The 121,896-nt window shown below is 35.0% G+C and overlaps 3 protein-coding genes and 1 long non-coding RNA gene across 6 annotated transcripts; 2 read left to right on the top strand and 2 right to left on the bottom strand.

Moving 5' to 3' along the window:
• Window positions 1-313: 313 nt before the first annotated feature.
• LOC127844116 (uncharacterized) lies at window positions 314-20,624 on the top strand. Its single transcript, XM_052374126.1, has 11 exons — window positions 314-1,134; window positions 1,348-1,464; window positions 1,823-1,937; window positions 2,449-2,598; window positions 4,307-4,389; window positions 4,639-4,789; window positions 8,370-8,573; window positions 12,297-12,581; window positions 16,636-16,691; window positions 17,119-17,281; window positions 18,722-20,624. The coding sequence occupies exons 1-11, from the start codon at window positions 451-453 to the stop codon at window positions 19,417-19,419; spliced, it is 2,706 nt and encodes a 901-aa protein (XP_052230086.1). The 5' UTR covers window positions 314-450; the 3' UTR covers window positions 19,420-20,624.
• LOC127844140 (uncharacterized) lies at window positions 4,612-8,376 on the bottom strand. Its single transcript, XR_008032577.1, has 2 exons — window positions 5,181-8,376; window positions 4,612-4,782 (listed from the first exon to the last, which is right to left on the bottom strand). It is a non-coding gene; the product is annotated as an uncharacterized LOC127844140 (long non-coding RNA).
• A 4,146-nt stretch (window positions 20,625-24,770) lies between the features above and the next one.
• Window positions 24,771-32,636, bottom strand: LOC127844130 (glutathione S-transferase omega-1-like). 2 transcript variants are annotated; one of them, XM_052374143.1, is made up of 6 exons: window positions 32,472-32,636; window positions 29,706-29,900; window positions 27,548-27,653; window positions 26,816-27,035; window positions 25,857-25,986; window positions 24,771-25,506 (listed from the first exon to the last, which is right to left on the bottom strand). In XM_052374143.1, exons 2-6 carry the CDS (start codon window positions 29,836-29,838, stop codon window positions 25,247-25,249), a joined length of 849 nt encoding a protein of 282 aa, XP_052230103.1. In that variant the 5' UTR covers window positions 29,839-29,900; window positions 32,472-32,636; the 3' UTR covers window positions 24,771-25,246. The 2 variants fall into 2 exon arrangements, with proteins under 2 accessions (XP_052230103.1, XP_052230104.1); XM_052374144.1 differs by lacking the exon at window positions 32,472-32,636 and adding an exon at window positions 32,192-32,326.
• LOC127844121 (zinc finger and SCAN domain-containing protein 2-like) lies at window positions 32,371-60,232 on the top strand. 2 transcript variants are annotated; one of them, XM_052374132.1, is made up of 14 exons: window positions 32,371-32,499; window positions 38,090-38,238; window positions 41,018-41,247; window positions 42,769-42,906; window positions 44,288-44,521; window positions 46,808-46,940; window positions 49,436-49,608; window positions 49,951-50,083; window positions 50,625-50,779; window positions 51,796-51,924; window positions 52,608-52,755; window positions 56,032-56,154; window positions 57,226-57,356; window positions 57,916-60,232. In XM_052374132.1, the coding sequence occupies exons 2-14, from the start codon at window positions 38,103-38,105 to the stop codon at window positions 58,105-58,107; spliced, it is 2,055 nt and encodes a 684-aa protein (XP_052230092.1). In that variant the 5' UTR covers window positions 32,371-32,499; window positions 38,090-38,102; the 3' UTR covers window positions 58,108-60,232. The 2 variants fall into 2 exon arrangements, with proteins under 2 accessions (XP_052230092.1, XP_052230091.1); XM_052374131.1 differs by lacking the exon at window positions 32,371-32,499 and adding an exon at window positions 32,586-32,685.
• The last annotated feature ends 61,664 nt before the right edge of the window (window positions 60,233-121,896 follow it).

Here is a 121,896-nt window from a genome sequence, read left to right as displayed (position 1 = left end):
GTTAGACAGTATAGATAGATAGATAAAAGATGTCTAATTGAGCTGAATGCACACATGTACTAACTAAATAAAGCCTATATGACTTTCTGAGCCAGCATGATCAAGGTACAGCCCTTTTTGCTAAGTTATAATCATTTACTCTAACTTTAATTTCGTACTTTAAATGTCATTTAAATATGTACGATATTGTCTTTAACCCGTATCTTACGATTCTAAAGACCATGACCGATATGTCCTAACACCTATTGTTTGCCGAATTTACCTGCGTTTTGATTCGGGCTACATAACACATTTCATATAACTTCCGGGGTAATGTAACGACCCCCGTCTTCCTGTAGTCTACCAAATCGAAAGTAGTCTTTAATTCGTGTAATTACATCACTCATAAGTGACTGAAACAGTTAATCATGCCCTGTGATTGTGTTATCCATTTGTAAGACTAATGTCAAGATGGCAGAAAAACCAACGGTAGAGGACGGCGATCTGAAACATTTTAGGTTAATTTCCCTTTTAGTTGAATGTTCAAAAGAATGCCTTCTAAAATTATTTTATAGTCAGTTGAAAAAACTAAACTTGTCATTTCAAGAGTTTGTATCAACTAGAACAGATAGACTTCAGGAACTGAAGAACGAAGGAGTTTTTACCGAAGATGAAGTTAATATACTCAACCAGTCCCCTGTAAACCTGGATAAATTTGATATACGGCTGATATGCCTGCTGCTACAGCACCTTACTCCAGACTCAAACAGTGCATCATACAGCGCAAGTTCACAAGGCGGTTTAGCTATTCCAGATGATGATGACTTTAGCATTCTTGCAGAATTGAGGAGAATACAAATATGTAAAAATCAAATCATGTATCAGAGAACCAGAGTTGTGGATGATGACGAATTTGACCAGCTATTCAGTGAGATACTAGATACTTGTATTAGAATTTTGAAACAAGCCAAATCTTCTAAAGAAGATGTAACTGCTATGCGAAAAAAAATGAATGCCCTAAAGAATTCTAAAATGGAAGACATAAAAGGAAACATTCAGGAAAATGTTCTGCAATGTGTACGTTGGAGTGCAGGCGATATGGATGGGATTCAGACAAGACTTGCTGGTGTTCAGATAAAAATGGCAAGCAGTGAGGTATTAGGCTTTGTTTCGACCCATCAGTTAAGCTAAACATGTATGGTTATTAAGGAAGCAAAATATTATTATGACATCTAGATGCTATTACTCCCAGTGTTACTTTTAAAACTTTAATGTACTCAATTTTACATGTGGAGTATGTATGGTATGACAAAATACATGTTAATGTATAAAATGTCACAATTTAATTATTTCCTCCTCCCTTTCTAGAAGTATGATGAGGTTGATGCCAGTCGTCTGGACAACTTGTCACATCTTCAGGAGGAGGTTTCCAGTCTGACTACAGAAGTGCAGGCGTTAACAATTGAAGAGGGCTCGAAAAATGAAGTACACAACATTACTTTCTTTCTTGATTATCGTAAATGGCATTAATTTAATAAGCTGAACCATTTGCAACCATACATGTATGAATTTTTTCTTGCTGGAACATCATGTAATAATGTTATTTGTAATACAAACTGTAATTATGTATATCAGTAATGAAACTGCAAGCAATTCAATAAACTACCAGTCTTTGAAGTTTTTTTTTATATACATTTGGATATACATTACACTTATATAATATATTTATGAATTGAAAAAACCCGATTCACTTTTTGTGTTGGAATGACTTTGGATAGTGGCATAGATCATATAATTGTATCAACCATGTGTGTCTCATCATAGATGTGTATGTCTCATTTAGGCTGCTCGATTTACAGAAGAGCAGAGTGTTGTGCAGCAAGTGGAAACTTCCAGACAGCAACTAGCTGCAGCATGTGAAACTATGCAAGAAAATATATTAAACTTGTTGTCTAGAGGTGAATATTATTCTTACAAGCCATGGTGACCCCTAACCTCTGTTAAAATCTACTGACCGAAAATGAGATAAATTTTAGTTCCGCATTTTCCTAAGTAATCTTAAGCTACTGCATTTAAATAGTTTAAAATATGCATTTCCTGACCCCTACTTAAATGTACATAGCTAAACACATCTAACTTAGTTGGTAGATGATTCCTCTTTACCCAGCTATTCATCTATATACTCGACCAAATATTCTTTCTCTTTATCACCAACATTTTTTTGTGTTCAGCAATAAAGACCCGTGTAAAGAACAGTGTATCTAGCTGGTCCCATTAAAGTTTGCAGTGTGTTTTTTCCGATTTACTGTATCATGAAGATGTACATTAAACAATGCCATTTATGTTGGAGAGCAATATTTTTAATGTACCTGACTGAGCATGTGCCCTAATATGTTTTTTAATAATGAGCTTGTGTTCTGATCAGTGCTTTTCTTTATGAATTATTCAAATCTTTGGCCATGTTTTCAGCACCTATTGAAAAGGATGATAGTTTTGAAAGTAATACTGAGGGATGTGGTGTTGGTCAACAACAGAGGCCGAACCAACACAATATGCCTATGGGTGTGCGATCATCAACAGTTGAAGAAACAGAACTTCTTGCTGTATGTGCGGAGATAGGTCAGTATGAAATTAATTAACACTCTTTGATACAATGTAAGCAAATAAATGTAAACTAGATGCTGACAGGGGGCTACACAAGCAATATAAATTGTGTTTAAAAGCATTTGTTACTCATAATTTTTGCTTTTGATTATTCCACCCACATGATGATATCATTAACTGTATTCCATGCTTTGTTCAATGACTTTATGTATCTCATAAGAACAATACCGGTATATATGCTCCCAGGAAGCGAGGATATATGGCTTTGTTCCTCTGGCTATGTCTGATGGTCATTTGGTTGCTCAGTCTGTAAGGCATCTGTTTCCATGTGATATGTAGAGAGCGCTTGACTTACCATGCAAAGTTATATGATGGTCACTTAGAGGAGAGGAAAGGCCTATTGAATTTGAGGTCAAAGTTCAAGGGAACAGGGTCTTGTAACATCCTAAAAAATAACTACAATAGTGCCAATTAATACCCGTTTAAATCCTTAAAAAGACGTTAAACTCAAGATGAGATGAAAAAACATTATTTCTGAAGATTGTATAATACTGAAATCCAGAATTATTGGATTGCATAGTGTACTGGCGGCAGTAAAATGGGTTCAAGCATTTAAATGTTATCCTCCTAGAAAGGGTGTTTACTAGGCTAGTGCGTACAAAAAAACTCAGTTTCAGCAAATTTATATAAAAATTTACAAGTATTGATTTTGATTGCTGGCTTATTTATAACTTGAGGGGATTTGCTTCATGAAAGAGTCATGCCGGTTTGAGAGAGGGGTTGGGTAGAGTTGGCATACATGTTTTTAAACTTGCTATTTTAAGCTCACCTGTCACAAAGTGACATGGTGAGCTTATGTGACCGTGTGATGTCCGGCGTCCGTTGTGTGTGCGTGCGTGTGTGCGTGCGTCCGTCCGTCAACAATTTGTTTGTGTAGACAGTAGAGGTCACAGTTTTCATCCAATCTTTATGAAATTTGGACAGAATGTTGATCTTGATGAAATCTGGGTTGGGATTGTATTTGGGTCATCTTGAGTCAAAAACTAGGTCACTAGGTCAAATAATAGAAAAACCTTGTGTAGACAATAGAGGTCACAGTTTTCATCCAATCTTCATGAAATTTGGTCAGAATGTTTGTCTTGATGAAATCTGGGTTGGGACTGTATTTGGGTCACCTTGGGTCAAAAACTAGGTCAGTAGGTCAAATATTTGAAAAACCTTGTGTAGACAATAGAGGTCACAGTTTTCATCCAATCTTTATGAAATTTGGTCAGAATGTTTATCATGATGAAAACTGGGTTGGGATTGTATTTGGTTAGTCAGGTGAGCGATTCAGGGCAATCATGGCCCTCTTATGTTGTATTCTTGTAAGGCAACTTTTCTGTTTTATTTATTTTGATCCTATTGTTTTGAGCTTGGTTGTTTTCAGAGAAAACCCGAGGTATTGTCATAGCCAGCTCGCCGTCCGCCATCCGGCCTCCGCCGTGCTAAAACCTTTACATTGGCTCTAAAATCAAAGTGCTTCCACCTACAACTTTCAAACTTCATATGTACATGCACCTTGATTATTCTACATGCCACACCCATATTTGAGTCACTAGGTCAAAGGTCAAGGTCACTGTGACCTCTAAAAAAAATAAAAAAAATCTGACAAGCTTTCATTCATTCAAATTTGTACTGCAGCCGAGCGTTGGCACCCGTTATGCGGTGCTCTTGTTTACAGATCCTGTGGAGCTTCATAAGCTGAGGATAAATCTAGACTTTGAGATGGCACAAATGACCAGATTGGAGGAAGCATATCGACATGTAAGAATTTGTTAAGCAGCTGCAATTACTGCTGAGTTTACAATATCAATAGTTTAACAGATTAGTCAATTAATTCAGAAAGTAAAATTAAATTAATATTACCCTTAAAAATATTATAAATGTGTTGTTTTTATTATGCAACAATCGGCTGACTGATTGTAAATTATTCACTTCAGTCACTATTTTGGAGTTAATACCAGAATAACCAGAATAACATACATAGACGGTATGACATAATCTATGTTTCAGTTTGATGAACGTATCTTTGCAATGCTGAAAGCTTGGCATGACACTGTGATTTCATGTGAACAAAACCCACGTCACCTCTTAGCAGTGGCCCTGGAGGATTCGGGGAACCGTCTTCTGGCAATAAAACTCGTTCCTGGAGAGGAACTAGACAGTATTTGTTTTAATTATAATGAAAATCTAGGGAAAACAAAGATTTATTATGCTGTTAGAGTCACAAGTTTAAGTAGCATACAAATTCATTGATCCTATTGTGATATGCATTACATTTTTTTACATGGACATGTTCATTGATACATGTGCCTTGATACTATTGCAAGCAATTTCTTTCAAACCATCATAAAATGTTGCGGATGTTTGTTTTGGTGAAGCAAAGAAAATATTAGGCACATTATTAAGTTTACATTTTTTTAGTTTATTCATTTAAGCAAGTATATAAGTGAAATTGCATCAACACATCAACCAAGATATATGGGACCTTTCTGGCCAACCAATTTTGGTCCTTCATAGATTTGCAACTGGATTACATATTGGTAAACACTTACGGTCTTATATAATTTTCATAAAGGCGGCATCTGGGTCCTATGTGTGTTACACTGGGCTGTTAGTGGGTCTTTTATGCGTCCCATATCATTGACTGCCAAACTGCCAATATAAAGAAAGCAATAGATGCCAATAATTCCAAATTAGTTGAACAATAACATTTGGAATTATGACCATTTTTTTGCCATAATTATCTATTTGCATCTGGTTTTTTGCTTGTAAAATTGCTTCTTGTACATGTCTAGTTTGTCAATTTTGTGGTAGATAATCTTGAAAACCAACTACATGTACAAGAAATGCCTTTAACATTTTTGCAGTGCATTACATGTCTACCTCCTCCTGGCAACATATTCCAACAAAGTTTCCCAAATAAATAAACTAACCAATCATAAATGCATTTTATAATTATGTAGCACAGAATTCCATAATATAAAAAAACAACATGTTTGCAACTGTATTTTGCACACAATATCTGCATTCATGTATATATGGCAGATTTATACATGGTACTGCAAAAACATCAAGAATCAAGCATTTTGTTATAAGCATGTAAAATTCTAAAAACTTTGAAATTTGGTTTTTAGCTCCACGGGCAAGAGGCCAGCGGGGCTTATGTCATGGTCCTGTGTCCGTCGTGCATGCATGAGTCTGTGCGTGCGTCTGTGTTAACTTTTTCTTTAAACATCTTCTTCTCCTAAACTACAAGTCCAATTCTGATAAAACTTCTCACAAATGTTCCTGGGGTGAACCTCTTTCAAATTTGTTCAAATTATGCCCCTGACCACGCCCTGGGGGTCAATAAATTGAACATATGCTTATATAAAGCCTATTTTGTGCAAATTAAAAAAATCTTCTTGTCCATAACAATTGGGCCTAGTGCTACCAAATTCGGTATGTAGTGACATCTAATAGTTCTCTACTTAGCTTGTTCAAATTATGCCCCTAGGGTAAATTTGACCCTGCCCCTGGGGTCGCAAAAACGTACATTCGTTAAATAAGGCCTATTTTGTGCAAACTTTAAAAATCTTCTTGTCCCTAACTGTATGGCATAGGGCTACCAAATTTGGTATGTAGTGACATCTAATAGTCCTCTACCAAGTTTGTTCAAAGTAAGCCCAAGGGATCAAATTTGACCGTTCCCCAGGTGTCACAAAATTGAACAAATGCTTATATTGGGCCTATTTTGTGCAAACTTTAAAAATCTTCTTGTCCATAACCGTATGGCATAGGGCTACCAAATTTGGTATGTAGAGACATCTAATAGTCCTCTACCAAGTTTGTTCAAATTAAGCCAAAATTGAACAAATGCTTATATTGGGCCTATTTTGTGCAAACTTTAAAAATCTTCTTGTCCATAACCATTGGGCCTGTTTCTACCAAATTTGGTATGTATTAAAATCTTAAAGTTCTCTGACTACCAAGTTTTTTCAAATTATGCCCCTGGGGTCAAATTTGACCCTGCCCTGGGGGTCACACAAATGAACATATGCTTAAATAAGGCCTATTTTGTGCAAACTTTAAATATCTTCTTGTTCATAATTATAGAGCCTAGGGCTACTAAATTTGGTATGTAGTGACATCTAATAGTCCTCTACCAAATTTGTTCAAATTATTCCCCTGGCCTCAAATTTGACCCTGCCCCGGGGGTCACAAAACTGAACATATGCTTATATAAAGCCTCTTTTGTGCAAACTTTAAAAATCTTCCTGTCCATAACCATTGGGCCTAGGGCTACCAAATTTGGTATGTTGTGACATCTTATAGTTCTCTACCAAGTTAAAAGATTCATGATTGAATGAATGAACTTTCATTAATCTTGTAGAACATACGTAGATTTGATCTTCAGCATCTAAAAATATGTGAAATAGAGAGAACGACAATATCTTTTGGAGAGATAAATGTACCTATGTTATAAGCAAAGGACCTGTGCGACAATTCCCGGGCTTTTTAGTCTATTTAGTTAACACCGTAGTAACGTTTTCCATATATAAAAATGCTTACCCTTCCAACTTTAAGCGCCCAGTGGGACGAGGGATAGAAAGAGAAAGTCACATGCTTGAGTACATTTCAACCCATGCGCATTGCACGCTTTTTTAGCATAAAAAAAACAGTGGAGCGATACAGGGCCATCATGGCCCTCTTGTTTTTGGTGCTGCTGCAAGTTTTGTCTTTCCAATTTAATGGCATACACTTGTTCAGGAATATTGTTAGACCCAAATAGGGCCCATGTGGATCACATATGGGCCTTACATTATATACTCTTGTGTGTTATACAAGTGTTATGAGGTAAAAAAAATTGGTTATAACCTTGTTCTCACAAAAAATAGCATGCATAGTATGTTTACACATTATAAATACATTTAAATAGATTTTTCTTAACAGTTAGAGCTTTAATAATTGGATCATATGGGTGGTTTCTGGTTATTCCCTTATGGAATTGTCCGTATACATCTCCATATACAGCCTATATTGGACATATATGGGTTCATTTTTAGCTTGGCTGTTTTTGGAGAAAAAACGGGGTATCGTCATAGCTGTCCGCTGTCTGCGTCGTGCTAAAACCTTAACATAGGTTCTAAAATCAAAGTGCTTCCACATCGAACTTTGAAACTTCATATGTAGATGCACCTTGATGAGTTCTAAACGCAACACTCATTTTTGGGTCACTAGATCAAAGGTTAAGGTCACTTCTGACAAGCTTGTATTTATTCAAAACTGCACCCACAGCCGAGCGTTGGCTACCGCTATACGGTGCTGTTGTTCAATAAGGCTAGCTCACGTGGGACCTCAGTCAACAGTTGTATCCATGTATCGCAATTCTTCTCCTGATAATTGTTCCTGTATTCCAACACTGATTAAAGCCATAAGTGTTGCAGTCTCACAATTAATTAAATATGTACATGTTCCCTTTTTAAATGTCAAGTTGCTCGTGGTAATCGTTTCTGATTTCCCCTTGTCTATCCAGAAATAAGAAGCAGATTTTCATTAAATTGTACATGACAGTGGCCTTCTTTCATAGTTGTTCAAATCAGTTCGGCCTGCTGTACATGTATGTCACCAGAGATAAAATATAATTTTATAAGTAAATACTTGTGTTTTTAATAGTAGGAATTATTTCTTCATGTTTTAAACTTTACATCCCCTGAAAATAATGCTAATAATAATATCATATATTGGATTTTTTCTCCTAGGAATTGTGCAGAGACGTGCACATGAAAACACCAAAAAATGCATAAAGAAGATAACATTTTCAAAGCCGCAAGAAAACCAGGGTCAGGGAGTTATGATGAACTATGGTGCAACAGAGGCAATAAATGTGTTCAGTGGTGGGGAGTTAGTGATTGGTGGAACGATGACAATTGGTACAGACAATATTGATTGGAGGTTGCCATCCGGTTAGCTACAGTTTAGATGTTTAGCTCATCTGTGTATGACATGCACTGGCTGAGATTTTGGGATCGCCTTTTCCGTATTCCATAGAGTTTTGCATTTAAATAACATCTAGTCCGTAACCGCTGGACTCATTTTAACAAAACTTCACAGGGATGATCTTTGGGTGACCCTGTTTTCAGGTTGTTAAAATATTGTGGGTCTGTCACATACATTGGTCACTGGAGCTAACAATAGTTTTTTAGCTCATCTATTTTTTGAAAAAAAATTATGAGCTATTGTCATCACCTTGGCGTCGGCGTTGGCGTTGGCGTTGGCGTTGGCGTTGGCGTTGGCGTCGGCGTCCGGTTAAGTTTTGCGTTTAGGTCCACTTTTCTCAGAAAGTATCAATGCTATTGCATTCAAACTTGGTACACTTACTTACTATCATGAGGGGACTAGGCAGGCAAAGTTAGATAACTCTGGCGTGCATTTTGACAGAATTATGTGCCCTTTTTGTACTTAAAAAATTGCAAATTTTGGTTAAGTTTTGCGTTTAGTTCCACTTTTCTCAGTAAGTATCAATGCTATTGCATTCAAACTTGGTACACTTACTTACTATCATGAGGGGACTGGGCAGGCAAAGTTAGATAACTCTGGCATGCATTTTGACAGAATTATGTGCCCTTTTTATACTTAGAAAATTGACAATTTTGGTTAAGTTTTGTGTTTAGGTCCATTTTATTCCTTAAGCATCAAAGCTATTGCTTTCATACTTGCAACACTTACTAACTATCATAAGGGGACTGTGCAGGCAAAGTAATGTAACTCTGACTGGCATTTTGACAGAATTATGTGCCCTTTTTATACTTAGAAAATTGAAAATTTGATTAAGTTTTGTGTTTAGGTCCACTTTATTCCTACAGTATCAAAGCTATTGCTTTCATACTTGCAAGATTTATGAACTATCATAAGGGGACGGTGCAGGCAAAGTTATGTAACTCTGACTGGCATTTGGACGGAATTATGGGCCCTTTATTCTTAGAAAATTGAAAATTTGGTTAAGATTTATGTTTTGGTCACTTTACCCCTAAAGTATCATAGATATTGCTTTCATACTTGGAACACTCACAAACTATCATAAGGGTACAGTAAAAGGACAAGTTGCATAACTCTGGTTGTCATTGTTACGGAATTATGGCCCTTTTTTGACTTAGTAACTTTTAATATATGGTTAAATTTTGTGTTTCGATCCACTCGAAGTATCAAGGCTATTGCTTTCAAACTTCAAATACTTACATGCTATCATGAGGTTACTGTACCTGGCAACTTGAATTTTACTTTGACCTTTGAATGACCTTGACTCTCAAGGTCAAATTATTAAATTTTGCTAAAATTGCCATAACTTCTTTATTTATGATTAGATTTGATTGATACTTTGATGAAACTACTCTTACCTGACATACCACAATAGACTTCACCCAAACCATCCCCCGTGCCCTCCCCCCCCTCCCCCCCCTCCCCCCCCCCCCCCTAATTTTTTTTTTTTTTTTTTTTTTTATAAGATCATCTCACAAATGACCACCACACCCTCACACTATACCCCCACCCCACCCCCCCACCCCCCCCCCAAATTTTTTTTTTGATTTTTTTTTTTTTTTTTTTTTTTTTTTTTTAAGATCATCTCACAAATTATCACCACACCCCTCACACTATACCCCCCCCCCCCGATTTTTTTTTTTTTTTTTTTTTTTTTCGCTTTTTTGGAAGATAATGTAATAAATGTCCACAACCCCACACTATACACCCCTCTTCACTCCACTCCTCCCTCCTTTGTGATTGAAAATGAGAGTCCCTTCACCTTTAAAAAGAAAATAGATGAGCGGTCTGCACCCGCAAGGCGGTGCTCTTGTTTAATCTTTGAAACAGCAAGGGTCATGGGTTTAATATTTGTTGTGTAACAACATAATAAATAATAATGGTCCTACTAAGTTTTTAAAAATTATGTCCCTTTGGTCAAAATTGGTTGCACCCAAGGATTCACTGGATTTGTATGGACTTATATATGGGTCACTATTGGGTCAGACATAGGTGAACAATTCCACTTGCATGCTTGCAATGGCGAGTGAATAATGCCATTGGGGGAGTATGAAACATATATTTATGCCCCCCCTTCGAAGAAGAGGGGTTATATTGTTTTGCACATGTCGGTCGGTCCGTCCACCAGATGGTTTCCGGATGATAACTCAAGAACGCTTAGCACTAGGATCATGAAACTTCATATGTACATTGATCATGACTGGCAAATGAAACATATTGATTTTCAGGTCACTAGGTCAAAGGTCAAGGTCACAGAGACTTGAAATAGTAAAATGGTTTCCGGATAATAACTCAAGAATGCTTAGGCCTAGGATCATGAAACTTCTCAGGTACATTGATCATGACTGGCAGATGACCCCTATTGATTTTCAGGTCACTATGTCAAAGGTCAAGGTCACAGTGACTCGAAATAGTAAAATGGTTTCCGGACGATAACTCAAGAATGCTTAGGCCTAGGATCATGAAACTTCATAGGTACATTGATCATGACTAGCAGATGACCCCTATTGATTTTAAGGTCAAAGGTCAAGGTCACAGTGACTCGAAATAGTAAAATGGTTTCCTGATGATAACTCAAGAATGCTTAGGCCTAGGATCATGAAACTTCATAGGTACATTGATCATGACTGGCAAATGACCCCTATTGATTTTCAGGTCACTAGGTCAAAGGTCAAGGTCACAGTGACTCAAAATAGTAAAATGGTTTCCGGATGATAACTCAAGAATGCTTACGCCTAGGATAATGAAACTTCATAGGAACATTGATCATGACTGGCAGATTACCCTTATTTATTTTCGGGTCACTAGGTCAAAGGTCAAGGTCACAATGACTCGAAATAGTAAAATGGTTTCTGGATGATAACTCAAGAATGCTTACACCTAGGATCATGCAACTTCATAGGTACATTGATCATGACAGGCAGATGACCCCTATTAAATCTCAGGTCACTATGTCAAAGGTCAAGGTCACAGTGACTCGAAACAGTAAAATGGTTTCCTGATGATAACTCAAGAATTATTAGGCCTAGGATCATGAAACTTCATAGGTACATTGATCATGACTGGCAGATGACCCCTATTGATTTTCAGGTCACTAGGTCAAAGGTCAAGGTCACAGTGACAAAAAACGTATTCACACAATGGCTGCCACTACAACTGACAGCCCATATGGGGGGAATGCATGTTTTACAAACAGCCCTTGTTTGAATCTGCCTGGGGGAATGTATATTACATGTTTTGTAATCGTATATTGCCATAAACAAAATGAGAATGTCAACTTGTCATCACCTATTGTTAGTGAAAACCATAAATTTGACAGTAACAATTTATAATATCATTTTGACATTCCTCGTGCTAAACTTGGACATTTTGCTCTAAAATCAAAGTGCTTCCACCTACTTCTACACGCCACACCCACTTTTAAGTCACTAGGTCAAAGGTCAAGGTCACTGTGACCTCTATAAAAAAGATAATCTGACAAGCTCTTTTTATTCAAAAATGCACCCTGAGCCGAGCATTGGCACACATTATGCGGTGCTCTTGTTATGTATTTTGTTGCTGTTGTTAAGAATTAAGTTGTGATCAGTCAATATCTTCATTTTACAGCAAATGTTTGTGATGTGTACTCATCTTTCATTTTCTTTATCCAGCTGCCAGTAGTTGGTCGACTGGCCTGAGTGGTCCTGCAGGCAGCAGATCAGATCTCCCACCAGGCCTGAGTGGTCCTGCAGGCAGCAGATCAGATCTCCCACCAGGCCTGAGTGGTCCTGCAGGCAGCAGATCAGATCTCCGACCAACCTCCAGTAGTGCCAGTATCCACAATTTTGCTCAGCCACATTCCCTGAACATCATGGGGGGCCGTGTGACAACTACTCCTGGCTCACACATTGCTCTTGGACCAAATATGTCAATGTGGAGCTCACCATCTCGAGTTGGTATGCAATTGTTTGCTTTACTGGGTATACTTGTGATCACTGCAAAAGAAATAAATACTTTTGGTATTAAATAAACTTAAATGCATATCATGCCTGTAAATGCTTCCAAAATTTAATAGTTTTGATTTAGAAAATTTGGGAATGTAATTTTTACTTGAGAGAATATTGATTGAAAATTGAGAGATATACTTATTTAATTAGAACTTAATTTATGTGTTTGAGGTCATTGTTTGAGGTCACTGACCACTCCCATAATTCTTACCTGAAATTAAGTAGAATTATGCCAGATGTTTTACTTAAACATTTTTAAGGTAAACGTTCAACATCTTTATTTCACTGTTTCTACTAAAAGCATTCAATTGAATCATTACACATCTGGTAGGAATAATTGTTTGAGCTTACTGACCAAGATCCATAGTTCTAACAATTAATTTAGGAGAAATATATTCCCTGTTTACCAAAGATATTCAAATGAAACTTCACACATATTTTTGAGATCAGCATGTGAGGTCATAGATCAAGGCCCATAAATCTTTGCTTTAATTGAGAAAAATTATGCCCCTGATTATACCTCAGGTTTATGTTTTCTTGTTTTCCTGTACGTCTCTATGTTTCAATATTACTTACAGATATTGAAATAAAACTTTGCATGTGTGTTCAAGGTCTTTAAATTCATTAATCAAACAAAACCTATAACTTTTACCATCCTTTCAACAGGATTATGCCCCCTTTTGTACTTATAGGTTAAGCTTTGCCTGCAAGATGAAATTCTAGATTAGATTTGCATGCTTTAAACACAGGTCTTTGTAACTGCCATACAATTGCAACTTAACAAATGTTTATAGAATCATCATTTAAGGTCACTGGTCAAGGTTAATAACTCTGACCTGCAATTTATTAGAAGTATGCCCTTTTTTGTACTTCGAAAATTCATGTTTGCGTGCAATATCTCAATATATCTACTACAGATATTCAATTAAATATCAAATTATGTCTAAGTGGTCATGATATTGTCAATCACCAAGGCAAAAACTCCTACCTGCAATTTAGCAGAAAAATGTCCTTTTTGCATGTAAAAAGCTTAAATAACTTTAGTTTTAATTGACCAACCTTGCTGAAATTATGGATTTAGCAAGCCTCCATGGAGACCCAACATTTGGGTCAAGATCATTACTTATACAAATGGAAAAAAACGTTTCTTCTAAAGAAGTTCAGTTAGGCTGGAAATATTTTTATGAAGTCTTGTATGTAGGTAGCTGATATAGGATGTGATTGCATTTGGGGCCAGTCAGATCACTGTTAGAAAAAAATATAAACACACATTTGTTATCCCCCGCCATAGGCGGAGGGATATTGTCTTGGCCTTTTCCGTCCGTCCTGAGCCATATCTTGGAAGTGCTTTGGCAGATTTCATTGAAACTTGGTATGAGTATATATATATGGATAAGAGGATGATGCAAACCAAATGTCATTGTACACTATCTGTTTATAACGGAGTTACGGCCCTTTGTATCTTGAAAAAAATGCTTTTTTGAATGTCAAATGTAACACTTTTGTGTCCAGAAGCATATTGGCGGGGGATATCAATTCAACAAATTTGCTTGTTTCAATATCTTTAAAGTTTCGATAGAGATATTTTGCTGTAATATTGTATGAAGGTATCGTACATAAAGTGGGCTTGTCAGGTACAGGTTACTGTTGCCAAATATAGAATCAATGTTTTCGCTAAATAACTTTATTTTGCTTTGAGGATAGTGCTGAAATGTGGTGTGTAGCAATCATAGATGCAAACTAAGCTTTGGATTGTATTTGGGGCCGGTTCGGTCAAGGTTACTAATATAGACCCTGGCATTACATAGATTTTTAATAAAATATCTTAATTTGTAAAACAATTAAAATCTAGTTTTCTGGCATGGCCACATAATTATACCCCCATTACCATTGGTAATGGGAGCTATATAGGAGTCACTTTGTCGGTCAGTCTGAGGGTCAGTCTGTCTGTCCTGAAAATTTCATCCGATCTTCACCAAGTTCGGTCAGAAGTTGTATCTAGATGATGTCTAGGTCAAGTTTGAATATGGGTCATGCCAGGTCAAAAACTAGGTCACGGGTCACTTAGTGCGTTTTAAACCGAAAGTTTGGCCGGACCATAACTATGTCATTTACTGTTAGATTTTAAAATGGCTTGGTACATTTGGACACCATTATGGAACGTTGTGTCATGCGAAAGAAGTATGTCGATATCGCCAAGGTCAAGGTCACACTTGAATTTGCCCATAAATGAGCTTGTCGGGGCCATAACTTTGTCATTTATTATGAGACTTTAAATCATTTGGCACATTTGTTCACCATCATTGGGCGGTGTGTAATGTGAAAGAATTACGTCAATATCCCCAATGTCAAGGTCACACTTTGAGTTCAAGGTCAGTCATACATGAGCTCGTCCGGGCCATGACTATGTCGTTCATAGTGAGATTTTAAAATCATTTGGCACATTTGTATACCATCATTGGATGGTGTGTCATGCAAAAGAATTACGTCAATATCTCCAAGGTCAAGGTCACACTTTGAGTTCAAAGGTAAAAAATGGCCATACATGATCTTGTCCGGGCCATAACTATGTCGTTCATTGTGAGATTTTAAAATCATTTGGCACATTTGTTCACCATTATTGGACGGTGTGTCATGTGAAAGAATTACGTCGATATCTGCTACGTCAAGGTCACACTTTGAGTTCAAAGGTAAAAAATGGCCATAAATGATCTTGTCCGAGCCATAACTATGTCATTTATTGGGAGATTTTAAAATTACTTGGTACATTTGTTCACAATCATTGGACGGCGTGTCATGTGAAAGAATTACGTTGATATCTCCAAGGTCATGGTCACACTTTGAGTTCAAAGATCAAAAATGGCCATACATGATCTTGTCCAGGCCATAACCATGTCATTCATTGTGAGATTTTAAAATGACTCTGTACATTAATTTTGTTCACAGTCATTGGACGGCGTGTCATGCCAAAGAATTCAAGAGTTCAAAGGTCAGAATGGCCATAAATGATAATTGCATAATAATTCTTAAAAATCGCCATAAATTAGTTTCTCATTTTTTGTGAAGACAGCATGCAATATATTCTGTGTCAATGCAGCATGTGGAGATATACCACACGTCTGTGACAAAGCTCTGGTTCATAGTTATCTAAATTTTCTGGTCTAATTTGCATATATCTAACTATGTAGCTTTTGCAGATATTCATCATCAAATATGTATTCACATAAATTATTTCCGCTGGGCGACATAAAATGATCAGTTGGGTCAATATCAAGGTTACTGTTTCTAAAAATAAGAACAAGCTTTCTTTACTCTATAGATTTAGTTTTTATACAATATTGTTCTTAAATTTAGTATGTTGGTAGCTAACATTCAGACCTTGCTTTCTATGGAATTTGGGTTCCGTTGGTAAAAGGTCAAGGTAAAGGTTTCTAGGACCTAGCTTGGCATTGTGTTTGGGCAGGTAAGTAAGAGTTTGAGGTCACTGTAAATAAAAAAGAAAAACTTTTAAATGCTCAAAAACATAAGTTTGGATAAAGATTTAAATTTGTGTGAAGGTAGCTTAAATGCAGACATAGCTAGCGATTGCACGTGGGACCAGATAGATCAAGGTCAAGGTCTTTGTAACTTTAAATTGAAAAACTGGTTATTGTTTAATTTCTTGAGTCTTGATGGACGTATTATATTGAAATTTTGTGTTTTGACAGACCAAGCTTGGGATTATGCAACTATTAAATACAAACGTTAGACATCAAAAAAACTTGTTTAGTGGTGTTGCCATTTTTCGGGTTGAAACATTAAAATAGAAAAATGCAAATGTAGATGATTAAATATATCTAGACAAAATACCATTTGATGAAGAAAAATTAATGTTCATGGTTACTATGCCTTTTATTTTATGTTGGTTATATACTGTGTATCCTGCAGATGTTTAACTAGTTTAATATTTTCCTATTTCAAATTGTAATATTTTCATATTTCAAATTGTGTTGTTCATTTTCAGGGTCTGCTAAAGGTGATAGCACAGACTCGGTGCCAAACAGGCATGGACATTTGAAGGTTGGTTAACTTTAAAGTTTAGGCCATAGCTCACTTGTCATATGTAAAAACAACATGCTGTGCAAGCAATAGCTTAAAACTTAAGGTCACTATAAGAGCCCAAAGGTCAAACATTGGCATAAAACAGCTTGATTGGCTGTTCCTTAAATAAGCCACTTGTATATCTGATATATGCAGTACAAGCAGAACAGTTTAAGCTCAATTAGCCAAAGTCTAAAAAGCTTTTGCCGTGGCAGTTTTTTGTGCATTCATTAATTTTTCTGTTTACATGGTGTGATAAATCACAAGTGGCCTCAAAAATCTAATCAACGTAAATGCATGTCACCAACATAGATATTTATTTGGTTTTATTTTAGGGATCTACTAGGTACTACGTAGACGTCCTTTTTTGTTTTGTTATTAATTTACCTGATGTTTTAATTTTCAGAAAGAGTTTGACGACAGTTTATCGCAAACCATGATGGACATATATCTGCAGAACATGAAGTCAGTGGGAGCCATTATGTGCTTTAACCAGACATATGGGACTGGCTTTAGAGTAGGAACAAAATACATTGCAACAGCTAAGCATGTGATTTCAACAATTTTAGGTGAGACAATGCTTAAATGTCAAACAATTTTTATTAAATATTGTATTGGTTATATGTTGGAGAAACTTGCACAGAAATGGCTCTTTCATGTCTAACTCAATCAAACCCTTACTACATTATTATATTTTACTCAGAACAGACTTTTTATAGTGCTTCTATTCTATTGCAAAGGAAATCTGAACTTCTTGCAAGATTAATTTTTAGCTCGGCTGTTTTCAGAGAAACCCCGAGGTATTGCCATAGCCTCCTCCTCTTCCGCCGTCCGGCATCGTGCTAAAACCTTTGCATTGGCTCTAAAATTAAAGTGCTTCCAGCTACAACTTTGAAACTTCATATGTACATGCACCTTGATGACTTCTACACGCCACACCCATTTTTGGGTCACTAGGTTAAAGGTCAAGGTCACTGTGACCTCTAATATAAAACTTTAACTTTGCCTCTAACATCACAGTGCTTCCACCTATAACTTTGAAACTTCATATGTACATGCACCTTGATGACTTCTACACGCCACACCCATTTTTGGGTCACTAGGTTTAAGGTCAAGGTCACTGTGACCTCTAATATAAAACTTTAACTTTGCCTCTAACATCACAGTGCTTCCACCCATAACTTTGAAACTTCATTTGTACAAACACCTTGATGTGTTCTACACGCCACACCCATTTTTGGGTCACTAGGTCAAAGGTCAAGGTCACTGTGACCTCTAATGTAAAACTTTAACTTTGCCTCTAACATCATAGTTCTTCCACCTACAACTTTGAAACTTCATTTGTACATACACCTTGATGACTTCTACATGCCACACCCATTTTTTGGTCACTAGGTCAAAGGTCAAGGTCACTGTGACCTCTAATGTAAAACTTTAACTTTGCCTCTAACATCATAGTTCTTCCACCTACAACTTTGAAACTTCATTTGTACATACACCTTGATGACTTCTAATGCCACACCCATTTTTTTGTCACTAGGTCAAAGGTCAAGGTCACTGTGACCTCTAATATAAAACTTTAACTTTGCGTCTAACATCACAGTGCTTCCACCTACAACTTTGAAACTTCATATGTACATGAACCTTACACGCCACATCCATTTTTGGGTCACTTGGTCAAAGGTCACTGTGACCTCTAATATAAAACTTTAACTTTGCCTCTAACATCATAGTGCATCCACCTACAACTTTGAAACTTCATATGCACATGCACCTTGATGACTTCTACATGCCACACCCAATTTGGGTCACTAGGTCAAAGGTAAAAAAAAATATTCTGACAAGCTTTCGCAGCCGAGCGTGGCACCCTTAATGCAGTTCTCTTGTTAACATATTAAATTTGAAACATATTTAGCAAACAGGTACTAGTTGACAGGTATAAACAAAATATTTTGTTAATAATATGATCTTGGGGCTTTAACTGATTGTTATTTTGTCTTGTGTTTTAGACCCAAGAAGATCTGGAAAAGAAAACATTTCACATTTACAACAAGCATCCATTGTGTTCAGTGACCTTCCAAATGAACCCTCTGCCACAAAGTACTACTTCTCACAGTTTTATTATTATGATCAAGAACTTGATGTTGCTGTTCTTGAAATATCTAACGCCGACGGAATGATGCCAAGAGGGCTACGCCTCAGAAAAGAGTTCTTCTGTCGGGCTGATACAGATATTGTGTCCATAGTTGGGTATGGGCATCCAAACCAAAAGAATCAAAACAAATATTTTGAATATCGGTGTCCTGTGGTGGATAGCGATTCACAAGCAGTTTGTGCTGCACAGGCTTTTGTCCGCCAAAAACAGGCTGTATTAAAAAATGGGCTGTTGAAGGGTTATCCCTTTTCTGTTGTGGACGCAGGTTATAAAGGCTACGATGCTCCTTACAGAATGCTGCTGCATTGCTTCATGGAACATGGGGCATCTGGCTCGCCAATCTTGGCCTGTATAAATCCATCAGCAGGGATTGTAGAGGTAGTAGGGGTGTTAACTTGCGGCATGCCAGACTTTTTCTTCTGTTTGAAACAAGAGTTCAGATATTTGATCCCAAGCAAGTATAGATTTGAAGCAGGATCCAGAATGTCTGCTATCTATGAAAGCATGAAAGTCTATCAAAAGCAAGACTTGGCAGCTGACCTGTTTGTTTAATTCTTTAAGCATGCAGGATGTGTTATCATTGTGTAAGCATACATGGTGTGTACCTAGTATATAATATATAGAATACACATATTGCTCAGAACTATTTTGCCCATGACATTCAGAGTTGCACAATTATAAAAAAAATATGAATACATGTATATTTAAAATGTATTATTTAAGTGTGCTATACTAGGATGCAAGATGACGACTATGGGGTTCACAAATGGATGTTAATGGATGTAAACACACCAGTAAGAAGTTCTTTTTCAAATAACTTTTTTTAACAATTTTTCTTAAGAATTGCAACAAGTGGATAAAATACAGTTTTTATGCAGTTTGTGGCAATGTGAAAAAAACAACAGCGGAATAACTGTATTTAATAAGCCTGTGTTCTTGGTAAAAAATTCGATGTGTAATGAATTCATAAACACTGTTGTGTGCTGCATGCGATGTGAAATTTTGGCACCAATTCAGGCGTATTTTATAATGTATTCTTAATTCATAAGCTATCGGCACAAACTTCCAGAAAAACTGTCTTATGCGCTAAAGATGTTTGCAAACATATTTCAATAACTTGAGATATTTGCAAAAATAAAATTCTTAACGGTGTGTTAACATTTGATCCCGTGTAAGCCCATGAAAACCCCGTTGATTCTGCACCCTGTATACCAATACATTTGAACAATTTATTTGCTTTATAATTGGCTCTGAAAATCCTGTTGACTCTGCATCAATACATTTGAACAATTTATTATACCACCATTACCATTGGTAATGGGGGCTTTATAGGAGTCACTTTGTCGGTCAGTCGGCCGGTCTGTCGCGAAATTTCATCCGATCCTCACCAAACTTGGTCACAAGTTGTATCTAGATGATGTCAAGTTTGAAGACTGTTTGTGTGAAGCGAAAGAAATAAGTCGATATCTCCAAGGTCAAGGTCGCCACGACTAAAACAAGGGCTGTTTGTAAAACATGCATGCCCCCCATATGGGCTGTCAGTTTGTAGTGGCAGCCATTGTGTGAATACGTTTTTTGTCACTGTGACCTTGACCTTTGACCTAATGTAAGTTATCATCCGGAAACAATTGTGCTATTTCGAGTCACTGTGACCCCTAGTGACCTGAAAATCAAAAGGGGTCATCTGCCAGTCATGATCAAGGGGGAGTGAGAGGGGGGTATAATGTGGGGTGTGGTAATTTATAAGATGCTTAAAAAAAAAAAAAATTTTTTTTTTGGGGGGGGGGGGGTAGGGGGGGGTGGGGGTGGTGAGAGGGCGTAATAATGTGGGGTGTGGTTATTATTAGATGTTTAAAAAAAAAATTGTTTGGGGGGTGGGGGGGGGTAGGGGGGAGTGAGAGGGGGGTATAATGTGGGGGTGTGGTAATTTATTAGATGTTTAAAAAAAATATTTGGGGGGGTGGGGGTTGGGGTAGAGGGGGTGGGGGGTAGGAGGGTGAGAGGGGGCTATAATGTGGGGTGTGGTAATTTATAAGATGTTTTAAAAAAAATGGGGGGGGGTGGGGGTGAGAGGGGGTAATAATGTGGGGTGGGGTAATTTATTAGATGTTTAAAAACAATTGGGGGGTGGGGGGGTAGAGAGGGGGGTAGGGGGGAGTGAGAGGAAGGTATAATGTGGGGTGAGGTAATTTATAAGATGTTTAAAAAAATAATTGGGGGGTGGGGTTGGGGGAGTAGGGGGGGGGGGGTGAGAGGGGGGTATAATGTGGGGTGTGTGGTAATTTATAAGATGTTTTAAAAAAAATTGGTGGGGTGGGGGGGAAGGGGGGTGAGAGGTCATAATGTGGGGTGGGGTAATTTATTAGATGTTTCATTAAAAAAAAAATTGGGGGGGGGGGGTGGGGGGTAGTGAAAGGGGGGTATAATGTGGGGTGTGGTCATTTATTAGATGTTTAAAAAAATTGAGGGGGGTGGGGTGGGGGGGGGGTAGGGGGGGTGAGAGGGGGTATAATGTGGGGTGGGGTAATTTATTAGATGTTAAAAAAATTGAGGGGGGGTGGCGGGGTGGGGGTGTAGGGGGGTGAGAGGGGGATATAATGTGGGGTGTGGTTATTTATAAGATGTTTTAAAAAAAATTGGGGGGTGGTGGGTGGGGGGGGGGTTAGGGGGGTTGAGAGGGGTTAATAATGTGGGGTGGGGTAATTTATTAGAGTTTACAAAAATTGAGGGGGGGGTGAGAGGGGGATATAATGTGGGTGTGGTAATTTATAAGATGTTTAAAAAATGCGGGGGTGGGGTGGGGGTGGGGGGGGTAGGGGGTGAGAGGGGGATTAATGGGGGAAGGGTAATTTATTAGATGTTTAAAAAAAAATTGGGGGGGGTGGGGGGGTATAATGTGGGGTGTGGTAATTTATGAGATGTTTACAAAAAAAATTGGGGTGGGGGGGATAATGTGGGGTGGGGTTATTTATTAGATGTTTAAAAAAATGGGGGGTGGGGTGTGAGAGGGGGGCTTAATGTGGGTTGTGGTATTTTATTACATGATGTTTAAAAAGAAAATTGGGGGGGGGATATCCTCTATTCATTAAACATGAAATTTTAACTTTGCATTTGTTTCCCCTGTATATAAGAAAGATATAATAGTATATTACCTCCTCTGTCCTGCTTATATTTATATTAATCAACAAAATTAAACATTAACACAATATTTAACATACAAAATATACAAAATCATATTCTTATAATATTTTTACTGATTCACTTTATTTTACTCAAAGGATGATGTTTCATTGGACTGATAATTATAGATTTAGGATTACAGACCAGTTGCTTCAGTTATATTGTTCAGAGTTCGCTCTGTTGGCCGCGTATGCATTCTTGAGTTATCATCCAAAAACCATTTTACTATTTCCTTTCACGGTGACCTTGACCTTTGACCTAGTGACCTCAAAATCAATAGGGGTCATCTGCGAGTCATGATCAATGTACCTATGAAGTTTCATGATCCTAGGCCCAAGCGTTCTTGAGTTATCATCTGACAACCACCTGGTGGACGGACCGACAGACCGACATGAGCAAAGCAATATACCCCCTCTTCTTCAAAGGGGGGCATAAATATATTGAATTTGAAACAAGGGGGGTAACTATGAACAATCAGTAACAATGCACTTTTTGAGTTATTTCCCTTTATCAGATTTTTTTTCAATTTAAAATCAAGGTCGCCACGAGTAAAAATAGATTGAATTTGACACAAGGGGGTAACAATGCACTTTTTGAATTGTCTCCCTTTATCAGACTTCTTTTTTTAAATTGAAAACCTGGTTTTGTAACAATTTTGTCCCTTGTTACTTTCATAAACTAATAATAAAAAAGGAAAAATATTCATCATTTATTATAATAATATTTACCAGCTGTTTAATATTTCACATTCTTTTTTCATCAATCATTTGGTTACAGATAGAAAATGTTATGTTAAGATTTCTCATTGAAGCTTAGTGAATAGTGGCTAACAAAACATGATTGCATGATCATGTTGACTGTAAGAAACGTGTTGAATGGAGACAGATTTATTTGTGATGATACTACTGTTTGCCGCTGTTCTGGAATATAATTTCGACAGCGTTTGTATAAATAATAATTTTTTTTATACTTTGTTAAGTCTGTGTTTCTTTAACTGAATACATAGGCGTCAGAACTGTACCCGAAGCGCCGCGGTCCTAATATTTTGAAATGTGGTCGTTTGGCAAGAGTATGTTTGTAACCGCGTTTGCACTTAATTTATCTAACTGTAATCCATTCAATCAACACCGTAGAGCGTTTCACTGGGTTATATGTATATACTAGATATAATCTACTGTTATGGCCCCTGGTGAGTCCCTAAAACCTTGGTCTAGTGGCTACAGGGGTATGTTTGTCAAAAGGGAAAAATGCATCCATGCCTTCACAATATTATGGAGATAGACGTATATGTGCCACCAAGTTAATTGTTCATCCTGGACACGGGGCCTTTCCTTATTTGGCCACCACCCTGACATTAAGCTAATGCTATTCTGTTTTCATCACATATTTTTTGTTAAATTAAGTTTTAATTTATAAATACATTAATTGCCGAGTCCATGAGCATGCATTGAAATAGCAAGACATTTACAGAGCTCCAGATAAGGTTTTGTGAAATTTTTAAATTACTACCAGATTTTCAAAAAGAATTCTTAACTCTGAAATTTTATTCTTAACGTTACTACTAAGTTTTGGAAAATAATTCTTATTTTTTATAAATGACCTAAAAATAAATAATAATGGTTATTTTCATGCAAAAAAATCAAAATTAACATACTAGCAACTTTATTTCTACGAGTTCAACAGTGTCTTTTCAGTATTATACAATTTTATTTTTCAAATGCCTTTATATGCCAAAACTAGGCTTAGATTGCATGCCTTAGATGAATTTTGACATATTTCACAATTAAAACCGGTCTCCCCTTCAATCTTTTCAACGATTAGCCACGGGACTTGTCCCTTCCACTCGTTCAATGTTTTCTTTTTTGTGTGTTTAAGTTTGGACCCGTCGTGTCGCGTTTTTCTTTAGCTTTTCCGACTGTGTCGGAAACTGAACATACAACATCGTATAAGATCTTTTCTATGTCTTTCTAAACATGTAACTTCGGCTCACTTTGCGTACAATATGTTAAAAGCGTGTTTTTGGACGCTTTGCAGTTTTTTAGGACGCTCTCTGGGCGACGCCATTGTTTTTTGACAGATAGACTGTATACGCCGCTTTTATTGGAAAAAAATGCGCTTTGTTAAACAAACCCGATAACCATTCTATGTAAGCACCGCAAAGATCTTTAATACGCGAAAAGAAATCAATAAAAATCGATACGAACCGATGTAAAAATAATATTCGTAACTTGATTTTGTAATTCTTATGGTACGACAAGATTTTAAAATAAATACGTAACGGACTTGAAAATAATTCGTAATTACGAAAAAACGACCCTTATCTGAAGCTCTGCATTTAAATACAAACTCATGTTGCATTTGCTTATCATCATGGACCTAAAAATAGGATTATTATTTATGACAAGAGTAAGTTAATTCAGTTGGGTGATAAACGTCCGGTTGGGCGACTTTATTTGAGGAGATTTGCAATTTTTCAGTAATATATTGACCCTGTGTCATTAAAACTTATCACATTGTAGTTATGTCATATTTTTCATTGTAAGGTAAGCTAAGTAGAAATTGCTTGAACCACAAAACGTTACATTTCCAAAACGCCGCTTTGGCGTCTATGATGCACCTGTATGTTGCGTCTACTGTAATTGATGTAATCGTCAATGTAATGTTATTATATTTTTGTACTTTTATACACGTATATTCACTGTATACCATGTATAATAAAATGATTTACTGCTACACTCGCGTTTTATTTTATTCCTGTATAGTAGATTAAAACACTTACTGTATCTATACAATCCATGATTATATGTCGACCAATCCAAGCTAATTTAAAGCGTTACAGCCAAGTCCAGTAAAGCAGTTCGACAATATGCCAACGAAATCAGACTGTGTTGTGTTATACATCATTTATATCAGTAAGTCAGCTAAAATGGCTGTTCTAAACTACGAATGACGCATTTGTATGACAAAAGTTACCATGCATGTACAGAAATCGGAGCTTCCACAACATCCGTTGTAGGATGCATATAATAATGTAAATGTTCCATGAGGAAATCACAGCATACCCGTACATACACACACGCGTTCGTATCAACAAGTCATCTCCATAGTTACATTTTGGATGGTTGTACAAGACCAAAGTTACATTTTGGATGGTCGTACAAGACCAAAGTTACATTGTAGATGGTCGTACAAGACCATTTCACAGTTTGGAAGGTCGTACAAGACCATAGTCGTAATCGGGGTTATTGTCGATTCGCAAAGTCTTCAGAAAGTGAGCATGTGCGTCAACGTCGAACATGGTATTCTGCACTGCCGGAAGCTTAAACATGTATTCTATCCAACGATTGAGATGCGGGAAGTTAGCGGGAGTTATTGCTGTTTCTGGAACGATTCTGTTCACAACCGGTAATCGTTCGAACCATGGCCACAACATAAAGTCTGCCATGCACACTTTTGATCCTGCAAACACTATTATTTTGTACAAAGAGGACCAAACGGATTAAAAACAACATTTGAAACGATTTAAAGTAACAATATGCATACATGCATGTATACTTATACTCAAATATTAATTTCTGATATTGGAACAATTGTGCAGTGAAATCTGAAAGTGAACAATAGTTATTGAAACGGATGTGTACATATATAATTTACACGTGTACATGTATACATACGTCATTTAATCGATTAAAAACTACCTAGACCAGGAAACGACTTGGTACAACGACGAAAGGAAAAGCCGCAACAACGAATACTGTAATGGAACAATAAAACACTGCTTGATCATGCGTCCGTGTACGTAAACGTACCTCCGAAGAAAGGTTCGTCGCCTCTTGAACTAAGCTCCCGGTCATATCTTGTGAACGCTCGCATGAGTCTTTCTAAGACCTTCTTGTCTTGTCCAGCCGTTCCAGCTACGTCGTAGAACGAGCTGATCAACTACATAATAATAAATTTGCGTGTCATAGAAAAATATAGCTGAATACACGTGCATAAAGTGTTGGTCCTGTTCAGCCTGTGTATCACACATATATACAAGCTGATTTGAGACGGAGTATTATGAATACATCTGATTTACGGAAACTTCACGAAACTGAAAAAAATTGTCAAGTCTTCAGAACCACTTAAAAGGAAAATTGATCTTGGGACGACACTTAACGTGTTCCATAAAGCCCTTTTTAAATGACATGTTTCAGGTATATTAGAAAATTATACGTAAATGGTAAGATAAAAGCCGTTGATGTGAAGAATTAAAGGGGAACCATTTATTAGTTTATATTGCCGCACAACTAAAACAATAATAGGCGTGACTATTGCCTTATGACATAGTTCGTTTAACATTTCTCATTTTCCAGGTGTTAATAAAAATAGTTAAATATGTAATAAGCTGACAGAAAGATTTATGTAATGAAGGCATTTGAAATCTATTTAACCAACCAACGGTTTTAGGGCAAATACAGCCAATTTAATACAGAAATAACCACAACTGATATACAACAATGAATGTGTGTTGTTATTTTGTCATTAAGGGTATGTTGTTAGCAACAAATAGCTACACTTTTGAGATCGGGGAATGGGATATCAGCATAACTAATTTATTTGCATAAACCATCATGGATGGTTACGATAACAATTAACGGAGGCAAAATCTCCTATTTAAATAAGCGGTAGAGTTTGAATATATAAGCAAAGGACTTTGAAACCCTTTTACGGGGCTTAAGAGTATTGGGACTGCACACAAATATTGATTTTGACCATCCACACTCACCTTGTTCATGGACTCCCACAGCTGCCTGTCTCGCGCACGCCTGTACGGATCTGCGGGGTTGAGTTTCTCGCCAGGGAACGCCTCGTCAAGAAAGTCGTTGCACGTGGCGGACTCGTGCAGAACCCCGTCATCCCACTCGAGCACCGGAACCTGTCCGATAGGGTTCATAGCAAACAACCATTCGGGCTTGCGCTTCAAGTTCACATTGACCACCTCGAATCTAAAAAGATATCAAATAACATGTAGCTATTTTTGGCATTTCACCCAATAGAGGTTGCTGTTTAGTCAGCGGGTACAGCAAATAAGTGTTTCAAAACTAAATTAGGAGCTTAAGTCCGATGAATTTGATTTTCTGTTAATCGCAAGTATTAAAATGACACAATTTACTTAAGTGTTTGCACTTAGCTTATCTAGATCAAACCGTCGACATTAAGAACAGCTTTTCCTAGTGTGTGTAAGTCATTGTCTATTCAAGCAATTAACATTAAGTCAAGCAGGGTTCAAGCAATTAGTCCCCAAATTAAGTCTGCAAGAAGTAACAGTTTAAAAATACCGGTGCTTCTTTAAGTTGATGTCTAAGCAACGAAAGAATGCATCAGAAGCCAAATCCAATCGTCATCGAGAAATTAAGGTAAAATAACAGTTTTTACGTTGTTGATGCTTCTTCAAGTTGATGCATAAGCAACTTTAGCATGTATCAGAAACCAAATCCAATGTTAATTAAGCGCTTACGGTATCTTTCGGTGCTCTAGTAGCAGACGGGTTCTCTGCGCGTACGGACAGAAGCGCATACTGTACAGTCTCAGCACCCCGGGCTTGCGTGGGGGACACGGGTCATCTGGAATAAAGACAATGTGTAGAGGAAAGTGTTTTTCTTCTATTTGATGACATTTTTTCAGAGTATTTAACTATTTATAGTTTAATACATTGTTAACCAGGTTTTCCGAAGGAAAAAACTGGTTATTAGATTGGCGAATGCGGGCGGGCTGGCTGGCTGGCGGGCTGGCTGGCTGGCTGGCTGGCGGGCTGGCGGAACAAGCTTGTCCGGGCCATAACTATGTCGTTCATTGTCAGATTTTAAAATCATTTGGCACATTTGTTCACCATCATTGGATGGTGTGTCGCGCGAAATAATTACGTCGATATCTCCAAGGTCAAGGTCACACTTTGAGTTCAAAGGTCAAAAATGGCCATAAATGAGCTTGTCCGAGCCATAACTATGTCGTTCATTGTCAGATTTTAAAATCATTTGGCACATTTGTTCACCATCATTGGACGGTGTGTCGCGCGAAATAATTACGTCGATATCTCCAAGCTCAAGGTCACACTTTGAGTTCAAAGGTCAAAAATGGCCATAAATTTCCCTTGAGATATAACCTTCATATTTGGTATGCATGTGTATATGGACAAGGCCTTTCCATACACACAACAATTTTGACCCCTTTGACCTTGACCTTGAAGTAGGGGTCTGCGTTTAGGTTTCAAAATCTGCGTTTAGGTTTCGAAAAATGCTCATAACTTCTATGTCCCTTGAGATATAACCTTCATATTTGGTATGCATGTGTATATGGACAACGCCTTTCCATACGCACACAAATTTTGACCGTCCGTCCGTCCGTCCGTGTGTCCATCCGAAAACTTTAACGTTGCTCATAACTTTTGCAATATTGAAGATAGCAACTTGATATTTGCCATGCATGTGTATCTTATGAAGCTGCACATTTTTAGTGGTGAAAGGTCAAGGTCATCCTTCATGGTCAAAAGTAAAAAAAAAAAATTCATGTGCATCTCATGGAGCTGCACATTTTGAGTGGTGAAAGGTCAAGGTCATCCTTCAAGGTCAAAGGTCATTTTTAACCAGGTTTTCCGAAGGAAAAAACTGGTTATTAGATTGGCGAATGCGGGCGGGCTGGCGGGCGGGCGGAACAAGCTTGTCCGGGCCATAACTATGTCGTTCATTGTCATATTTTAAAATCATTTGGCACATTTGTTCACCATCATTGGACGGTGTGTCGCGCGAAATAATTACGTCGATATCTCCAAGGTCAAGGTCACACTTTGAGTTCAAAGGTCAGAATTGGCAATAAATGAGCTTGTCTGGGCCATAACTATGTCATTCATTGTGAGATTTTACAATTATTTGGCACATTTGTTCACCATCATGGGACGGTGTGTCGCACGAAAGAATCACGTCAATATCTCCAATGTCAAGGTCACCACAACTTAAAATATATTTATTTTGAAACAAACTTACAAAGGGGGTTAATTTTGTTTGTTCATTTCAAAAGTTCAGTTTGAGTTGTCTCCCTTAATCAGATTTTTTTTCACAATGAAAACCTGGTTTTGTGACAATTTTGTCCCTTGTTTTAAAATGTTAATTTACTGGTTGCATATGTTTACCACTCCGTATTATATATGTAAGAAGTAATAAATCTATTTCAAAAATACTAAAAGTTGGCGCGCGTTTAAATTATTTTCCCGATTAGTCATATGCCAATGGTGGGGCCATGCTGGGATGTGAACTAACAGATCCAGAACTGACACCACTGTGCTTTACCAAATGAGCAAGCTCGGTTCGGCTCATACGGTGGGGCAAGTAAATGAAATACCATTGTATGTATTGCTACATAGTATTTAACATCGTACATTGTGTATATTGACATAAAATAAATTCAGTGTGGGTTCACAGAAATGAGAACAAGATAAAAATGTAACACAACACACATTTATGTAATGAGTATCGCTAGTTAATTGTTGTTGCTTTAAGCATTACTGACATTTAGAGCGGAAAAGCGATCGTGATTATATTAATATTACTATTAAAACAATACAATTGGCATTTTGAGCAAACGGCTGTAGGTCCAACTTTGCGGATTATAATACAGCTCACCTTTTCCGAGCGCAAACTCCGACATTGTGTCCTGGAATGGAAGTACACTGCAAAATCTGGTCAATAATCCGCCAGGTACACGCGCACTGGGGTTCAATTCCCACAGCGAACTCCGGAGACTGAGAGTCAACATATGATGTATCCAAACATCGAAGGTCTAGAGGCCGATATATATCTTGTGTTCTATATTATAACCTGATGGATAAAGAACTCGCATTAACAAACGTTAGAAACTAAAGCCGAGATAAAACTTATTTTAAATGCGTCGATGCAATTATCATGGATAGTTGTAAACTTGTTCTACATTAAAGATCCGTATATAAAAACGTACCATGTTTTTACACATGTATTTCTTATATAATTAATAAATTCAAATCAGAGAACTTATTTATCTTACAACATGTTCATGCATTATTCCTTTGTCATCTTATTCGTATAATAAGCACGAAACAAAGGAAATGGATATTGTTTTTAAAAGTGTCAGGCAATATTTTCTTTACGAAGATTATTGATTATCAGATAGATAACCACGATTTAAACTCAACTTCTAAAGCGACTTTGTTTTGAACGAGACGTGACAGGAGAGCGCCCATGTATTCTATCTATCCGCAGACATCTTAAGATGTCACAAAGATCTGACTTGAATTGCCATTTTATACCATATTTTACTAAATGATTTCAGGAACAATCTCCGAGCAAAGTTGTTCCATGCTCTGATCCAGTTTAACCGTTCATATTTTCCAACTAGTGGTCATGCGACACCTTTATTCCACATTTTACTGAATTATCAGTTATTCGAGTCAACGACCAAGAAGAACTGGTAGAAGGAAAGGTGGATGTAGAAAGCTTAGCGTTAACGCCACATACAATTATACCATTAGATTTTGATCTTCTCAAATACAACGAGAACTTAACTCTTAACTATACCCAATAATATTCTTAACTGTCAGCTTTCTAAATAAGCAGATTCATTTTTACTCGTTACTCGAAAATCTTGTATATAAGGTTAACATCTCTTGAATCTCGTAAAAAACAACCGCTAATATTGTACTCATCGCTATTGGTATCAATGGTTTTGACTACCGGTATTCTAATTTTCTAAAGCCTCGGTCACATTCCAGTTCATTAAACGCAGGTCAGACGCACGAATTGCAAAACAGAAGCATGCGCTTACAAAACTTTGTGACGTATTCACGTACACGATGAAGCCGTCGTGCAGACATCTCACATTTTAAGCACGTGTGTTGACATTGAAAATGACTCGAGTGGGTCTGCGAACGATGCGAGAGTCGTTCGTTGAGTCGGGTTCGCAAGGCCTACGTGCGGTAAAGGGATTTATTTACAGATTTTCTGACTTTTGGAAAAAAAATAGCTTTCAGTGTGTTCGCTAGAAGTTCAGTATTAATTAGAAGTGAATCGGTGTAGAAAGAAAGAAACTATAGTAAAAGGCAATTTTTGGGTGGGTGTGGTCTATGTGGGCGGGGTGCCCCAGAGTTGGTAATGGGCCATGCATAGTTGAGATTGACCGTATTGTCATAAGAGAGGTTCAGTATCAATTTAAAGTAAATCGGTGTAAAAATGAAGAAGTTAATGAAAAATAACCTAAAAAATGAGTGAAAATCTCTTACCAGGCCCCACCCCAACCCCCATAAATTTTGACTCAGGGATCAGATCAAAATTCCAAATAGTGCAGGGTCATAGCTACCATGTGTGTAAGTTTCAAGGTTGTAGTGCTAATAGTGTAGGAGAAGATAGTGGCCAGGACGGACGGACAGACAGACGGAGGAGATAACCACAATATCCCCACGCTTTTAAAAAAGCGTGGGGATAATGAAGTTTTCGTTGTTATGTCAAAGAATACACATTTAATTATAGATTGGCATAATAACAAATGCGTATTTTTGTAATTTTTCACTTCCGATATTTGTATGTATTCATTAAGAAGGCCAAAGACCTATAGATTACACAGATTGGAAACTCTCGTCTTCGCGACAGCGATAAAATCTAACGGCGGACGCGAGTCACGTGACATTGATTTTGGAGATGCCGGTGTACCTGTAAATTCTTCCTTGTTCCAGCTACTGTCGGCCATTTTGTTATAAAGCAATCAATTATTCTTCGTAATTAATCGTTAATATTTGACATGTTGAATATTTTTTGTGTAAATAAAAATAAGTTTTTATTTTCTTTGTTTATAATGCTTCAGGTTTTGGTAGTTATTATTCTAATTTATTATTAATTTATCGGAATTTGAAAGAGAACACAGGATTCGTCCATTTTCGATAATTTCTGAAACATTGAATGGCCCAAAGATTTTTTTTAAAACTTCTTCATTTCTCATCAAAGATTGATAAAGTAAGACTGTTAAGTTAGGTGAGATGTTAATCTAGGTATGATTGATAAAAAGTAGACGAAAATAAGGCATTTTAACGGATTTTGCCGTTGTACAATTTTATACTGTTATTTCATTCAATCATTTTTCACACCTGTCGCCAAAGTGGTTTGTTTCTTTTTGAAAAACTTTTCTATTTCTCATCCCATATCGTTGATGTAAGATTTTTATGTAATATATAGGTCTTTGAGAGGGCCGATACTACGGGTAGATATGCTAGTAGTTTTAAATTTCCCGCGCACTCGATCTTGACTCCACCAAGAAATTACTTCCCTTAGTAAAACTATTTCCGCCTCGCCTGACGCTTGGCGGCCATTTGCAGATAAAAAAGTTCATCGAAATAATTTATCCAATCAAGCATTAGAAGCACTCACCTTAAGTAACGTGAATACGAAAATGATGGTAAGGCATTTAAATATACAAATATTTAGTATATATCCGCTTATCGATAAGCAGTGGGGCCTCTACTTTAAAAAATTTAATGTAAACGCTCGCATGCGCCGAGGAGACCGTGAACGCCATTAGAAGCTTGATCTTGGTCAATGTCAAAGAAATGCACAATCTCCGTCCAAATGATGTCTACGGAAAGTTGTTTCTTGTCTAATATTTCATTGATTATATGTTGGACTAAATGACACTGTACCGATTCTAAATGAAAATAAACGGGGTACCGAGCTCCAAACTTCATCCATATTTGTACAGGAAATTGAACTTACTCGTAGCACAAGCTATTGAAAATCCTAATTTGAAGACTTAACACTGTTATTTTTGTTTACCCAGCCGAGAAATTGCAACTCTGGAAACAATACATCTTGCTGTAAACATGTGTCTTAAACATGTACAAACACTGTAGTCTGTACCACCTAATATGGCAATAGCAGTCTTTGAATTAGCCTATAAGCCCGAAGCCCGAGTTGATTCTTGGGCCGGTCGGTCGATCCTAAATGCTTATAAAATAGCCCTACCGGTCCATTAAATATTTGAGCGTCATATCAATAACCTGATTTAAACGCGTTTTCAGGGGTTAACGTAAGAAATTGACATTCACTTTCCCGGGGGGCAAGTTACTTTGAACATCTACTTGCCCTCAATAAAAACTGGTTGCCCTATTTTGAAGTCAATTTTTTATTGTCATTTGATCTTTAAAGCATTGATACACATGAATTATTATGCTAGATTTAATTTCAGCTATATTCAATGTATCAAAAATAAAATAATAATCGTTTTTAGCTCATCTATTTTTTGAAAAAAAATTATGAGCTATTGTCATCACCTTGGCGTCGGCGTTGGCGTTGGCGTTGGCGTTGGCGTTGGCGTCGGCGTCCGGTTAAGTTTTGCGTTTAGGTCCACTTTTCTCAGAAAGTATCAATGCTATTGCATTCAAACTTGGTACACTTACTTACTATCATGAGGGGACTAGGCAGGCAAAGTTAGATAACTCTGGCGTGCATTTTGACAGAATTATGTGCCCTTTTTGTACTTAAAAAATTGCAAATTTTGGTTAAGTTTTGCGTTTAGTTCCACTTTTCTCAGTAAGTATCAATGCTATTGCATTCAAACTTGGTACACTTACTTACTATCATGAGGGGACTGGGCAGGCAAAGTTAGATAACTCTGGCATGCATTTTGACAGAATTATGTGCCCTTTTTATACTTAGAAAATTGACAATTTTGGTTAAGTTTTGTGTTTAGGTCCATTTTATTCCTTAAGCATCAAAGCTATTGCTTTCATACTTGCAACACTTACTAACTATCATAAGGGGACTGTGCAGGCAAAGTAATGTAACTCTGACTGGCATTTTGACAGAATTATGTGCCCTTTTTATACTTAGAAAATTGAAAATTTGATTAAGTTTTGTGTTTAGGTCCACTTTATTCCTACAGTATCAAAGCTATTGCTTTCATACTTGCAAGATTTATGAACTATCATAAGGGGACGGTGCAGGCAAAGTTATGTAACTCTGACTGGCATTTGGACGGAATTATGGGCCCTTTATACTTAGAAAATTGAAAATTTGGTTAAGATTTATGTTTTGGTCACTTTACCCCTAAAGTATCATAGATATTGCTTTCATACTTGGAACACTCACAAACTATCATAAGGGTACAGTAAAAGGACAAGTTGCATAACTCTGGTTGTCATTGTTACGGAATTATGGCCCTTTTTTGACTTAGTAACTTTTAATATATGGTTAAATTTTGTGTTTCGATCCACTCGAAGTATCAAGGCTATTGCTTTCAAACTTCAAATACTTACATGCTATCATGAGGTTACTGTACCTGGCAACTTGAATTTTACTTTGACCTTTGAATGACCTTGACTCTCAAGGTCAAATTATTAAATTTTGCTAAAATTGCCATAACTTCTTTATTTATGATTAGATTTGATTGATACTTTGATGAAACTACTCTTACCTGACATACCACAATAGACTTCACCCAAACCATCCCCCGTGCCCTCCCCCCCCCTCCCCCCCCCCCCCCCCTCCCCCCCCCCCTAATTTTTTTTTTTTTTTTTTTTTTTTATAAGATCATCTCACAAATGACCACCACACCCTCACACTATACCCCCACCCCACCCCCCCCACCCCCCCCCCCAAATTTTTTTTTGATTTTTTTTTTTTTTTTTTTTTTTTTTTTTAAGATCATCTCACAAATTATCACCACACCCTCACACTATACCCCCCCCCCCGATTTTTTTTTTTTTTTTTTTTTTTTTTCGCTTTTTTGGAAGATAATGTAATAAATGTCCACAACCCCACACTATACACCCCTCTTCACTCCACTCCTCCCTCCTTTGTGATTGAAAATGAGAGTCCCTTCACCTTTAAAAAGAAAATAGATGAGCGGTCTGCACCCGCAAGGCGGTGCTCTTGTTATAATATAAAGTTGTCAACAAAACAAAATCTGGACAGTTTTATTTCATTGAATCGTCACTATTGGATACAATTCATATGAAGAGTTTATTACTATTAAAATTTCAAAACGGTATACTTGTCACTATATACGATTAAAAGGGGGAAGGCTTAAAATAGTACTGTGAAAATGATTGTTCAGAGTTTGAAAATCATGTTGATGTCTTTGATGAAGAGTTTCTCACTATTTGTAACTGTGAATATGTAACAAACAAGTTATTCACAGTTTAAAATAGTGAGAAACTCTTCATATGCATTCTTAGCAAGTTTTAAACGGTCTGCATATTCAACATGATTTTCAAACTCTGAACAATCCTTTTCACAGTTATTATATTCATGTTCATAGACATCACTATCACTAGTATACGCTTCTTCATCCAGTTCTAGTAACTGTTCTGAAATTGTTTCAGTTTGAGTGGTTTTATACAAGAAAATTGGAATAGCACAGTAACGACCAAGAATTTTATCTTGCTTGTTATTAAAATCAGGGACATTGTTGTTTTGGTCTGGTTCAGAACATTTAAAATGTTTAAATGAAAAGATCGGCTGGACGCTACCGTCCGCCATGTTGAAACGTCTGCCGAGTAGAACTTGTTTTGAGCGTTAAGATTGGCTTATACAACGCAAGCGACCAATCAAATCTCGTTTTACTTGTACTTGATAAAAAAATATATTGACCCAAAGAAAATAAATAGATACAAAGGGAAAAGTCGAAAAAAATACCGCAATTATGCTAATACGAAACGGACTTGCCCGGCGGACTATCTACTTTGGAAAATCACTTGCCCGCGACGATTTTAACCCGGCACGGGCAAGCGGGCGTCCGCTTAAAAAAAGCCCTGGTTTTTAAGAGGCACGATTAAATTTGCTATTTAAATGCCTAAAATGACGTTATACGTTTTAAAGAATTGCATGAACACATGCGGCCGCCATTTTTCTAAACTGTCATGTAAACATCCTGGTATGTTGCTATTTAAAGTAATGATGCAATTGACGCCCAATCGAGATGAGGTTATTCAAACTGAACATGCTTAGATGACGTTCCGGGATGTTCGCGCATCGGGCACTTCGTAATGTTTTAAAATAATGACAATCTAGAAGCGTATTTAATTTTAGAAGCTATTTCCGAAAATATATTTATAATTCATGCAAAATGGACGAAGTAATTTTTCAATAAAAATAAAAGAGTCTGTAAGGGATATTGTACGCATTGGGTTAAAAACAAATTGATCCTGATTACTGTTAGATTTCTATGTGTTTAAATCAATTATTCTTGCGAATTAGAAGACGTGTTTTCAACTAATTATTAATAATTGAAGTACTTTCGTTTGTTCTGTAATCTTGTTCTGCTATGTGACCTACTTTGCTACTTATAATCTGTTAACGAATATACAATACTTTTCACGGTTGACACATGCTTATCAAAACATCGGGAGTAAATTAAAGAAGCAGACATTGTCACTTGGTAGATTGGGCAATTAACACACCCAGTGGCCTTTTGTTCTGAAGCCACATGCCGACAATTCAGAAATTCACCGGCGATTGTCCTAGTAATAATAAGATAATAATCAATTTGCTTTAAAATAAAACCAAACACCGGTCAAACTGATTAATGGAATCATTGAATGAGAACATGTGTAATAATAAAGTTACAATAAACAGCATAATTATCTGGTGCATTTTGTATAAAATGCATTGCAAAAGGAAACATATTATCTGTTTTTACTAATGGAAGTAGATTTTCTGATTGTGGTGTTCCTGGCCAAAAATGTCATAACATTTATATTGACCTCTTCAGGCTATGGAACATGTCTTCGGGCTATTCAAAATTCCATCTGATTAGCCCGAAGGGCTATTTGGCTAAAATATTTCGCGTGAAGACTGCAATAGTCAAGCCTAAATTAGAATACTCCAACTGCCTGGGTCCCACATACAAAAGTTCAATAAACTTGAAAAAGTACAAAGACTTGCAGCTAGAATTCATAACATACAGATATCCAATACAAGTTCAGTAAACAATATGATAGACACCCTTAATTAGTCTTGATTGGTCATTGTAGTCTCAGGTAATACTTAAATGGACCCCAGGTACAGAAAATACATGGTAGGTGCTTGTTGAGTCATGGGTAAAGAGATCGAGTGAAATCCCTTTATAGAAGGTTCGCACATGATGCAGTCGCAATGAAAAAAGTTTGACAGTGTCACCATCATTTTGCTGATAAAAAATACGAAAAAACACTATGTTAATATTGTAATTCATCATAACCTGATACATTTTATCAAATATAATTATTATATTTCCTCCTTTATGTATTGTTCATATAGCATTTCTAAGTAACACATACTCGTTTATTTTCAAGTACTTTCCATGCTACATGGTTTTGCTCACATTTTTTCACAAGAAATTAACCTCCACTGCAATGTTAGTTTTAAGGATCAAATTAGTAATTACTAGCAATTTTTTTTTGTCCAATTGGGAAAAGTACCCGTACCGGTCCAATTGGGAAAAATCGAGTCCTGAAACCCTCAAATTGGGAAATTGGTGTATTTTATTTTATGCTCCCAAATACTTAAAAATCGATAACTAAGTGTTTTCAAGCTGTCAATATTATATTTATCTAGGTTCAAACCATAGAGTTGCATAGGGAAACTAACAGAATGTTGCATTTTCCAAAAAAAAAGATTTTTTTTGTTTGTTTTTTTTTACCTTCAATTGGGAATTTTTAGTTTTTTCGTAATTGGGAAAGTGCCGTTTACCGGTACTTTATAAAGAAGGAAAAAAATCGCTGATTACCCACGACTCAAGCAGAATATAGGCAACTAAAACATACTTGACCAATTTAGACAGTTTTATTCCAGCCCAAAATGTGTAGTTTTTTCCTAATTGGGAAAGTGCAGTTTTCCGGTACTTTATAAAGAAGAAAAAAAAAAGCTGGACATAGTAGTAATTAATGTGTCTTTCAAAAGCAAGTAAAATTAATAGTGTTTTTAGCAACATGAAACTAATATCTAGGAATCATGCATGTTTTTTTTTATTTTCTTTTAATTTTTCTTAAGTACAGTTTATTTTTAACTAGATAATCCTCCTGGATGGATGAGAGCAGTGTTATAAAGACAGAAATGGACGGAATAGAGGCTGGGACCAGCATTGGCAATCAGCAGCTGATCACTGTCCAAACACCAGGCGACAATCGGCAACTCATATTGGTCAACTTCACCTCGCCTGGTTTGTAAACATAATAGACCCTTTTCACAATACTACTGTTGTTGCTATTTTTCGATATCGCGTGACTCGCAGAACTCCACAACGAGACTGAACGTGTATAAATTTCCAATAGTCCCGCACAACGCCGCATCTGATTTCAACCTCTTCACTATTTTGAACATTCGTAGATGTAACTACTTAGAAAACACAATATGACATTGTCAGAATAAGGTATAAATAAGTACTTGACATTATAAAGTCAAAATATTAAATAAATTGTCTTGATTAAAATACTTGTTTTTCTTCAATTTTTACACATTTCACGAGCATTGTTAGAGCTTTTATATCGAGCTGATTGAATAAATATCTATCTTGTTTATTGATACATCTGTGGTTCAATAGCCCCTGTGTTCCGGTCCTCTGGATAAACCCATTATCTCGTTATGATCAGATACTGTGCCGACAAATACTAAATAGCAGCATGGTGTCATAAACCACCCGTGGTAGATGCCTGTTCATTGGACATCATGTATGGCACCCCAATGTCTTATTGTGGTGAAAGTATTACGTAGTCATTTCTAAGACTAATGTAACGCCAAATACTTAAACTAAATACTGTATAGATATTAGCCAGTTTAATCATAATAATACAGAGAATGCCGGACATTCGCCCTAGCCTACTTTTCACACAGTCGGACATTCGTTCCTATGTTTTTTTTGAAAACCTGAACATTCGTTCCTTCGTTATTTTTACAATGCGGATAATGGTTCCTACATAATTTTGACAGCCCGGACATTCGTTCCTTCGTTATTTGGACAGCCCGGAGATTCCTTCCTCAAAAATTGCTATACCGGTCATTATAAAATAATATGACACTGGGAATTTTATCCGATATTTTAATATGTCATTATTAAAATAGTAAAAAAATAATGTTCACAAAATTTATTATATTATGTTATACTTTACGTAGTTGTAATATTTTATTGTGATCATGAGAATGAAAACGTCAAAAACTGTTCGAATATATCTACTTACACTGAGATCTATAATTTGCCAAACCTTGCAGAAATCTGGGCGTTAAAACTATGTAGGAGTATATATATCAGAATCTGATCTGTCAAAATAATGTTGGAACGATTGTCAGGGATGTTTAAAAAGTGTGGAAATGAACAACATATGAACGAATGTCCGCCTTGTCAAAATTAGAGTAGGAACGATTTTCCTTGTGAAAGAATGTTCGGATACATAATTAAGTGCTTAATACTTATAAATGCATTTGAAATATTTATTAACTTTTATGCTCAACACGAAACCTATTTAGCGGGTACTGCTAAAATAAAACTAAAGAGTATTCGTTAGTGTATGGAAGAACACTATTAAAACAAGCATTTTCATTGACCGGGGTCAAAGCGTGTTTCCGAATATTAAAGACACACACACAACAGATTTATGACATGAAGTGACATAAATAAATATATTTATCACTCATAATCACGTTTAAAGAGAAAATCAAGGTCCATGCATAGACAGTTAAGTTTTCTCCACATTTGTTTTTTTCACCTGTGTAAAAGAATTCTTCAATATTGTCTTTCACTGTAAAAGAACATTCATAAAAGTAAAACGAAAAATGACATAACAATTTAAAAGTTTATGTGCTTTGTATTTTCTATTGGTTTTTCTTATGATTGATTCAACACACATTTTACACGTTCGATCGTTCGTGAAAAATATTACAGACCAACAAACATACCTTTGAGAATTCAAGTTATATAATAACGTTTTTTACTATACAACTTCTGTATATCTTTGTTTTGTGCAATTATCAATATTTATTCTTCAGATCACATTTGCGCTAAAGACAACGGGTATCTTGAATTTGAATCAAGATTAAATAAAATGTATATATATATACACACTTATACACTAGTGGTACTATATGACTTTCAAATATGACTAAGTTGTGAGAATGTTTATTGTATAACCCCTCATCAATTTATTGACTAAACAACACATTCACGTATTTGCCGCAATCGTTACTAGTGACAGTGCCTATGAAAATCCCGAATGTATATAATAAAAATCAACTGGTTTATGATCATCGATATGCTCCGCCAAAGATCCATACACGTTCAACCTCGTTCTGAGATTCTACGCACCACGTGATATCTAAAAATAGTAACGGTGGTCGGAATGTGAAACTTGTCTATTGATGTTATCAACAAATCTGGCCATTTTTTTGTTCATTAACATATAAAGCAGTTTTAAGTAAGAACTTAATGCTGTTTTTATGAAGTTTAAGGATCAGAATCCAGTTAAATGCCATAAGACAATTTCTCTTTGTATAAGTTACTATAAGTATTGATTATGAGGTCTATTGCAAATATGTGTTCAGCATTTATACACTCAAATAGTTTACTGGTGAAACAGGAGGGGACTTATGGTTTGCGCTCTGTTTTTCTGTGAGTCTGTCACACTTTTCTGGATCCTGCGATAAGTTCAAAAGTTCTTCATATTTTTTTTATTTAACTGGAAACATGGACAGATGGCAATATGGAGATTATGCACTTCATATCATTTTGTTCCTAATCCTACGTCAAGAATTCTGGTTGCTATTGCAACAAATAGAGTAGAATTATTGCTGGAAATGCTGGAGTTTCACCGGTAGGGGACTTTTATTGCTTGACAATATTATAGTCTTGTTTTATTTGGTCCTGTATAAATAACGGAATCAACTGAAAGGAACTCTTGATTTATTAAATTGAACATGATTGTTTAATGTAATGAAATTTGACCTAACAGATGGAACATTCACTGACAACAGCAGCATTGTGACAACCACAGTGTGCGATAGTGAGACCCAGACAGAGACTGTGTTTGGTCTCGAGGATTTGCCAGTTGTTAAGGAGATAGTGCGCAAAACAATTGCCAAGGCACGTAAACATGAGAGAGAGCAGATGCAGACCCAACCAGTACCTGATATGTTGAATAGAGCTGTGAATGGCATCTTTACATGCCCTATATGCGCCAAAGTGAGTTTTCATGTTACCATTCATGTCACAGTGCCAGTTTCATTTTTTTCCAGCCTGCTTGGGGTTAGCTCGATACATGTATTTTTTTTAAGATTGCGGTAAAGAGTAGTTGCATGCGTCTGCCTGTCCAATCTTGTTCAAAGGTCAAACTTGGGCAACATTATTAATACAGTCCAGAATGAAAAATTTTATGCCCCCGGTAGGGTGGCATATAGCAGTTAAACTGTCCGTCAGTCAGTATGTCAGTATGCAGTGCTCCAGCTAGGCCTTAATCGAAGGGCACCCCGCCCTGCCCTCCTGAACCTCCGCCCTGCCCTTCCTAGGGCCCCCCTTGCCATTAAAAAAAAAATATTATTTTTTTTTTTTTTACATATGATGATAAATAAATCTCTTTTTAAAATACACTGTAATTAATTTATTCCTCAATGTAGTCATAAAATTTGAATTGTTTAATTATGATGGGAATAATTTATTGTAACATTTATTAATAACATAAATAAACATGCAAGAGAAAGCATTCCAGAAACGCCAGCACACTCGAAAGTGCCCTTTTGACAAAATGCTGCGCGTCCAAAGTGCCCTTTTGACAAAAAATCCCCCCTGCCCTTTTCAAATCCTAGCTGGAGCACAGAGTATGTGTGTATGTCAGTCTGTCTGTCTGTTCGTCCGAAAAAAATTCTTTAACATTGGCCATAACTTTTGCATTATTGAAGATAGAAACTTGATATTTGGCATGCGTGTGAACCTCATGGAGCTGAACATTTTGAGTGGTGAAAGGTGAAGGTCAACGTCATCCTTCAAGGTCAAATGTCAAATATATGGCGTCTGTCTGTCCGAAAACTTAAACATAAGCCATAACTTTTTCAATATTGAAGATAGCAACTTGATATTTATCTCATGAAGATGCACATTTTAAGTAGTGGAAGGTCAAGGTCATCCTTCAAGGTCAATGTCATCCTTCAAGGTCAAAGGTAATTTTTTTTATAAAATTTTAAAGCGACATTATCATGAAGCTGCACATTTTGAGTGGTGGAAGGTCAAGGTCATCCGACAAGGTCATCTTTAAAGGTAAAAAAAATCTTTTTTTTTTCAAAGTGGAGTTCTCATGAAGCTGCACATTTTGAATGGTGGAAGTTCAAGGTCAAGGTCATCCTTCAAGGTCAAAGGTCAAAAAAATAATAATTTCAAAACGGCGCAATAGGGGGCATTGTGTTGCTGACGAACACATCTCTTGTTAAATAATTGTCACAGATGTTGTGAAGACAGGGAAAGATCCATGTCTCTTCATCATTCATCTTGTAATTTTCAAAATTACCACAAATGTTAATCATGTTGAAATAGCGTTTCACATGGAAGAAATTTCTCTTCTGCTTGCCGCAATCTTTGACGTGTGTATAAACAGGCGTGCTCAATCATGATACATCAACTATAGCCGGTATCCTCTGCAATATAGAGATGTATGAATACCAAAGTAAAATCGTTATATGTCTTATATGAAATAGATCTTTTTCTTGTCCACAGGTGTATCGTAACAAGCTAAGTTGGCAGAATCATCTGGTCTCACACAATGGGTCGGAGGTGTTCATGTGTGGGGTCTGTGGACAGCTGTTCAATGTGTACCTGACACTGAAGGCTCATCTGGACGTCCATTTCAAAGAGGTAAGAGAAACACCTTAGTACACTAATAACTGCCATAGAAATTAATAGTAATGATTAATCCAACTTCAATTAATAATGCAAGTTGTAAATCCTACTTGACAACATTTTTTTTTAGCTGGCCTGAGAACCAAGTGTCCATGGTGAGCTATTGTGGTAACCCTTTGTCTCACAATCATCTTGTGTCGTGCTTAATGTTTTGTCAACTTAAAGCTCGTTAAAACTAAAGGCGATGTTTATTTTGACAATTTCAGTTGGAATCAGGGTCAGAAATAAGATAAAAACATGGTCACATTCCATAAGCCACAATTTTGATTTAATTTTGCTAAATCTTGGGTCTGAATGTTTATATCGAAAATATCAAGGCCATGTTTGAATTAGGATGTTTGTCTTGACAATATCTAGGCCATGTTTGAATTGGGATGTTTGTCTTGACAATATCTAGGCCATGTTTGAATTGGGATATTTGTCTTGACAATATCTAGGCCATGTTTGAATTGGGGCGCTTGTCAAGAAATTAGGCCATCAAGTCAAATCTTTACAAATCCTTGTTGCTTCTCTAAAAGCCACGATTATGACTCAATCCTGATTAAACTTGTTTAATATTTATCTTGACAATATCTAGGCCAAATTTAAATTATTTAAAAACTTAAAATCTTAGAAAAACATAGTTACCTTTTAGTAGCCACAAATAATGACTCAATCCTGATGAAGCTTTGTCTTGAAGAATGGTTATCTTCAAAATATGAATGCCGAATTTAATTCTGGGTCAGTTGTGTCCAAAAACTGGGACACCAAGTCAAATGTTTAAAAAGTTGATACTCTAAAAGTAATATTTCTGACTTGAGTGATGAATCTATGTAAGAAATTTTGTCTTGATAATAGCAAGACCTTGTTTGAATCTTTGTTAAAGAGGGATGACAACTAGTTCACATGGTATAGCTTTCAACAATCGTTGTACCATAAACTCAGGTTAGCACTTAAAGCACACAAGGCTGTCTTGTTCAATATTAAATGTTCTCGTCAATCATGTGACTTTTGATATTTCATTACACTGGAAGACTTCATTGTCTTGGGAATCTGTAAAAAAATGTAATAAGTCTTGGGAATGGTGTAAGCTGAGACAAAAAGGGATTGTGTAATTAAATGGATATCATGCCTATGATGCCTAATGAATAGAGTTATCAAAGTACTACCACTAGTATGTTTACAGTATATTTAAGTATTACTACTACGTAGTTGTTTTGCTTATATAACTATAATCTTAGATCTCTTGAACTTAATTTTTGTGTTATTTGTAAGCATTTCAGAATAAATTATGTTTTCATATGACCATCCTTACACATCCAGACCACTGAAAATAAATCTGGTTTGTGTTACGCAGGAAAAGCAAATCAAACGACAGAGAGACGTTGTTCCGGGCTCAGCAAACATGAAGATTGGTGGTGTGTACATGCCTGGAGACGTTGTGCCTACGGACAGGAACGACATATCCACTTTACAGCAGGGCCTAGATAGTACTGAGGCAAACCCTGACCTTCTTCACCATGACAATGTGCCCCTGGATACGCCCACTAGCACTGAGTCATACGTGGCAGCCACGGAAGAGGTTACTGATGTAGGTGGAGAATATACCGGTAGAAATTAGAATAGTAGTGTGTTATGTCAAGAGTGTGATAATTCTGTTCTTTCTCAGTTATGTAAATTTCCGTGCAATAACTTTTGTAGTATTTAAAGTTATTTTCACCTTTTTTGATGATTACAACATTTCAGTGTGATTATTTGGTTTGTATGCCCCCGGATCGAATGATCGTGGGTATATTGTTTTTGGCCTGTCTGTCATTGTATGTGTGTGTGTGTCACTGTATGTGTCACTGTGTCCCAAAACTTTAATATTGGTCATAACTTTTACAATATTGATAATAGCAACTTGATATTTGGCATGCATGTGTATCTCATGGTTTTGGCCTGTCTGTCATTGTATGTGTGTGTGTGTCACTGTATGTGTCACTGTGTCCCAAAACTTTAATATTGGTCATAACTTTTACAATATTGATAATAGCAACTTGATATTTGGCATGCATGTGTATCTCATGGAGCTGCACATTTTGAGTGATGAAAGGTTAAGGTCATCCTTCAATGTCAAAGGTCAAAAATACAAATCCAAGGGAAGTAATAAGCTTTAAAAGGCAGATGATTTCTAAACCTGCCACATGATATATATATTGAAATTTTATTTCAAAGCGGCGCCAAAGGGGGCATTGTATTTCTGACAAACACATCTCTTGTTATTTCTCATTTATGTAAATGTCAGTATAATTATTATTATATTTTATTAAGATATTTTCACAGCACACAATTGTCTGCCTTTTCAATTAGAAAAACAATAAGAATATACATTTTCAGGTCGTTCGCCACTTGAGCCATTTGCGAAAATATTGAGAATTTGGCTCAAGAAAAATCCGATTTGTGAAAATGCTAAAATCTCGTCAATTTCTTTGAAAACAGCCGCCATTTTAATCCGAAACTGGTTTTCTATATTTCTCTCTTTGTTTCAATGAAAGTATTCGCAATTTGAACAGTGAACGAAAACCGGTCTGCACCTGTATCGAGACATCGCTTTACCTTATTGTTATTGAAGTGCACATAGTAGCTGGCCAATCAAAACTGAGCTCGCTTACGTGATGAAATGACGTTGTTGAATGAAACGTAAAAATGGGTGGAGCTTTGAAAACACAGTTAATATTGTCGTCTGCAAACAAAATAGCGGCCGGTCGCAAATGTCGTATTATAAGATTAAAAATGAAAATAAGCGTGACAATAAATTAATTATTTCCAAGCTGACTATCGATCTAAATTAAAGAGTGATAATTAAATAATTAGTTCTTTGTCGTTAATGTTACAACTTTCTGCTGATTTTCGATTGAAATGAAAAGATGATAATTAATTAATTTGATCGTTTTACTCACACACTATGCTAACTAACAGCGGCGTATTTTAAACAAAGGAAAACGTGAAAAACACGCGCGGTTTAATTTCAATTAAAGTTTAATTACAGTCTGAACTGCTTTGCTTTGCCGATTTTGCAAGAGCCAGCCATAATTCTGGAAACAAGTCAGTGACTAACATACACTCTGCTTCAAATTTGGCAATTAAAAAATGTCCATTCCTATCCAGCATCAGCAGAAGCTGCCACAAGGTTGTTAGTATCCCCAGTGTCTACAGTTGATTGTGAACGAGGGTTCAGTAGGCAGAATGTAATCAAAACTGATCTAAGAAATTGTTTGACTGTAAAAAATTTGGAACATCTCATGAAAATCTCAATTGAAGGAAAAGACTGCAAAGATGTTGACTTAAAAGTGATCTACAAACTATAAAAAACCGCGCAGAATAATAATGAAATAATAATGATACATGTCATGACTTTGTTCTCTGTATATAGCAGGATTTGTTTGCAATGTATTTTGTGAATGAAATGTATGCTTGTATTTAACATGCCATTCATCATGTTGTTAAAAATGTGCTGTATGAAAATATCTCTATTACTATGAAAATTGTGATGTGATGTATATTATGATATGTGACATGTGCTTGTTGTCATTAAAAGAAATATGAAAAATCTTTGAAACAAACGAAAACTGGTTTGCAATAGGCCCAAAACGCATCACAGACAAGTCGGGGGGGGGGGGCATGCCTCCAGACCCCCCTAGGTCTGGGTGGCTCAAAGATATTTTGGGCCAGCGCTAGCCCTGATTTTGTAACTTTAAAACATTGTTTTGGGATTGACCAAACATTTTAAAATGGTAAATTTCTGGACATTTTCCTCAAAATTGATGTTTGAAAGCAGATGGTAGGCAATACAGCGCCATTGTTGTTTGGTATAGTGAAATGTTTTTTCTTAAAGATGGTTGGCGATACGGGAGATGATGATGCAGGGGACCCAGAGGCAGAGGGCAGCTACGTGTATGCCTGTAACATCTGTGGGGAGCAGTACATGGTCAAGGAAGACTGCGAGAGGCACCTCAAGGTGCACACAGGTCAGCTCACATTCACCTTTGTTGAACTTACTTGTATACTTTTGTCTTGATTGCATGGAAAGCCTGAGGCTTAAAGGTTTTTAACCAGGTTTTCCGAAGGAAAAAACTGGTTATTAGATTGGCGAATGCGGGCGGGCTGGCTGGCTGGCTGGCGGGCGGGCGGAACAAGCTTGTCCGGGCCATAACTTTGTCGTTCATTGTGAGATTTTAAAATCATTTGGCACAATTGTGAACCATCATTAGACGGTGTGTCGCGCGAAAAAATTACGTCAATATCTCCAAGGTCAAGGTCACACTTTGAGTTCAAAGGTAAAAAATATCCATAAATGAGCTTGTCTGGGCTATAACTATGTCATTCATTATGAGATTTTAAAATCATTTGGCACATTTGTTCACCATCATGGGACGGTGTGTCGCACGAAACAATCACGTCAATATCTCCAATGTCAAGGTCGTCACGACTAAAAATAGATTTATTTTAAAACAAACTTACAAAGGGAGTTAATTTTGTTTGTTCATTTCAAAAGTTCAGTTTGAGTTGTCTCCCTTTATCAGATTTTTTTTCACAATGAAAACCTGGTTTTGTGACAATTTTGTCCCTTGTTATTTGTTTCCTGAGTAGAAACAAAGCATTGTTGTCTATGCTCTAAAGAAAGCCAAAGTCTTAAAGAGATTCGTTTCTTGAAAAGAAGCAGTGTTTTAGATCTTAAGAATGATTCCTGATGTTTGATAAATTTTTAACAGATGACAGCATGGCATTTATAAGCCATTTTTGCAGGTTGCACAATTCTTGTTGTTCTGGTCATTTGTTATTATAAATGAATACCAGTAAATGAAAATAATAATTTGTGATAGTCATCATTAAAGTGAACTGATACTTGTGCTTAACATTATGTGAATCTGAAAGTGAAAGCAGTTTTTACATTTTATTTGTTAGATTATTGTGTTAACTAGTGCTTTTAGCTCAACTTAAGATTGGTACTATTGGCAAGCTATTGTTAAAGTTGGCTATCCGGTGTCAATTGTCATCTGTCATTAGTCGATGACAATTTGCTTCAAATTTTATCTCTTAAACCAATCGAAAGATTTTAATGAAACTTCAGAGAAAAAATTCTTGATTGACCCTCATTCCAAGTTGTTAAAATTGATCTTGCCTGCTACATACAGTCAATCTTGTGCTTGCGACCACTTGAATTAAGCCACTTTTGTCTTATGTGACCACTTTAAATCCCGCCCGAGCGTTTTACCTATATTTTCATATTGTATTAAGTGACTTTTGTCTTACGCGACCAGCGACCGCTGATTTTAGTGTATTTTGATGCCCGAGTCTTGAATTAAGGGACCGCTTAAATGTAAAAGTGGTAAATCTGTTGACCTTCATGGACAAATCAGTGTTGATTGTTTATCTAAGCCGATAACATGAACGATGACACCTTTGTTGTGATTTCACACCAGCCATTTTCCTTTGTCTCGATGAACGGTTCTGACCGGTGTTAATGCTGACTGCGTATCAATTTTTGGTGTCGAATAATACAGTGAGGTTTTGCCAGCAGTCTACGGGTTAAAGAGTTTACTATCTGGGACATTAAGTGACAAATTTGATCGCCGATTTTATTGCAGAAACAATGCGCCGACGCGACAAACATTTTCACAGTGTTCTCGAGAGGTGTAAAAAATAAACTATTAATCGGTAACATGTAGCGAAATCTGAATATGCAGAAATTAAAATGTCAAAACAGAAAGTATTAACGTTAAATGAGAAAATTCGGGTATTGGAAGTGTCGAAGAGTAAAAGTGCAAGTAAATTTAATCGCGAATGAGTTTGGAGTCAAAAAACCCATTCTCTGTGCAAACCATTTACATTGTATTTAGGACTAGAGAGAACAAATACAACTTATTTTAAGTAAAAAATTGTTTTATTTATATTTAGATTCATTTGATTACAAAAGCAGAAATCGCTGTGTCAAAAAGAGATAATCCGATATCTGGATTTAAAATCAAAGGTCCGCATTCATCACAAATGGCCTTTTTTTAAATTTAAAGACCATTTTATTAAGAGACCACTTTTGGTTACTCCCTTTAGTGGTCTCTAAATACAAGATTGACTGTAAATAGGTCACCAGGGATAATATTGATAAAATTGTATGAAGAAATTTCAAAATATATTCATGTCTTTACTATGTGGTCACTATTGGTCCCATATGACTGGTCATTGATTTTCCCCATTGTGTATTTTGAAAACTTCAAATAATCAAAACTATCTAACTTTGTATAAGGTTTAAAAGCAGTGTTCTCCGGAAGCACTAGCAGCTTGTGATTTTACCCATTACATTCAATCTAGATGCTGCCTACTTTCCCCAAAATATCAATTGAAATTGTGTAAAAACAGCTGTTTTATTGCCTAGAAGCCATCTACTTAAATATATCTGGCTTCTAAAAATTTTCTGGAGAACACTGTTTAACACGTTTGTCAGTAACCACTCATGTTTCTTCAGGTGAAGATGACATTGAGGACTCCCCCTCCAGTGTTGAGGAGCCCATGAAGCCTGAACCTATGTCCCGCCCTGACCCTGTGCCCTCCCCCCAACCCCTGGAGCACCGCATCACCAGCCCCAACAAGCCCAAGTTCAGCTCGTATATCTATGCATGCAATGTGTGCGGGCGGCAGGTAAGCAGCTGTCTATGAATCTCTTTCTTGTTAACAAGATGATGAAATTTGTAGTAAATAGTTAAATCACGGTGTGCAGTAGTTTTTTGTACTGTTGGTATCTAAATTTGTTGTTATTTTGTAATAATATTTAACTTAACAATATAAAACAGAAATGAAATGGTTAAAGCAATTCAGAAAGCATAGATACAAAATCTTTTTAAAATCCCTGCTAAAAAATATACACAATTTCAGGTAAGAGTAGCATGATATTAAACGAAAAGGAAAGCAAAAATGAGTGAACAGTAAAAACAAAACATTTAACAGAATAACACAGTGTTTAATAAATAGTTCCTGTTTCAGTATACAAACAAGAGCAACTGCAAGCGGCACATGATGATACATACTGACGATCGCAAGCTCTATGAGTGTGAGTTCTGTTTGAAGAGATTTTCTCAGAAGTATGAGGTCCGCATGCATTCCAGGATTCATACTGGTATGGCTTATTGAATTTATCCATATTATTTTTTTATTATGCCCTCGGATCGAAAGATCGGGGGTATATTATTTTTGCCCTGTCTTTCTGTCATTGTGTCAGTCAGTCGGTCATTGTATGTGTGTGTCCCAAAACTTTAACCAAGGTTAAAGTTTTGCAATTACTTTTGCAATATTGAAGATAGCAACTTGATATTTGGCATGCATGTGTATCTCATGGAGCTGCACATTTTGAATGGTGAAAGGTCAAGGTCATCCTTCAAGGTCAAAGGTCAAATTTATGTCTTCAAAGCGGCACAATAGGGGGCATTGTGTTTCTGATAGACACATCTCTTGTCTTTAAAAATATTGATCAATGTAAAGTTACCAATTATACTAGTAAATTATTAAGATCACTTCAAGATTGTATTAATATGTTTGCCTGATGGTGTTTGAATCAAAGTATTTTTCTTCATGGTTAAAATCCTATGCAACAGAACTTAAGAATAGTTGTTTGCCAATGCACAATATTTAATCTTACATTGAGAACATCTGCCATCTAGGTGAGAAGCCATACAGCTGTGCAGTGTGTGGCAAGACGTTCACAGAGCGAGGAAACTGGCGCAGACACACCCAGATACACGTGAGACCCCAGGAGACCTCCCCCTACAGGTGTGGCATCTGCTGCAAGGGTTTCTTCCATGCTGAGAAACTACAGGTAGGTACTGGTACATCTTCCATGCTGAGAAACTACAGGTAGGTACTGGTACATCTTCTCCATGCTGAGAAACTACAGGTAGGTACTGTACATCTTCCATGCTGAGAAACTACAGGTAGGTACTGGTACATCTTCCATGCTGAGAAACTACAGGTAGGTTACTGGTACATTTCCATGCTGAAAACTACAGTAGCCACCATGCTGAGAAACTACAGGTAGGTACTGGTACATCTTCCATGCTGAGAAACTACAGGTAGGTACTGGTACATCTTCTACCATGCTGAGGAACTACAGGTAGGTACTGGTACATCTTCCATGCTGAGAAACTACAGGTAGGTACTGGTACATCTTCTTCCATGCTGAGAAACTACAGGTAGGTACTGGTACATCTTCCATGCTGAGAAACTACAGGTAGGTACTGGTACATCTTCCATGCTGAGAAACTACAGGTAGGTACTGGTACATCTTCTACCATGCTGAGAAACTACAGGTAGGTACTGGTACATCTTCCATGCTGAGAAACTACAGGTAGGTGCTGGTACATTTTCCATGCTGAGAAACTACAGGTAGGTACTGGAACATCTTCCATGCTGAGAAACTACAGGTAGGTACTGGTACATCTTCCATGCTGAGAAACTACAGGTAGGTACTGGTACATCTTCCATGCTGAGAAACTACTGGTGGGTACTGGTACATCTAGGGCTGAGTGGTATTCTGATGTGGAACTCTTATATATTTGTTTCATGATGCACCACTTTTGAGTGTAAGGTGTCATCACCTCAAAATTAATCTTTGAAATCATCCAGTTTACCCCCATCAGCTGATATTGCCGGTGATTGTTCATACTGATGCTCAAATTTTCTACCTGAATCTCTGATATAACACTCTTTCCAGGCAAGATAAGGGCAAACAGCTCTAAGAGACAAAAAAGCGTAATAATTAAATTGCAGCTTACCAGACTAGAATTATGAATTCTTTTTATAAAGGTGCTGATTTCTAAATTTTGCCTGTTCAAGGTTCACCTGCAGATCCATAGTGGCCAGCGTCCGTTCGTGTGCACGGTGTGTGGACGCAAGGTGAAGAAGATAGGCGATATGTACCGACACCTGAGAACCCATACTGGAGAGAAACCTTACAAGTGTCAGGTGAGATTGACTGGGTTACATTTTATAAATTAGAAATGTCTGAAAGTGAGGATATTAGTTACCATTCAAGAAATGTTATATCCTTCATTGCTTCTTTTTTAACAATTGATATATTAGGTGGCATTTTCCTTATGTCTTAACCCTTTACCACTCAGATACGTATTTTCACACATTTGCAGACCCTTAGAAAGTTAAATTGAATAACACACCTTTTTAATAGATTTAAGTTTTAATTGCTTTATTTCAAACCTTTAGATACTGATGAGCAGCAAACAGCATAAAACCTGAACAGACTGCGAGTTACTTGCAAGCTGTTCTGGTTTTATGCTGTTTGCACATTTGCAATTTTCACTTTGCTTCTGAGTGGGAAAGGGTTAAATACTGGGTCAATGCGAAGCAACTCCAGTTCAGAGATCCTTATTTGTCTTCCAAGAGTGTTATGAAAACAAAATATTGCTACTCAGTGTCTTCAGTTTTTGTCTATAGGCACCAACAACAGCGGCACAGTCATGTGAGGTATAGTATTCTGAGTAAGTGTATAAGTTGAGGATGAAAATATGCTGATTGAGACCACTGTAAAAATATTATTTGATGGTGTAAATGATGTTACATTTTAGTTTAACAGTGTACTAGATACACAGTCACATATATACATGATTACCTCATATTTCTGTATGGTGCAGGTGTGTGGCAAGGGGTTTGCCCAGAATGGAAACCTGAAGGACCACATGAAGATCCATACGGGGGAGAAGCCACATATCTGTGAACTCTGTGGCAAGGACTTTGCCAGGAAAATACTGCTCAAAGAGCACATCAAGCACCATCATAAGGGTGAGTAAAGTACTTTACCTTGTATTTCATTTATACAACAATATTCTGACTACTATTTTGTTAAAAAAAAAAAGTGCTATAGTAAATATCCAGTAAAAAAAAAAAGTGGTTGTTATAAATGGTTGCGCATAATGCATGGTGCAGTACATGACACGAACAGTACTTTCCTTAACCCTTTACTGCTTAGATACACATGTTAATGTCCTTCCAGCTTTAAGAGTTAAACAGCAGCAAATAAGCAAATTTCATGTTAAAAACAGGTTCATTATCATTTTTACAGCAAAAAACACAACTCAATTTCCCTATTTAAATTAAAACCACCTGATTTTTCTCAATCCAAAGGGCACTGGCTCTATTCCCAAAATGGTGAACAATAAAAACACTGACTTCAATTATGTGTTTTCAGTGTTCATTCTAGAAATCGAAAAGTAGGGGGGAATTTCCCCCCTCACTTTGAAAAATAGGGGCGATTTTTCACAAATGGGGGGGGGAATCGATCAAGTACCATTTATATGTTTTCATTTTCGTTTTAATGTTTAGTTGTTTTAACTTCTACATTACTTAAAACAGTCAAGTCAGTGAAATACCATTGTTAAATATAACTGCACTTTCCATAGTATATTGCTGACTTAAATAAAAACAAAGGATTATGAAAATAATTGTTCACATGATATTTCTGTATCACTTAAAACAATAAAAAAAAATACTGATTGTCTATCATGATATGATATGAATGATGATATGATATTAAAACCTAAGTCATGTAAGTGTCTTAATTAATGTATAGAATTAAGTTTTTACATTCCAGTATCAAAGGACAATTTTCTGAAAATTCTCCTCTGCTTTTTTGTTTTGAATTCTTGGAGGACCTTTGCAGCATCAAAACTTCTCAAAGGGGGTCCCTCAATGCTAATAGTCATCAGTGTCTGCAGGGATGATTCATTCAGCCTGTTTCTATGGGCAGTTTTGATGTTGTTTTGGCATGAAAAGCCACGTTCACAAATGGCTGTCTGCACAGGCAAAGTTAAAGCAATGGAGGCAAGTTTGAGTAAATTTTGGAATTGTTCCTTGTGACATTCAAAGATTATTTTCCACAGGACAGCAAGCTTATCCCTTAGGTACCTTTGCTGAAGTACTAGTGGCTTGAGTAAAGAATACTCAGCTCTGGTTGCTTTCGCATCTACAATTTCAGGGACCTCAGGAACACCTTTTGGTTTGCTGTAATAGTCCAGTAAGACGTCCAGTTTGTCGGATCCATAGGCATCTATCTGTGATGTAGGAACAAATGATAGGTCTCTCATAGCCAGAGCATCAAACGCGGAAACAACAGAAATGCTGTCCTCTGGAAACCTCTTTTTCATGTTTTCTATTAAGTTATTAATAAATGTCTGCATTGCTGATTCAACCAGTTGTTCCTGTTGTGTTTTGTAGCTTAACCCATGATCAAACAATATATCACCCTTCAACAGACGTTCGAATTCTTGCTTGTAATGTCCATCGTTTGATTTCAGGTACTCTAGTTTTGAAATTGTAGTATCTACAATAGGCTTAATGACAGAAACGTCTAGAGAATCCTTCTGAAACACCAGGTTGAGGGTTGTGATGACTGGTATGATATCCATAAGATACCATGTCATTGCTGGAAACTTATACTGCAGCAGAGACTTTCGAAGACCAGTTGCCTTTGGGTCCTTAGACAATTCAGTGGAATCAAAATAAATGATGAGTGCAGACCAGGACTTGTATATACCTTCTAGTACATTATAAAAGGAAAACCATCTGATATCATGCATCTCTTTCATCTTGATCTGGGGTTGGTCAAATAAATTCTGTATTTCAGCTAGCCTGCTGCTACGAACTGAAGAACTCTTGAAGTAGTACATGTAGTACAGGCTTGTAAGAATGGACTTGTACTGTTGCATTACATCTACTTTTGAGGCTGCCTGGCTGGTGCATAGGGCTAACCTGTGTGCAACGCAGTGTATATTAATGAGAAATGGAGACATTCGTTTCAACTGGGCTGCTACACCATTGTTCACGCCAGTCATCACACTGGCTCCGTCCGAGCCCAGGCAAAGAATTTTGTTAGCAGGAATTCCCCTTTCTGCCAATGCAGTTGTCAATTTGTTGGTAATGGTAGTGGCATCTTTTTCACCTATGCTAAAGTTACCAAGAAAATGGGATTTAACATCAAAATCTTAAGAAATAAATCTCACATACAGGATGAGTTTACCAGTGACAGAAATGTCTGTAGACTCATCACTTAATACGGCAACACATAATGCGTCTTTCATCTCATCAAGGATATCAGCCATGAGTGTATCTGCTATGGATTGTTGTATTTCCTGAGCGATGGAATATGACCTGTATGATGCATTCCCACTAACATTCAATTTTGATACATTACTACACACTTCTTTCTCTAAGAGCTCTAATAAGGATGCATACTTGTCTGTAGCTATGTTCTCTTTGGCTAACCAATACACTGTGTCAATTGCCGATGTAACTGCTGCATCTTGGTGTGAAATAATATTCATAACTGTCTGTTCTAGCGCATGTTTTCTCTGGGATCGGGCAATAACAGAACGTTTATGATCGGCTGTATCGACGTGTCTTGCCAGCGTTGATGTTCGGAAATTCGTGTAACCAGTCGTGAATGTGTTAGAAAGTTTGTTTTCAATGCAGAAACTGCAAAGCATTTCACCCTTTTCATTTTGAGTTAGCCAGGGCCAGTCATTTTTCCATGAACTTTGGAAATGGGATAGTTTTAATTTTTTCGACGAACTTGGCTCGGATTCGCTGTTTTGTTTCTCATTTGTTTCGGATTCTGGCGTAATGGATTGGGAATCGACACCAACCTCCTTCGCCGATGCCGGTTTTGTAAAAAAATCTGTTATCCGCTTCTTCGACATGATATATGACGTATACAAAAACAATCGTCTGCTTTTCTTCCTTAATCATTCACGAGTCGCATCCCTTTATTTTTTAAACGAAATTTCTTATTTTTTAATTAACCCAAGTATCATTTTAAACGAAAATTCTTTAAAGTTTATTAACCCGTGAATCGAAGAGTTAATTCCCTTTGATTTCCGGTGTTTTTCTCAATAAATACGCGAAGCAGAATTTAACAGTTTAAAAAACCCGTAACGGATATCGAGTGCGCGAATTTCTCGCACACATGCTGCAGATGTGCGCGATCTTTGAAAAAATAGCGCGAATCGCGCAATCGCGCGGTCTAGAATGAACACTTTGTTTTATTCGTATGTCATGTTACAGGGGCCACCCTGCAGGACCTCACAGAGGCTGCCTTGGAGGAGATTGAGAGACAGGAGGCAGCCATGGAGTCTGCAGAGGCTTCTAACACCATTGGCAACTCTGTCATACACGAGATAGTGGGCGGTAAGAGGATTTAAAAACCATTCCCGCTCCGAAATGTTAAAGTTAAAATGGCTATGTGCAACCAGCATAAAACCAGAACAGCCTGCCATAGTAAATGGCAATCTGTTCAGGATTTATGCTGTTTGCTTTTCATAAAATATAGGATTGTAAAGGAAACCTTTAAAAGTTGCATTAAGTAAGAAAGGCCTTAAATTTATTTAGATTTTCCAAGGGACTACAAGTTAAAGTGCATATCTGAGTGGTCAATGGTAAATGATGATGTTTAGAAAGCTATTGGTATTTAGCTCTACTTATTCCACTTTAAGGATATTGGTTAGAGCAAAGTTTTTATATTGCAAATAATATTGCAATGGTTGTCATGACATCGCTTGTATCCCCTGAAATGAAATAAGGGGACGGTATACAGGTTTCACTTTGGACTACTGGCTGTCTGTGATTGAAGACACAAACTTGTCTTAATAAAGTGTTCCTATATATTTAAAATTGCAACAGGCACATTTGTTCCTTATGCTATTAATTTGGGTGTGTGCAGTTCATATTATCCTGCGTTTCAATTACTAGCTTTATCACCGACCTCTTTTCACAATAGGATTTCTATAACATGATCTAAACTTGCTACATTCACTTGTTATTTAATAAGTTTATAGTTTTATTGTATAGAATTGTCGTACGTCTGTCAGTCCGTTCCTCAGTCCATATGTCTGTGTCAAAACTTGTTTTTTTGGCTATATCTCAGGAACTAAATAAGATATATTAAGAGATATTGCCCTTTCTTGTTTTTGTATGATGTAACTTTTCAAGGCTATATCTCAGAGATGCTACAAGATTTCAACATGGAAATTCATGGGGTATAGATAATAATGAGTAGAATTGCAATGCATACACATTTTTATCCATTAACTTAATTATTTTTTATGATAATACTGTGTATCAAGGGATTTGCACCAATCCGTAAATAAAATTTATTTGGCGGGTGATATCAATTCAACTAATTAGCTCTTTTTTGTACATGGCCAAACCTGACTTGTGGGTTCCTATGTTAAACATGAGTATGCATTGTATGATGTGCAGGTAACATCCCGAGATTGATACGGACAAGTGGAGGAGCTAAGACCATTATTATAGGAGGACATTCCGTCCAGACTGCTGAAGAGGCTCAAATCCTACAGGAAGAGGAGGAAATGGAACTCCATGAAGTACATGTGAGTCACATCGCTTGTGGCACCTAATGATTACTTCTGGATCATATGTCAAAGTGGCATTGATGTTTGGAAAACAAATTTGAAGCAAAAGTTGTTTAACACTCTTGCTCTGTTGCATATGAACAATTAGCCAAATGATTGACCATATAATGCATATGCATAGCTTACCAACGTTTCCCTGGTACTTGCGAATTCTATTAGCATTAATAACACCAATATTGCTTTGTACATTTATATCCAGTTTTTAAACATGTATTTTAAGATGTGAGGTCAAATAATAGTAGTACTATTTCACCAAATTTCCAGTACAAATATTATTCACACAACCAGTATATTTGATAAATTCATTCATAAATGTCTGTGGCAGTAATGCGTTGCCTAGCTATAAGCCTTACGGATTTATTGCAGATTCACATTTCCAGATCCATGTCTCATATTTCCATGAGATATTTTCTTAGATCACTTAAGTACTGTTAAAAATGGCCAAAAATTACTCAACTGAAAATGGCAAAAAGTCCATACAAAAAACGAAACAAATTGGTGCGGTGTGTGATTTCAGAGCACCCTGACTGCCAAGGAGCTGGAGGCTGCTGAGGTGTTGACTGTGGTACAGGATGGCCAGAACATGGTGTACACCATCACAACAAACAGCGATGAGATGAGACCCCTTGACGATGGGTCTGCCGAACCTCAATATATCACCGTCACGTCCATGCCTGGCCAGGAATCTACGGAAGTCCAGAACTCTTAGCATCTATGTGTGTTACCAGGAATCCACTGGAGACCATAACTTTAAGCATCACTGCCTGGCCACAAATCCACTAAAGACAGGTCCAAACTCATAGCCTCTTTGTCTTGCAATTAACTACTGATATCCAGAAATCCTAACATCAGTATTTTTCCATGAGTCCACAACTCTTTACATCTGTATGTTGCCATAAATACTCTGATGTCAATTATCTGTCCTAGCCATTTGTCCACTGAATTCTAGGGCCTGTATTCACCACTCCATTCTTTGAATCAGGAAATAAAGCATTTAAAGCATTTGAAAAAAAATGTTTTAATAATAAACATGCTACCAGTAAAATCTACATTAAACAAAATGATCTTAATGAGGAAAACTGTAATAAGATCTGGTCAATACAATTATGGGTTAATATTCTTAATTCTTAGAATTAAGTCTTAGAATTGGTTTGTACACATAGGGCCCTGAACTCCCAACATCTCCACTTCACTTCCTCGTTTTTAGCTCGGCTGTTTTTGGAGAAAACCCGAGGTATTGTCAAAGCCAGCGCGTCGTCCGTGTCGTGCTAAAGCCTTGACATTTGTCTCTACAATCAAAGTGCTTCCACCTACAACTTTGAAACTTCATATGTAGATGCACCTTGATGAGTTCTACATGCAACACGCATTTTTGGGTCACTAGGTCAAATTTCATGGTCACTGTGACCTCAAAAAAAAAAAAAATCTAACAAGCTTTCATTTATTCAAAACTGCAACTGCAGCCGAGCGTTGGCACCCGTTATGCGGTGCTCTTGTTTGAAGTACAGCAACATTTGCAAGCTTTTCTTTAAAACCATTTGAATAGTAAGAATTAGTGCAGTTACTGTTGCACCATTTACGGAAACATCTATTGAATCATGCTTTATTTAATCTGTCGCATCATCACAAACTTTCCAAATAACTGCAATAGGTTATTGAATCTGTTCATTTCACTGTTATTATTACTTTTTTGCCTTGATGAATTGTTTTGTTTGCTTTTATTGTCTTAATGTTAATTCTGAATTCAAAACTTGTTTCAAACGTAACATATCTATTGTTATGTTTATAAATACTGGTTACTGTATTAATATTGTTAATTTTGGTAGCATTATCTAGGCAAAATGTTAGTAATTGAAATATGTCCATGTTTATATTCGGTCAGATGCCCCTAAAGTTGAATAGGATTTGGATGTAAAACAGTATACATAATGATATGTTTAATTGTGTAATTTAAACCATTTTAAGTAGTTGTATTCTTTGCATATTCTAACTCACAACAGAATATTTAGATACATTCCTTTCTCTGAACTGTAATTATGATTGTTTGAGATCATTGATGGATTTGCATGCATACTTTTTGGTATGGTTTATGGTTTTACAATACTGTAAGTGGTGATTTCTTCATGCTTTTTTCGAAAACTTTCACACTTTCCTGTACAATATTTGTCAGTGTTTGCATGTTTGTCTTTCCTAAAAAATGTACACACTTCTTGCAGAAATTTGTATCATGTTTCATATCCTTATTACTCTTTTGTGTTTGCTGTAAACGGTATAATGTTCATTGAGGATTTAAATTAAAAAAAACATTGTTGCATTAATAATATGTTTTTGTTAAATGAATTTGTACAAACATGTTAATGTGTTAAATATTGGAGCAGTTAATCATATTCATGTAAATGAATTGAATTATGAATACAATTACAGAAAGAACTGACTTAACCCTTTGAATGCTGGGAAATTTATCTTTTGCTAAAATGTCGTCTACTGAATTTCTAAAATTAGCATTTTCTTCGATTTTTTTCAAAGAATACTATCAGAATAGCAAACAGTTTGGATCCTGATGAGACACCACATTCTGTGGCGTCTCATCTGGATCCAAACGGTTTGCAAAGGCCTTCAAAATTCGGTTCCCGCACTGAAAGGGTTAAAAACGTATAGTTTGCTAGTATGTTATTGACCATACAGGGAGAGGTTATTGTTTTACTGACCTGCCCTGCACAAACACGTCTATTTGATGACGTTGCTTCACTGACCTAGATAAAAACAACATTGTTCTAAATCCCAACGTTTGACTTTGCATTCTCCAAATGAGAAGTAAAAGAGTCCATCTGCTTCTTTTAGTTCCTTCATGACTAATTCCGATGATGATTGTTACAAATCTAGGTTAAAGCAATCTCTAGATATCGTACGAAAACATAATGGTGTCTTTTCATTAACAATCCTATTGTGACCTTTGCATTTGATCTCAAAATATTGCAATATTACCTTACCTGCGCACTTGAACATTTTTAATAAGCAATAGGCCTAATTTATTTTATACAAATGAGCACGTGCCTTGAATGCCCGCAGTTTGTGAGGGGTGGCATACAGATTTGTGAGTCTGTTTGGTGTCGAGAAGTCTTGTTGCTCCGGTGATAAAAATATCTATGAACATGCCACCAGAATGTTCGATTGATAACTTGCGTCTTTTTGAACGGTTTTGATTTTACGTTAGAAGTGTCACGGCATAAAATTTAAATATTTGTTTGAACTTGTTTCGCGCGTAAATCATAAAAGAATCTTAAACCTTTCATTACAAAACTAGGATGTCTATAATTATTTTTATGACCCTCTTCGAAGAAAAGGGGTTATATTGTTTTGGACATGTCGGTCGGTCCGTCGGTCTATCGGTCAGTCCATCCACCAGATGGTTTCGGAATGATAACTCAAGAACACTTAGGCCTAAGATCATGAAACTTCATAGGTACATTGATCATGACTGGCAGATGACCCCTATTGATTTTCAGGTCAAAGGTCAAGGTCACTGGTGACAAAAAAACGTATTCACACAATGGCTGCCACTACAACTGACAGCCCATATGGGGGGCATGCATGTTTTACAAACAGCCCTTGATGCATTTTATGACACTTAATTCGACGCCTCGCACCAAGAAACAATATGGACAATCACCAAATATGTGTACTATGTAAGATAATTTATTATAATAATATGAGAAAAACATGTAAAAGCTAAGGCAAAATTTATGCTTTTTTCATATTTCAAAATAAAAATATAGGAAAACCCTAGCCGTATTTAAGGAGGAATGATACGTCTTTCTAAGGTGTTCTAGTTGCTGGTTACTTTCTCGGCTTGTGTATTAATAAACTCAATCAAGGCGGAATTGCTTGTCGAAAACAAGCGCGACAAAACTGTTAATATAATCAACATATGCAACAATTTCATCATTGTTCTGTTTTAACTACTAATAGTAGCTTTCTTATCGGTCCTGACCAAAAAAATGACTGGTTAAAATAAAACTGTTACCTAATATTGGGCAATTAAACACGTGCAAAAACATATATCACACATGTTGAAGCAATATAAGCGCAATTTATTTTTCTATGAAATTATTGACTAGAAAGCCATTGATAATGCAAAGCAATTAAGGGGTGACACAATGAAGCAATATTAGTCGTGTTCATTTCATTCGAAATCATAACAGGTTTGGCATAACTCATTGAACGCGTATTACTTAATATTGAAATTTGTAACAAGCTTACCAAAAGGCATTGAAAAAGGCATTTCAAGTAAAAGTGACCTTGTATACTGCTGAAATACAATCTCTCTTGAGGAAATGAACAAATGGATTCAACAGGAACAAGATATTTTCTATAATGAAATATGACAGTAAAGAAATGCAAAAATACCAAAATGTTAATATTGACATTTGCATAGCATGAAAAGCTAAATATGGAAAGTGGTGATAAAAAGAATTATTCTATAAGATCTTTTTAGTGTTCGATAAGGTTTTGTTGTAATGGTGAAACGAAACAATTTTACACACATTGCTATACTATTCATTCTACACTTAATTTTTAACACAAAACAATTATGTTTTTAGCGCCAAAATGTTAATGTGTTAGATCTATTGAATTCTTTTCTTACTGCAGGTGACCACGTTAACACGAATATCGAATATGTTGAAGAGTATTAAGATCTGTTGTAGCATGCCAGATCTGTAGTAGAGATTACAGTGCGAATTCTAAGTCAAAAGTCATTATTTTCTACAAATAGAAATACCATTTACCTCGGCATTCGCCCTGTTAGTTCAATTTCTTACACATTGCATGCTGAAAACATGATGGATTAACAGAGTCAGGAATATATTAGAGGTATTTTCATGATATAGCGACTCAAACTGACTGATCTATACAGACCATTTAATTTTACTTTGAGGTGTCAATATGGCGGTTGAGAGGCATCAATCCCTAGTCCAGCAGATGCCAATACCAGTCATAGAAGTTCAATGTATCTTCAGAGTGGTTTCAACAATATGCTGTTTTTTACTTAGGGCTATGGCATTCCTTTAAGATTTTATGTCCCCCACTATGGTAGTGGAGGACATATTGTTTTTGCCCTGTCTGTTGGTTGGTTGGTTGGTCTGTTGGTTGGTTTGCGCCAACTTTAACATTTTGCAATAACTTTTGCTATATTGAATATAGCAACTTGATATTTGGCACGCATGTGTATCTCATGGAGCTGCACATTTTGAGTGGTGAAAGGTCAAGGTCATGGTCATCCTTCAATGTAAGAGGTCAAATATATGTGGCCAAAATCGCTCATTTTATGAATACTTTTGCAATATTGAAGATAGCAACTTGATATTTGACATGCATGTGTATCTCATGGAGCTGCACTATTTTGAGTGGTGAAAGGTCAAGGTCAGAGGTCAAATATATGTGGCCCAAATCGCTTATTTTATGAATACTTTTGCAATATTGAAGATAGCAACTTGATATTTGGCATGCATGTGTAACTTATGGAGCTGCACATATTGAGTGGTGAAAGGTCAAGGTCATCCTTCAAGGTCAGAGGTCAAATATATGTGGCCCAAGTCGCTTATTTTATGAATACTTTTGCAATATTGAAGATAGCAACTTGATATTTGGCATGCATGTGTATCTCATGGAGCTGCACATTTTATGTGGTGAAAGGTCAAGGTCAAGGTCATCCTTCTAGGTCAAATATATGGGTCAAAATTGCTCATGTAATGTAACGTCTGCAATACATGTATTGAAGCTAGCAATTTTATATTTGACATGCATGTGTATCTCATGGAGCTGCACATTTTGAGTGGTGAAGGGTCAAGGTCATCCTTCAAGGTCAAACGTCATATAGGGGGACATTGTGTTTCACAAACACATCTTGTTATTTTGAGTATTGCAAAAAGCATAATTTTTGCCTTAGCTTTAATAACTACATGTAATTTTTTTTCTCATATTATTATAATAAATTATCTCACATTGTATAACTATTTGATGATTGTCCATATTGTTTCTCAGTGCATGACCTTTTATATTATATGTATCTTTTTAAAAGATCCCTTTAATGTATTGCACGACAAGATTATCTGAATATTGAAGTATAATAATTATAAAAAAACACTTAAACTCATAGACAGGTGTTACAAGCATTATGGACATCGTTAACAGCAGCTCTGAAATCGAAAGTTTAAAGCAATAGGTTTGCTAAAAATCGTTTACAACAACCATGTGCCGGCATACTCGGCCAATAGTGCCACTGACAATTGGTTGATCTATGATCTATTTACACTAATTGTACACATAATAGGATAATAAACCACTGGTCAGTTTTATGGCACATTCTTTACTACATATTTTGGCTGTCAAACACTGAATAAATAATATTTTTTATGACGGATTTTGGTCCATTAGGTCATGGTATGATTTCAACGGTGGGATTTCTGTTATATTTAATTTGTCAGGGTTTATTCTTGTTATTGATCCACATCTTTCTTGACAGACATATTACTTACTCTGTTATTTGTAACAAACGTGTACCATGCATGAAATTTTTAGGAGTTTGGTACGCAGATAGAAGTTTCGTTTATCTTAAGATAGAGCAGATCATAATTTCCATATACAAAATCGGCATTCATGGTAATTGGCTTGAGTACCAAGTTGGCAAATAAGACAAGTAGGGCTGTACTCCAAAAGGGATATTTTCACATTTTGATAGATTGACAAAATTTAAAAAACAAAATGTTTCAGGTTCGCAAAATTTCGTTCAAGCTGTGATATTTGCGAGGAAACAGTAATACTGAACATTTACCATGCACTAAATTATCCATTATATGCATCTTTTGATGATTTAAAAACCTGAAAATTACAAACGCGAAACGATTGAATAATTTGGAGAGTTCTGTCGTTATCTTTATATTTTGTGACTCTGCGAAGATTGTTTATATAAAGCATAGAACACCACTTATGTTGCAGCACGAATGACCGAGTGATTAAAGTGCTAGATTTTTACGCCAAGGGCCAGTGGTTCGAGCCCAGCTGATGACTACTTTTTTCAATAGTTTTCTACTAGAGCTATTTAGTTCCAATGTTTACATTTATTAATTTTATGCATTTAATTACAAACTCCAATACATGTCAAAATCTGTAAAAAGATCCCTTTGACTTTAGACATATACCTGTGAAGCCGTGCTTGCCGATTGCAAAATCTGAATCAATAGTAAAACACGTGTTTTTTTCATAGTAATACACGTGTTTTTGCAGAAGATGTTAATTTAATGCTGCGTTTGTTGAGTAGAATTGCCTTACATGATAAAATACCGAAGCAGTAACGACAAAAGAATAAAAGCATGCATTCACATGCGATTAATTAGCCTCTTACAATATTTGCACGTTACATTTTCGTGCCATGCAGACAGCTATCACCCTACCGCGTTGCTCAGTTTGACGTGCATGCATTATAATGAGAATTATTTGTGACATTTTAATACATTTCACTAAGAAAAGAGTAACCGAGTTTTGTGTCATCGTTGCCTTTTTATTGCATACACAGATGCAATTTTCAAACATTTGAAGGAATTTTTTGAAATTCATCCAATTGATTAAAAAATACAAATTGTAGCACGACAGTTATTTGCTTTGAACTACATTAATGCATGTCAAAATTGCTTCGCAAAGCGCGAATGAAAGTGATTGCGTGTGAATTTCCAATCTGAAAGAAAGATGCTAGTCCGATTATGCATAGACACAAAGACACAAGTCCCACAATGAGCGGGATGTTCATATTTGTGAAACAGCATGTGCGTTATTTACAATATTTCCGATTGAAAAAAAAATATTATAGACATTCGGAACAAATATTTTGTTTACATTTGTACAATGATTGGTGTCAGTAAGAAAGTTGCCGTTTCTGGGGAATAATTTAACTTCCCTTAAAGACTGATGTCGCTAACATATGATTTTGTGTTTTTACTTAAAAAAAATACAGGACTGTTATGGTGATAAACTGCATGAAGTGTAAAATGAATACCTAGACTGCCAACGGCGCACGATTTTAAAATCCGACTATCCAAGCTTTCACTGTCAATCGTCCCTGACACATCGAAATTAAATCCTAGAAATAACGCGTGTGAATTGTATATAGTTGAGAAACCACAATCTGGACGAAATTGGCGTGAGGCCTGCTTACTATTATTCCACATGCTAAGTTATATGCGTATTTTATAGTTACATTAACGCTGATGATTTTATATTTGTAAGGGACCCACAATAGAAATGAGTCACAGCCAATAATAAAATCCCTTTACATAATTCGATTATATATATCGTCATACAATGATACAGCTAGAAACTCGTGACAAATGAATTCGATGTTTTAACATTTATAACATACAGGTCTAACGAATGTCGAAACGTGGAAGTCCGGCGAAAATGCCAGATAACCGATTATTACAGTCCGTCATTCCGAGGCGTTAGTCGTGTTGTCCGTCGTGTTGTGACAATTATGCACATGTACCCTTGATTTCTTTTTTCGAACTTATAATCACAATCAGTCGTTCAATGATTTCCAGTATATACACTATTTTGTTGTACACGTTAAGTAAACTTTACAAAGTATCCCATATTTTAAAATGGTGAAAGTATACAAGCTTTTGCTTTATATAACATGTTTTGTTACCAATCCAGCTGGATTTTAATGATATGAATGCCGATTGTATGACTTTCTTACTTTAATAGGTCATTATATTATTAAAATTAAACGCTAATAATAAATTTAATTTCTTTAACAATAAAAAGTAATAAAGTATACGAATCGTCGTTTACAATAGGTCATTCGATTTCTGGAAGTAAGTTTGTTTTACATATGTAGTTACTACAATCGTCATCACAACATCCGCCTCATCAACACATTGTTTATTAATTGTTTTTGTGTTTTTTTCATATCTTAGTATTAACGACATTAGGCGATTGGATGAACAAGCTTGGAACAATATTTTCTCTGTATAGATCTCGTTAATCTAAAGAAGTCTATATTACGTTTACACATTATAACAACTGCTTAGATCTCTAACGCAATTCTAAGATTAATGGGGACTGAAAACTTGTAAGAGAAGGAACGTGAAGACAAATGAAGAATGGTTTCTATACAAACAAACAGACATATATCTCAACGACCCTAAATTGGCGTTTGAAATGGTGAATTAAAAGGGAAATAGGATTCATCTAATTCTTAAAAAAGTCAAATGTCGAATTTTATCTTTATTGTGTATATTATTTTTCAGTGATAAAATATAAACATGCAGTGTTATTTCTTCCGCTATTCGATACCCTGTTTAACAGGAGTAGTTGGTTTTATTGTATGTTATTAGGGCTGTACTACGAAAAAGGATAGCACGGAATGAAAACATGATCTGGTATCAAAGGTCATAAGGCTTGTTCAGAGGCTTTCCAAAAATGTGATCAAATTCGACACAATTTATTCAATATCCAACTAATTTGCGGTTTTAAATATGATACAGCTTTACATTGTCCATTAAACATGAGGATATCCTCTACCTAACTCGTATGGTGAGCCCTGTATGGTTACATTACATTCCATTATATTGAATGTAACGAATATAAACATAAATTAAACAGAACTACACAATTCCTCTTAACAAATCGAATTTCAATATTTTTCTGCTAAGTTGTGTGAATAGCCTTTTTAAAAACAACATTGAGAATCGTCTGTTGTTAAAACAAATATAACTGGTACGTAAAAGCTAACACTCGTTTCAAGTAGAACAAACGTGCGAATGTTTATACATGGTACTAGATAAAATTAGACACCGTTTGATTTAACAAGTACAATCATATTTAATTTGTCAATAGTTTTTTGTATTGGATAATTGCCAGACAAAAAATACCTCTGCAAAACGAGTATTATATTATGTGACACGTGGGAAAATATGATAAATACCAATAATTAACATCTAGCATGTAACTTTGCTGCCACGTACGTTAAGGAATTAGCATCACTATGTTTAAATAAATGTTACCATAGTATAATTGAGGTATATTTAGATCTTGTTCTTAAAACGAACACATGTAGATAATAGTAGGTTAGTGTTGAAGAAGTTCATCTTGCGAAGGTGAGAACGCAGGAAGCGCGAGCCCCGGAAAGAACATTTTAATCACACAGTCTCGAGGTATGAGAAACAAAACTCGAAACGGGTCACAGACACTGATGCACCACTAGCACGTATTTGTACGGCAATAAACTCGTTAGATATTTTACAGTAGACAAACATCGAAAAGGCCATTATTATGTTGCTTCCCAATCGTTTCCAATATTCTACACATTAAGGTCATTTAGCAGTGAACGTTTGAGCGAGATTTAACAAATAGATAAAGAAGAGTTAAAACACAACATTTTGGACTATTTATTGCTGAATGGAAAAAAGACCGCTAGTGTGCGAAATCTTGTCCTGACCAAAATGCAGTTCTTTACGACCTTATACACAATGTGAAAGTTTGAGCAAGATCCACACAGCCTTTAAAGAGAAGCTGAAATTAATACATCTTGGGACTAGATATTCTTTCGTGGAAAAAACAGATTAAAGTACCCTACATGTGCCGATACGCATAGATGCCAAAATGCCTTTCTTAATGATCATCTACACATTAAAATTACTCAACTGTAAAAGTTTGAGCGAGATTCAAAACAAAAGGGAACTTGAAAAGACAATCTAGATGCGACCGTATACCATATGGTGGAGCAACAAACAAAGGGTCATAATTCTGACAAACAATCGAGGCCCCAATTCCGTTCTCTGCGATCATCTACACATAAGTTTTTAGCACGATCTACTCAGTATTTGAATTAGCATAGTGATGCAAGACTATTGGAGCATTTTTGTTGTTGTTCTTCGCTTAAACTAGAATCTTTCAATATTGATTGTAAGTTTTTTGTCATGAAATGCTCATAATGTCTGTTATGATGGACGTTGTTATCCCTCAGTTTTTGCAAAATATGCTTCCGGGTGAAGTTGCTTTTCAGGCGGCAGTTCTGCGACTGACGCCATAGATTTTAGCATTTTACCCTAATAAGTCCATTGCCATTTTTTGTAGCATATAACTATTAGCGAAGGAACATGTGCTTAAACTGTATAAGTTGGCTGGACATTTTTGCGCATATATTTTGTTCAGTCCCGCTGAATCATAAGGATCATTTTCCCCAGTAGAGAACATTTTATGGTCACTTTTAACACGCCTGTTCCGTTCTCGCCCATTTTAGTGCTCGTTTGACCTTTCCATCTGATTTCATTTTCAAGTTAATATCCCAATCTGTAAAGATTGCATTCTCCTATTTGAATTGCAGTCAACAATTGTCAAAATCACTCAGTTAAAGCCTGATTTAGCTTAAAGCGTCAGGGAAATAATGTAAATCAGATATAGTTTTATTAAATTTATTTATTTTATACTGCAATGTAATTTTATACTTGCATACAAATCTTAAAGGGGCCTGTTCACAGATTTTGACATGTTTTGAAGTTTGTCATTAAATGCTTTATATTGATAAATGTAAACATTGAATACAAAAATCTCCAGTACAAAATCAAGAATAAAAGTAAAAAAAGAAAAAAAGGTAACCCTCAGCAGGGCTCGAACCACTTACCCCTGGAGTTCTGGAGTAAAAAGTCTACTACTTAGACCACTCGGCCATTCTTCCGAATACAATTCCAGATGTATTTTATACTTTATATAGGCAATCCTCGTAGTTTCACACAATATAACGACAACAACTGGAACTCTCCAAATTATTAATTCGTTTCGCGTTGCAACGCTTTATATTTTCGGGTTTTTAAATCGTCAAAAGATGCATATAATGGCTATTTTAGAGCATGGTTAATGTTCAGTATTACTGTTTCCTTACAAATATCATAACTAAAACGAAAATTTGCGAATCTGAAATAACTTTTTTTCAATTATGTCCATTTACCCAAACGTGAAAAGGCCCCTTTAAAGTATCACAAATACGGTAAAACTAACTGCACGTATTTTCATTTGATCACACGTAAGAAAGTAATTAAAAAAATAAATTGGTAATATATGCATGAACATGCCAATTACAAGATCTGCCAAGAATAGTCAAAAGTAATGTGGTTCAGGTCAATTTTAACCGACCTGCGAGTAAACTGTTTCATGAAGAAATTGGAGTTGCGGCTGTCAAGGGACCCTCATCGCTCCCGTGGCACATGGTTAGGTCTGTTCCGTCGTCTTCGCCCTTCTGTTGTGGAATTTGGGGCGGTATTTCTGTCTGGTTCTTCTACGCACATATGTATTTGTGTACAAATCTTGTCTCCAAGCAAATCATACTTGACCAATTTGGGTAGAGGTTATGCGTAGAAGTACGTGCATATTGTACTTCTTTATTGTACATGGTCAATCCATTAGATATTCATACATTTCTATCGCCATGTTCGTGGTGTTCGCCCAGTTCAGAATCTATTACCGGTATGTCATACGTATTTCTATGAGGTAATTGCATCTAACCTCATACTTAACCAGAGCCGGCTGATTCAAAACGTTCCAGTCATTTTGTAATGACCTTGTTCTTATATATGGGGCCATTCTTGAACAGTATTGACATGTATCAATTCATGGGCAAAGTGTTTGTTTTGGTTGCAGGGGTTACAAACCAGTCTGCGAATTTCTAATTGCAGTAGTATTCACCAGTAGAGGCCATACGTGTGCTTTTTTGTAAAGTAAATGTATGTGTCGTATCTTTCTCGCGGTCTGTTCTTTCGCTCTGAAAATCGAAAGTGTTTGGCAACTGCTGGGAACGCTGGTTGTTATGGAGACCATGTTTTCCGGCTGGTTCAGACTCAGTTTTTGTCCATGGATTGTTTTGAGCTGAGTTCTCATATTGGATGATCTGGATTTCGCGCCTGGACAGACAAAAGGTGACTACAAGCAATGAACACTTACTAACCATTCCTCCCATTTGAAAGAAACGAGCAATTTGACACATAAAACACGAATGTATTTTTGAGATCAATCTTACGTTCATACAAATAATGCCACAATAACAAAAGCTTGAAAACTACAGTACTACTACTGTATATATGTATTAATTTTATATAGTTATATTGATTGCGATCAATCTATAAGAACCGTGGGGGGGGGGCAGTCGAGTGACAGGTATTGAAATGTTGCAGCCACAACAATAAAATAATGTCTATGACATTTGCGTATTTTCACAGCCACACTCTGAATTAATAAGCATATAAACGTTGCGTTGATGACCGATTCCTGTCTGTCAGGTCCTGGTAAAAATCGTACAATCGGGACATGTTATGTATTGTTAACCAGAGTTAATTCACGTTATTGATCCTTTTATCCTCGACAGGCACATACCAGCATTACTGTTATTTATAAATGGCGTATCATGCATGAAATCTTTAGCGCAAAGGCAGGCAGATGGTGTTTTCTATTATGTTTGGGTGGAATAATAGACACGAGCATTAATCGCCTTTCATAAAAAGATGTTCATAATGGTCCACTTAGGCAAGTAATTATTTTAATTCTGTCATAAGTATTTTCCATTACGCCTTATACCATATATTGAGAAAGAAACGGTGCAATGCTTGTTTGGCTACTAGACTTTTGAAAAACAATGACGATCTAATGAAAGACAGCATGCATTTCTTCTATTGTATGTATTTATAAGAAAATTTACCGCTATACAACACGCATTATTCCAATACATGAATTTATTTGAATATTTCTTGATGCATCGTTATATGTTTTTGTATATGATGCAAATTTACACGAACGATTTCATAAATATTGCATGCTTTTTATGTTAATATGAAGATGTTTTGATATTATATTAAATAATCAAGCAAGTGATAGTTGAAACAATCATTGGTAGCTGCGAATACATAGATTTATAAATACCCACAGACCCACATATTTATAGATGTTTTTGATGATGAAAATGTTTTTCTTATGTAGGAAATGTATGTATCAAACATATAATATCATTAAGCTCTTTGTCAGAAACTTTGACGTTATAAGTATAATTTTAATATTAAAATGATTGATATTTGCAATAATTTACAAAATACTTTGCATAATAAATTTGGACAGTTAAGCAAATAAATGAACCGATTGTGACTTTCAGTCGAAAGTGGCTGTGCGTTTATTATAAATATCATACATTTGATTATTCTAATTATCGAATATTTGTTTTCGATCATTTAATATGTCTGTTATTGTTTCTTTAGTTGAGGTAAGAATTTATATGCAGCGCATTCACTGGTCATGGACGATTCCGCAAAATCCGCAATAATTTAGGCATTGACTTGAAATGTGTCACATATTCTGATGCCCACCATGACATATGATTGGACACAACCATAACAAATAATATTATATTATTTATATTATTTATTTATTATTTATATTATTTATTATTTATTTATTATTTATATTATTGTCTAGTGAGTTGGAAAAATTAATACGCTCCAGTATGTGGTTGGTAAATTGTGCAAAGCTGATTTTGCAAAATTTGATTCCTATGGCTTATTTAGTGTATAATAATATTATATGATTTTTATAAATTTACTTTCATTTATTATTTTTTCGCTCAAAAACTTGAACTGTATGGAACAATATCCTGCAAATATTTATATTTATGCCAAATTATGATTGTGCCTGGGATATCAAACCAGACACTTGAACCTTTAGTATCAGGTAGTAATTATGAAAACCTAATGTATATTAACAAATGGACAGTGAAATAAGGTGTACATTTGGAATGGAATTGCAATGTATTGCTTTCGCCCTCACTGTTATTTCGCAATAACAAGAGGTTATATATAAGTGGAGGTAAACACGTGACAAACACGATGGCGACGTCCATGCTGAGAAAGGTTTCTCCGTTTTATATCTTTTATTAATTTTTATAATGTCCCTCACTTTCCAGTCAAGTAATAAAGTGTATAAAACGGCCAAAAATACTTGTCTCTACATGGAAGTCGCAATCTTGTTTTTCATGTGGTTACCCCGTCTGTATATACCGCTGAACAGATTCTTGAGACGCTCCATGATCGTTTGACATTGACTTAAACGATTTTTAGAGGCAGTTTGAAACTTTTCTAATATTTCAGCAAATGTATAATTAGCAATTTTCTTTAATGGTATCTTGTTTTCAAGGATTTATTTATTTTTTTCATTTTTGTAAAAAAACATATCAAATGCGTAAACCAACAAGAGCGATCGCGTGATATCTAACTCGAGGGAACTGCATGTTCAAACAGATTAAGCAACTGTACTTCCGGGTAACCATAGAAACCGTTTAGTCAGCAATATAATCCCAATTTCACCGAGTGTGTTTAAGAACATATTTTTTCCAGAAAATGATAGGTACACAGCGAATCAAGTCCCATTTAGGCATGTAGTCACAAGCATGTTTGTTTTGTTTATTGCCACCAAAACATGGACACATTTAGAACGAATAAAACAATCCGGATCGAGTTGTATTGATCAAACTGAACAAAAAATATCTTACGTCTTTACAATGCAAATACGTGTTTGCAAATGCTGCAGTCTGATTAAATTTATCAACACAGTAAATTGGGAACATTCAGATCGAAAAACATGCACTATTAGTACAATTAATTCGATATTTATAATAACGGTTTGAAATAAAAGGCACGTCATTTGAATATTTCTCACATTTAAATTCAATATATATAGAGCCTAAAATAAATATAATACATCTGCATTCATAGAAAGAACTGCACGATTCACTGTACGTTTCAACAAATGTGGGCAATACTTTTATTCGCTTAACCATGTCCAGAAAACGTAGCTTAGAAAACGATTCACTTGATTTCTACAATTCATTCAAATTAAAAGAATTAAACGCCGAATAGTCGAGACTATAGAAAAGTAAATAAATCTATATATATCGACTTCTGTAATGAGACTAATTTAGTTATTTTTCAATCTGAATAAGCTGTGCACGGGCGTGTCAATATTTAAGAGCGAAAAATAAGGTTATGCCGTGAAATCGTAAAACAATAGCATGTTAACTAAGCTGTTATCTACATTTCGGGGCGATTAATCAGCTCCCCTTGGTCACTGCAGTCTTAATTATTCAATCTTTTATTGACAATACTGAAAATAATGAATATGACTGTCTAGAATAAGGACTGAATAGAACTGTACCACCAGAGATATTTAGCCCCTCTAATAGTTGCCAGAAAATTTACTTGCGTGGAAATGTTCCATATATATTTACATTTGTTTAATTTATGAACGTGACTAAATAAGTTTAATAAATCCGTGAATCGCTATACAATTACACACTTTTCCACACGTTCCAGTAGAATATATAGACATGTACTTCCAGGAAAGCTTGTAATATTGTTCATACCAAAATTATAATTGGCCGCAAATAGGCGGTAATATTCGGTACTAGATGCAAAACTAACTTCGTTTGGTTCCTTATTTTTGTTTAGATAGTTATTAAAAAATTCCATTGAAACACCGAGTCCACAGTGAAATCGACCTTGAGTGTCGACCTTCATTGAGCCAACCTCCTCAGTGACCCGCCGATCATGTATTGTTTCATTGCCTGTGGTGTCTACTATTTTGTCAAACTCTTTGGAATGGAAGCCGCTATAAGCGTTATTCCTCGGAATGATATATATTTGTGTGTATTTAGATCTTTAAGGGAGAATTTATTTACAATATACTACCATCGTTTTCACTCATTTCGTCGTATATCGACATGCAATTGTTAATCTGAACGAAGTTGCAAGAATTCATGTTTTGCCAATATGAAACAGATACTATGATTTTGTTATTTGAATAAAATAACTAGTAACTTTGCACATACTGTTTTGTTCTAATTATAATCGCGGTAATGGTAATGAATAGTGCAGACTACAATTAGTTGTTTGAGAGTTGTCAAACATAATATTTTATATCCAATAAAATGTTATTTAATCTGAATAATTACAAAATCATTATTTAGCACACCCGTTAGGGTTTTAATTAAAACACATGTAGCAACATATGAAGAGCATATAGTTTTCATTGCATTTGCTTTGCGTTACAATGCTTTGCAGGCATTACTTTTGTACGATTGCTGATCAGTAGATTTTATAACGCATAACGCATTACATTAAATAATCAATGATGTTACTTAAGGGTAGACATTAGACAATTAGCACTTTATAAGTGGCTGACAGACAATTCTTAACAATACATATTGCAACTTAGCTGCAATTCCGTCCAGTCTGATTTGTTGACGGAATTTAAATTTAGTTTGAAATAGTGTATTTCGGTAGGTATATACAGGAGAAATATCCTTTACCTCTCCCATATAATTGGTACGAAGAGTTGAACAGCAAACTCGAGACGGATTAAACCGAGCGTGACAACAAACGAAATAATATATTTTAAGGTACGTTTTTCCAACATTCAACATTCTTCTGTCGCACTAATGCTATTTCAGACATTGCTCGACTCTAATGGAATGTTAAATTCTAAAATCAAAATACGCCATAAAGGCCTAGCAGAAATGCGATGGTATAAAGGTTTATACGGGTAAGATTTCCCATATTTAAAACACCACTTACATTGTAAACATGTTTTAAATACGTCCGTTTATAATATAAAGCATATTAGAAAAATAAGAACCATTACAATAGTGAGTTGGTAAAGTAAATATGCAACGTTTATACAATATAACACTTTGAGCAAAATATTTGCACATGCATATAATGTTAATTAATATCTACGCCGAATGATCAAGTATACCTATATAACGGTATATACTTAAGCATGCTGTAGTACTTTGCTTTGTTTAATTTTCCCCAACAAAATATCGTCATCAACCAGAATTACTTGTCAAATTTGTTAAAATATATAAAATGGCCCATAATTAAGATATAATTTTGCTGTCATGCATGTAAAATAATAAGCAAGCATATAACACAGATTTATCATTAACAATGATGATGCAGCCTATTACGTTCCTATATTTATTGACAAGAATACAAACAAAGACATCCACATAATGTCTCGTCTTCTGTTGTCTGCTTGTCTGTGTAGGAACATTGAACTGACGGCAAAATAATGGTGCACTTATCGTAATTCATATAAAGCATATTGTCATCAAATTTGCATAGAAATCTTCATTTTTTTACAAATATCGTAATACACTACATGTGTGGTCAATTAACAATATATAAGAAAGTAATTTATAACCAAAGTAATTGGTAATGTATACATTAAAGACTACAACTAACTGTGCAAAATATAATGTCAACAGTAACATTGTGCCAGTCATTGTCAACCGGTGTGCGAGTGAATCGTTGCACGAAAGTTTAGAAGTTACTTGAAGTTCATATCATATCCTCCTCAAAACCAATGGGACAAGAAACACAATTTAGACAAATGTTTCACTTTCAAATTTGTGTTTCAATTATGATTGTAATCATCTATACCTATATGACATTCTGTCTCCTGAGCTATCTTTGTCATATCCCCTATCCCTTGACTCCTTTCGTCTTTCATCCGGAACCGTTTCCGACCCCCTTTTACTGTCACGGGATTCCCTCCTCTGTCGAGGCACTGGCCTTGAAATGTCATCTGGTCTGAACCGCTCTGGTGTGGAATTCTTTTTGACATTTCTGATTGGTTCTTCGACGTACTTGTCTCTATTTGCCCCAATCTTTTCTCCGTCTAAATCGTATTTGGAAGTCCCGAATTCCGCCTATTCTTGGTTGCGCTCGGTCTTTCGTCCAATTGTGCTTGACTTTTATGCATAAGTGTTTTGTAGTTACTTGCATTCGTCTTTTGTCGATCAATGGGCGACCCGTATATTTCCGTCGCTGTGTAAGTGGTCGTATTTACATCCTCTTCCATTATGTTACATTTATTTATAGGAGTCATCTTCATTTGGCTTTCTGAACTTCCAGAACGTGCTGATTGAATATATTCAAATCGTGTTGACGAGGCGTTGGTCTTATGCAAGGGATCATTCATAACTATTGGCGAGTTGCGTTTATTCATGGGCAAAGTTTCTGTTTCGGTTGCAGGCGTTACAAATCGTTCAACCGTCTTGTTGATTCTATCTGCAGACGTATTAACCTGCTGAGAAGATACTTGTGCTTTGTTTATAGTCACGGTATCGTATCTTTCTTGCGGTCTGTCCTTTTGCTCTGATGACGTTGATAATTCTAAAATGTTGGACTCTCTGTTGGGGACGCTGTGTCGTTTGGCGGATAAATTGGACTGGCGGTTGGTGACACTGGACCTTATTTCCATGTTGGACTGGTTGTTTGCGACGCTTGATCTTATGACGGAGTTGTTGGATTGGCTGACAGAAGACTTAATGACGCCCATGTTTGACTGGTTGTTGGCGAGACTGGACTTTCTGGTAATGTTTGACTTGCTATCGGTGACGCTTGCATTTATAGCGGTTAAGTCGGATTGGTTAATTGTGAGACTGGATTTTCTGGCGGATATGTTAGACTGACTGTCGGTGACAACAGAATTTGTGGTGGCCATGTTGGACTGGTTGTTCGTGAGACTGGACTTTCTGGCGGATATGTAGGGCTGGCTGTCGGTGACTGTAGATTTCACGGGGGACGTGTTGGACTGGTTGTTCGTGAGACTTGACTTTCTGGCGGATATGTAGGACTGGTTGTCGGTGACTGTAGAATTCACGGGGGACATGTGAGACTGGCTGCTGGTGATATCGGCCCTGTAGGCCGGCTGGCTCAGAGTTCCATCTTTGTCCAGGGACTTGGCCATTGACTGCTGGTAGCTGTGAAGCTGCTTCTCCAGGACCAGGTTCTCAGACTGGAGGACGAGTATCTCGCGTCTGAAACAAAAGCGTGAGAACAAGCCTATTACACTTGACGTATTTCCAATAGAAAGAATAAAAATATTTGATCGCTTGTCGTTATTTCGTTCAAATTATTTAACAACAAAAATATTCTGATATATAGTTTTTGGAAAATGTTCAATTGTTAAAGGTTATTATACACTTGAAGTACGGTTTTCTATAATGGCTTTTATTAAAGACCTTTTTGGTTAACATATTTATTGTCAAAGCTACGGCCATACTTGATAAGCATATTTAAAATAAACATATTTCGGCTCATAACGAACTTAAGAGTCGATTGCACAATAGAAAAATCGATGGATAAAATTGACATTTTGTAAACATAAAAAATAACTCAATTGTTGACATTTGCGTTCTTGCGCCTAAAACACTGATTTGACAGGAGTTTGTCATAAAAAAGCAACTCTTACCGGGTTATTGTTGTCAAAGTTACAACATGATTTCTAAGTTTTAGTACCTTAAGTACTTTTAAGTAAAGGCAGGTTTTCAATAATTTCTGTAACAGTAGATACTCCAATCATTTCTGACGAACCCTTAAATAAAGTGCACATTACCCATATGTCAAGGCAATGAGTTGTATCAATGTAGATACATTATCATTCTGGTAAGTGCGCAATCCAGATTTTAAGTATGAACGGACGGATGTACGAACAAACTAGCATAAATAAAAAACACGCATATTTCCAATATTGGCCCTTTACCTACACAATGAGTTAAATAATCATATGTTCTTTGTGAGTTATCGCATTAATCAGATTTTAGTTTTTCGATTATTTATGTTACAATTTTATATGTTACGATAGCAACCACAAGTTTTGTCTGACAAAAAATAAACTGAAATTACGTGTATATTCCTTCTATATACATACTAAGTTTTAGCAACCTAGCTTGAGTACTTTTTAAGTTATGGTCGGCTCCACAAATTAATTTATTTTATTTTTTCCGTTAACATAGTTGCCACAATTTATTTCCGACCAACATAAAACTGAAATAACGTGCATATTTCCCACATGGCACTCTTTCCACCTATCAAGTTTTATCAACCTAGTTTAGTTATTTTTGAGCTATCACAGGATCCAGATTCGAATGAACAGACGAAAACTTGCAACTACGGACACAAGGACGGTTATGCCGAACCGTTTGGGTTAAAAGTAAAATTATGTGTTACACACTCTTAAAAGTATTGCCGCGCTTACATTTGTATACATTGATCTGTTGTCCGACCAATAGTTACAACTAAGCAACTGTCTCTTTGACCCATGAAATAACGCCTTACAAACAAACCGCATTGTATGCAAAAAATTACATCGATATAATATAAAATTTAACAATGCTTGTGAAATTAATTTTTAGTGAAATAAACGAGAATAATTAAAAACACAAACAATAAAATAGATTATCTTAACATCTATTAAATATTGAATACTTGAATTGTAAACTTCACATTAATTATTTAGTATATAATAAAAATGTCATCAAAACTGATTTTGTAACGCGTATAATGATTTTGCAGTTATTGATCCACGGAATTAAATTTTTACAGCATGCGGAATAATATACCAACCGTAAATATTTGTTTTCGCGGTAACAAACTGTTAGATTTTACCCCATAAATATTACCCCAGCTGATAAGTTTATAATTGCGGTGACAAATATGTGACAACATTTACCGGGTATATCTATTTTTAGCTGCAATGCTTATACTTACTTTTGACCTTAATGGTAGGGCATAGAACCAATAGCCCCTCTGAGTAAACAGGTAAGGCACAAATTGGCCCAGTTTAGCGCGTTTATGACCGAACGGACAATAACATTATTGTAGAATGATAGAACTAGGACTTCTGGTATAATAATACATGTATAATGAAGCAGTGTTTATTCATATTATTGATCCGCATCTCCCATGGCAGACACATTATTGTCTCTGTTATTTGCTAATGGTTTATTATGCATGTAATCTTGAGTGCTATGGCAGGATAATAAACTTTATTTTCTTCTACATCATAACGATATAATTTGGCTTTTTACACTCTGCATTACGGTGCATTACGGTTTCTTACTGAAAAGCATTTCAACGATTCGGGGTTTGCACCATATGATGCTAATTTCCCAAATCTTTTAAACAAGAAGGAATTATGTTAATATTTATATTTATTCGATTGATTGTGCATCAGAAAATATATATTCTTTGATGTATATTAAACCATTAAGTAACTAAACTGCAATCAAATCTAATTAAAATTCTAATTTAATGCTGTTTTAATTTGAACAACAATACTTTGAGGTAAATTTACACTTGCATGTAATTGATTGATTCATGGCTAAAAGTTATGCTCGACGCTTTATTAAACATGTTTAACCCCCCAATGCTTCATATTGACCGTTACAATGCGATGGACCTAGCTCTGAATGGAACCGAAAATCGGTCACTAGTCTTTATTAAAGGCTAGCGTTTTTCATCAGAATTTCTCTCCTTACCATCTTTTTTGGAAGTTTAATTGTTCCTATATATTCTATTATCTAAGAATAGAATCTAAGACCCGATTATTAATCAAACATAATGAAACGCTTTTCATAAAGGTCCAAATAGGCTGATAATTGGTTTAAACTTGTCAAAAACCTACATCGTCGCCTTATGTCATTAATAGCAAGAGAAACTAGACAATACTTATTTGATTAATGACATTATTGTTTTAATTTCAAGCAGTATACTAAAGTTAAAATTCTATTTATCGAAAAGACTGGCGTTTATATTTACGAGGAAAACGTTCATCAATAAGGAGAATATTACATTACCAGGGATAATATTCTAAAAGCAACCTGATATACAACAATCTAGGGTAAAATACAATGCAATAAATGGCAGCATGGATTATTCCATTACATTTATTTAATATTTCTTGAGAATGAATTCTTTCATAACATTAATTTGTCGTTTTTATATACATTTCATTTGTATATGATTCAAACCTTTAAAAAATCAAATAAATAACGCCTACATGTGTATTTTGTATGCGAAATACATTTTATAAACACACAAGGGATGGTTTGTGAACCAATTATCGGTTTCTTCAAATATCTAGATTTATAAACTCTAACAGAACGAAATATTCATGAATGTTTTTATGATCATTCTATTTTAACTTTATTCCATCTGGCAAATGTATGAAATAACCAATATTTATTATAAAACGCTGTGCATACATTGTAGAAGAATCTAGTTTTAAGTGTGACTTTTGCTATTTGCAATTATATGAAAACATGTATTTGGGACAGCATAGTCAAATCGGATTGGTATGAAAATAGAATGAACTGATATAGACTGGCAAACGCTTGTCTGATTGTTATAAATATAACATATGTTTGATAATTATTCTATTGATTGATTTATTGTATGTTAATCTATAAATATGTCAATTATATGTTCCATTTGCTTAATTAAAACTTTACATACACAATATATACCTTATATAAATATATATGTTTTTTTCAATGTTAATATTGTCGATAGTTGCCACCGTATATGAAACTCTCACCTCATCTGATGTTTCTGGAGCTTGTCGATGTCGTCATGGGCGTGGTACGTGGGTGTGGCCAGCAGGTGTGACTCCACCCACTCGATGTCCAACGTGAGATTGGGATCCTCTGGCTCCGTGTACAGACATCGGGCATCGGTCAGCTGCAAGGAGTTAGCCATATACGACAGTCGATCTATGTTTAGTTCCCTTGAAAATCTTTTAAAACAATTTACACATTTCTCAAATACAACAAAACATTTCAAACAAATTCTTTTTTAAATATTTTGTTTTTGTTTCACGTATTGTGTTTGTATTGTTACATTTTTATCTGTGTCTACGCTTTAACCTTTTGTCTTATTGTTTGGCTGTTAGTAACTTGTAATAAATAAAGACCTCCTGCTTTGATACGATTTATCTCTGCTGATGCAAAAGTTCGTCTGTTTTATTTCATATTAAGATTTGTTTACTATTATCATCGAGACAAAACGTTATTTAAAGAATGTTTGTGGTTTATGGTCTCGGAAACTCACATCGGCAACTGGGATTGTAGTTGTGATCAGATGACCTTCATCGAGGTCCTGCTGTACGTAATATCTGCTGAACGGCCCGTAGTTTGTCTGCACCTTATGTTCTGGAATGTATCTGAAACATTTGTGGATAACTGTGGTCATATAAATCCATTTGTTCGTTTATGGTCTGAAATAATGAACTAAAGTTTATTGAACTTTCGCTATCTAAACATTTGACCCTTTGGGATTTTGTTCCGGGATGTATCTCTTTAGATTCCCTCAAAATAATCCTAATTCATTCGAGTTTTAGGGATCGATACGTATTCACCGCGTGTTATCCTAATTCGTATGTAATCAACCTTTTCCATTTTTTTTTAGGGATGCATTGCTTAATCCATCTCTTAAAGATATTAATCTCTACGCATGCGCAGTCTTTTAAAAGGTGAATTTGGATAAAAATAAGATTTTATATAACTAAATTCAGATGTGGAATTTACTTTTGTAAGTGTCATGCATAATACACTTTTTAAAAGTGTGCTGCATTCAGTATAGTGTTGCATAGCCTATAAAACATTTGTAAACTCAAAATATATTTTTTGTATTAACACCGAGGATTCAAACACGAAATTGTGCGTGTTGTAACACGGTGCAGCTAGGATTAGTCGTGATATTTGCCATGCTGCACACCAAGGATATATAAAAGCCCAAAGATTCGAGTCATTGCGAGTTCTCGTCAATACTCGCAGAAGCCGATAGATCAGTCATTTTAGAAAGATGACGCATCGTATCATAATTATCTTATCTACACATGTGACGGTGTAGCGTAAAATCTGCAAAATCCGTAAAAACTATTAGTTCCGGTTCCGGTCTTGTGAATTTTACGCTTGGCTCCGTAAAATAAGTAGGAAATGATGATTCGATAACTTAGACACCAAAGAGAATAGTTTTTTTTAATAGTTTCATGAAACAATGTCATCTTTATTTTCACTAAACAAAATTTCCACTACTTTATATTGGTCATGGCATAGTCAGTGAGGTAAAGATTATTATACATTACATAGATTGGCATGTTCACAATTTCAAATATATGACTGTTCGTGGTCGTGGTTGTGCGGTTATACAAATGTCCCTAACTGAAATGACTGGTAACAGTATTTCTAAGAATAGATCCTACCTACCCAAGTTATGTTGAATGGACAAGAAACGCAAGATTGACAGTAAATCATTAAAGGTTGACAAATAAACATGAACTAAGCTAGACCGACTGATATCACAGTGAAAAGTACAATTCGCATTAGCACTAACAGAAATACATATGACCTTAGCAATAACTTGTTTCATTCGGTTCACTGTTATGTTTTCCTCAATACGAAACAAACCTAACCAATCCAGTGTAATAGGTCCAATTCATATTGAGGGCTTTATTTGTACATGGCTATGTCGAGAGAACATCACCGAAATTATATACTGTTAGCCTGTATGGTAAAGTCTTCTTGGACCTTGTGCAGTACAATCTGATCTCAGTCCAGAATTGTAAGATATAATAGCCTACAGTTGACAAAGACTTTTAACACATTGAATAAACTTACATTAAGAAAATAGGCATGAAGGTTTTTTTTACCTTTTTATTTTTGTAGTAATATTATAAGTATGCTAGAGTTATAAATAATGTTATTTTGTTTAAGAAGCTATACTTCTACAAGTGTAAAATCAATGAATTCATTCCAAGTATAATAGGAGCCATGAAATACACTAAGTATGAATATGATGACTAAAAAATGTATCAAGGAATCCTTTGACAGCAAGTGGGAATTGTTCAGTGCTAATGTCTCGCAACTTAATATTGAAATATTTTTTATCTCTTATTGTTTTAGTCTTTTGCACTTGTAACAATACTATTTATACCTTACCGTTACTAATATGAAAATATTTTTCTATGCCTTTTTCATCTGTAAGTGCAATTAATACATACTTTTGTTGCATTAACATATTTTAAATGTCTTTTATTATTCTTATGAAACTGTCATAAGTGTTTTTTTTAGTCATTTGCATTTTAGTTTTTGCAACTTATAATTACAAGCAACTGAAGTTATACTTTAAATTTACTTCTATTATTTAGACAACTTATATATGTAGCGTGTGCACCTTTTGTTCATCTCTGATTTCATTTATCATTAAAACTCTTTGGGAAAAATGTAATGAAAGTATTGATTTTAATCTGTTAATGTTCAGTAAAGCATTTTTTTGGAGATAAGAATGTTTAAATTAGCCCCTACATGATCAGTGTCTGAACATTTTTTTTTATCTAATAACAACATTATCTCACTCTTGACTGTGCTTAAAGGCTGAACATAATGGGGTTTATAGACCATATATCAATAGGGGGTGTTGATAATAACATATACGAATTAAGGATGCCCCTAGAAAGATGATTTATTGGTACTATTAGAATATATTGAAGACATGTATACCTTGTCATCATTTGTATCTACTACCACTAATAAAATAGATCTTAGGGATACAACTGCGAAATTCGTATCATTTACTTTATGAGATAATTATTTATATGCCGATTTCATAATAAAAATGGATGGCTAGTCCAAGAAAAAGATGAATTTTAAATGCAACTGTGAGTAGTTAAAGGTCGGCAGTTGTCATGTTAGTACTGCAATTTGTAGTTAGTTATTAATTTCAGAATTATAACTATTTAAAACTCTCATTCATGTCTATTATTTTATATTTTTTTAAGTTTAAAATATCAATTTAAGAATTTGCACATGAATTCCCGTTTTGGTGTTCTTTTAAAACAATATAGAATTTACATAAAGCTTAAGTTACAGGTATATGGTCAACTTTTGGTCATGTAGGTCATATGTATCAAAATTCATAATCTTGTTTAGGTGAATCTCACCAATAGAATGATTTAAAACTAGTAAGCATACATGAAATCAAACATTAACATTGCCACCTTAAAGGTTTCATTTATTTTGAATGTTATCCTAGGCAGATACAAAGAACCATTAGATGAAGTATTGTTATTCATTGGTTTTCCAACATAATTTTTTTCCAGTTACATGCTGCACACAAAATTGGTTGTGCTGTTTACAAAAGGCAGCGTATAGAAAATCAATCTTCCCAAATTAAACTAAAATAAGCTTAGTCATTTAAGTATCATTTCCCACTTGTACCTAGTTTTTGTTTGCTCATTTGAGTTTGGGTATGAGTCAATTATTGTGTATTTCAAAAATATATTTCCAAATATAAAATCTCTTAATAAAGACAAGAGCTCACCGATTGTGTCGATTTTCAAAATGTTGGCTCCGATAAGAAATGCAAAGAACAAAGTATATCAGGAGAAGTATTATCCTTATGACTCATACCAAAATAACAGATTCAAAAATGAGTAATCATCCTTTGTCATAAGTAAAAGTACAAGTGTTAGAAACAAAAAAAAACTGAAAAATTATAGAGTGTATGTTAACACTTGTAACGCATATAGTAAATGTGACATGCATGATGCAATAAAAAAATAATCAAAAGGGTGCTGGCTAAAGCCTTGTTAGTGTACATTTGTATAGGTTTTTCTAAATAATCATAGTTTATACAGTAAGAGCTGTAAAAAAAGAAACATGGACGGAAACTATTATGTATGCAGTCAATAGCATGCCTTAATACACTGACACTATATCATGATAAGAATAAAATGTATTATCAATTTTCGTACATTTATTGAAACAAGTTAATCTGCAACTTGCATTTTCTTACGCGGGATGTTGTGATAATATTATACATGCGCACTTTCATATTTTATGCGTCTATACTACACTGTAAAATATGCAAGTCAATATACGTATGAGCTAAAACAATTCTTCTTATTAAACAAATAAAGCTTACTTATATAAGTGTTCTCCATAATAATTTTAGTAGCCAGTTATATTTTCAAAGTAGCCAGAGAGTAAGAACTAAAACGGGCGTTTTTTTGCAATGTATTGAATTGATAGTTTTGAGAAAAGTAGCCAGCGCCAAGACTGTTAGTAACCGGTGAAATCGCCGGCTTCCGGTGCTTCCGGAGAACATAAAATTATTATCGACGTCTATAGAAATTGTTTATATATATGCAAAATAATGGGAAAAAGCAAAGTTTCTTTCATACTTTGGTTAAGAAAAAAGTGATTTTCTTGTTCAAATGCGCTTTTTCTGGCCGTAAAATATGCAAGTCGATATTCGTATGTGCTTAATTTTAAAACTGTTCATCTTGTTTAACAAAAATAGATTTGTGATCATATTTATATTAGTATTCACGAACATGCAAGTAAAGGCTAAAATAAATGTTGTGTGCATACTTTGGGTTAGAAATTAGCTATTTGTTTGTTAAAATGAAAATTTTAGGCCATATAATATGTAGGTCAATATTCTTATGTGATACATTTTCAAACTGTTAATCTTGTTCAATTAGATATACCTTACTTATAGTGTTACTGTTTTCAAACAAGCATGAAAAAGACTCGAAGTTATGCTTTCTTTATACGAATATACCGGTAGTTTTTTTTCCTTGCGCAAATGTGGATTTATGGCAATAAAATATGCATGTAATTATTCTTACGTGCTCCATTTTCTTACTGTTAATGTGTTCAACAAGTATAACTTACGAATATACCGGTAGTTTTTGCTTGCGCAAATGTTGATTGATGGCCATAACATATGCATGTAGTTATTCTTATGTGCTCCATTTTCTTACTGTTAATGTTTTCAACAAGTAAAGCTTACTTATAATATTATGTTTTAAAAACAGACACTAAAAAGATAAAAACAATGTTTCTTGCATAATTTTGGTTTAGAAAATACTTATTTTCTTGTCCAAATGTGAATTTTTTATGCAGTGAAATATGAAAGTCAAGCTTATTACATGCTAAACTGTTCATATTTCCCACACATATAGCTAATTGATTGTGTTGTTGTTAATTTACAGGCACTAAAAGGTACGAAGCCATATTTCTATCATAGTTTCGGTTAAATATTTTTTGTACAAATGTGCATTCTTGCCAAAAAATGCAAGTTTGGCCATAAAATATACAAGTCAAGATTTATGTGTGCTTAACTAACAACTGTTGTTTTTTTTTACAAATATAGCTTATTTACAATGTTATTTTTTAGATAGGTTATTTAAAAATTAAAACAATCTTTCATTCATAATTTGAGTTAGAACATTGATAATTTCTTGAGCAAATTTGTATTTTAAGTCGTAAAATATGCAAGTAAAGCTTTTTTAATGCTGAATTAATTCAATGTGTACAGCTTGGCTTTAATGTAACTGTTCTCATTCATGTAGCAAATGAATCAATACTATGTTTCTTGCATTATTTAGGTTCGAAATGTCATTTTTATTTCATATTATTGTTTTTTTACCTCATCTGCACACAATACAGGGCCCCTTAAGATGTTATAAACCATAGTGACGGACATTATAAGTTAACCGTTAAATCATTGTTACATCTATGCAATCAACAGCATGGCTTAAGAGGCTGACATTATATCATGATAAGAATGATAATTATCATCACTTTTTGTATATTTATTGATATTTTTACATATGCAACTTGCACTTTTACGCCGGATGTTGTGATCGCTTTACGCATGCACACTTGTATTGTTCACGGGTCTTGCACATTTTACGCTACATCGGCAAGTGGTGTCACAGGCATACCAGTAAACGCTCTTAATCCACAATGGGGACATGGTCTCCCTGGAAGATTATGCGTTTGCGCCTCTATTATGTTGTGTATTTGTTTATTGTCTAGGCACATTAATGTATCAATGGCCACCTAGCTCTGGTTTCCTTAACAAAATTGTTCGGCGAATACCCGGGCTGCCGGGGTAAATTTGACGTTCTCAAAAGTAAAATGTTTTCACCTGAAAGGTCACAGGAGAAGGTCCGTTATTAAAAAGTTGTCGTGAGGACACAGAGACGACCTGTTAATAAACTTCACACAAACCGTTTTTCTGCCCAAACAATCCCTAAAAACTCCTAGAGTGGAGTGAATTGTTACAGATTAATTCATTGTTGCGGAACATATATATACATAGAACAGGCAGGTGTATCGGTCAAATATACTGTTAACGTAATGTCTATTTTACTTTACCTCGTAAGTACGAGCATGTTCCAGCAGACAAAGCGACTGTACTTCTGGGGCACGTTGATTATGTCTGTGTAGTAAAGTCGGAACGCCAGATGGGATCCGGTCGTGTCTGCTTCCACTAGCCTGAATGAAAATTGCTATGGATACCAAGAAAACCGTTACAAAATAACTCTATCGTTTTTTTTATCTACGTAATGCAAGAAGCACGTTCTTGGAATATATGTTGTTAATAACAGAACTTTATCAATGAGTTGATTACCTTTAAATTGCATGACATCATTTCAGTTACATTTATACTGTAAGATTATCAAATAAATCACATTGTAAAAGACACTATTCTTCATATTTCAAGTGATGTTTTTAAACTACGCAATAATGGTAGAAGATTGCCAGTGAAATTTCAATTTGGATGAATCCAATCCATTCGGGCGTACATGCAAATAAAGATTCACTATCGAGCGGGAAGTTCCTGTATTTGGTGAGCAACAATATATAAGACCACATGGGACAAATACTTGAATACAACTGCTTAGAAGGATGCTTCATTTCAAAGATCGGCAACCTGGTAATAAACAGCTGATCTAAAAATGCAAATGCTGCACCATTATAAAACAAATCGGTAAAACATTTGGAACCATTTTTTTTTCATTTTACTGAAACAAACACAAGTTAATAGCTTTATGCAGATACTACAATTGACATTTACAGTAACATACCATATTTGAATGATTCGATGTTCAAAAACGAAAATGTTTGTCAAAAAAATTGATCGAATCTATGCTGAAAAAAATATGCAATATGTTATTCTTTAAAGGTTTTTAAGGGTAATATGTATTTGACAACAATGAAACACAATGAAAAGAATACATAAACTAATTACTGAAATTGAACGAGCATAGTTCAATTCTGAACAGAGGATATGCGCATGATTCTTTAGTGAGGTCTTTATATAAGGACAGGTCAAAGTTACCTTTTGAAATATGAGGTGATTCCGTGAAAATCAGATAACAATCAGAACAAAACAGAGCTTGTTTGCAATTATGTATGCCAGACGGCTAGTCTCCATTTTAGGGCAACTATTCAGCATCACCTGACAGCTGGGGGTTTCAATATCCGTTTTATTTAAAATGAAAATAATGATTACGTCTTTCTGGGAACTAAATTGAGATACTAAAAATACCAACAAAGGCATTACGCTCATCTTATACTAAAAGGATTGTTGTACGCATGTAAGACAATTACATGTAGTGGAAGTTTTTAACTTGCCAACCGTCAGCGCATTTGTTTGTTTATATGCCATTACACTGACACACAACTTTAATGTGTTCACGAATGCAACGTGTATTTATGTATATACTGCAAAGAAAGTGTATGCCATGAAAACAGTATTCATATCATTTGTAAGTTTTCACTTCTGCTGAACTATTAAACATGTGAATTATTAGAACTTGATACAAATTATGCTGCGTTTGATCACTTTTATTGATAAGTCGGTTGTCAGAAGGATATAACTTTTACACTAATGAACAATGCCTTTTTAACGGTCTTTTGCTCGTATTTCAAAATTATTTTGGATACTTATAGGGACCTACCATGCCTGTTTATCCTTGTCGTATAAATGGGCCTTATTCTTGCTTTTACATGCTACATTCAGAGTGATCTCACTGACGGACACAACGGAAACCATGGTGACCTTGACCTTAAGTGACGCTCTTCCTTTGGCAAGCTTCTGCAGTGACCCGCCGATGATGTAGAGCTCTCCATACCCTGCAATGTCCACTAGCTGGTCAAGCTCTTCAGACTTAAAGCCACCGTTCTCACCAAGACAGATGTAGTACCTATAAATGTTAAAAACGTTTATAGATACAAAAAAACACACACTTTATTATGGATGTATATTTAACCCAATGATTATACATATTTCAAGAAGGTTTTGGTTGATTAGAAAAAGCCGTCATGAAATTTGAATATTATTTTGTTTTTATTACTACTCTATGTCTCATGAAATTAATGAAATAATAGACTAAACACTTCAGTTAAATATTAATATCTATGAATAAGTGTATATATGTACATAGGCATAACATTTTTTCTAAACCTACCGTACATTGCATAAGTGGTCGAAGCTGGTATGCCTGTGTAGCTGTATAATGATGTTCTCGTCCTGGTGCATGTTTCCCTCACTGGGAATGAGCGAGATGCTCCAGTCGAAAAGGCCGAAAGAGAAATACGCCGACTCCAGTTTGGTCTCGTAGGCGTAACGTGACTGCATCTCACGGGGAAGTCGAATGTAGCTCTCAAATACGCAATTCACTTTGCGCATCTCAAGCTCTATGAGGTAATCGCCAGTTACTTGGGAGAAATCTTTCTCCAATAAGTCATTCAGACCAACAAATGTTTGTCTGCCGTGTTGGTTCAATTCTGTAGTGAACACGAAGCCTTTTTCTATAAACGTTTCGTTTCTCGTAAAATGTTCCCGATTGAGCAAAGTGAATGAAAAATCAATTTGACACTTCATTCCGCCGCAATTTGATAACCATTTCAAAAAGCATCCCAGGTGTGAATCGTTCCTAATGAAGGAGACGGTCCATTTGTGGTAGCCGTAGACAATGTCCTTCGACCACGTGCCCGAAATTGTATCCGTGGCAACCTTTGCTGGCAACTCGAATGTAAATATTTGTGAGTCGAAACGGTCATTTAGTTTCACAAACCTATGCAGTTTCGCCATTTTGCCGTGTTATAATTCAAAATGAGCTTTAGATATTCGTTGTTCTGAAAAGAAAACCATAAGATATTGCACTTCGATCGATCAGTTGTGCATTTACTCTGAACACACATACATTTTATATTATACACGAATTACAAAATACCAATCCTTTTTTTCAATTCGTTGTTGTACACTTCAATCTAATATAATTCCAATATTGAAGTGCTTCCAGAATTTATTATCGGTTTAGAAATAGATTTTTCCGAACAAATATTACACGTTTCTATATAAAAAGGCACGTTTCTAAGGTGATGTTTATTAACATGATCATCTGTCTGAACTGATTTGATAACAATAGGAAAATAAACATTCATAGATATTTTTATGAGAAAAAATCTCGTTAATTTCAAGTATTCTTTTATTTATGTCAATTGACCAATAACATATACAATATAGGACACATCAAGCATCGTTTATCGAATGATTTGACTGTCTACGTGTGAGTTCTTATCAATTGGATTATTTGGTAACATAATCGTGTTTATATTAACATTCTCAAATAAAATCTACACGTAGTTTCATTCAGCTTTAATTAGCATTCATCAAACCTTTTTTATATACAGTCACAAACTACGTGATGAATCTCACACGCAAAATACTCTTTGGCTTCAGTATTCTTCATACTCAAACTCAGTAATAGATATCTGCATATGTTGGACAAATATGACATAAAACAATCTTAACATTTGTTGCAACGGAATGCAGAACATAACATTTTATATACTATAGTCCCTGAATTATAATATTATCTTAAACTTTCAATGAAACAATACATTAGTATTAAAGATTTAACTCCTTAAATGTCATTGAAATCAGTGAATGTTGTATAGTAGACTTCAATCGATCAGTTGTGTAATTAGGATTCGTTATATTGTTTTTAAACAGTCCATAATCGCTTATAAACTATTATATTTCATTTTCTAATCTGTATAATCAAACTAAAAACAACTGACAATACATACAATATCATCAAATGTTAAACAGTTTGTATTTTCAAAGCTCGCATATAAAATCTCTTCAAGAAATTAAACATCTTGACGAAGGTCCGATTGGACAGGGAGTAAACAATAGCAAACGTAGATCTTACACCACACGAAAGTGAGTAAATAAAAATTCAATCACGAAGCTGGTTGAGCATGAAGAAGACCTTCAAGGAAGCAAGTGTCAGTCATTGACACAATTTATGTGACAATATAAGTACCTGCTTAAAGTTATGAAATCAGAGACATATTGCTGATCAATAAGCATATCAATTAAACAGACGTTCACATTTTTTCTGTAAGTCTCTTTATTCAGTTGTTAGTTTCTTATGAAACCGGAAATCAAAGAACTTTCAAACATCTATGAGAAAATAAATGATGACCATTTCCTTTGACAGTTATTTCATTTCACTGAAATTGTTAGTTTTTTATGTCATCTGCAACACAACTTTTTTTCTCGTACGAATTTAGGCTAGATATTTTTCTGATGTTAAAATCCTGTTTATCAAAAACATAAAGCAATGATGAAGTATTTGATTTGAACAAAAAATAAGAAGCACAATTTAGTGTACACTTTTTGTTGCGTGATTGGGAGCTGGCATCGTAACATTATTTTAACGAAACTAATTCGATGCTTCAACTGAATGTTAAGCTGAATAACAAATAGCTTCTACACAACGCGTGGTCGTATAGTACGAAAACAAAATTGCCGATACTTTTTTCATATCTGTAGATCACAGCAGACTGTACATTGAAGGAGTGTAGGCACATATAATATGTATTTTTTTTGTAAATTTGTGTCACAAAGAAGTATCACGTGACTTGGTTTTTGGAAGGGCAAACAGAATATTGAAGCAGAACACTTATGATATTTATGATGATCTCATTTTATTACATTATTCACATGGCCAACTGGTCGTTGAATCCAAGCGTCCAACTTCTCTCATTTATGTTTGTTTTTGTAAATGTGGATAGAGATTAATATTCAAAATAATATCGTCGCTGAGTTATTTTATTTTTACTTTTCTGTTCATTAACAACATAATGTTTATCTTAGTAAATTTGCTTAGTAACTTTAATTAAGTAAATAAATCTAATACACAGAAAGAAATAATATGCAACATTTTTAGTAGTACGTTCAAGATAATGACTTTAATACCACATACATAGATATAATAAAACTGTAGAAACATCGTCAGGAGAAAAGCATAATGGTCCTACTTTAAAAGGGTAGTTAAATTGTATAGATTTAATGATGTGTGTCCGGTGTGACGTGAAATTGAAAGACCGTACAAACATTTAGTAACCGGAAATCTTTCTTTTGTCACCTCATCTCTGCAACAAAATTACTTTTTCTATTGAGAAATTAATAACAAGCATTACAAAATGTTTGCTTAGCTAATTATGCAAATTTATCGTTATTACTTAAATAGCCAACAAATAGGCTATACTTATCAAAACACTGCGTTTTCGAGCGATTAACTGGTTTAAGTCCAAACTCTTAGAACAGAAAAGTGTACCAGCTTACGCATCGGCACATTGCAGTATGTGCCGAAATATTATTAACTCTTCTACTTGCAATTATGCTAAACCTAAAACACACGTGTGCAAATAGGAACATAATAATCACTCAGAGAAAATCGTCGATCAGGTAATCTTAACGATTGGTAACGGACTACCAAATTGCGGTGCTAACGCCAGACGAATGTGAGCACAAATAAATCATATTTTGAAACAATGACCGGTAAGAAGAAATTACCAGAAACAATTGTTAGTCGATACAAAAAAACGAGACGATTGACGTTGTAAATGAGTTAATGGAGAAACATTTGTCAAAGCTAAAAGTAAGTATTCAGTTAAGACATTAAAGGAGCGCCTACCAAGTCAAATTCAAATTCTTAATGGTTTATTAACGAATGTTCAACACTTATCTGTTTCACGAAATACGTAAACACATTTATTGCTGGGACTATTGACCTGAAAGGATATCTTACATTAATATGTATATACAGTAAAGACACAAACACACACATGATACACTTCTTTTCAGAGAAGTATATGACGTTCATTTATTTAAGTAAATACATTTGTAAACAGTGGAATTTGCACCAAGAACAAGCAAAGTCTATATATGTTAAGTTAATAGGAAGAAATTATTGTATGAAAATAAACAAATATTTGGTTGATGGTGCGTAGAAAATAATTCAAATAGAAAGAATAGTTCGTGTATAGAATAATGTCTTTCTGGTCAAGCAAGTATAACAGGGCAGGAAGGCCAAATGCAAATATCAAAGGAAGTAACTAAGATCATCAATTATAGTATCCCCCTATTAAGTAAAATGCAGACTAAGCCTTAAGTTCACAACAATCTTAAGCAACAAGAGAAATCTTTCCTAAAGACACCAGTCAAACTAAAAGCTAGTATAATAATGTTGTTAACTAGAGTATGATTCGCTTTGTTTCTACAGGGCTTACTCTGCCATGTGCTTATAAGCCTATGGCTACAAAAAGGACATTTCGCCAAAGAATATATAAAATAATAAAAATATTTTCCGATAAACATTCTGAAATGTAAAACATTATTAACACGACGTATGCTTACGAGTCATGGCATTGGCACGGGAAAGCGGCAACACTTTGATACGTATACAGAAAATAAGTATTATTAAAGCACTCACGAAATTAGTTGGAGCACAGTTCATAGAATCACGATAATCCAATCCGCTTTTTCTTCAATCGTTATATTTGATATTTGAATTTACAAAACAATAAGGATTTTCTCGGATTTTATGATATGGAGATTGTTTATGTATAGTGCTGTAACTTAAATCAGTATAAGCAGTATGCCAATGCTGTTTTCCCTTCAATAAAATAGATGGAAGGCATAATAACTATATTCATATCTTTGAGGCCGATTTCAAAGTCCTTCTTTCAATTGACTCTCTCGAGTATTTAATATTATTAGGCTTATGATTTCACTGATAATGCTTAATACTCATTCACATAGGATTTCGAATGTATAATAAAAAAATAAATTGATAGCGGAATGTTGACATTTGTATTTATTTGTTCTAAGGAGATAATCGCCGTTTTCAACAGTATGAAGTCTTGCGGATTTTTTGGTCTTATTAAACACACACACACACACACACACACACACCACACACACACCACACACACACACACACACACACACAACACACACCACACACACACACACACACACACACACACCACACACACACACACACACACACACACACACACACACACACACACACACACACACACACACACACACACCACACACACACACACACACACACACACACACACACACACACACACACACACACACACACACACACACACACACACACACACACACACACACACACACACACACACACACACACACACACACACACACACACACACACACACACACACACACACACACACACACACACACACACACACACACACACACCACACACACACACACACACACACACACACACACACACACACACACACACACACACACACACACACACACACACACACACACACACACACACACACACACACACACACACACACACACACACACACACACACACACACACACACACACACACACACACACACACACACACACACACAAACACACACACACACACACACACACAAAGATTCCCTTAATATACACATTAATTTGGATTATGATCTGATCAAATTCACTTATTCGGTCAATTAACTTTATATTAACAGGGGTACATGTTACTACGTGATAATGTTAATTGGATGTTATGAAGAGTTCTATATGTCATGGCATATTCTTATTGAAATGTGGAATCGTAAAAAATAACAAAGACAAATTTGGCCTAATGCACAATTTACTAATTGAGGAAATTAGATTACCGGAAACCATCAAAATGTGTATCCTCAATAAGAATTAACATTGCATGTCAAATAAAGTGCATGTGTAAGTATATTTACAGGATTTCACATAAAACAACATAATAATGCACACACGAATGTCATATTATTTCAGTAAGAGCAGATTTTTAATTAAATCAATATTCAACATGTATGTGAATTTCGTCAATTAATATAATTTCTGATTGTATGCAGTTTAAAAATCCTCTCCTTCAGCTCACATGGTAAAACTATTATCGAAAATATATCTGTTTTATTCGTCAAAGCAAGTCGTATTTTACTGTATTTCGGGGTTTTCTCATATGTAGGGCATGTGGCAGTGTGATCGTTCATCTGGCGCTCGTTTATTTGATTATGAAGTGGTGGACTGATTATTTGTGTCATTATTCATTTATTTTCTGGATCGTCTTCGGGACTTTTACTTTGTTATGTAATACCGAACCTTACACGAAGAACAGAATAATTCGCAAAAGAGGCAAAGTCAAACTTCAACTGAATCAACAAGAGACAAACCTTATTTTTATACGATTCATTTAATCAAGCCCTTATGTATATTCTGTTAACATCCGTTGCCGATTCTACATTAAGATAATAAATATCTTCATTATTGATACGAATATTTGAAGGCACGTGTATATATTTATGTATAGAACGGCCGGAATTCGACATTAACGGCAGTGTTATGGAATCAGCGAAACGCATCTAACGGTAAATTGTTGTTGTTAACGGAATTGTTGTTGTTGTTGTTGTTGAATACATACTAACACATTCATTCTCAATCAATTCCGTTTATGTTATTATCTAACATCGTATAACTTTATGATCGCTATTCGAAATGGAATGTTGCATGGAAAATCTTTCTTTTGTCTAACAATGATAAATCAAATACCCTGTATTCTGCACCCACAGGCAATATATAAACGGTTGGACATCAACGAGAAAGGAAAATATTTAAGACCTGATCACATATCCGTATAATTCATTCGCGTAAAGTCATATTGTATCTTTAATATTATTATTATTCATATTGACGTTATTGAAACCTACGATCTGTAAGACATTTTTCAGACACGACACAAGACGTTTGACTTAATGTCTATTAAAGCTTAAGATTGCTATTGTTCATGTTTCATTTTCTGTGTTTTAATTTAAAGAAAAGTCTAAACCGTTGGTATCTGGAAAAGTTCCCAACAGTTTGACGGGAAATCATACAAATGACAACATTAAATTATTGACTTACAAATGAAGCGCTATAAAAAATCAATATTTAACTGATTGTAATCAAATATAACATTTTAAATAAAGAAGTAATTGTGATTGTCGGGTAAAATTTGCACTGATCTATGTTAGCAGCCACCGAAGCAGCACATGTTACATATGTATAGACAAGAATGCCATACGCAGGGGTCCAATTTCGTCCATCACAGCTTTGCTACATATTCACACAATTTCCCAATAAGTTCCCCATCCTGACAATTGTTTACGCAAATATTGAATAATCTCAGGCCAATACTGGCATTACTCATTTATCATATCTAGTTATCGTTTATAAATGCAATTATCGTCACCTGACATGAACGCATTACTGACGAACAAGTGCATTTTATTAAAGACCAAAAAAGGTCGAACACAAATCTTTGTTATTTCAGATTCATCATGTAGATGGTATCGAACAACATATTTATTGTATTTTCATTTAATTAATATGCCACTGTTTTGATAGTTTCAAATCAGGCAGACAACGTATTTAAATCAAAGTATTGCACTTGCCATGTTTGTTTTGAATGGATTAGAAGTGCACGAAATGTGTGTGTAAATGATGGTTAATAACGTTACTCTTAATGTTAGACAAACTAATTGTGATTTTTGATGGACGCTGAATCGGAATATAGTCTATTACTTCATAGCTTAACAACTAACAACATATCGCTTAAAAATATTCGGAGCACCATGAGTGGTGAGATGGAATGAATTAACGAGATTAAATTGCAATAAACGTGAAGTTCAACCATGTCAAAAGCATTTATAAAGATATAAATCACTTCGAGCTACTCGGCATCTGTATAAAGGGGTATCCGATTGGATAGAGACAAACAAATGAAGATTCAAACGCCAAACGAATGTCGCTAAAGCAAATATAAATTCAATTTAGGAGACGGATACGCTCTAAGTTTTAGCCAGAAGCAAGTCCATGTCTATCCCATATTTCCAGTGACTTCAGACCTGACCAATGTAAAAAACCAAACATTAGAATAACAGCTAAAATATTGAAGGAGCTTAAATAAAATATCCTTATAAGTAACGATCAAATAATCACGAGTTACACCTTAAAGATTATAGAGTTAAAAAAAAGTATAGCTGGGAAAATAGGATAATAGGAAGATAAATGAAATCTTTTAATGTACATGTAGATAAAGTTAACACGCATTGTACAAATGTTTGCAAACTGTATAATTACGATAATGAATATTTGAGTGTATGTATTCATTATACTTAATGGATTTAGATATAATATAATTAAAATAATTATATATGTATGCTTAAACATCTGTTTCGTTTCGATAATTATTGAAGATTTTTTAATTAATATAAATAAATAAATAAAGTTTAAATTTTCATGAAAAAAAATTCGATGACTCGATCCACAGGTGGTTAGAGTATGGCTATGATAATAATTAGTAAAATCATCATTTTGAATGAAAATAATCAAATTATAACGAAAAATTAACTTCTGTGAAAATATAAATCACTATCACATTATATAACAAGGTATTCAACTCAAAATGAACCGAAATTAGGGTGCATCGCTTTCAACAGCCATTACTTCGTCAATTGTGCAGCGATTTCCACGAACTCAGTCTTATTAAACGCAGAAATGAAATGAATTTACCTTCTGGAAATGTACATATCTTGCAATATTTTAACAATTGCTTGTTCAAAGTTTAAGAAATAACACGAAACACATCGCGCGTGACCTACTCGTCAACGATCTGACCCGATCTGAGACTGAAATTTTCACGGAGTAAAAGTCATTTTCCATGCAAAATTCACGGACCTCGGTACCATGATTCAATAAAACGTATGAAAAAACATTCTTACCGTTCTTGCCGTTACATTATGCATCAAAACTAACTATCAAGTGCCTTTTGAAACGTTTGTTTGCATACCATTCAACTGGCTGATATTTTAAACGCACGAGCAATTTCATTGGTCCAACGCGAAGGTGTGTCTTAACTCTTTAATATTATTAGTTGGATCGGGTTAGATAGTCGACGAGTAGGTCACGCGACTTGTGTATCGTGTTATTTCTTATTTCGGTTCATTTTGAGTTGAATACCTTATATATATATATATTTGATAGTGAGATTATTTTCAGGAAAGTTGATTTTTCGTAATAGTTTGATTATTTTTCATTCAAAATGATGTTTTTACTAATTATTATCATTGCCACACGCTAACCACATGTGAACACACGATTTCGTTTAGTCGGGTACTGCGAAAACATTATAGGACGGTAGCCAAAGGGCTGTGATGATCTATGCCAAAAAAATAATAGCGTACACAATCATAGAACGATGGCAAATAACGACAACCGTTTGCACTTATTTCTGGTTTATTTGCTTAAACTTGAACGTGTGTGTTAACTAATTAAATAGCTAAGATAAAGCACAGTGTTATCATATTATTGATTCAGAAAGCCTTTATGCGGAATACATAAAAAAATGAGTTTTTTTCTGAATTCATGTCGTGCTTGGAAGTAAAAAATCTATTCTTGTGTTGGGTTTGACAAGGAAAAAGGCGAACCACAATAACCAAATTGTTTTCATCTGACTGTGAACACTTGAAAACGCTTTTTACACAGTGAACAAGGAGTGCAATGTTATTGATTTATTTCTTACTTTTTGAAACTATGCATATTGAATACTTTATTCAAAATAATCTGTACGAAGAAATATTACTTTTACAGTATGGTATATAGATATCATAATTGTAAACCAACAGCATGAATGCTTATTGTAATTAGCGTGCAAAGTGTTGTCACAGTGAAAAAGTATTCGGGCTCGGGAACATTATGCGTAGAAGTATGGGTAAGTTCCACTCCTGCGGAAAACTTGTATCGAAATAAAGGCGTTTAACATATTTCCTCTAAAGATTCTATTATTTACCGATTGTTGTAAAACAAACATTGTTATACTTATTGAAATATATGTTAGCATGCATGCTATTTACTTACCACGAGAGATTATCGGCACATTAAAATCAATTGCACACATTATATGAAATAACAATCTTTATTAAGTTTAATCCATTATAAAAATATACAGTTTCCAACAATAACATTTAATCCAGGCTTTACTGCCTCGCTTACTACAGCTGACCGATTTAAAAGCTTTTATAGCTACGTTATTCATATAAGAATATTGCATAACGAGACGTCTGAGACTCTATGATCCAGACCAAAGCAATACGCGAAAGTACTGCTATAAGATCAAACACTTTCCCGATAAACCCGACATTTACCTAACAAATATTTACTCTTTTATTAATTAGTGTATTGCCAATGTATATAATGGCATTACTTATTAATATCAACGCGTGAGCAGTAACCCGACCGGAATATATATGTTGATGATCAAACGTTGTGTTTCTCTTTAACCAGATAAAGGATCGAACACTATCGTTCTTTTTATATAATAATTGAAAAAGATAATCACACGACATCATTTTAATTTGATTGAATAATATGCGCATTTTCCGTAAAATAAAAAAAAACATAAAAACGGATAACTACGAAAGGCATTAGGTTTGTACGATATGCCTAACAATTTTAGTTTCAAACAATTGTAATAAATTGCTTGCATTCGTTTTTATTAAAGTATTCGGATATTTCAATGCGCATGATGATATCTGAATCTGAACGTGAATTAAAGCTTATAAATTACTATGCAAGCAAAGAGATTTGTAGAATAAGGATAGCGTGAAATCAACCATGGTTTTCATTCTAGCAAATATGTGTGATGATAATTTACAAGAGTGTTTTATCCCATCGGTGATTGGTAACAATAATCAAAGTCGTAACAATTAATATTCGGAATGTTTTTGCTGATAGGTTTGGCTAATGGTCACAGATGTCAACATAGGACTAAATAATTAATTGCCAGTACGGTTCGATGAAACATACATCATGGAGAGTAATACATCACTTAAATGTACAATTTTTGGCGAGAAATGACACTGCAATGTGAAAACCAAAGTAATGTTTATTGTTACTTAAATATTGCTTTCTTTTTATATTTTGGTTAGGTTTGTATTTAAGAATATCGTTAACGTTTAAAAAAATATGAATACGTTGTGTGTCATGCAGTATAAAATATCAATTGTCAAATGCAATATCCATGTTCTCCAAGCCTAACGAAAAATATACAAAGAAAGCAATATTTAAGTATAAACAATAGACATTACACGAGGAAATGACAGAAGGCATAGCTTTAACCATATCCGCGCTGGCTTGCTTGTAAAATAAAATATTTAAAAATTATAAAACACTCACATTGTAAAATCATTAAAAAAAAATCGCCAATATTATCATACATTGATTTGTCTCTGACTGTGTAAACCGTATCCATTTTTGTTACATATGCCAAATTGTGACCGTTATAAAGATATGGTAATTTTACATCTTTATTGTCTTTATCATGATCTGTGAAAGAAATGCCACATTTATGCCATTTTCTTTGACATTTAATGTATATGTATTGTCTTAGCTCACATTAAGTTAATATACGAAACGTAAGGTCAAACTTGGGAAGGAAGATGCACAGCTTTACAGCTTTCCCGATGGGAGACGGGAGTCTTTATATACCGAATCTTAAACAAGTACCATGAATTATATGGTTGCGGTTTGCGATTCTGCTTTATCATCCATAATAGGATCCCCTATGTCGAAGCAAAAGCAAAAGAATACAACTTTTTTCCGAGTTTTTTTTCAGAATGAAGAATTCGCAGAACCAATTATAAGACAATCATCTTGAAATGTTAACCATATTTTACAATTATGTAATGTGAAAAGTGTGTTCTGTTACTATACATATCTAGATTAAATGTAATCATACCTCGATAGTTGTATACCACATTGTTTTTTATAAGCTTATAAACAACAATTATATTCTGTCTGTGCAGCTAAGATATGGCCGTCCAGTTTGAGCACCAAGTGTTGTGACTAGATAATGACGTCGCTGCCAATGAAATCAATACAAATAATCATTTAAATGGAGATCGAAGCAATACCATGACGACTTATTAAAAATTCAAACACATTTCAATAAACGAGGGCTATAAACTATCGCGTCAACAGTATTAACATGTAATAACTAAATAAAACAATATTTATTATAAGAAACAGGAAGTACATACCACGTTATTTGCATCTGATGACCACAAATATAACAGTCTGAAGACAAAAATGTTCAAAAGTTTATAAAACTCCACCACTACATATTCCAGTTCACTTCAACACCACGTGCTATGCATTCCTCTGTAGGCATCAGTATTTAATGTAGAAACGCATTAACTAGTATACCTTGCATGTAACGCTATATTTGTTTTCATTTTTTCAGCGTATGCGACAGACAATTTACAGACACAACAGTAATGCTGGTAAATATATAACCAAACATCCATTCACTGTTTGGTCACGTTACGGCTCTATTTTATTACAAGATGGTTCGCTATTGAGTCAATAGAATTCCATAACAGTCTCCCTCACAATGGTCAACACAATGGAGTGGACTTATGGTTTGTCTTTTATTTGCCAGTACACGCAGTTCTGCGTGACGAAGTCGGGGTATTGACTTCCCGCTTTATTTAATGAGATAGCCGCCTTGTTTGGAACACTGGAAAATTAACTAGATATATCGTATGTTATGCAGCAGTCGAGCTGACATACATGACTGTGTATTTAAACCCCTTAGGAATGTGTTTAAAAGGAAGTGGACAAGTCTTGTTTCCAATAGGGACTGTTTTTTAAATATTTGTGTGGAGAAACCTTTCATCGAAAATCAAAAGTCATAAAAACATAACGATCTTTAGAAATGTACACGTGTAGGACATGTGCAAAAACTATATAAAGGTGATTGTAATGTTCAGCCGTTTAGTAAGCAAGAAGAATACTGTAAGGTATAAAACACAAAAGCAATCGGATATTCAATTTGATTGTGAACTACCGGTAGTCGTTGACAAGTGTCATACGATATACTCAAAAATGCAAATGCGAAAGCGTTTTATACCTTCTAGAAAGCAAGATTATCGTCCAAAGAATATATCTACGCTCCACATATGTTTTAAGTAGAAGTTACATGTATTCGACTAATCTACATGAATTTATTTCAAAGTTAATTATGTCCTTCCGCGCTAATAACTATATTATGTGAATGCCCGTCATGTTTTAAATCACTCGTATTGTACTCATGTACGCACGTCTTAAAAGCTTTTTATTTTTATTTAAACTTCAATTTTCAGCAATAATGTTTTAATGACATATATCATATATTTTGGTCTTTTTAACTGAGTATCCGGGTGAAATCCCATCTGATCGGTGAAGTGATCGCCTATTAAATGGCACAAGATGTAAATGAATTAAGATCGCTTTTTGCTGGAAGTGTTTATACCAACCACTGCGCTGACTGCACGATACGTCTGCTTCTTTATATCATAACATAAAACACGTAAATGCCAATTCTCGGCAACGTTGGTTTATAATTATCGGGAGAGTGGTGTAATGGTAGAACCATGGGATAGGGAAGTCCCTGGTTCGAATTCCGCTCTGAACACTGGGTTTTTCTGAGCATAAAAATTAATCCAACTATAGATCCTCTCCACCCAGGAGTATAATTGGGCACCTCTGCGGGTAAAGTAGCTAGATGAGCCTACCTAGTACCAACGTCAGACTATAAACCTTTGGCTTTATTCTTATGGACTCGATTACCATTTTCCCCTTGGTTCTTTTTTGAGAGAGGATGCCAGAAACACGAGCGAGGCTGTAGTTTCTATCACTTTTTCGTGAATATGTATGACCGCGGTCGGTGTGTGGTTTGTCGTGATAGTGCTATTGAGTATTGTGACCAATTAAATAGTAACATATTGTAATTATATATGAAGAATGGTTTAACAAGTTCTTGGGTAAAAAGGTGCATAAAGGTAAAACAACATTGACTTAATGTGCGACTCACCAAATATCCACCGATACAATTGTTACATATATAACAACAACGTGCAACCTCCATTTCCAAACATATTTTAGTCTTTACGATGTATTTTTCGCATGGACGCGGTTTCAGATGGGTACTAAATAATACTATATAATAATTGTGTTAAATTTTCATTTCGATCCTTCAGCGTCGACGCTGCATAATGTCAGGATCCGGAGTATACGAAAAAAAAAACTTGTCGATCAAAGAAAGAGTTAAGTAGTGTATAAATCAATTTAAATTGGGCGATATCTTCCTTCCGTTGTCCAATTAAATAAGGAATGCACGCTTACTAGTTGTTCTTACACAGTCAACTTTCAATAATTATTGTCTTTTTCAGTTTCAACTTAACACATTTGACATTCTTTCCACTGAATTATCTTTCTCATATCCATCATCTCTTTAACTATTCCTCCTCTCATGTTGAACCCAAGTCCGGCCCCATTCCCCCTAGCTGCATTCACAAGATTCCTTTCTCTTCCAATACATCGGTGGTACTCTTGATGCAATTTCTGGCCGCATTATGTACGTATCTGTCTCTTATTGTCCGGAGCTAGTTTTCGTCCAAATCGTTCTTGGTCGTCTCTGCCATTTTCCGATTGAGCTCGGTCTTTAATCAAACTGGGCGGAATTTCAAGGTATCGGGTATTGTATTGTCTTGCAATTGCACATTGTCGGTCCATGGATATATTGTGTTCGGTACATTACCATCGCTGAGTTAGTCGTCTTGTGTACATTCGCGTCTATTTTGTCATACTTTATCTGCATTTGACGACGAACTCATAAGGCTTGGTAAGACATTGTACTCATACAAAGGTGAAATCGCTGGCGACCTGTATTTATCCGTGGGTTAGTGTCGATTTCTGTTGCAGGTGTTACAAATCTGTCAAAGGATTTGTTGATTCTATCTGCAGTCGTATTGCCCTGCGGTGAAGATGATTTGTTACTATTCACTGTACCTTTTGTATCTGAAGTGCTATTCTTATACTCCTATGACGTTGACCGATCCGATATGATGGAGTAGCAGGTGATGACACCGGTTGTGAGCACGGCTTAGACGGCCGTCTTTGTTCATGGAATTTACTAGAGACTGCTGATTACTGTGTAGCTGCTCCTCGAGAACAAGGATATAAGCCTGTACTGTCAGAATCTCCTTTCTGTAAGCAAAACCAAAACGGAAACCAAAACATCAAAACAAGCATGAGGAATCTCTAAATGACTGCCTATCGTAAGAACTAAACAATTTGACACAGGGCATGCGTGATGTAAATTTTATATCGTGTGATTTGTGAATCTGGGAACGTTCTCAATACATTCTGTTAAAACGAAAAGTACTTGTTCTGCCAAAGGAAAAGCATTGGGGATTTTGCAATAAGGCTCTAGGCCCTCAGCGAAATCGAGCTAAACATAATCGATTTAAATAAATCAAAGTACTGACAGTACTGGTGTGACGATGCTTTTGAAGAGGATGGATATAAAAGCATCAATTTAAGTTAATCTACATCATCACAATTGTGTATGTGGGTACGAATAAACCTTTTTGGTACGAAAATTTAGGGAACGAAAAAATTGTGCCAAAAAAAAATTTGGTTACGAACAAAAATTAAGAGTACCAAAAACAATTGGGTACGAAAACAAAATTGTGTTCGAAAAAAATTTGGGTACGAAAAAAATTTGGGAACGAAAAAAAAATTGGGTACGAAAAAAAAAATGGGAAAGAAAAAATTTTGGTACAGAAAAAAATTGGGGGTACGGGGACGTAGTACCCCTGGGAAACTTGACCCACAATCGAACCTTCTTGGCCCTTTCCGTCAAACATCGGATAAGTACCTCGAAGGCAATAGTATGAATACACATTTATGGCGTACCATTTGGGTCGAAAGTCAACAAGACCTAGTAGGTAAAAAGAGAAATGTACTTTGATGTACAATATGTACGTCGAAGTACATTTTTTTGTACTTCGACGTACAAAATTGTAATTCGACGTTCAGTCTTTACTGACCTATGAGTGTTAGCCAATCAGAAGACGCCTTACATCTGTTGCTTTTAGAGATATTTGACATTGAACATTATTATTATTATTATTATTTATACCAAATTATGCGACTATCGACCGCTAACTAATAGATATTGAGCATATTTATTGAACATTATTATTATTATCTATACCAAATTATGCGACTATCGACCGCTAACTCCTAGATATTGTGCGTATTTATTGACCTGGCGTGGCGGAATTAACCCCTGACTTATGCAAATAATGGTTAACACAAAATACAACCAAAAATAGGGAGGTTATTATACATTTTAAATCCCGTAATCGTTTGGTAACTGATTGGTTACCGTTGGGAATTTCCCACACAGTAATGCACTGGACAGTGATATTCCGCCCCGCATGGTCAATAAATTTCCCCGTATGAATAATCCTGGCGTAAACCAGCTGGTTTTGAGGCGTAAAATAGAATTACGTGTCTTTTACGCCCGCAAAGCTGGCGGACACGTAAAACATTTGCAAATCCTGGCGTAAAATTGTGTAGATTAAAGAAAAAAACAGGCGGATTTTTTAAAACCAGGCGTAAAATTGAACTTAGAAAATTTGGATATCAAGAGAAGGCGTAAAATTGGACTTAGTCTGATTTGAGTTCTGAAATCAAGGAAAACAAGGCGTGAATTGTAATTGGACCATTTTTGGATTTACTCTTTATGAAACATTCTTAAGTGGAAAGTTAATATTTCTTAATAATTGGTCAAACAACATAAATAATACTAATTTTTGTCGGTTCTGATCTTTTAAAGGCTAATTTGCAGGAGCTTATTTCAAATATTCTACCAAGTAGAATAAATAATTTCATATTCATTAAAACAATATACAATATTTAATAATATAGTTATTGCAAAATGGATACGACATACATAAGTAAATGTCAAAAAGTAGGTTCGTTACAGATAAAACGGCAAAAGCAACGCGTGTCAGTATAGACCTTCTGTTGCTAGTATCAGATGGGTTGAGCGTTTTATGGGTGATTGGTGATGACCTTACATGAAACAGCTATTCAGACAGTGATTTTGATGAATCGATATATTCAATAATTTTTTGGCATTACTGTTAAAAAACAACACAATTGAAGAGATAAAAATAATAAATTTAAATTTTAAATATATTTTATCTATTGCTGTCTTTCACACTTTCCTTTTACTTAATACCTTTGTCTGAAAGCAGTCTTTTGTTAGATGAACAATTATGGCATAAATTTATTTGTATATAGAAGGAAATTAACATTTACCATAATTTTAAGTCTGAGAGATTACCATGCATTTCAAATCTATTTGCACGTATTTTTTTAATTCAGTCATGAATTAATTCTTCTTATTTTTTGAAAATTTTGCTCCCTTTTCATCATTATATATTCATAATTACAATAATGACAATATGGTTAATAATAATGATGATAAATAATAAGATTTGATTGTTTTCATCTTTTTGCAGGCTTCCTTTAATATAACACACATCGCTATTTTAATATTGTTTGTGAATCAAGTTTCTCTGCTTAACTTAAAAAGTTTATAACAATTGAAATTCCTGAAACACATTTCCATTGAATCTCCATCTTAATGAACGTGAACATATACATGACAATATTCTAATAAACCCTGATTGACCACCAGCTGACCTGGTCTTGAGGTATTCTACTGCAGTAACATCCCAGTGGGTAAAGCGTAGGGGGAAGTACCTGCTTGTAAACCATCTGATTATCTGAGACTTTCAATTGGTTAACTTGCACAGGATTGGTTAACTTGCACAGGAAGTTATCTGTTTGAAAACAAGCGCCCAGATTCTGCAACTGACTCTGAGCTTAGTTTTATGAATAACTGAGCAACATTAAGGCTTATAATTGTATTGTTTAAATGTCTTGAAATACTGACACCATGAAGTATTGTGTGATGATAACAATGTGTAATTACTTCAATGTGGAAACAATAAGTTTGTTGGTGGCACATGTTAACACTGATATGGTCTCAATGTTCAGCAACTGTCTGTTTTTTAGAATACTGAAGAACAGCTGTAAAAGGTTTGTTAATTTTCATTTCTGCATCCCTGTATTATTTAGTTTATTGAAGTTATTATTGTAATATAGCATTATCATATTTATGAATAATTGTCCCTGGGAAATGTAAATGTACAAGTTAAAATGTAATGCAATTTTAAGGAATAACAATACAATTTGAAACATTAATAGATTAAAATACAGATGAAAAACAAAAACAAAAATAGATAAAAATATATTGTGTACAGTTGTGAACAGCGAATTATTATGGCTGTATTTAATGCTTTTTGTCAGCTTAAGTTAAACTGCATGTCTGGTCATAATACTGAACAGATTGCTTTTCCTCATATTTAATGAGAACTTTTATATTTAAAATTAGCACCATGCCATTTTTAATCTAAGCTGCTGCGGAGCCTTGGATTAGATAAAAATAAATACATAGCCATTGATTCGAAACTACAGTGTTTGAAATAGTTTAAATGTAGTTGTACTTAATATCAATTTGCATTTCAGATTAATTTTTTTGTCAATTTAGGATTGGGGAGGAAGAATGCTGGTGAAGTCACATTTCCGATCGATGACCTTAATAATGCAGTAACACTAGAAACATTTACGCCTGGATTTTTAATTTACGCATGGATTCGTGAATTTACGCCAGGCTGTATACGCCTGGATTTTACATAATTACGCCCGCTTCTTTAAGCCTGGTTTTTAAAATTGACGCCTGGTTTGAAAACCAGCTCATTTGCATAATTCGCCATATTACGCCAGGTTTACGTGTCCTTTATATATCTTTAAACACACTGATTGTATTGAAAAGTAAAACAATACAATGATACAACAGAGGGAAATCATCCCCTCTAAACAACATGATACATAATTATGTATACTATTTTTTGGCCTGGATCTGGATTGGTACACAGCGTGACCTTTAGGTATGCGCGCTGCGGGAGAGAGATGGGAGTGACTTACATTTTGGATTTAATTTAATCACTGAAATTCATCACTGAAGTTACAGTATGATCTCATTTGAAATAGTTTAAATGTAGTTGTACATGATTGTATCAAGCAACATGATTAAATAATTATCAGTATAAAGTACTGTCATGATTTCAGTATCATTTAAATGATTTCAGTCAAGTTTATCATTCATATACATTAATTCTGTAAATATTATCAATATAAGTATACTAGATGCAAACATATTTGAAATAACACAGTTTGATATACTGTATATAATGTAACTACACATCCAAGCAGTCCATCAAACCATTGCAACAGAGCCATCTGGTGTGCCAACGTACCAGCAGACAATACAAATGCCTTCTGACATAGTGTATTTTACTATTCATAACATCTACATTAGTTACAGATACATGTTTACATTTGTATGTGTTTGAAAAAATGTATAATCTTTAATGACATCATCTGACCATGCATGTCCTAGATTTCAAAATCAAGGCCCTGGTCTGACACATTGGTAACATTAACGTTAAACTGTGACCAGTCTTCTGAACTATGTAATGAAACCTAAATTGGGCACTGATTTTTCTTGTTTTAAAACAGTCAAAGATCAGTTGTGGCCTCTCGGTAATGACCCATTTTTGCTTACTTGTCACAACCTTAAAACTTTCCACACATCTATAATAGCAAATCTGGATTTAGGTGATCTTCAATGGTACATTTACACTTTAGCTCTGTCACAAGTGCGCTGGTAAAGTCAAGTCACATTGTTCAATCTAGGCCATGTCAAACTCAAAGTGTCAAAGACAAATGAAAGATGCATTCATTAATTATTGTCCCATTGTTTACTACTGCTGTGAGTTTTTATATAATATAACTGATGACCATCATGTGAGAGAAAATTCACATTATCTTAGTATATCAGGTTTAGCAGCCTTTTAGATAACAAAGTTGGCTCCCTCGTCAGAACAACCAAACCAAACATTAAGTAAAATATTGCCGACTCGGTATAATTGAGTCAGTTCATGAGAGATAATGGAAGATACAACATCTCTCACGGCCCCTAGCATCGCCTTAAGCAGTATTCAATTCTCAACACTAAAGTGCTGGAGTAATTGATCCCGAGAGACCAGAAAAAACACTTGATTAATGTTCTAAATAAAATCATTTGATTAATGACAATACTATTATTTGAGCCAGGTCACAGGGAAAGGGCAGTCTTATCAGTATCCAATTAAACTATTTGTTATTGTCAGAAAGCCGCTTTTAAGCAAATAGCTTTCAAGCGACTGAAGGCTGATCTGGATCCAAACTGGCCACAATCGCCTTAATATCTCTTTTACTGTGACACAGTTCATTTGACTTTAAAATGATATCACATACTAAAATAGAAAGAAGAAATAATACAAACCATTAATTTGAGTAAAGACTTTGTAATCAATATTTTCAGGACAGCTTGGTGATCTGCAAATCCCATGTGCTATGTTGATATCGGGTATCATAGTAATCCAATAAGTCGTAAAATGCTCGAAAACAATTTACAAAGCAAAATGTGACTTAAATTGATAACTAAAAATACCAGTTTTGCCGTGTCAAGCTGTCATGATCCAGAAAGTCCTGCATTCACATCGAATATATCTTTCGAATTCAATCCATTGTTGACATTAGCGGAGATTTAGTTAATAAATAACTCATATAACCTAAATGACAGTTTCTAAATAGCCAAACAAGCCGATGTATGCTGTAAGAAAGTTTTGACACCAGTGTGAACATTCGCTCATGGGCGCGGCCATTGTTGTATGTTGAGGCACGATTGACAACTCTGCTGGAGAATGTTATCAATGCTAATCAGCTAGATATGCCGATTAGAAAAATCTCAATCGGACTGGCTCGGTCTTTTACATAGCTCGCCATTGTGAAGAATTTTTTCATGGTATGATAACTTAGACGAGCTGCTGAAGCAGCATCGTCAATAAAATGTGTGCTGTCCGAGGTATAACAATTATTGATGTTATTAAATTTATGGTGCAACATTCATTTACATTATTTTGTTGCCAACAGGTGATCCAACGATAGGCCAACTAAAATTGTGTACAACAGAGTTATGCTGGAATGCAGCTGGTCGCTGTATGCCACAAGCTGACAGCGTATGTTCACTCTCAAAAACTAAATTAATAAGCTTGCGATTGCTGTGGTTATGGCTGTTTCAGGTTTGTTAGGGAACGGAAGTATGGTACCAATGAGATTTCACTTACAGATAATTAAGCTGGGTTTATTCACGTTATTTATCCCCTACTCCCATGGCAGACTAATTTCTTACTCTGCTATTTGTTAATAGTGTATTACGCAAGACATCTTAAGTGCTTTAGAAGGCAGATGGAATTTTCATTTATCTTGAGGTAAAATTATAGACTCGAGCATAAATCGTCTATTATGAAAAGATGTTCAAAAGGTCCACTTAGGCAGGCCGTTGATCGAATTATGAAAAAAATATTATTTCTTTACGACTTATGCCATAAATTGAGAAACTAAGTAACGAGTATTTGACTAACCAGATCGCTAATCTTTGTTTCGACCAGCAAACGTATCATTAAGGTAATACTTTGGAGATCGATGGGTTTTGTCTCGGAGAAAAACGTTTATCGTTAGGTAGAACATAAGTTCTATAAACGATGATCACTGTTGCATCAAAGACCATTAAATGAACGAGAGCATGCAAGCGTACTTATAATTATTGACAAGAATAGTTCTATAGACACGCATGCGTTTCGATGTGTGTAGTATTCCATTTGGATTACTTTTGTATATGATGGGATGCTACAAAAGTCGCACATCTTTAAATTTATATGAGGTTTTCAGCAACAAAATAACTTAATTAGGGGTAATTGCGATCATGCTTTTTAATAAGCATTTTGTGAGCAAATTTTTCATTTCTTATTTCGTTCTCATGTTTACATACATAACGACTGTGTGGAACAATTACAATAAGTTGTTAAGTAAACACGTGTCTATGTTGATTATTGGCTTTTACTATTAACAAATTTGTTATAAATTGATTTTAAGTATTTGGTTATACATAATCAAATGGAAAATATTTGCAACAAACTGTATAGATTAACAAACACAAGTTGTGCCCATGTAAAACAATATTATATATTTGATATTTCTAATAAGACCAGAATATAGAAATAACTACTCATCATGCAAACGCTATATTTCAAGTAATCGATCATAAATGAAATTATTGAAATGATGAAACAAGTAATTTTGAATACATCAATATATGCTACATTTTGATCTGGTAACATTTTTACTTCGTCGCCACACAATATGCATAAAAACAACACCATTGACTTAAATAAATAAAGAGTTAACGAATATAATGAATGACAAATAACACAAGATGGCAGGAATACGCCAATATGAATTATGGAAATAATATATGTTGATGATGCTAGGCAAAAATGTAAATGCAAGGGTTGCCAATGTTTCCAATTGAACAATAGGGCGATTCCGATAAAAATCAGAACACTCTCAGAACAAGAAATGTTTGTTTACAATGCTGTAATCCACACTGTATCAAGATTTCGGTGCAAGCATTTAGTTTCTCTTCGATCTTGTATTAATTCTGAAAATATTTTGTCAGCATTTCCCGAAAGTTAGCTGATGAAGACAATACCGTTCGAGCTTTTAGCTCAACTTATACAAGTAGAAAACATTATGCGTGGAATGGTTGAAAAACTCTTACATCATATGAGAATAATGTATATATGAGTCAATATGTTTTCCACAACTTTAAGAATACAACTTTGTAAGCATGAACGGCAAAGAAAGTAAATGACACGACTGAAATCAGAACTACTCTTAACGATTTAGATCACTTAAAATGCAGATGTGCAAAACAAACTTCGTTGTGTCTCCTTGCATAAGTATAGATAGTTATCTTCAATGTGTAGAGGAAACAATAAAGAGCTCATCATAACATGGAATGTTCACCATCTGATCGAGCTCTTCTGAGTAGTTGCCTCCGTTTTCGACTAAGCTGATGTTAAATCTACGTATGTTATAAGTATATATTAATTTATAAATTAAGTATTGCCTTTAATACAAACAAATATAAATGCATCTACACAGAGCGCAATTGTTTTCAATATTTTGCTGTGCTTAAACACCGTATACACCGTTCAATTGTAACAGACACGAAGTGTGGTAAACTGGAAACAACTACAAGGATAAACACATGCGTGCTGTCTCGTGCAGCAATGTAATAAAAGTAAGAACTTTATCAAATTGTTGAAAAGACACTGCAGATATGCTAATAATGCTTTGTTTTTCTTATTGCTCTAGATGTCATGCATTTTGAAAGACTTAACGATAAGCTAAGTACAAGTTTTTTTTTTCCTCAACAATCAATCCATCTGAAGGATGATGGGCGTATGTAATATCATTTAATAGCACTTGTAACGCGGCACTTTATACAATTCTAAATCCCCAAAACACTAAACATGACATCGGCTTAAAAATACATGTTGTTCTTCGAGACCATTGTTTACACTTCAGTAACCACGTCTTGGCGTGGTTTTATCGTGCTGCACGTTAACATATATGTATGCCAATATCATCGATATAAAAAGCCTGGGCGTGCAATTAATAGATCGCAGGCGGATCGATCATTCAGGCAACCATGTGCTTGATTGCCAGCTCGTACCGCAGATGCAGTATAAGTATTACACAAGTATCACATTAAACATAAGTTACGTTTGCTATAAAATCACAATCATCAGATTTGAATAGTATTAGATAATTTTGTGACGAGTTATAATTTGTGATATCGAATGAAAGTGTTGCGTCAGAAGTTTGATTGAATGTATACTACGAAGCAATACTACACACGGAGAAGAATCATGAACTGACAATACGCGTATTTTTAGTTACGTAACCGCTGCTGATTTGATAGACATTTATGAAAGATCCGCAATTAATTATTGTCGTCAAACAATACAGTAACTTAAAAAGGGCGATAGTACAATCGTCCAGCAATAACAAATGAAGCACGCATGAAACTCCTCAAACTTATTTCTAATAACAACAATGAAAAATCAAGAGAGTCCCAGTCAGATGATAATTACAGTATTGAAGTCAGAGACGTTTATCTTCAAGCGCTGGTTGTTGTGTGTCTTCAAATGAACGAGCTGTGCAGATCACATATTGCTTATTGTATGTTGCATTGGTCCAATATTATTGTCAACCGCAGTTACAAAAAACCAACTAAGAAGCGTTTATTAATTATGACTGCATTTTAGAGTTTCATCAATATTATACTCAAGTTCGTAAATGTCTTGGAACATGCCATTATAAAACGAACAAAGAGAAAGACAAGACAATGCTGTTGTTTTTGTCAAATCAGAAAATATACAGAACGACAATTAATGTCATATAAAAGCTAAACTGCTTTAATAAAACGGACATTTTTCTTAACTGTTTTTCATATTGAATATTAATGATAAGTATCATTACTTATATTTTCTTGTACTTGCAAAGCGGCAGATGATTGGCAACCGTTAGGTTTGGATGCTGTTTAGAAAATGAGCAACTCTTCAAAATGCTCAAAACGCACCATATTTACATGAAACGGAATATGAAAATTAGTTCAGGAAACAAGTCTTTTAAATGTACCGAACAGTGCATAAAAGGTCAAAGTTGGTATGCCTGTGTAACTGTATAAAGATGTTCCCCTCCTGGTACTCATGCATTATAGCCCAGTGTTCCAAGGCGATGCTCATTGTACATGAGTTTTTAAAAATTATAAAAAAAGAAAACGGCAATTATAGTACTCTTTTGAAGCATACTTATATGATTTTCCAGCCAGCTGCTGTATAAAGTGATATAAAAGCCCAGTTTTATTAGAACGCGATTCCTATAAGCTTACTGGCACCCTGGGTATGAGCCATCAAAGTCTCCACGCCTAGGCCCCCATCGACCTTCTTCTCACCGTCTTCACCTGGCTGGGAATATGGCAGATGCATTGAGTCGAAATGACCGAAAGAGAAATACGCCGACTATGGTTTCGTATAGACTGCGTAACAAGACTTCATCTCGAGGGAAAGCCATTCACGTTGCGCGTCTCGAGCTAAATGAGGTAATCACTAGTTACTTATCGGAAATTAGAAATCTTTCTCCAATATGTCATTTAGACCAACACATGTATGTGTGCCGTGTTGAATCAATTCTGTGCTCAACACGCGAAATGTATCTACAAACGTGTCGTTTCTCGATTAAGCAAAGTGGATGAGAAATCAATTTGACATTTCATTACACCGCACACTGGCTGCCATTTCTGAAAGCATCCCAAAGGTAAATCGTTCTTAATGAAAGAGACTGTCACTTTGTATACACCGGAGTCTTTGGACCACGTGCCCGTAGTATTATCCATGGCGACATTGAATTGCAATGCGAACAGTAACATTTGTGAGCTGTATAAGGGTCATTGAAAACATAAACCTATTCTGGTCGGATAGGTTTGTAAATCTTTATTAAAGATTTAATTGTGTTCTGCAAAATGATGGACTTCACTGTATTAATATTGAGATACATTTACATACGTATTTTAAAATTTAACATGTATTGTAAACTGCATGCCAAAACATACACCAAAGCCTACCCTATGAACATATCTATTATCAATTAAGAACAATGTACCTAAGTATAGCGCTATTAATAATAAGCAGTGCCGGATTAAGCACCGTGGAGTTCCATAGGCAATGACATGTCTAGGGCCCATGCCCCAGACTCCTAGTAGGCCTAGAACTTACAAGAATGAAGGTGCCCAGTAAATTTCACTGGTTTAAATTAGCCTACCCGTGTCAATGCTTGCCATACATAACATAGTAAATATATCTAGTCACTAGATTGCGCTTAGAAAGTAAGTAAAACATGTTTTTGTCACGGTCTCATGGGGCCCCTAAATGTCGCGGGACTCATAGACAGTTGCCTAATGGTTAATCCGGGACTGATAATAACATTTACTTTTCGTGTTTCATGCCCGTATCGGTGAATTCATGTAACACACAATTAACAGTTTACTTAAAATCTTTCTTGGAGATAGATATTTGCGACCTACTTGTCACTTAAGAGTGATTACAGTAAGTTTCTTCACACAGCAGTACTGTCAGTCCAGTACAACTTTGCTAAAAACAAGTATATATTTCACAGCTTGCGTTACTGAGGTTTTAATGTAAATATGAACATGATAATTTGTACGGTTTGAAAACGTAAATACATCGAACAAGATGTAATAAAAGTGTACGTGTGTATACTATAATACAAAAAACAACAGCTATATTTGTTCTTCATTTTTTAGGAGTAATGCCGTCACGTAAATAAGAAAAGAAATAATCAGACTTAATTGATACTATTTATTAATAAACTCCGATTGAAGCGAAATGATTATATATTCTTTAAGTATGTATTTCCAAAAAGTTCAAGAAACATGTTAATTGAACAAAAACGGCAGATACCAGTTTAATCAAATCAACGAACAATATAAGAGTGTGTATTGTGTGTTAAGCACCTTATTCTTGGACAAGCCTATCCCATTTAACAATTGTAGATTCATTTTGCCATTCTATTAACAAAAAGAAGAACTGAGGGGGAAAACGATTTCATCAACTGCTCATGAAAGATCTGATTAAGCTAGCATAATAAATCACTAGTAGACACGCAGCTTTTTGACAAATTAGGAGTAACGATCGGAAAGAAGTGTGCAAATGAAAATATATATGCTAAGACCAAACGCATGTAACTAAAGTTATTAAACATTCTATTTTGGAAACTAGTTAGTTTTAGAAGTATCTAGAAGAGCTCATTGTAAGTCGATCACTATTTCCCTTTATTTTGGACATTATTGTGTTTATGGCCTGCTTAAAGTTATAGATAATACCGACATGGAGTTAACAATAACGGACCTTTAAATAATTTATTTTTTGTTAAGAATATGCATTTTGTTTCGGAAATGTTAAAAAATTAAAAACAAAATAGTTATTTTCGATGTTTATTTAATAAATAATTAGTTTGTTTATGATATTCAATACAAACATTAAGTCTTCTGTACAATTCGAAATAAGTTGTACCACAAGCTGTTAGTCAAGCATGCTTTGCAAAAAGAGTCATGGGAACTTTCGAACGTCATTTTAGGAAATGTAAGAAATGTAAGGAAATGCCAAAATAACCTTTTCCTTAGACTGTTTATTTAATGAATAATTCGTTTTTTCCTCAATAAACAATACAAATACTAAAAATAGTTTATTGTGTCTTAATAAGATACACATTGCTGGGTGCAAAATGATCGAACAATGCGATATTCATGTGTGTTTTGTTAAAACGTGTCAGTTATGAAACGTGGATTAGCGGACTATGGCTTTCATCTTGATAACTATGTAAACAAAATTGTAGAGAAAGAGTATATGGTTCGCGACACGCGCATTTCATCGCAAAATTTAATTAAATAAGACACTTTAAATCGTATGTTTTCGGAACTAAAACTAAAGTCCACATAACAAAGCTGACTACGGAATTTTAAACAATCAATCGAACACAAATGCAAGTTAAATTTTTATGATGCTGTTATATATATCCTACGTGTATTAAAGTTATGTGCTGTGTAAAGTTTTGTTGTTTTTAATTCGACAAAACAGGTTTTTCGTGAAAAAGAATGTATTACGCTAGTCAATTGTCCCAAGAGTTTGTATCACTCGAGTGGCTATGTAATATGGAATTTTTACACCCATTATTGCTGCTTCTTCCTGTATTTGCGCGATGATTGTCTGAGATATTAACTCAATGACACTATATTCTCAAATCTTTTTCTATAAAGAAGGAATGTAGTTGACAATTGTTAATAGTTTTATTTGATCGTTCGTCAAAAAGTTGTAACTCTGTTACTCTTGTATCTTCAATGCAATTGAGTAATTAAATAGTAATTAAATTGAATGCGTTTTAATTCCCTTTAATTATTGTTTAATTTGAGTTACAATGCTATGACGTTAAATTTTATTTACACTTAAATGTATTATGAATATTGCTGGGCCAAGTGTGAGGTTGAGCGCTCTATAACCAGGTTTAAACCCCCAATGCTTTGCATTGACCGTTCCAAGGCGGTGACCCCAGCTTTATTTATATTTTGTGTTTATGTTGGTTTGTATTGTGCTGTATTGTGCTGTATTGTGCTGTTTTGTACTGTTTGGGCAATCGGTCACTTGCCTTAAATAAAGGGCCAACTAATTGTTTTTAATGAAAATTCAATACTGCTCCAGCAGCTGGAGTTTCACTTCTTTATATTGTGTGATGACGAGAGGCGGAGCCTCGAGTGTGATGCGAAATATCACAAGCCACGAGAGTGATACAAACTCTTGGAACAATTGACTAGTGTAATATTCCTTTTATTATACACAACTAACGAAAACAGTAAACAAATGTATTATTTACTTTAACAAAACTGACAAAACAATGACTAAAACGGTACGCCATAGTTTATTTAGGACGCGTATGAATACAGTTTATGTAAATAAACGTGTAAACATTCGAACCGGGAAAACACAGGTTTCCGACACGCTAACCTTAATGCCATCGTTAATCCAATTTTTATAACAATTAAGTTGACAAATTTAATCCGATGTTTATAACAAAAGCGTTTAAACGATATGCACTTCCACTTCTATCTTCCATGTCTATCGAAACTTATATTAAACTACATTATTTTATTGTATTCCTATCGAAATATACATTTATGCATGATAATCACACACTCCAAAATACGTTTTTAACACATAGTTTACTGTTAAAATCACTACGTCCGACATGTCGTTACAGAGTTTAGATAAAACGATTGTGTTTTGTCACAGAAATGACGTCACACGATGTACTACGTAATATATTTCGTAATATTAAATATTTTTATTTTCGGTGCGTGTAATGTGACGTCATTAAATGGGTCGAAGTAGTCCGGCTAGTATGGTAATACGGAATTGGAAACAGCGAGTAGCGTAATACGGGATTTTTTATTTCAACGATTGATACAACCTGTATTTTGTTAAAAGCGTTAAACAGGTATATAATAAAGCATTGTATGACAATATTTTATCAGAAATAAAAAAATATTATAACGCGGCTCATATACATCCTTTGTTGATATAAGTCTTATGATGTACATTCTGCTATTTTATGCACCAAACAGAAGTATGCTGAATACATGAAGTATACAAAGTATTTAAAAAGCACGAATTTAAATATTGGTGATAGAGTATTCTAAAACATGTTTACACAATTCGTTAAAGCTGATTATAGAATCAAAGAAAGAAAGAATGAATGACCTTATTAATTAATGACCGTACAACATAGATTAGTACCATTTAAATCATGAATACACTACAATAATTGTTAAAATATCGACCGCTGATAAGGTTTCATATTATTGTATAGTTCGTCTTTCTAATTCCCTTTCTCTTCTATATTTATTCCTTTACACTTTTGGACGCCGTATTATTAATTTCATGATTAATAACTACATGTATAATTCTTTTATATAAATTGTAATGCGGATTTCTTTTGGATTAAAACTATATTTACTCATAAACAAGTTGAAATAAACCTTATTCAACTAAAAACCTAACGTAGCTATATGTTGAGTCTTGGTTAGACACGTAGGCCTTAATTTCGAAACAAGGTTTTCTTATTAAATTTGGAATTATTTCATCCTAGAACCGAAATATCATGGTTGTATTACTTAACCTTATGTTCTGGATTATTAGAAGCGATGGACGCCTTGATTCAATGCACTGTTTCTCATATTTACGATTTTGTTCCATGTAATGAATTCTTCAGTATCTGATTTTATATTTCAATATTCAGTTTTCCCTTCGCAGATTCAACCCAAAAGAGAATTCTGTTTGTAAAATGTTGATATTGTATAATGATATAGTTTTGTCGTTTCAGAATTAACTCTCCTGCAATCATCTTTTATCTGTAAATGGGAGAAATAATTTTAGAAACATTATCATGCTATCTGATCCCAAACTATGATCAGAAATTGCTTAAGATATGAGTTTTTATGGAATTCATGCGGACTTGTTTGTTCACTTAGATGTCCTGTTAATATAGTTTAAAAGAATAAAAGTACAATCTACTGTGTTTGGCAACAGACGAGTTTAACCTCTCATTGACGAGCCAATGTATTTATTGATGGACCAGAAATGCGGTCGCAACAAGTGTTATAATTTCTCATTTCTCATATAGCATGTGTCAAATACACATTGTTATATATAAATATATGCATATGTAGTTTCATTTTCGCAACGGAGTGCCTTACCAATGTGTACATGGCTAAACATTAGAAAAGATACCTTTAGAAAGCCTGTACACTGAATTCAAACCCGTAATATGTAATACCAAATATAGTTAAATATATTATCGTGGCTGTGAATTAAAAGTAAGGGGCAGATAAAACGCATATTAAACTTATATGTACGTAAAGTAAACCCAACAAGATGTAATTACGGTCAAATTGTTTAATGATAATACATGTATATGAACTTATTTGATTTTATAAATGAATTTTACTCAGAGGTCAAGAGTATATTCAGCAATATTTCCAACAAATACAAAGAAGCGGAAAGAGTCAATTGAACAAATTGCAGGACATTGCAAAAACCATCAAACTTTTTCTATGATAAACGTGTACACTTGACCACAAACCATTAAATCCAGCTTGCAATTTGTAATTGCTTAAATTAAAATAACCAAACGCTGTTTCACCTATATCATTCATTCAAACACATTGCATGGCATAGAATCCTAGATCAAAGAATTCTATGAAAGTTATGCTACGCGAGCAAACACATTTTCCGACATAAACACATATTTACTCAGAAATTGAATTGTTTTTTATTTCTTTAATTCAATGGTATAGCTTTTTAACACAACGCATCGCAATTGCTGTGTCGATGGATGGTGTAAATTGATTTGTTTATGCTAAGCAACCACATGTACTGTTTGAAAGATGCTAGAATGATATATATATAAAGGATAGGAATGCCATGATAAAACCAATTATTTGACGAAGCAAGTATATGTACTAAGATATTACACTAGCTCAATATTCCCACGATGACTATAGCACAAGACAATTAAACATTTTAGGCACACAGTATTTTCGCAATGGGTGAAATACTTGTAATACAAGTGTCTTTCACAAATGCGAACGTATTACTCTATATCGTATTGTATTCCCAATGTCTGAAAAGTATATCATGGCAAGTTATAAATAATTCTCAATCCTCGTGAGGCATGACACAGAAATATGAAAATAAAACCTCTACCAGAAATAGATGGTGAATTCATCCCATGCCATTCGAGTGTTTAATAAGATAGCTATTCACGGAATTATTTCAATCAATAACTTATTTTGGAAGCACAAATGAACACATCAATACCAATATGCTCACTGATTTAATTTGCAAATGTAAATGAAACCAAACCTATGTTAACTTATTGCGTTTAGAGCATTTAATTATTATCATTATCATTAATCATGTTTTATTGTTTCCTTTTAAAACTATATTAAAGGCAAACTTTACTCAATAATATATAATTAAGTACAAAATATTACACTTCAATTTTTCAATTGTAGATGTGATAATGCATATTCTTATTTGCACATTTAATAAATGATGCCGTATGTTCACTTTAAAGATTTATCGTAACGAAATCTTGCTTAAATAACAGCTTGAAAAGTTACGCAGTTATGACTTATTTTAAATCAGTTGACGACCTTTCCAGAAGAACAACAGTACACTTAGGGCTATCTTTTTAAATGTAAGTTAAGAATAAACGCATTAAAATCACCGATGGAAATTTTCTTATATTTTCAAATGAAATATTGCATCTACAACAAAAATTGTACGAACATTGTATTTTTAAATGGCGGATCCAGGGCAGTAGGCATATATAACCCCGGTCACTCGAAAATGGTCACAGGATTTTAGTCCTAAGATCATTTTCAATTGTCGGGCTACTATAGAGTCCTGCCCGGGTTTGATGACCTTTTTAAAATATATATTATGTTTTTCAATATAATTATAATTTATGTGAATGATTTCAATTTCTTTTTATGTTCACTCCCAAATTTAATTACGAAGTTAGTAAAGATTCGTCCGTCTGGAAGAAAGTCTATTAGGATATATGCGCAACAAAGTTTTGTCTTAAGAGTATGTACACATCTTCATTTTTTAAACAAAAAGAAACGAACGTTACTACAATAAGTCGCAGCAAGATGATCTTTCAGCCTTTCATCTGAAAGAATGTGAGCAAAATGGAGTTTACTGTAGAATATGTAGTTCAGAGCGTGAAATTTATTTACGAGCAAAGCACCTGTAATGCCAAAGCATTGGGCATGTTTTGTGGTT

Source organism: Dreissena polymorpha, chromosome 9, assembly GCF_020536995.1.
Source record: "Dreissena polymorpha isolate Duluth1 chromosome 9, UMN_Dpol_1.0, whole genome shotgun sequence".
Taxonomy (NCBI): domain Eukaryota; kingdom Metazoa; phylum Mollusca; class Bivalvia; order Myida; family Dreissenidae; genus Dreissena; species Dreissena polymorpha.
The sequence above is the reverse complement of the archived record's forward strand: the minus strand, read 5'-3'. Positions and strand labels throughout refer to the sequence as shown.

What these genes read in the sequence shown, in the direction of transcription:
- LOC127844130 (XM_052374143.1), bottom strand. Translation starts at nt 29,838, where the DNA reads ATGTTGACTCTCAGTCTCCGGAGTTCGCTGTGGGAATTGAACCCCAGT. An exon ending in GGAGTTTGCGCTCGGAAAAG is followed by an intron (nt 27,654 to 29,705) that starts GTGAGCTGTATT and finishes TCTTTATTCCAG; the next exon opens with ATGACCCGTGTCCCCCACGC. An exon ending in TGTGGGAGTCCATGAACAAG is followed by an intron (nt 25,987 to 26,815) that starts GTGAGTGTGGAT and finishes ATTATTATGTAG; the next exon opens with TTGATCAGCTCGTTCTACGA.
- LOC127844121 (XM_052374132.1), top strand. Translation starts at nt 38,103, where the DNA reads ATGGATGAGAGCAGTGTTATAAAGACAGAAATGGACGGAATAGAGGCT. An exon ending in GCATTCCAGGATTCATACTG is followed by an intron (nt 50,084 to 50,624) that starts GTATGGCTTATT and finishes TCTGCCATCTAG; the next exon opens with GTGAGAAGCCATACAGCTGT. An exon ending in AGAAACCTTACAAGTGTCAG is followed by an intron (nt 51,925 to 52,607) that starts GTGAGATTGACT and finishes TGTATGGTGCAG; the next exon opens with GTGTGTGGCAAGGGGTTTGC.
- LOC127844116 (XM_052374126.1), top strand. Translation starts at nt 451, where the DNA reads ATGGCAGAAAAACCAACGGTAGAGGACGGCGATCTGAAACATTTTAGG. An exon ending in TAAAAATGGCAAGCAGTGAG is followed by an intron (nt 1,135 to 1,347) that starts GTATTAGGCTTT and finishes CTCCCTTTCTAG; the next exon opens with AAGTATGATGAGGTTGATGC. An exon ending in TGTGATTTCAACAATTTTAG is followed by an intron (nt 17,282 to 18,721) that starts GTGAGACAATGC and finishes CTTGTGTTTTAG; the next exon opens with ACCCAAGAAGATCTGGAAAA.